Source organism: Arvicanthis niloticus, chromosome 3, assembly GCF_011762505.2.
Source record: "Arvicanthis niloticus isolate mArvNil1 chromosome 3, mArvNil1.pat.X, whole genome shotgun sequence".
NCBI classification, from domain to species: Eukaryota; Metazoa; Chordata; class Mammalia; order Rodentia; family Muridae; genus Arvicanthis; species Arvicanthis niloticus.
Window position 1 is genome coordinate 53379035 of NC_047660.1, and position 143847 is coordinate 53522881.

Below are 143847 nucleotides of genomic sequence, written 5' to 3' on the forward strand. Positions count from 1 at the left end.
CCATTTTTGGAGAGTTCAAGGTTAGCCTGGGCTACATGAGATCTTATCACCCCCATGGGGGGTGGGGAGAGAGGAGAGATTTAAGGTAAAAATGCTTAAATCCCCTAAATACTTGAGCCAGGAAGTAGATTTATAAGTCTATGAATTAAGGAACACTTAGTAGGACTATACATGTATTTTGAATTGTGTCTTTTATATATTATTGAAAAAATGTGTGATAGTTAAGTCTTAAGCTTAGAAAAAGTATCTAAGCTATTTTAAGAGGCTAAAAGGAAGGCTTTAAAGAGTTTATTATTTTGTGTGTGTATAAATGTGCACTATGCACCCACATATGTCTGCATGTTCACATGTGTGTATTCAGGTACACATGCACATGCTGTCCACATATGTATGGAAGCCAGAGACTGACATAGGTAGGTATCTTCTTTGATTGCTTTCTGCTTTATTTGCTGAGGCAAGGTCTCTCTCTCTCATGGGAGCTGAAGTCTTGGGATCACAGGTGAGCTGTCATGCATACCTACCTGGCTTGTTTGTGGAGGCAGAGGATCCAAAATCTGGTCTGTGTGCTCACACAGCAAGTGCTTCATCCACTGAAACTCATTCTTGGTCCCTAGTCTACTATTTTGGGTTTTTTTTGGGGGGGGGAGGTAGGAAACAATGTAGAAATTAACAGAAAAGATTTAGTAAAAACAAAAAACAAAAAAAAAAAAAAAGAGAATTACAATATTGAAAGTAAAGCCAAAATGGCTTATTCAAAAAAAAATGATGAAAGTAATTACCCTGTTTTTTGAAGATAAGAGGAAGATTTTGAAGGCAGATATTAGCGTTGTGTAGAATAAGACTCATGCAGTCATAACAAATAAGTTGTATTTTTTTAGGTGAAATACAAATCTTTTACTTAAAATAACACTTTGCAAAACTGATCAAAGCAGAATGTTAATATCTGGAAGGGGCTACCATATTTTTCAAAGCAATCATAATCGTAATGAAAAGAAGCATGAAATTGCAGCCTGGGCAGCTTCCCCAGAAGCCACACATGTCCTGGTGGCTTTCAGGAGGTCAGCAAACACTGACTGATCGCAAAATTTGGCAAGAATCATTCAAACTGTGGAATACTATTTCCAGCTAAGCCAATAGGCTCTGAGCTACGTGAGGAAGAGCAGGAGAGTCAGGGTATCGACCCAAGCTTATTTGACTCCAGCCCACATGATGCAGCCAAGCCATGCTAAGAGAAAGTGTGGACTTTATTCCAAGTACTGCCAAGGAGAAAAGGGAGGCTGGCAAAACCAGCTCCCAGCCCTCTTTGAAAAGTGACCTTAGAGAAGAGATGCTTACTAATAACAGCCCTGGGAAGGACAAAGGTCCTGTCTTGGAGGTTGTTACCGTCAGTGTGAAAGAATCAGAGCATCTATTGTTCTGGTGCAGCTGATGGGCTTTATCTGCGAGATCTGGGAGATGGCTTTGTTCTTAAGCACAATGCTTCTTGGCAGAGACTGTGTTGGACACTCAATGAGTGCCCCGGCCACAGAAGCAAGACTGGAGTGAGTCCAATCCCTAACTGAGAATGGCCCTAGCAGCTCTGAACTGGACTGGGGGAAGCCCACCCACATTGCTTACTGCTGGCCTGCCCACTATCCTATCACTGAAGAGATCAGTAAGTAGAGACTTGTCTTTCCTTACCTACAAAAGGTTGATGTCCTATCGTAGTCTAGGTAATAAAGATCAACCATCAGCTGAGCTGACATCACGAAATAACCCCTCCTTCCTGCCTCCCTCCACCCAGCCAGGTCCCCATAGCTCTCCCCTCCAGACAAGATGAGTTGTGTTGAGACTCAAAGGTATTCTCCATCTGCAGAACCTGCTGTACTTTGCTGGGACAAGAGTAAGATCAGACTTGGGCACAGCTCAATAATTGTCCTGTAGTCCTTGACCAGAGAATTTACTGTCTTAGACAACAGTCACTTCATCGACAAACACAAAAATAGACTGCTTTTCTTGTTGGGAAGAGAACAACTTTTTACACATACAGTGTCAGAAAGGGAGGCAGCAGTCTCTGTCTGCCAAGCAAGTGGAATGACCCCCCCCCTCTCTGCATAACTGTTTCCATTGTCTAAGTGTTGGGACGTTTAATGTCCTTGCTTGGCCTAGGATAGTTCCAAGTCCTCTAGCAGCCTGCCTTTTCCTACTTCCCAACACTAGCTCTTCCTTACCTGTATAAGGAACTTAGACACTTAACACTTCATATATGTGTATATTTATTTCTGGTGGAAAGAATGGGTGGCATGTTCATGTGCACATGTTCCAGTGTGCTTATGTGCATGTTCACACGTGTCTCTGTGTGTGGATGTATGCAGTGTGTGTATGTGCGTGTCTTTGTGTGTGTGTGTGTGAAGTCACACAGCACTTAAGGCAGCTTCCAAACCCTGTAAGCTCACTTCTGTTTTAAAATTTAGCCAGAAACTAAAGAATAGAGACCGTGGGAAAAGAATGTAGGCAGTGGTCCCCAGAGAAGGCTTTACCTAACTGAAGGAAAACACCTGAAAGAGATTCTTTCTGTCTGGAAATGGCAAACCTTTCCTAACCTCTAGAGCACAACAGCTCCTTGGGGCTGCACAGATAGGTGGGCATTAGAGACATGGCTTATGGGTCATTTTGTAGAGCCTACCCTCCCATTCCCTACCCCCACATTGGAAGGAAGGAAGGAAGGAAGGGAAGAAGGGAGGAACAGGGAGGAAGCTGCACTTTAAAAGGGATGAGGTTAAATCTCTACCCAGCTGCCTATTCACAGCTAGCTACTAGCAATAGCTTGGGTGTTTTCCAGCATTTTCTCAAATCTGCTTTTAATTGAATATGTGTGCCAACATGGACATGTATCTCAACTATGATGCAGATTGGCTCACGCTGCTCTCTCGTTTGGTGGCTCTTGAGCAAACTTCCTGATAAGAGTACCAATTTATCTCATCCTTTTTAAAGGCTAAATGGCATTTCAGGACAGAGATGGACCGTGATGTACTGTGTTGATCTTCTGCTGAGGGTCATTTATTTCTACTGCACTGTACAGCTAAGACATGAAGTGTGCTCTGTGCTTCCCACTCACCAGGCTTTCATCAAATTGCCTACTTGTCTTATTCTCACAGTTTTAACTGGGGTAATTACGTTCCAGAGAAGGGAACCAAATACCTTGAGTTTGAAGTCTGGTGTTTTCACACCCAGGATTGCCATTCATAATGTACCTGACCCTGACAGAAGCACTTGACACATCTCAGTTTGAAAGGCTTTGCTTGGGAAATGGTCTGATCAACTCAGTGCTACTGTAAGGAGCAAGAGAAAATGCAGTCTGGAAGTGTTAAGTGGCATCTGAGCACCTTGAGTCCTCTCCAAGCCTCTCTGAGCCTGACTCTCCATGTCTCTTCCTCTGATTGGCTGAACAGCAGAGAATCATAAGGGCACACAAATACTGAGACCTCCATTGAATGGTATCCCCTCAGCTGTGCCAAAGAAGCTCCAGAAAGATAGTGCCACAGAGATAGAAGGGCATGCTCACTGTGGGCAACACCATTCCCTAAGTTTGGGTGCTGGACTGTATAGAGTAGAGAAATCCAACAAAGCTCTAGAAACCATGCAAGTGTTCATGCTTTCTGTTCTTGGCTGTGAGGTGATTACCGGTTTCAAGTTCCTGCTACAGTAGACTGTAACCTGGAACTGTGGGCCAAATAAACTTCTCTCCATTTATTCAGCTGCTCTTGTTGGTGATTTTATCACAACAATGGGAAACAAAACTTGACAAGGCATTTCCTTCTGAAGTCTGTGATTTCAGGTCGAAGAGAGAGCAAGAATGGGGGGGGTGGGGTGATTAGAAAGGACACTCTACATTCTGATGAGTCCTATTGAAGGTTCCCTTCACATCTCCTCCATCTGAAGTTGTAGAGACGCTCATTCCTCCAACATGTAAGAGAACACATGATGCCCCAACAGGCTTGGAATCCTCCATGCACCCCCAAGAATGTCTTTGGGTACATGGATATAGCCGAGCAGATTTATTTCATGGCCAAATTTCAGTTCTCAGCTCATTTCAGAAGGAAATCTGCTGGGCTGGTATGTGCCCTCATTGTGGGCAGAAAAATAAAAGTCCCCAAACCATGTGGTCATTCAGAGGCATGCTGCAGCCTTTACTACAGATTTCTTCCTCCTCCTACTACTACTCTTTCCTTTCTCCTCACCATCTATCCAGCCTCCACTGGGTACTTTCGTTTGCCCTTATTTGACAGTGGGACTAAGAATGGAAATGAGACACAATGTGAGTCTCTGAGATGCTCACTGGGTAGTTGAGGGCTCCAGACCAGAACTAGACAACTACAGTGCAGTGGGACGACTTTAAGGACAGTGACAATGACGATGACAGTCACCAGATTTTGGCATGCTGAATGCCAATCATAAAAGAGTGAACCATAGCAAGAAACATGCAGAAGCCCTTTGAGTCCTCGAAAATCCTCCTGTGGCAGACTGTGGAGAGCTAAGGTCAAGAGTCAGTACTGGAGCTTGACCCATGCATATTGTGCTGGGTTCTAAAGGGCATCCTTTAACTCTGGCTCTGGAGCACAGAAGGAGCTGTCAGGAGACTTGCCATTGTGAAATGCAGCCTTCCCCTTTGATAACTTGAGTCAGATAACAGCTGGTATGTACCCAGGAGCACAAGCCCTTTTATCTTCTCCCATTCTGGCCCTCACCTTTACACCTTCTCCCTGTGAGCATAATAAACTTTCATGTGAGTAGGCAGAACTATTTACCTGTGTGCATTCTCTGAGTCTCATTGACTGTTTACTCTTCTAAACACTGTGAAATCAGAGCTCTGTGGAGGCCTCTGCAGGGCCCCAGACACTGTCATGTGTCCCTGTGCTGGAGCAAACTCGGCTCTCAATAAATAAGTATACGAATCCCAACCAAGGTCGACTCACAGACTGGGCAGGCTCTCATCCATCACTGTGGATCCACAGCCTCCCGTTAGCTGCTATTTCCTGCCTGGCATTCATCACCTTGCAGAAGGCGTCCATTGATTCTCCATTGTAATTGCATCCTACAAACGAGTGGGCTCGTAATTAACAAGCAAACATGGCTTTCATAAAAAAATATCTAACTGCAGAGCCAGCAGGGACAATGATCAATGCTCCCACTCCTTCCCTGCTTCCACGGCACCAATCCAGAGCTCTCAAGAGGCATGAGGTACAGAACCAAAGTAAAGAGGTTACCAAGGTAACCTCTTTAGGTGCCCAAAGCCTGAATCACTGTCACTGAACAGCTTTGCCCATGTGGCTATAGTTTGCATTTTAAATGTCCCTGCATGTTAAAGGCTTTGTCTCTACATTGGTGTCATTTGGAGGTGGTGGGAAATTGAGATGTGGGCCTTAGTGGAAGGTGGTTTGGTCACAGGGGATTCTTAACAGCATCCTACCTCTAGCACCATGTGTTTTATCACCATCAATGCCAACGCAAAGACCAGTTGGTTATGAAGCAGCCATGCCTTACAACCTCCAATGCTGTGAGCTGGAACGAACCTTTGCTCTTTTTAAGTTGATTATCTGGTGTATTTGTTATAGTAGTGGAATGCCATCACAATGTGGCTTCTATAGGATCCCCCTCTCTATCCCAGGACCAGCTGAGATACTTGCCTTAAAATCCCCTGCCCTTCAAGAACATTAGTATCCTTCTTTCCTCCCACCAGGAGCATGGCTGGAGCATCTATAACAAAGGGCAGTCATATAACAGACAAGTATGGTAGGTTTGTTTTATAAATTGTCAATACAGTGAAAACATGACTATCACCTCAAAGAAAACCAGAGATAAGTCTATTCAGAAGTTAAATATGGGTGATCCCAGCCTAGTGATACAAATTCAAGTTACCTCAAATACCAAATTCCAAATGCTTATAGTTTTGTTTTGGTTTTGGCTTGGGGTTGTTTTCTTTTGGATTTCTTGTCTGTCTGTCTGTCTGTCTTGACAGTGCTGCTATGTAATCTTGGATGGCCTGGAACTCACCAAATAGACCAAGCTACCTAGAACTCATAGAGATTCTTCTACCTCTACCTCCTGGGATTAAAGGCATGCACCATCGTGCTCAGTTTAGTTTTGTAAAGTTTTAATAGTAACAGAACAAAGAAAAATTATAAATTTTAACACGTTCTAAATATATCAATGGTAAGACTGGATGGATGGTTACAGCAAAGCCAGGAAATCTCCAGCCTTCAGCTAATATCTGATGACAGTTTTAGCCTTTCAGTTGGTAGAAACTGGTGATTTGTTTTTGTATCTCAAAATAACTAACCTGATAACCACAAGGATGCTAGGTTACAAACAGAGATAGACACTACATGGATTTTAGAGGACAAAAACCAGCCCAAGATCCAGGGAGATGGCCAAGTAAGTAAAGTGTTTGCCTTGCAGACACAAAGACCTGAATTTGATCCCTAATACCTACTATAAAAAAGCCAGATGAAGTGGTATGTTGTTGTAATCCCAGCCCTGAGGTTGTGTAAATAGGCAGATCCCTAGGGCTCACTGGCCAGGTAGCCTTAGTGAGCACCAGACAGTGAAAGATCCTGTCAGAGAGAATGGATAACATTCCTCAGGATGACATCAAGGTTGTCTTCTAGGTTCAACATCTAAGTCCATAAATGTGTATACACACACACACACACACACACACACACACACACACACACACACACACAAATGTACACAGCACATTGTAACATTCCAACTCTCTGCCCTCAGTTAATAAGCCTTGTAGAATGTTTTAACGAGGGAATTATTTCTGGTAATTCATAGTAACATGGGAGCCTTAAGAGAAACCTGAAGACCCACCACAGGAGACCCAGTTGTTGTGCTTAGACTCAGGACAGAATAGCAGTGCAGTAGAAATAGGATTGAACAGAAGGAGCTGTGTAGAGGGCAGGGGGACCTTGTACTCACAGAGAAGTGCTAAAAGAACCAGGAATGTTAATGAAGGGGTGTCTCCTCAATGGAGGAGATAAAATCAAATACCTGCATTCCATCCAGAAAGTTGGAGGGTGCTAACAACCTGGTGACCTTTTGCTGTTTAAAGGGACTTTTTTCCAAATCCTATTGTATTTAAATATGCCTACAATAAACTGGCTGGCATCAGATTCCCAGAGTCTGATCCAAGTTGATAAAGTCTATCTGCATGGAGTTTTCATTCTTATCTCTTCACGAAGTTTGCGTCCCTGTCTGGATAGCTACAGGGATCCACTTGGGACTGATCTCAGGCAATCAACTGAGAGAGGTGGGAAGCCAGCAGGATGTGTTTCTTCAGTCTTCTGAGCCATCCTTCCAGGAGTTGAGCTGCCATCTCTGGAGTGGAGGTTTTCCAGACAGAATGCAGAAGACTGTGCCTTTCTTATGGCTTGCTTTGGAATAAATGGGCTTCAGTGACAGAAAGGAAATTGTGGTTGTCGTGACTCAGTAAGGGGCAGGTGGAAAGGGTCAGAGCAGGTGAGAGAGCCCTCAGATCTGAGCTGTTTTCCCTCAGTTAAAAGACTCATGCCGAAGATGGAGTTCTGTGTTCTGAACCTCAAAAGCAGCAAATTTATTTCTCTAATTAAATAAAAATTAATGTCTTGTTTTTAGAATTACTGGGTTAGGATTCAAATCCTTTTTCTGAAGGAGCGAGCACTGTTTCCCTGACATTGCCAGTAAAGTAGGAAGGCAAAACACATCAGCTTGCATTGTGGCTATTTTGGAATACTCTTAGAATTTCAAAGGAGCAATTCTTTGTTCCTGCGATTCACAGAGAGTATTTCTGGGAAGCTCCACGTGTGCTCGTTACAATTTGGTGGCTTTAAGGGTTTGTATGTGTGCACGTGGCCTTCATCTGTTGTCCTAGATTCAGATGGAAATCAACTCTGAAAGGCACAGAATACTGTAGGAACTTCCATCCTACCTCAGCCTGAGATCCAGGCAACCGGGTGCCTCAGTACACACTGTAAGGAGGATGAGCTGACTGAACAGGACAAGGAAGCAACAACAGACAATGCCAGAGTTGTTGAAGTCAAAGCTCAGGCTCTGGCAGATATAACAAGTTAAATTCTGCTACTTCCTCAAGAAGCCAATTAAATAGACAGGGTAACCGTAAGAGGCAAGAGAATGAGATTTATTTAATATCGCCACACTGGGACAAAACAACAACAACAACAAAACAAAAAAAAAAAAAAAAAAAAAAAACAAAGACATACACTGACCTCCCAAGTTCATCTTCTGGGTACTGACATAAGGTGTAGATTTAAATAGAAGTCAAGAACTCACATAACTAAGCTGTCCTAGTCAATCAAAATGTGGTCCCCATTCATTACTGACCCACTGCATAGCTTGGTCTCCTGTAAGCTTGTCAGTAGCTCACTATGACAGAAGCATACACAAACGTGTTAGTGTCTTTCCACAATGTCATACGCACTGAGTAACAATCAATTCACAAGGAACATCACTTTGGTTGGCAGGAATCTTCTTTCTCTTAGTTGCAAATACTAACTCTCAGATTACACATTTCATATTACATAGTAGGTAGATAGATAGATAGATAGATAGATAGATAGATAGATAGATGGATGGATGGATGGATGGATGGATAGATAGATAGATAGATAGATAGATAGATAGATAGATAGATAGATAGACAGACAATATTTGTATCTATAAATACACATACATTTAGTCTGTTATGGCTATGGAGGAAGGGCTAAGGAGGCCCTAGTAGAGCCCAAGGAGTTTCAAAGAGGCCTGAGGATGCAGAAACTGATAGAGATGCCCAGAGAATATCCTCAGGTATAAGGTAAAAAATCAGACTTCATGTCTGTGGCTGTTGTTGCTACTGCCAGAGCCTTAAAGCTAAATTTCAAGGTCAGGGTTGACCTGCAGAAGCAATGTGTGCTAGAAGCTATAGAAGTAACAGACAGTATTGAGGCCAGGTTAATGAACAGACACAAAGCAATTTGGCCAAATCTTAGTGGGTACTGATCCAAGCTGAAATTCCTAGGACAGATAAGAGTTGAGTGCCTGTTGGTTCCTTGATGCATGCACTGGACAGTCAGATGACAAGTCACTGGGGCTTGTCACCACATCAGTATTAGATGTCTACCTCCTTATAGGGTCCAGGGAAGCTACACCCTTTTCTCAGTCTGATGTATTGTAAAGGTTCTCAAGCTTGGTTTTACTAATTTGATTTTAATACACCCATGAACTCATCTGGTCCCAACCTACTTGGGAAAAAATGTGTAAGATGACAGCATTTCTCTTTAGGATTAAGTCACCAGTTTCTGATTCTCCACTGGACCTGGACCCTTGGTGTTGTTTATATGTCCACCCTAGCATAGCCATCCTCCCACCTCAAAACACAGCCAACTGCTACTTACACAACAGAGTCACCAAGAGCAAGGCACAACCCGAAAAACTACTGTGTCGGACTGTATGGAGTAACAGCCTAATTTCAAGAAAGGTGAGCTGACAAGCTGACAGAACTGTGTGAAATCTCATTCTGGGAGACAAGTTCCCCTCTGGCTGGAATCTGAACTTTTCAGTCTTTCCTTTCCCCCACCATGGGATTTCTGGAGGGATTCCAGTTCGTTGGAGTCCATTGTTTCAATAGCTTGATTGGCAAAGAGACAATACAAGGATTTTTCTTTAGAATAGTTTCATTCCTGCTGGGAATGCTACACACAGACACCCCAAAGCACCAAACTCCCTTCAGAATGTGCGTGATGCAGGCATGGCTGTTCCAACAAGATGTGTTCAGATACAGGTACATATGGATTGAAAGATGCTGTTCTTTTGGGTAAGCAAGTCTAAGAGAGAGACATCATGACCCCCAGATCTCTGGTGAACTCTGGACCATCAACATTGATTTTCTTGTCAATGAATGTTTGGGAAAAATTAAGACTCAGCAGTTATTTAGCAAGCTGAGTCCTACAGGAAGAAATAAACAATAAATCCTGGTCTTCAGTCACACAATGAGGACAACAACAGGGATTGAATTAAATAATGAACACCATTTTTGCTGATTTTTATTTCTTTCAGTGCACTTTTATTTTATTTTCAATAAAGGAAATTTATAGCATTGATGTGCCTGGCATTAGTTAGGGAGAGAGTGTCCCACTATAGGGCATTAGCAATAATGCCTCTGACTAAAGTCAGCTCCTGAGAACCTAGGCAGAGGAGTCAGGAAGCCTGCAAACAGGTCTAGGCTGTAGGATTTCCCAGGCCTATGTCATGATGGTACTAGACTAAGAAAGCCCACAGAGCATCAGACACACACACAGAGAGAGAGAGAGAGAGAGAGAGAGAGAGAGAGAGAGAGAGAGAGAGAGAGAGAGAGAGAATGGGAAGTTGGAAGTTGGAAGGACTGGGTTTAGAGGGTAAATGATGTGCTTTTAGGAGCAAGGCAACAACCTAGGATTGTCTCTCCTTCCACATATTCCCCTTCCTCAGCAGCAACCTATAAACTACAGGGCTTTGAAAACCGATCAAAAGAATGGTGCATGAGTGTCTCTCTGACTCTAGGTGGACACACACCATTCCAAACCACCTAAAAGGACATGAGACTCCCATCTCTCCAGAGACTCCTAGTAAAGAACAAAGGTGTACCATTGCCTCTGCTCTTAAGATTTGGTTCAGATGGGCCTGTCAATCATCAGCTGGGCAGACAACCTTTTTTCAGGAAAGCTGTCTATCCCAGAAATCTTAAGGAATAATATCAATAACCTAAATACAATGGTCAGCATGATGGTGCCTTTGGCCACTGTCCATCATGCTAAAAGTATTTTCCTCATCTGCAATATATCTTTGAACATTGCCCAATCTCACCCCAGGCATACATGGTGTTATTTCTGCCTGTCTTCTGCATTATGTTCTGTGGGTCTTGTCTGAATTCTCTTAACAGAAATCATGAGGACTGGAGATGCTTAGGCTAGAGTGAGATCCTGGTGTCATAGGGGTTCCAAATCCGTCTTCTGGGGAACCTTGAAAACATATATAGAAGGCTAACAGTTGTCTTTTTAAATGACTCGTGTTTGTACTTAGTATGACTACAAACTTAGTTTTGAGCACAGTAAACAATTTGATCATTTGTAAGGTGACTGACCATTAATTTGCATGTGTTAATTACCTTTAACAGTTTACAAGTTAGCAGCTCTTATAAGGTTAGGATTTTACAGTAGTAGACATACATCTCTAAGTTAATTTTTTTTTTTTTTTTTTTTTTTTGGTTTTTCGAGACAGGGTTTCTCTGTTTGCCTTGGCTGTCCTGGAACTCACTCTGTAGACCAGGCTGGCCTCGAACTCCGAAATCCGAAATTTTTATTTAAAGAAAACCTTTTTTACCTCCTGAGAGGGTCGAGGGCCCCACATTTTGGGCCAGCTGTGGCGATTCCCCTTCTGGCTTTACAGCAGTCAGGGGAAAAGCAATCAAGGTGCAGTAAGAATGAAACTCAACCGGATTTATTGTAACTAGCACTGGACCAGGACTTTGGGAGTCTGACCCAGATCATTCTACGTTAGCCATATTTAAAGCACAGCAGAATTACAGAGAAAAAGTGTTCAGATAACAATTAACTCAGCCCCTTAAGTGCAACAAAGCTTGAAACATGTTTACATTGGAGCTCTTGGCAAAGAGCTACATTTGTAAGATGGTTTCTTGCTGAAACAATGTTCAAGTGATGGTCTGGGGATCTACACTGAGGTGAACAGCATCTGTGGGAGCCAGGATTGGCCTGGCCCTAAGATAACATAGAAGTCACCCTGTTGTGAAGTGCAAGTGACATCACTCATAAGAATACATTTTATAGTCTAAAAGCAGTGCTCAAGATTTGGGAGGAAAAATCTGGAATAAGTAAAAACCGTAAGTCTGGAAGACACGGGCAGAGCCTGTCTCATCAGACAGCCAAGGATCATCAGGTTGGGAAAACACATCATCCCTGGCATTCCAGGGAGAGCAGCCACACGCCTCATTCCTTCGGAGAGATTAGCTGTGTGTTTAACTTTCCTGGTTTCTCCACAAGTCTTATCTGTGTGCACAAAGCCTTTTTGTTCTCTACACCAGAGCGTATAGTTCTCATGAGGCATTGGGCTGCAGGGCACAGCCTCACCTTCATGGATAATTGCCCTAATTTGGAGGGTGGTCTGGACTGGTGAGGTTTTGCTATTAGAATCCAAGGTGGCTAACAGGAGGTTAAACTCAGGAGGCAGAAGCAGGTGAATCTCTGTGTTCAAGGCCAGCCTGGTTTATGGAGTGAGTCCCAGGACAACCAGGGCCACACAGAGAAACCCTGTCTGGGAAAAACAAACAAACAAACAACAGCAGCAGCAACAACAACAAGAAGAAAAGAATTCAAGGTGACTCTCTGGGCAATGACTTATTTCCATGCCTTCAGGGAAGGAGACACAAAACAAAGACAGAGTAGTCTTTTAGATACTCTGTAGACCCAGGTGGGGAGTCTGGTGTTTAACCAAAATAGCTCCCAAGTGTCTGCTTCAGTAGGATACCAGTTACTGATTCTGAGTGGCACTAGACTGTCACTCAGCAGTCCCCTCCCACAAGCACCATATGTAAGTGTAGAAGGGGGTGGGGGTGGGGTGTTTGGGTGGCTCAGTACAAGAACTGCATAGGTACCTGGCTTTGAAGGGCCCATGAAGCAGACTGTCCCAAGCCAGACACATAGGCAGCTAGCCTAGTTCTGAGCCTGAAAGTGGCAGTTTGGCTCTGGACTCCCAAGGCTGGGCTCAGAGCTCTAGCAGTGGGTTTCAGGATCACAGCAGCCCCTGTTCAACATCCATCTTTCAAGCTTCCTTGGAGCTCCCAGACAGAGGGCAGGGGGCGGGCCCCAGCTGCTTTTTGCAGAGATTGCTTTGGTCTTGCAGGGGGAGGAGCCTGTTCAACACCAGTTTCCTGCCTTTGCCCCAATGCCTTGGTGTGTGTAGCTAAACATCCAGTCCCGTTCTGCCTGAGGTAACCCAGAGCTGAGGTTGCCTGATCACTGAACCTGAAGTTTTGCTCGACTTTCCGTGGGAACGCTTCAAGTCAAGTCGTCTGACCCTATTGATCACTGGAATCATGGTAGGAATGATAGGGGTCCGTGAGACAGCCAGTAGATACAGCCCACTGTGTCCAGGCTGCATCTGTGAACCAAGTGTGGGAGGGTAAAGTCAGACCAAGGTTGGGGCCATCGGAGGGGCCATTGGGGATGCCCCAAGTGAACATTGGCAAGCAGTTGGGGTGTGAGAAGAGATATCAAAGTGGAAGGCCTGGGCTGACCTTTTAACACCTTCATTGGGCCTTTGTGCAAGCTTAGGGAAGACCCTTACTGCTCTGAGCCTTAATTTTGGCAGCTGAAAGAAGACTAATGTCCTCTGTTTCATGACATTATTGTAAGATCTAATAAGAGGACACACAGAAACCCACAGCATCTGGCTGACTACACAGTGGTATGCAGAAAACAGGATTCTGATTCCCAGGCTGGAGGCTAAGAAGATGATACAGCCTTGGAGCACCTAAGAGATACACCTTCCCTTCCAGGGAAGTCAGACCCCAGCCCTTGCCTCCAGAGCCATCTCCTCCAGCTCTTTCTGGGCTTATCTGCTGGGCCATCAGTAGCATGGATTGACCTGAGTCCTGGTTTATCGGGATTTGTCCTTGTCTTTGATCTCATCTATCCCTTTGGCCTTGGAATGGGCAGAATTCCCATCAGTCTGACCAGGAGTGATCAAAGACAACATTAGGAAGCCGGGTGTGGGCTGCCAGCTTCAGAGCAGCCGGCGCTGTTTGCTCTTCTTTGTGGCCCTGACCTAAGAACCATAGTGGCCCAAGGGAGCTGGGGCCCTGTGCTGTGGCCATGTCCTCTCCTTTTTGTGACTACAGGGTGTGGGGTTGGTGATGTGACATACAGTGAGAACAGAGTGACTGCTTGCCTGCTGAGACCTGGCTTTCTTCCTGGTACAGGTCCATGGGTACAAAGGGGTCCAGTTCCAAAATTGGGCAAAGACCTATGGCTGCAGTCCGGAGATGTACTACCAGCCTACATCAGTGGAGGAGGTCAGAGAGGTAGGTGTCCATGAACACCACTTGGGCTGCCCAGCCAGCAGCCATAACCCTGGCTCTGAAAGAGGCTGGCTGTGGGGCTTCCTGCTAACCTGGTCAGGTAGTTGCAAAGCTCTTCTTCCTGTTTTCCCCAGCTCCAGGTCTGCTCAGCAGCCTGTTGTAATGTTCTTTGCCTACTCCAAGCCTATACAGCAGTATGCCAGGGGCAGCCATGTCTGCACTCACCTCTCCAACCTCTGCAATAAACTCCATGCACACACACTGTGCACATATCTGTTCATGCTTATGCGCATGCAGATGCATGAACATACATGTCTGCAGACCTATGCATGTGCACACCCATGTATACACCCATGTACATATGCATACACATACACACATGCACACACACCTATGCACAGGTGCACATATAGGCTGGAATGCACAGATACGCGTGCAAATACACATTTATGCACATACACGCACTTAGGCCTGTGCACTTGCTCACATAGGCCTGTGCACACACATATGTATACAGACTTGTGCACATCTACATATATGCATGAATGCTTGTGCACACATATAAACACACACAGAGACACATTCACACTTATAACACATATGAGACGATTTTCTGAGAAGAATCCGAGTTGTGGGGAAGGACACCATGAGCATAGGGACTGAGGACTGTATCCTTCAGAGACAAGAAAGAAGCACAGGAATAGGCGAGGAGCTGGAAAGCAAAGTGGCTTTGATGGAGCTGGGGCTATTAGAGGGGATAAGGGAGGGAGCCAGGAGTGTGCTTCTGGCAGAGCTACCTTAGACAAGTTTCTGGAATGTGCTGGCAGCCCACATGACCCTGTGGTACTAACCTGTTAAGACACAGTGTTTCCATGGAGAACCAGCAGAATCCAATGAAGATTAAAAAAAAAAAAAAAAAGTGTGTGACCAAGCAGCTTCAGGATTGTGGCGTGACACAATGTCTTGCTCAGCCTCTGTGAAAAATGCACTGTGGGGTGAACAGGCGATGCAGCCAGTGTTCCTCAGTCAATTTTCTATTGTCAGTGGAACCCTTTGTAAAACGTGCGACCCGAGGCATCTGGATGAGGGTGTTTGACACCGGGGACGGGGTGGGGGAGGGGGTAGAGGGGGGAATAAGTAGATTCACTGAGGCGCCATCACACATCCACATGTTCTTCTGCCTGTGTCACAATCTACCTGTGTCAGCCCTCGGATGGGTCACAGCCAGCCATGGTTCCTATCCTCTAGGGGCCTTCACTGCAGCATGAGGGTGGATTAAGAGGCGCTTGGGGCTTATCCGTAACCACTAGGATGTCTTTGGAAGGTTTTGCACTGTTGAGGAATGCAGTGAGATTTATCTTTTTAAAATCTTTCAGCTGGGGTTAGAGATATAGCTCAGTCGAGAGAGTACTTGCCTAACATGAACAAACAGCCTGGGTTCCATCCCTAGCTCTCTGGTGTGGTGATATACACTGTAATCCTAGCACTGAGGAGACAGGAAGACCAGGAGTTCAAGGCCAGCCTGGGCTACATGAGTCTCAGAAGGGAAGAACCTAGCCCATATGGTGACTCAGATCTGTAATTTCATCATTAAAGAGGGAGGAAGATCACTAATTAAGGGCAAGCTGGGCTACATTTCAAGACCTTGTCTCAAAACACGGGAACCAAACGGAAAGGATGCTTGGGGTTGCAGAGGGAGGAGGAGCAAGATCCCCAGACTACAGGTAGCTGGCTCTGTTCCAGGTTACCTCACTTACCTCACAGCCCATCTCTCTGGCTCTCTTTCTGGTGCCAGGCAGGGTCCACTAATGCCAAAGGCAGTCCCCCAACCTCTCCCCACACCATGGCCAGCAGCCTCTGCAGGCTATGCCAGGCCCTGAAGGCCCCCTGGCTTCTCTTCTGAGCAGGGCCTTACTGGCACTGTCTTGGCAGGTGCTGGCCCTGGCCCGGCAGCAGAACAAGAAAGTGAAGGTGGTGGGTGGCGGCCACTCACCTTCAGACATCGCCTGCACTGATGGCTTCATGATCCACATGGGCAAGATGAACCGGGTTCTCCAGGTACTGGGGCCCCTGATCCCCCTCCTCAGCTCATTTCCAAGCTGAATAGCTTCAGTTTATGTTCCAGACTCCATGCATGCCTCAGTCCTTAAGTTCTTCCTGTTCTGGGTCCTCGGGGTGATGCCCAGATCCCTGGCCTTCCTCCTGAACAACTGTCACTTGAGCCTTCCCTTGGATTGCTCAGGCCACTTGCCAAGTCTACCTGGCCCTGTGGCCACAGAGAGAATATCCCCCATCTCCTGCTGTAGCTTCTGTTCCTCCTCATTTAAAGAGGTCCACAGAAATAGGCTCCCAAAGAGTAGGCTAATCTAGCAGAACCCAAAGTGGCACTGAGCTAGGCTTACAAATAGGGAAATGAAGATCAGAGACAGGCAGTATCTTGCCTGTGGTCACACAGCAAACAACAGCAAAGCTGGACCCAGACTCAGAATTACCACTAGTAGCTTCCTATTGGAATACTGTCTATGCCATTCAGGCAGCACCCACTTGCCTACTAGGGACCCTGGAGCCCAGAGATGTGTGCTTAGGACTCCAGTCCTCACCTTCTGGGGCTGGCTCCCCTGAGCTGAGTTCCAAGGAACGTTCTCCCCTCCCCCCCAGACAAAATACCTAGGTTTCTCTCTTGTGCTGGTTTACTGAAACTGACAGGCTGCTTCTTAGCAAGCATCAGCCATGGCAGTAATTAACTCTGATAGCTAATTAGTGAGGACCGGCCTCTAGCAATTGATTTTCTAAGCTCTGTGCCCCGGTGGCCAAAAGAGCAAGTGCTTTGTACCTGGGTGGATGTGGCTTCCGGTCCCAGCTCTGCCACCAACTTCTCTGTTTACATGACCTTGGACCTTGGTGTCATCCCTATGCTGAGGTCAGATCTCAGGGCATAGTATCCGGTATTCGATACAGACGCCCAGCAGAAAGTTATGCTTAGACAAGTCTCTTCCCTTTTGTAGTTCTTAGCCTTTGCTCAGGTCTTCAGGGTGAGAGCAGGCAGAGACTGTCCTCCAAAGAGCAAGGCCTGGCCTGGTGGCAACAGAGACTATCTCCCAGTGTGGACAGTGTGCAGAAGCATGGGTGTGGCCCAGTCCCCATCCTAGCCCAAGTGTCCCTGGGCAATTCGTGTCACTTTTCTCTGCCTCTCATTTCCTTCCCCTGTGAAAAGAAACATTGCATGGAATATTCCAAAAAGCTAGAGGTGGGGTTCAGTAAAGCATGTTTGCCCAGCATGTGCAAAGAACTGACTGTGAGACAGTCACCAGGGAGCTGAAACATGCTTCTGTAATCCCTTCACTTGGAGGGTGGATGCAGAGGAATTGTACATTTGAGGCTAGTCTGGGCTATATTCTCAAACTCTGTTTCAAAAACAAATCCCTGCCATCATCCCTGCATCCTTGGGCTCACTGTTCCCCTTTAGATTGAAAAGTACCTCAAGCTGACCACAGGCTGCTATAATTGTACTCACATCCCAGAGAGGTGCGGCTGGGAAGCAGGGGCCCGGGAGTGGCCTAGCTCTTCCCAGCCTGTGCTGGCTCTTATAGGTGGACAAGGAGAAGAAACAGGTAACAGTGGAAGCCGGCATCCTCCTGGCTGACCTGCACCCACAGTTGGACAAGCATGGCCTGGCCCTGTCCAAGTAAGAGTCCCTCTGCCAGCCCCACCTGGGGAAGGAGCTGCCTCTTCCCTTGCTCTGTGCCACACTCTGGATCTAGCATTGAGACCGTCACACTTCTTGGGGTGCATCCCTTCCTCAGAGCTCTGCCTTTCCTACTCAGGCTGCCTTACCTGTCATGCCCCATGGGTTAAGGGGGAAACAGATCCAAGTTTAGCAGGGTTTGAAGCGATGGTCTTGAACCAGGATGAGATAATTAAGGACCGAGGCTTTCCAAAAGGACTCAACTTAGACCTGGTAATATTACAACTACAGACCCCAACACACCTCTGGAGGGGTGGAAGAGCAAGGTGTCCCTTTCTGCAACGGTTTTCTTATCCCTCCATCCAAATGCATTGGTCACTGCCCACTTTAGTGGTCATCAACACAGCAGTCAAGGGCAGCTAACCAGGTAACCCTGCGACTGTGGATTTTACCCAGGAGAAAGTGCTGCCAGATGTTTGAATGTGGCTATAGAAATCTCACTACAGCTGGAATCAACCTTGTGGAATTCTGTGGCTCAAGTGTTGGTGCTTGGCTTGCCTCAGCCTTCCTAGCATAGGCCCCACAATTCTGCACTATGGAAACCATTGTCCCCACCTCTCCAAAGATCAGGAGGACTGACATGTAGACCTTGCTCAGGCTCTGGAGAAGGCTCCTGCAGGGGTCAGGTGGATGCAGACACTGACCTGCACTGGTCAGAACATAGGTTCAATGTCAGCGACATGTTCAGCATTACTCATTCTGGGCTTGGACCCCAATCTAAGGGGCTTAGCTTTATCCTAGAGCCCTGAGGAAGCTGTGTAGGTTTCCAAGTCGGACAGGTGACTGCTCTCTCTCCCCTCCCCCTCCTTTCCTTCTAGCTCAGGGAGGCTCACCTACGCAGACTTGGGGATATTTGCGTGTTTAGAAACAGGGCAGTACCATGAGTCTTAGTGGGTTGGGATCAGAGGAGTCTCAGCCAGACCATATGGCTGTACTTGGAGAAGATGCCCTTGGTAGAAAGGGGGAAGAGGGGCCTGTTAAGTTGTAGAGACCTCAAAGACTAAATATATAAGCCTCCCTGCAAACTGCCCCATGTCCCAACAGTCCCAACAAGCTAATCTGATGGTCCATGGAGATCAGGAAACAGGGGCTAAGGGACATTGGCTGATCACAAGCTGAGCCATCAAAGGGAAAGGGGACTCCTCAGACAGAAAGAGAGCCTTTTGCCGCAAGGATCACCTATGCCATCTTTAGCTCCCATTGTCCTGAGAAGCCTAACTGATCTGTGATGTCTCTCTTGCTCCACCTGCTGAGCCCAGTCTGGGAGCAGTGTCCGATGTGACAGTTGCTGGCGTCATCGGGTCTGGAACACATAACACAGGGATCAAGCATGGCATCCTGGCCACCCAGGTGAGTCAGTCTCCCGTGTTCATGCAGGGTAGGTAGAGCTCCATATAGACCTCAGACAGATGCCCCCAGAAGTACCACTTCCTTCCCTAAACCTTATCAGGCCCGAAGGAGCCTCAGGTTTATCAGTGCTTTAACCATCCCAAAGGATACCATCACCTCCACCTCTGCATATCCTCAAAGGCAGCACAAGGCAAGGGGCAGGCAGGGCAGGGGCAACAACTGTATTGGAAGTTATAACCAGGAACCCGTTGGAGGATGAGACTACCCCAGATTAGCAGGGGAAGCAGGAGTAATCCGTGGCAGAGTCTACCTGTCCTTCAACAAAAATCACATCTTAAACTTTATTCGATGAGACTCCAGTTTGAAGAACTGTTTAAGAGAACTAATTTGAAGACTCACGCCTGAATCTTAGCCTGTATCCCACCCTGTGCACACTGGTAGACTCTCTTAGCTTCTGGGTGCATTGCTGTCAAAATACTCAACTAAAATGAAGAATTTCAGTCCAATCCATAGGGAGAGAACATATAAAGTTAAGGTCACAAATTAGCACTCACTAAATGGTGTCTAGTCACGTGGCAATTCAGAGGCACCTCCATCAGGGGCAGCCTGGAACTGGCACTTGGCACTGGTAACTTGGAGGCTTTCATGGCTTTTGCCATCTCAAAGCTGGGCTTATTGCCCAAGGAGCCCAGTGGTAACAAGCGTAGAGACAGCCTAACATTACCCCCAAGATAGGAACCCAGCTCTTTCCACTGTCTAGGACTGATGTCAAGCTGATCATGTCAGTTGCTATACACTGATCATCAGGGAATAAAATTAAAGTGGTTGCCCATAAAAATGCACCTAGGACTTATTGGTTACTTTTCTTTGGAAGCCCCATTGAGCAGACCTGGAAATGTAGGGGAGGGCTTACTCAGCCATGCGGACGCAATTATATTGGCCTTTTAATTTTTTTGGCACTGTAACACAATGTCTGAGGAAATCAGCTTCAAGAAGGAAAAGTATATTTTTGCTCATGGTTTTGGAGGTTTTGCAGGAAGAGTATGACCCAGAAAAGCCGCTTACCACGTGGCAGCCAGGAACCGGAAACAGCAGAAGGGACCAAAGACATGAAAGATCCTTCTGGAGCATGCCCCCCAAAGTATATTTCAGCTAGATCCCAAATTTTGATTTTTTTCACAACCTCCACCAAATTATAGTTCACCCATAGATCAGTGATGAGGTTAGGTCTGTCATGAGCTAATGGCTTCCTCTAGACCCATCAGCTGGCAACCAACACAAGTACCTTGGGGAGACATTTCAGATTCAGGAAAAACTGCAGAAGCAAAGATGAAAGCGGGGACAGCTTTCGAAGCAGCTGACAGCAGGAGGCGAATCACAGGCTTCACACTTGATCCTCCCATGTGCTGAGGCAGAGGATCATCCAGCAAGGTCACATGAGCAATTAATGCGGAGCCCACCCTTCACAGGCCTTTAGGTGCCTATGAAGCACGTCACAGGCAAGCTATCTTCCAAGGCTCTGAATTTTCAGCAGGGTCCAGGCTTCCGTAACAGCCACTGAGTCGGCCCCCTCACACAGCTGGCCACAGTGTCCCATTTCTGTCAATTCCTCCTCTCTGCTCTCTGGTCACTGTTAATCAGGATTAGTTCAGCCGTAGCTGCCCTCTCTCCCTGAGCAACCAACCACCAACTGCCCATGTCAGAAGCAATTTCCATCCAAATTAGCAGGTAGCAGAGCACAGAGAAGGTCCTCAACAGCAGAGAGAGAGAGAGAGAGAGAGAGAGAGAGAGAGAGAGAGAGAGAGAGAGAGAGAGAGAGAGAGAGAGAGAGAGACAGAGAGAGACAGAGACAGAGACAGAGAAAGACAGAGAGACAGGCAGACAGAGACAGACAGACAGAAAGAAAGACAGAGAGGGAGACAGAGAGAGACCCTCTGGAAGTGGAGACCATGGAGACCTCCATCAGTTTGCAACCAAGCACCTTAATACTCTCAGAAACCCTACATTTCTGGTTAGACGAGGCTGGCCAACAGGATGTATTCCCTGGAGGTAGGGGGTCCCTATTGAAGATGAAGACTGCACATTCCTGGGGAAGGCTGTTGGAACCCCACTCCATCCACTATCCCATCGCGGGGTACATGTATACTCGCCTTATCAAGCATCTTCCCTGGGGATCTGTGCTCTCAAAGCATCTCCAGACAGAGGAGGCTGGCTGCTTCTTGACTGTGAGGTCTGAGAATGAGGGAGGACAAGCTAAGCCAGCAGGGTCCCCAAGTGACATCACATGATCATGGGCCCTGCTCTGTGGAGAGCTGATACCAGATGTGGCTCTCCTCTCATCCATTTTCCCCATTCCCCACCACCTACCATCCCCCAATTCCCAGAATGCCCTCTAGGTAGTAACAGAGGACCTAACTAGGAAGCTGTGTGTCTAGCCCCTGGGCCTAGATGCTATCTGGCCTCTGTCATAAGGACAAGCCAGAAAGTGCAGTGATGACTGAGAGGGCTCTAAAGTGTGACCCCTCTCTCACTGCCAGGTGGTGGCCCTGACCCTGATGACGGCCGATGGAGCAGTTCTGGAATGTTCTGAGTCAAGCAATGCAGATGTGTTCCAGGCTGCACGGGTGCACCTGGGCTGCCTGGGTGTCATCCTCACCATCACCCTGCAGTGTGTGCCACAGTTCCACCTTCAGGAGACATCCTTTCCTTCAACTCTCAAGGAGGTACTCATCTTTGGCTCTCCATTTCCCAGCCTCAGAAAAAAATAGAAGTCCTGACAAAAGGTCCGAGCCCTCAGACAGTTCTCACAGACTTCTGAGAGGGCAGGGGTCAGGGGCATGGATCTTATCTCACCAGACCTTCCTTGGCCCAAGAGAAACTATGGTCAGAACCCTAGTGGGCTACAAAACCCAAAAGCACCTCAGAGCTTACTGACATGTGGGTGTGGAAGGGGTTTGGGTACAGAGCTGCGTCAGGAAAATGTGTGGACTGGTTGTTCTTAGGGGCACTGACTCCCACCTGTCCTGTAAAGGACATGCCAGGACTCCCTTACCATGGAAGGCACCACAGGCTTAGATCTGGGCCTACTCTCTAAATACAAACACATTTTAAGGAAAACTGGCAGAGATCTTCAACTCCCTAGGCAATTGACCAAGAGGGTCAACCACCCCAAAACAGTGGGCTTTTGTGAAAGAAATGGGCCTTTGAAGACAGGGCATTTGGATGGTGAGAGAACAAGGGAGACAGAGGGTGAGCTAGGCAGGAATAAAGATGGGGAGAAGGTGGTGTTGCAAAACAATAGGAAATGGGTACCAGAGGTCAATATCTAGGTCCTATAGATCCCAGGGGCCATTGCTGGCCTCCACGAGGACATCTGCAAAGGGGGTCTTATAGGTTAAGGAGAGAAGGGCCATCATAGGCTGGGAAGGATGGGCAGCTAAGCCCATGATCCATCAGAAAGAGGTGATCTTGCACACTGTATTTTTGTCTTTTGTCTTGCTGCTCCATTCAGCTAACGATGTCCTGATGCTGAAGCTGGGGCTTTTAATCAAAGATAAAGGGTTTGAGTCTTCCTGCCAGAGGATGGGCTTTAGCTCCCACATCTCCACTAGAGTAGCAGATCTGGGTGGACGGACTGTCTCCTGACTCCTGCTTGTCCTTTGACTCAGTTCAGTAGCAATGAAATCAATTACAGACAAGTCTTGGGTCTATCAGAGCTTCATTTCCGGCTGTCTCCCCGACTACAACATGCACACAAGCCCACGAATGTTGCAATGTAGGCATACTAATGCACATGTATGCATACACATGCACCCTTGCATGCAAAATGTACAGTTATCCATACATGATCATACAGAAGCACAGATATACATATGCATGCTCATATCAACAGATGCATACAAATCAGTGTCAAAGACCAGCTCTGACAGATAACGTGTTCAGCCATCCAAGGAGGGGAGCAAAGCAGGCACGCACACATTCACACACTTGGTAGGTGAAGCAAGCTTCAGCAAGCTCCAACCATTTTACCAAACATACATGCACACATACACATATTTGGTGGATGGAACAAAGCTCCAATACCTTTATATTTTTTCTCCCACAGCTTATGCATACCAGCAAAAATTTTCACGTCACATAAAAGTTACAATGTGATTATATTTTTCTTCTAGTGAACGATTATAAGGACTAAACATAAGAAAAAGACACATTTCCCAATTCCCTTACATGAATAAACCTTTTTACATGTTACAAGTGAAAAAAAAAAAAAACAAAAAACAAATTATTCCCAAGAACCCATGTACATTCGTAACTAAGCAACTTGTTATAGATTAACAAAGTGTAAGCAAGCATGGGAGTTTTCTCAGCCAGTTTCTCTTACTGGCAGGCTGCAATTTGTGGTTACAAAGAAAGGATCGATTATTTTATTATTTATCTGAAAAAGTAAACTTTTAAAAATCTTAAAAGAATCACAAATCTAAACCTTTATGTAAACAACAATCAGTCATTTCTACTTTAAATCCTCAGGGTGCACAGGTGTACTCACTAACAATTTTTTTTTTTATTAAATCATATCAAGAAACTGAGGACAAAAATGGATACAAGAAGTTATTCACACCTTGATCACCAGCCCTGTGTTAGCAAGAGGAGCGTGTCATTTGGGCCGCCTTTGTTCTTGCTCCCTGACTTCAAAAAATCCCTGGCTCAGCTATTAAGTGTGCGACTTTCTGAACTTCAAATTGTTCCGTAAGATTTCCTACATCAAAGCCACTAGCAAAAACATCTTAACCTAATTTTACTGACAATATAGATCTCCAAATTCTTTCTAAGGGTGGGGAAGTTAGCAGCAATCTCCATCTCTCAGTTCCTTTTGAGGGTGGTGATTGAATCACTAATCTGCTCCGGCAACAATGGATATCTATCGCTATTATTGTAAGTGCCAACAACACTGCCCAGAAGGGGCTGGAAACCCCTTAGAGTTTTCATACAGCTCATTGATTAGGAGGGGTGTGATGACTCGGGGTGGGGACAACAGGCAGAAGGAAACTCCAGCACCGCATGAAGTCCTCAGGATGCATAGTCCTCAGAGCTCTGCCTATCCGAGGCACACCCATCATGGTTGTACTGACTGGTGGGAGTCTAACGCTGTTTGCTGTTCCTCTTGCATGACCCCCAATGGGTCAGACTGTCACATATAAGACATATACGACAGTCTGTGAGCCTGGCTGGGAGAGGGCTGTCTTCATAATGCTTCCATTGTGCTGTTCCACTCAGTGACACGAAGGACACTGTTGCCTGGGAATCATGGAGCCACCCCAGGAGGGAAGATAAATAAACAAGTGCTCTAGACCCCGGAGCCTAGTAAATGGCACCATTACATTTGTCGCTGGGACTCTAGAGTTCAATCCTGACATCACCCATTCCAAGATTCTCCCTCAACCCCACAGCTGCTTGTCAACTCCAAAACATAGCTGTACTCTGGTTATAGATTGTTCCTGTGCCAGCCAGGTGGATTTCATGGAGACATGCGTGCTGTGATACCATCTCCAAGTGGGCAATAATGAGTGGTGTTAGGGCCCACTGTGTGTCAGAGATAAGAGATCATAGTAACGAACATGAGGATGATATTGATGGAAATGATTAAGACAAAGATGATGATGATGATGATGATGACGACAATGGACATGAAGCTGGTGATGGGGATGACTGTGATGATGACAGTGATGATGATAATGAAGTTAAAGAAGAAGATGATGAAGAAGAAGATGGTGATGATGACAAATGACAGCAATCAACATAAAAGCAGTAGTACTAGACTCAGCACTTGGAACCTATGTAGTGACTCCCTTGTGCCTGGTACCATTTTAAGTACTTTCTGGTCATGTTATCTCATTTGATCTTTGTAACAATCCCACTTTCGGCTGACATTGGCCCCAGCTCATCCACGCCACTCCTAATTCTTTAAGCCAGGATAAGACATTGGTCATCTCCTCTAAGCTACTTGGGGAAGTCAATACATATGTGAGTGGTTTTACCAGCCAGCATGTTTTAAGACCTAGACCATGCTATTGGATAATATTAAGGCAGCTTAAATATTTTCTCCTATTGGAAATAAGCCAAGGCACAGCTAAGCCTTGACTTCCAGGCTTTCCTGACGTCTTCCTGTGACTAACAGCCTCTCCCTGGACTAATAGTTTCTTTTGCATGACTGTCACCAATGTGTGAGAGGAACATGTGAAGGAGAAAGGGTTTCTCTGAGCTCACAGTTTCAGGATATTCTGCCCATCATGGGAGAACAGGACAGAGAGCAGGAAGCAGAAGGAAGGGAGTACAGGGAGGGACCAGGGCAAGTTATCTGCTTCCTCCAACTATGTTCTACCTTTGACCTACTACCTCTTCCCACAATGCCTTCACATTTCAAGTCCATCAAGAGACCGGCTCACTGATTTAGTCAGAGCCGTCATGATGTAATCAGCTCTGGAGACATACCCGCAGACCCAGGTGGGCTTCACTAACCTTATGTTTCTCAGTCAAATTAAGTTGACAGTCAAAATCATCTCTTCTACTCCCCTTTCCTCTTGTGCCAGGTCCTCGACAACCTGGACAGCCACCTGAAGAAGTCTGAGTACTTCCGCTTCCTCTGGTTTCCTCACAGTGAAAACGTCAGCATCATCTATCAAGACCACACCAACAAGGTAGCTGCAGTGCAGGCTCAACCTTGCCCAGCATGCTGGAGCAGGGGGCTGCCGGTCACTAGGACACATGCTCCATCCTCCCTGCATCCATAGCTTCCTGCCCACACTCCCCATCCCAGGATGGCTGATATTTGTTTTCCCTGATGGTCAGGGAAATGGAATTGTTCACACTATTACTGTTATGAAGTAGCAACAGAAATAATTTTATGGTTGGGGTCACTACGCTATGAGGAACTGTATTAAAAGGTCACAGCATTGGGAAGGGTGAGAACGACTCCTGTAGAATGACTGTGTAGAATTTGTGAAGGGAGTCTGATGGGCATCCAGACCATAGGATCTCAGAAGGAAGGACAGATGGCATTTGTCTTGTGAAAAATAAATACAGACCAGAAAGGTGGCTCACCTGAGAAAGGGATTTACTGCCAAGCTTGGTGACCTGAGTTCAGCCCTGGGACCCACACAGTGGAAATTGGCTCCACTGTGAAGAAATAAAACTTTGAAATTGTCCTGGTAGGTGGGTCATCTCATGTTTCTCCCTCCTCCTCTAACGTGAAGTCACTCCTGGGACATGTCTTCTAATCAGACATTATCATAAACAAGTCAGAAGGCAGTTGAGCCCCTGGTATCTAACAATACATTATTCCTCCCAGGCCCCTTCTTCTGCATCTAACTGGTTTTGGGACTATGCCATCGGGTTCTACCTACTGGAATTCTTGCTCTGGACCAGGTAGGAATGCCATGGGACCTCTGTTCCTTCTTCTGTGTGCTATGGAGGATGCAGGCCATCAGAAGAGTCTTGCCTTTACACTTACAAATTGGCTCTGTCTCCTGGGTCTATCCCTGACTGCATATCAGAATCACCTGAAGAACTTGGGGTTCATCCTAAGAGCAAGGAAAATCATTAGAAGGATTTGAAGGAGTATTTTTAATAAGGCAGCTCAGGGGCTAGGAGAGGCGAGAGGGATGTGTGTGGGGGTATGGGTGAGTCCACATGAGTCAGGAATAGAGGTAGGAAAAGTGGATGGGTGTTTGGTGGATGAGTGGTTTGGTGGATGGGTGTTTGGTGGATGGGTGTTTGGTGGATGAGTGGTTTGGTGAATGGGTGTTTGGTGGATGAGTAATTTGGTGGATGGGTGGTTTGGTGGATGGGTGGTTTGGTGGATGGGTGGTTGGTAGATGGGTGTTTGGTGGATTCGTGGTTTGGTGGATTCGTGGTTTGGTGGATGGGTGGTTGGTGGATGAGTGGTTTGGTGGACGGGTGGATAGACTCTAATGTTAGTCAATTTTTGTGTTGCTGTGACAAAACACATGAGAAAGTCATTTTAAAGGGAGAAAGGGGTATTTTGGCTCATGAGTTCAGGGGTTCCAGTCCATGGCCATTGATGCCTCTGCTGCTCACAGTGGTGAAGAACTGGTCACCTCACAGCAGGAAGGAGACATTCAGAGGTGCACCTAATTCCTCCAACCAAGCCCTACTCCCTGATAGTCCACACAACTATGACATCACTGGCAGTGTGTCAACCTGCTGATAAAGGCAGTCAAGTACCACCTGCTAAAGACTAAGCCTGTGTGTGTGTGTGTGTGTGTGTGTGTGTGTGTGTGTGTGTGTGTGCGTGTGCACGAGTGCACTCATATGTGTGTGTATGTGTTTGCTCTCTGGCAAGCTTTGTAACCTCTCCATGCCTCAGTTTCCTTGTCTGAAGAGAAAGGGTAGTGATGGCTTCTGTCTCGGGACATGCTGAAATGGTTTGAGCCCTTTACCTAACCATCAGAAGGAGGATGGTGTGTAAGGCAGACTACTGCCCCTTGCTTTTAACACACTTCTCACTCCGGCTCTTAACACTCCAAGTCTCCTATGGGGGGGGGGAGCTCTGCCTCAGGGCTACAGGCCCAGATGGGACATGGTGGAGTGCCGGTTGGTGCTGGTTAAGTCAGGTCCAGCCTGACTACTGGACCATCCTCATCTGTATCCATTTCTCATCTTTCCTGTTACATGCTGGCACTATCCTCTCATCCCGATCACAGCCAGTTCTGTCCACAGCCTTCTACCCTCCCCCTTCCCCCCATCCATTCCCCCATGCCCCACTCCCCACCCAACTCCCACCCTCCACGCTCCACCCTCCATCCAGCAGTCAAGCTTACTGCTCTAAAAGACTGAAAACTACTCTGTTACTTTTGACCAATGGCAAATGAGACTTTCTTTAAGACGTAATTTACGTGCCATGCAGTTCACCTTTAAGTGAACCATCCACTGGTTCTTGTGTGTTCGGTCTCCCACCACCATCCCCTCCTCTATACTTTAACCAGGCCAAGACAGCCACCATGAAGATGGAGCCTTATTTCTGTGAGCCTTCAATGGGAGATGTTAAGAGCTGGGTCAGTTGAGGAGGACCTGGGGTTTTCTTTGTCCTGGTGACTGACTTGGTCCAGGGTCTAAAACCCCAGACTTTCGGGGAGCTGAATTCTTGATAGATGGGTGGGCTTCTCTGTCATGGTCTCCACACAAAATTTTGGGACTTAAATTTAGTCCCTCTGAGGCTGCCCTTGCTGATGCTGTTAGCTCCCTGCAACCAAGGTTCCCAAAAGGCACAATTTTTTATCCTTCACTTATTGAGATTGTTCCCCAGCCTCTCCAGGTCCTTGAGCCTTCAGTGAAGTGTCACAGTGGGAGCGCCTCAGTTCTGGGGACTCAGACAGATCCAACTGTGATGCATGGAGGGCCAGCCACAGAGGAAACATAGGAATGTTAGTTGGATACATAGCACATGACTTTGTCCCTTCCAGGCAAGTGTGACAGATGTTGGGGACATCCTGCACCACCCTGGGGCAATGCTAACTGTGTTCTTGGCTTTGCAGCATGTCCACAATGAACAATTAGGGTTTTCATAAAGAAAAAGGATCCTGTGACTACTTGTGTGTGTACATGTATGTATATGAATGTCTTTGCATGCTTATGTATGTGTCTATGCATTTGCATGTGTGTCTATGTGTATGCACAGATGTGCATACATGTCTGTCTGTGCATGTTTCTATGTATATGTGTGTGCATTCGAGTGTGTGTGTGTGTGTGTGTGTGTGCGTGTGTAGATTTTAAAAACAATGGCATGGTGAATTTTTTAGAGCCAAAAGCTAAGAGGCAGCTGTGTCTTGGCCCAAGAAGCACTGAGCTCTCTTTATAGTTCCCCAGGGAGCTCTCAGCATTGTTTCTAGGGAAAAGAGTCTAACCAAAGACCCTCTCCCAGGACACTAGCCCCTTTTAGCTGCTTACTCTTGGCAGCATTCAATCAAGGCTCCCAGGGTATAAATATATTATGGCTGTGAACAGACACCATGACCAAGACAAGTCTTATAAAGGACAACATTTAATTGGGGCTGGCTTACAAGTTCAGAGGTTCAATCCATTATCATCAAGGTGGGAACATGGCAGCATCCAGGCAGGCATGGTGAAGGAGGAGCTTAGAGTTCTACATCTTCATCTGAAGGCTGCTAGCAGAATTATGACTTCCAAACAGCTAGAATGAGGGTCTTAAAGCCCACACCCACAATGACACACCTACTCCAACAAGGCCACACCTTCTCCAACAGGGCCACACCTTCTAATAGTGCCACTCCCTGGGCCAAGCATATACAAACCACCACATTCTACTCCCAGGCTCCATAGGCTTGTTCAAACATATGAGTCTATGGGGGCCATACCTAAACATAGCATAAGCAAGATACATTTAGTCCAACTTCCAAATTCTCCATAGTCTATAGCAGTCTCAACAAAGTTAAAGTCCAAAGTTCAAAGTCTCTTCTGAGATTCATCCAATCACTTAACTGTAATCCCCCAAAGACAGACAGGAAACCAGCTTGGCAAACTCCAAACTCTGCATCTCCATGACTGATGTCAAAGCAGTCTTCAGATCTCCAACTTCTTTTTCATTTTTGTTGACTGCAACAAAGGTTCCACTCCCTGTTAGCAGCTTTCTTCAGCAGATAGCCCAGGGCTCTGGCATCTTGAACATCTTGGGGTCTCCAAGACAACTTCAATGTTACAACTTCTTGTTCCAATGTCTGGGATCCACACATGATCTTCTGGGTTCCTCCAATGAGCTGGCGTCACTTGTCCCGCTCTGCCCTCTGTAGCACTCTAGGCTCAGATTGATCCACTCCACTGCTGCTGCTGTTCTTGGTGGTCATCCCATGGTGATGGCATCTCCAATACACTGGGGTCTTCTGCTGCAACTAGGCTTCACCAATAGCCTCTCATAGTCTTTCTTCATGGTGCAAAGCTTCAACTCCTTTCCATGACCCCTACAGTCCTGGGCCATCAATTGTAACTGAGGCTGCACCTTCACCAGTGACCTTCCATGACCTCTCACAGTGCCAAGCCTCGGATATTCTTCATGACCCCGTCATGCCTTCAAAACCAGTACCACCTGGGTGACCTCTTATACATTACCAAGTACAGCTGCAGCACGAAGTACAACCTTGGCTATCTCAGATGGAGCTGAGAGTTCTACATCTTCATCTGAAGGTTGGAACACAACTTTTTTTGTGCTCTCAGAAAACACTTCTCAGATTTCACCTCAGCAATGCTGGTCTCTTCTTAATTACTGCTCATTTCTTAGCTCCAGCTAACCAGCATCAATTGTCCAGTAGTCCCTTCTATTCTGGACTTTAAAGCCAGAGTCACATGGCCAAAGCAGCCAAGTTCAGATGCTTGCTGGGGCTGGAACATGGCTCCTTGTTCTATTACATCATCACCAGTTTTCTGTTTTCCAACTCCCTCAGTGCCTAAGCTTGGCTGTCCTGGAACTTGCTGTGTAGACTGACTGTGAACTCAGAGATCTGCATGCCTGTCTCCTAAGCACTGGGGTTAAAGGTGTGGTCCACCAAGCCTGGATTTAAGTTTTTCTTCACCTAGAACTTGCTCTGTTCTAGGCTGGCCTAGAGCTCAGAGCTCTACTTGGCTTTATCTCCAGGGATTAAAGGTGTATACCACCATGCCTGGATCTAAACGTGTAGGCTCCAAAGCCCTACTCCCTTAATCTGCTCTCTCTTAGAACATAGGATTCAGCTCCATTCTACTTCCTGGTTCCCCTTTAATATTTAAACCATATATTTTATATTTTTCCTTTCTAAGCTTACTACACTTGTTCAAAACACTCTTCATGAGACTTAACCAGAGAACAAAGTCTCTGCTGGGCGTTTTTGACACTTCCTTTGTCAATGCAATTAATCTGAGTCTCTTCACCTTAGCCTCAGGCTGACTCTTAAGACAAGGGCAAAAAGCAGCCATGTTCTTCAGCAAAATACTACCAAAAATGGTCTCTAGGCCACATACTGAAGTTCTTCTCCACTGAAACCTCTTGGGCCAGGTCTGCACAGTTGAAATCACCCACAGCAACAAAGTCTTCCATATCACTACTTGGATGGCTCATGAAGTCCCACTTAAAACATTCCATGGTTTTCCAAATCCAAAGTCTCCAAATCCACATTCTTCTAAACAAAAACACGGTCGGGCCCATTACAGCAATACCCCAGTCCCAGTACCAGCTTCTGTCTTAGTTAGGGTTTTACTGCTGTGAACAGACACCATGACTAAGGCAAGTCTTATAAGGACAACATTTAATTGGGGCTGATTTACAGGTTCAGAGGTTCAGTCTGTTATTATCAAGGGGAGAGCATGGCAGCATCCGGGCAGGCATGGTGCAGGAGGAGCTGAGATCAGTTCTACATCTTCATCTGAAGGCTGCTAGCAGAATACTGGCTTCCAGGCAGCTAGGAAGAGGGTGTAAAAGCCCACACCCACAGTGACACACCTACTCCAACAAGGCCACACATACTTGAACAGGGCTACACCTTCTAATAGTGCCACTCTCTGGACCGAGCATTTACAAACCATCACAGAAGGAGAGTAAATGGCACATTCTTTATGTAGCTAAACCTGGCAGGCATCTGCTAAAATTAAAATTCAACTCACCTTTACCCTAGCTAGCCATCAAGGCCTTGAGTCATGGACATTTGTTACTGTGTGGTGGAAAGTGACAAGACACTGCACAGAGTCTTAAGGGCTGTTGGTAGGTGAAAGGTGAGATAAAGTGGGGGCCACTGCCCCTACCCAGACCAACACCACACTGACCCAGCCTGGATACAACAAAGCCGCTAGGAGACAAGGAGTGAGGAGTGAGGGCCTGGTTTAAAAAGAACTCACTCCATGTCTGCACACAGCTGACATGGTAAATGCTGGGCCCCCTAACACCTCTGATCTGTCACCTGCAGCACCTACCTGCCGTGCCTCGTGGGCTGGATCAACCGCTTCTTCTTCTGGCTGCTGTTCAACTGCAAGAAGGAAAGCAGCAACCTGAGCCACAAGATCTTCACCTACGAGTGTCGCTTCAAGCAGCACGTCCAAGACTGGGCCATCCCCAGGTAGGGGCATCCCCAAGTAGGGGCATCCCCAAGTAGGAGCATCCCCAGCTAGAACCATCCTCCGGTAGGGACATCTCCAGATAGGGCTATACCCAGGTAAGATCTTCCCCAGATAGAGCCATCCTCAGGTAAGACCTGCCCCAGGTTGGGCACTCCCCTAGAGCTACCATGAAAACCCAGGTTCCTCTAGAGCTGGGAGTCCCTGATGCCATGAGCATCCCAGGCTCAGGCTCAGGCCCCATGAGGCTGGGAGCCCTATATAAAGCCATGGGGGAGGGTTGGGGTAATCCCTTCTTACTCTGAAGTCTCTCCTGGGCTGGGGGCAGGGAGAAGACCAAGGAGGCCCTGCTGGAGCTAAAGGCCATGCTGGAGGCCCACCCCAAGGTGGTAGCCCACTACCCCGTGGAGGTGCGCTTCACCCGAGGTGATGAAATCCTGATGAGTCCCTGCTTCCAGAGGGACAGTTGCTACATGAACATCATTATGTACAGGTGAGAGCGCTCTGCAGGCAGGGCGGGGTGTAAAGGGATTCCTCTCCTTCCCCAGTCTTCCAATGCCATTTTCTGAGGCCACCTTTTCTATTACACTGACCTTAGCTGGGGACGGCATCTCACTCTTTGAGTTCTCAGAATGCTCCCTCCTGGAGTCTTGTGACACAAACCACTCATAGGCTATGCTACATCACTATATCCTAGCATCTATAGTGAATTGATACCAATGAGGAATATTTATGAGGATTATATAACAGAATGAGCAATACGTTCTCGCTCAGGTGCCCGACCCAGCAAGGTCTCTGCTGTCCTGGAAGCTGTGCTGGGATGGGTTCTGAGGCTAGTTTAAATTCAACAGAAGAGAGGTGGATACCTGATATTGGTTCCCTGCCTGCAGAGATGTACTTGTCAGCCCGTGGCTGGCCTTCTTTTCTCTCTTTTCAGCCTGCAGGAGGCACCTGAAGGAGTTAGTCTTTTCTGGGTTCTTGCTAAGATGTATCCCTCATCTACCACCCACCCCACCTCCAGTCTCACTTCACGCCTCCACAAGACACAGGCCTTCTCTGACTTTGAAAAAATAAGTGGCCACCTTGATCCTTCTAGGGTATTCCTCCCCCGTGTGTAAGGCCCCAAATCCTTGCAAAGCCAGAGACAGCTGAATTCAGTTTTTAGGGGGCCTCAAAGAGCCACGAACATTTTTCTGAATGACTCACTGAAAGGCCAGGCGTCTCCTTCATAGAGGATGTGGCTGTGGTGAGGCTTGTGTGTCAGCTGTTTGCATGTCTCAGCTTCTTGCTCCTTCAATGGAGGTGCAGAATTGAGAGATGCCGTGGGATGCATCGGAACATGTTTGAAATGTTAGCACTGACATCAGCTTTGGAGATCAGTCACTATGGGGCTGAGTGGCTGGGCAAAAGACCAACTGGAGACCTTCATTAGGTTACACAGCCTTGCTTTCTAGACATGAAGGAAGTCATCTGGGGATTCCAAGGCACTGGTCAAAGTATTATACGTGTGTGATATATGTGAGGATTGTATGTGTGGGTGCTGTGCAAATTTCATGCACATTATGCATGGATAATATGCATAGATGTGTAACTATTGTGTATGTTGTATATAAGTATTGTGTATAAATATTATATTGAGAATGTGTGCATTATGCTTATATTATATGAATACTGTATGCATGAACAGTATGTGGGTATATATTATGTGACAGTCACGAGTTGCTTGCAATGAAGAATTACTCTTCCAAACACACCATTAGCAATTTTATCGCAATGATCATCACCCTGTACAGATCTTAATGGTACACCCTTCTGCACACCCCTGCTCTTCCTAGGCTGCATCCCGGTACAATACATTGTATCTGTCGTGTACTATTGTGGCTAACCTGTGTAAAGCAATGACCTGGGCAGGTGGAATCTTTCAGTTCCAATACCCTAGGGGTCAGTCTTTGGCCAAGATTGAACTCACAGTAATGTCCAGGTACCAACTGATGAATACAAGAGGGGACAAAGTCTTGGGGATCCCTTGGGGATGTGCAGTGAGCAGGCATCTGTCCTGGCTGTGCTGTTCTGCAGGGAGAGTCTGCCTGATCTCCAGTCACCTGCCAGATTAGGGGCAGGTCAGGGAGAAGGCACTTGAGACAGTAATAGCACATCATGGGACAGAGGCCGATGACCACCTTCTTCCTCTCTACTCTAGGCCCTATGGAAAGGATGTGCCTCGGCTGGACTACTGGCTGGCCTATGAGACCATCATGAAGAAGTTTGGAGGCAGGCCCCACTGGGCAAAGGTAAACATTCGGACATTTCCCCTGCACCCATAGCCATGGGGCAACTGCTATATGCTTTTTGTCCACAAGAGGGCGCCCTCTTTCCTGTTACTCTGAGGAATCTTAACCACCTAGGGAAAGGGCACTGGAATATGCCTCTCCTGAGCTCTGGCTCCTGAAGCCCAGACCCCTTGGGAATTTTCTAGAAACTTCTTTCACATTATTAGATTTTGCTATGGAGCTTGCGAGCGGTATAAGATAGAAAGCAGCGTGCCCACCTAACAAATAGTAGTGGTGGGACCGGAGTTGGGCCCTCCGGATGCACTCTAAGGCCTTTTGGCTTTACTCTCCAGACCCCTTTCTTTTGTTTGGGGGTCTTATTGTGTGAAGGGGCTGGACAGTGTCAGTGCAGGCTCAGGGACTCTGGGTGCAGGCCTGCAGCCTCACTTGACTTAGCTCTGTGAGGACAAAGCCCGCTGCTTCTGATTGCTTCCGCAGGCTCACAATTGCACCAGGAAGGACTTTGAGAAAATGTATCCTGCCTTTCGCAAGTTCTGTGACATCCGTGAGAAGCTGGACCCCACTGGAATGTTCTTGAATTCGTACCTGGAAAAGGTCTTCTACTAAAGCAGGAGTGGAAGCAAGCCGCCCTGGCCCCTCACACTTCTGCTGCTTTTGGGGGGCGGAGCAGTGTCTCACAAGCAAAGTGGGAGCCAACCTCTCCTCCTGACCTCAGAGAAGGGCTGGGCTCTGGGCGGGGCCTTTCTGCCTTCTCCATCATATTCATAACACCCAACAAGAAGTGACCTCTCACTCAAATTCCTGTTTGCATTTCCATGAGCCACACATAAACTACAATTATCTCAGGAGAAAGGGGCTCCCTGATATTGGTCCAGACTAAGGATTTGGTCTTTCCAAGGTTCTACTGGTTCACCAAGTATTGAGAGATCCCTGGGGCCTGCAATTCTCCATCCCTCTTCAGAAGAGATCCTTTGGCAAGAGTTTTGGCACAGAGGTGGCATGGAACCTGCTCTGCTTTCTTTTATCCTTAAAGATCTTTCAGATGCCCAGAGACTCTGTTGGTCCTAGGCAAGCTGTCTTCCAGATGGGTTCACCCCGCCTTCTGACTGCCATGCCCTAACCCTCACAGTGTCTCTTCCAGGAGGTGTTTAGAATGAAAACTGCCTCATCTTAACCAGTTGCTGATTCCTTTGCTTCTCTCCCTGCACTTTGGAGACAGTTGTCTGGAGTGGGGTCTCACTGTGCCCCTGACTTTCCCTGGGTATTGTTCTAATCTTCCTCTTCACAAATATGATTTCAGTTTGATTTGTGGCCTTTCTGGAGTGTTTCTTGGTGAACCAAGATGTTCCAGGTACTTTGTAAGAATTAAAAGACCCTGAAGATACTTTTCTGCCCTTGAGAAATTCATATTTTAATTCTTTATCTCATAGAGAGTTAAAATACAAAATGTACTTACCAACAGAATTGCCAGATCAGCAAAGGGGCAAAGGACTTAGATAGATATTTCTCTGCAGTAGATACACAAGGCCAATGAACACATAAAAACATGTTCAATATCATTGCAATATCAAGCATAGAAGCTTACTTAAAATTTGATGACTTTTTAAATCAGTTTTTTAACTCAGTAGCCTGTTTCTCATGTGTGAACTTTTGTAGATAACAGATAACAATGCCACGTTGACAAGCCAAAAGTTTAGACATGCCCACTGAGAGAAGCTTTAGGGCCTCAAGAGTCCACACTAAGTCCAACCATAGTTTGCAGCCTTCGGGCTGCCTTGCAGCCTGGGGCTTGTGAAATCACAGGTACCTATGGCCAACATTGAATCCCTTGCTACAGATGTATCTGTTAGTTGCCTTTCTCTGGGCACTGTGAAATGGGTTGGTGTCACTAACAAGAGTAAATGTGAGGCTGGACAGAGGGCTCAGAGTGTAAGAGCATGTGCGGCTCTTGTAGAGGACCCTTGTTTGATTCCCAGCACAGGATCAGAAGGCTCACAGCCACTGGGGCTCTAGCTCCCTCTTCCAGAGTCTGAGTGTCTGCACTTATGTGCACAAATCCATAGGCATGTATACACGCACACAAGTAAAAATAACTCTTTGGTGGGGGGGGGGGGGATCATAGCAAACTAAACCCCAAGGCATTGGAAATCTCCAGGTTTAAATCACTCCACCCCTGACCTTCCACAGAAGAAACTGAGGCTCAGGGAAGTAAAGAAACTTGTCAATCTCTCAAAGCGAGCTACTAAAGGTCTTTAAACTCTTCAACCAAAGTGAGGGGGTGTGAGACAGGCTGCCTAGGCACGGGGAGAAAGGCCAACTACTTGTTGCTTAAAGAAAAAGGAAAGCACAGAACTGTCTGATATCAAGACGTTATGTATCACTCCACCAATGAAGAACACGGCCACCCACACCCAGCTGGGGCCAGCATGGCTGAGCAGCATGTCTCCTGATGTCCCTGGCTTTGCTATGATAGCTGTTCACCACCACTGAGCTTGTAAGATTGCCTTTCCCTTTATCCATCTGATGCCATAACACATCTGGAAGACCCCGTAAAAGGACAAAAAGAGGTGAACCCTATTCTGGGAAAATCCACACGTGGAACTTCCACCTGTTTTAACTCACAACCCCCATTCCATTAAGTCTGCGCATAAAAGGGATTGTCCAAAATCCCAGTGACTCCACTCTTGAAAAGCCCTCATGTCCTCAAATGTCCTTCTGTCCTTTCCTTGGCTGTGTGTCTCTCTATGCCTGTGCTTAAACAAGCATGGATTGTCTTCTTTTTAATTAATTATTGTATTTATTTACATCCCAAATGTCTCAGTCTCCCCTCGCTTCTTAACAAGTCCCAAACTTTCCTTCTGTACTGACTGAACTCAGACTTTGCTTCACACTGCCTCATCCTAAAACTGGTATTTTTGCAGCAGAAGGCTGCACGGGAAGCAGCTACCTGGGGAGAGCATCTCCTGCTGCTGGAGACAGGCGCTCCTTTTACAGTGTGTACTTTAGATAGCTTACATTTCAGTTCTCAACCTCCACGAACTGAGTGAGCACGCTGTTGGGAGACATAGAGGCAGGAAGGGACTTAGTCCAACAACAGATCTGAAACCTCCAAGTCCCTTAATTCTTCAATTCCTGGATTGCTTGACCAACCCAGTGTTCTGGGAATACACATTCTGATTGCCAGAACGCTTGTGTGCCCTTAAGAGTTTTGGCTTCTGACGAATGTGATTTATTCTTTCTTTGAGCTGGTGTCGTGACGACTGAACTACACGCGTCCTGACGACTCTCATGGCGCTTACCCTTTTGACCCTGAGTGATGTGTGCTGAGCCCCTACACTGGGCTCCTGAGGACATTGCTAATCTACCTCCTCCTTCTCTCCCTCCCATTTTTCTCCTGTTACTTCTGTCCCACGTTCCCATTGGCTGGGCTCCATCTTGGCAGTAGCCTTCCTATCAGCTGAACCTGAAGTAACGATGAACTAGCTCTTCTGTTCCCGATGGCAAACACTAGCCTCCTCCTCTCTGTCTGTGGGGACTCGTGGGGACTGAGGTATGCGCCTGTCTGCCAAGCCTGGACTCTAATAAAGTGGGCAGAAATCATTAGAGCGTGCAAGAATTTAAAATCGAGTTGGCTGATGGGGTGCAGTGTGTGCTGTCTTGGATGGGGGGGGGGGGAGGGGGTAACTAGAATCATAGAACCGCATCAGCTCTCCAAGCTGAATTTGGGTGAGAGGTGACTGACTACACTTCTCTCCAGATGCTTGGTGCTCCCTATACTCCTCAGGTATGCAGACAAGAAAGGGGGGGGCAGGTGAGCTCTGAGGCTCCCGTGGGGTGCTGCTCCTCACTCTGAGGTTCTTGCCAAGCCTGAAGCTAAAGACAAATGGTCCTTGTCCCCTGGAGTCTCTGGCTCAGGATAAGACAAACTTAGACAAATTGACCAGACCACCTGTTTGGTGGCCCAATTGTGCATGTCCCCACAGGTCACATGCCTGATAATTTGGTCTCTAGGTGGTAGAGATATTTGGGGGATGTTGTGGAACTATTGGGAGATGAAGCTCTCAGGGCTGTGTCTGGAACCACCAGCCAGAATAAGCTTTCTCCCTTCCATTGCTTTTATTGGTCTTTTTGTCACAGCAACAGAAAGCAACAAAAACTAGAAAATGGATAAACTGCCACCTGGGAGCCTTGACTAAGATGTTGTATGTGACCCGCCAGAAAGACAGACTGGTACAGGTGACTGGCAAAAGCCACTGAAACTCACCAACAGAAGGAAGGAACAGAGCTCAGGGGATGGGACCTATCCAGTCATTCCATGGTAGCCTCTTGCAGCTCTCTGGACTGGGCCTCAAGCTGTCCCCAGGAGGGGGACAAGCTGTACACGGGAGAAAACTCTAAACCTAATGTGTGTGACTGCCATGGCTCAAACCAAACACTGACCTTGAATGTCTCAGAGAAGGGAGCAGACCATGGCTGGCTTAAGATTTACAAGTGAGGTTCTCTAGCCCCTGTAAGGTCCCTGCCTGTGGTTTTGCCTGAGACAGATTCTATCACAAGAATGGGAGATTGGAAGCCAGAAATACAATTCTAAAGAGCCTAACCACACGGGCCAAGGGTGCCTTGGAATGGGAATCCACAAAGAGACATAACATCACCAGGCAATGGGAAACAGAGGTCACCAAAAGCTGATGGCGTCAGCTTTGCCTTGATGTCTTCTCTATGAAACATGGCCTTACAGAAATTAAGAAGAGCCCAGGCAGGCATTTCCAGAAAGTTTCAAAGAGGAGCCACCCATTGTGTGTTGTTGTTTTCAGGTTCTTGACATACATTTATAAACATCTTTACATAGCCAGAGAAAGGCAGTAGCATGTTATGTTGGAGGCCTTCAGGTTCAAAGAACTAACTCCTTCTGTCTTTAGTTCCTATCAGTCACTGGTCTAACACATACAACATCATTGGCAAAGATGTCCTAGCACCTTGTGAACATGAGCTGGGAAAAGTGGTCCTTCAGTCACCCCAACCTGTGACGTGCCCTAGGACAACCAGAGAGACTAGAGACAAAGATAGGGTCACAGAGAACGCCTGGTGCTAACTTATGACATAGTCTTTGTTCCCTTGAGTATCTCTACCTGTACAAGTGAGGGCGGTCAGATCATGGTACCCCAACCTATAGTAACTCCATTCCAAGCCTAGATGAATCCTCATCTACTTCCACTTGGGACAGAGAGAGTCACTACTGAGCCTTGGCAAGGTCATCGTGGGGTAATGTCATTGCCAGTGAGGAACACAACAGGAATACTGGTATCAGAGGTGTAACTGGAAACAGCGCAGAGGCAAACAGTTCATTCTGAACCTTGTGAGCTTGCTTGTCACAGTGTGTCATTTATCTCACTGACAGCCTCCGTACTCACTGGTCCTAACACTGAGTCTCTTCATTTTCCTTGTGCCTACTCAATTGACCAAGCTCTTCTAGAAAACATCTGGCAAGACTGCATCTGGAGCGGACACTGAGCCTTGGCAGCTATAAGGCCACAGTGAATTCCTTGAGTTCCCGAATCTGCTATTTACTAGCTTCAGGACTAGCAAATAAATGGCCCCTGTCATTTCTACAGTGTCGTTCACAATGGTTTCTCTCAACTCCTACAGGCAACACACTAGATGTGCTCAATAGAGATGTAGACTATGGCTGGTCAGCGTCATCTGCTGGCAGCACCTGGTACTGCAGCTAGCCTAACTTCAGACTGAGCTGTGGATGAACTAAAAACCACATGAGCAGAGAGATAAACAAGCAATAACAAGGTAAAGACCGTACAGAGGGACAGTGATGGGAGATGCCATGGTCCAGAAGGTGTTCCAGATTTCCAAGTTCTTACAAATAAAAAGAAAACTGCCTCTTCATTTGGCTTCCTGCTGACCAGTTTCCACAGGGAATTTTCAGTTACACATTAAAACGCCCATGCTTTCTTTCTTTGCCTCGGTTTCAGTGCATTCATTCTCCGGAAGACTGCCCCACCTTGTCAAAACTCATGGACAGTGTTGTAATGGGAAGGAAACGTCTCTGGCTTCAGGAATTTGCCTTGGTGGCTTATTGGAACATACCTCTCTCCCGAAGCCAGAGGTCCCCCCAACTGTCACGATTATGAGTACTCTGCCGTGTATGAAGACTCCTATACAGTCTCGGCTGTTAATTTCAAGATTTCTTTTACATGTGTGACCTTGTGTCATTCTTTGGTCTCTTTCTAGCCATGTGTTCTGAGACAAGGTCTCTCATTGGGACCTGAAGCTCACCGAATACCAGCAAGCTCCAGAGACCCTCTTTCCTGTGCTCTGACAGTGCAGACGTTACAAGAAGGTGCCACCATGCCTGACTTTACCAAACTCGTGTTTGTGCGGCAAGTGTTTTAGCAGCTGACCTGGCTATTTCCTTGTTTCCTCTGCATACCAACCGAAGGTGTGCAGCCTACAGGAGAATCAAATATGAAAACAGACCCAAGGGACACATATCGCAAGGCGGTTTTATTGGATTAGTTGCGTGGGGGAAGCAGTTCTTCCCGAGAGCAGCAAGTGTAGGCATTAAAGTACAGAATCCAGAGGAAGGAGAGGCTGCTGGGGTGGAGGCCTACTCGCCTGGAGACATGTGGAGTTCTCTAGGGGTCTGCAGCAACCTCGGGGAGCTGGGAGATTCCCTCCTTGAGACTCCTACATATAGGAAAGCAATGCTTCTGCCTCATTCCGCGCTTGAAAAAAAAAAAAAGGAGGAGAGTGGAGAGGAGAATCAATATCCCCCAAGAAGCAGCCACCAATACCCACATCCTTACCACTAAGGAAAAAACATTTCCCAGAACAAAGAAAATAAAATCCCCGGGGTTTTCCTAGCTTACCCGTGGGCTCTGGCCTCAGGGATAAGCCCTGCACCCAGAATGCATATTTTGCTCCTTCTGGACTCCTGAGGACTTTCCAGCCCCCCAGGGTCTCAGAAAGACTTGTTTATCAGCCCCTGGGGTCACAGAAAGGCTGCCTGCTCACCGGCTTTTCCTGCGGTATTCCTGTAGTGCTTTCTCTGCCACCGTGTCCATAAACTTAGGGTTGTCCTTAGAGACCTCTTCTGGTAACACCACGGTGATGGGGTCAGAGTCAAACAGCTTCACCACCACCTCAGTGACACGGGAAGGGACTTCTGAGTCAGAAGAATGGGTTGTCACCTGGAAGAAGACAGAAGAGGTGTCTCTACACGATGTCTACGGGGTGTGCCCGTCTTTGTCAAAAGATATGGTACTTCTTTTTGCCCCTTCAACCAAATATGGATCTTTGGGTTGTGTTGTTACTCAAGATGTCTAGGGAATTCTGAGCTAAACTACCTCGATCTGAAGGGATAAATGTTATTTGAAAATGACTAGCCAAGTAGGCACTCCAGAAACTTGAAATGATTTTTAAATGTTTTCTTGTCTTATTTTCTTGTTTCACTTTGTTTGAGAGAAACCTTCACTATATAGTCCAGCCTGGGATCGAGTTCTCTACTTTCCTGCCTCAATTCTTTCAGTGCTGGCTTACAGGAATTTACCATGACACCTGGACCCAGTGTTTGCTTTGTACAAATGTTAGGCAGTCTATGGTCAAAAGGGAACTGGGGAGGAGGGGCGCCCGGGGCTTCACACACTAAAGGAAGCCGTCCTACTGGCTAACAGTGAACCAATTCATGTGGCACTCAGCGTGGCCCTGGGCAGAAAACAGCTTTACAGCCAGGCTGACAGGCTAACCCAGGGAAATTGCCCAAAGTTCCCTGTTCTTAGCAAGCCACAGAACCTCTCTCTTTCCTCATCTTGGAAATGAGACCTGGATATCTGACCTGAAGGGGTGAAGGCATTCCAATGCTACTACCTGCATACGGTTTTCCTAGTCCCTGCTGGTGTAAATGGTAGGTGCTCTTGTGTGGTACCTTTGTCCCACCACATGTCTAAGAGGTGCGCATCACCTCTGGATCACACCTGGCCCTTAGCCTCATCAAATGGCTGGGAAACAACTCACTGTGGAGACCCGAAGGTAGTACTGGTCTTCGCCCTGTGTGAGGTTAGCCAGCTGGGACACCCAGTTGAACTGGTCATTCAGCTGCTCCAGCAGAGATGAGGTGTTGAGCATCTTGGACTGGAGGGAATGAAGCAGCTCGTTGTACCGCTGGGTCAGCCTCTCAGCCACCTGGAGCGAGTCGTTCAGCTCCTGGCGCAGGTTAGCCTGGGCAGGATTGTTGGTTGAACAGTCTGCCCAGAGAAGAAGGAAGCAGAAGGCAGAAGCATGAAAGGGATGTTGAGGGGGTGAAAATGCCCTTGGGAACCAGCTCCAGCAGCTAAAATCTGAAGCAGAGGAAGTCTTAAATGGAGGTCTACAAACCAGTTCTTACAGTTCTCACAAAACAGTTCCCCCACCAAATTTCCAAATCAGGGCGCTTTCGCCCTTTATGCTTTGAGATACAATGACACCCGTGTCAGAGCAGCATGACTGAATCCTCTTTGGGTGGTAGACATGACCTATCTCAGTGACCTGTCACAATGCTGCTGACCATGCTCTGGGGAGCACCAATACCAACTACTCTATGTTTTCCGACCTGGAGTTACTCTTGCTCCCTTAGCTCCTCCCAGGACTCATTTCCAAATAGAAGGAAGCTACTGTTGCACTGGACACTCCACAGAGAAGAGGAGCATTAGTTACTTAGATGCACCTACTGTGTGCCATAGGTGGACCTACTATGTGCCAGAAACACATCAGGTACTCCGGGTGTCCTTTTCTCTCCAGGTATGGTATGCTTAGTTTGACTTAAGCATCAACACTCCTGATTAACCAGTAATGAAACAGGTTTTCAGAAGTAAGAAACTTGCTCAGATCCACAGGAGAAGAAATCTGTGGAATCAGGATTGAACCCACATCTTCAACTCCTCAACCTGAGCTATTCCTCCCCTGAGACCATAGTTCTAGAATATTCTCTAAGCTTATCTTTTTTAACATATTTGAGAGATTTGGCAAGACTGTTTTCCCAGAACACAAGCTGCAGAAGAGACAGCCAGGTCCCTAGGCTACAAAACACAGGTGTTTGGTGCCTGAGGGTCAGCCCTTGCCTACCCTTGTCCACCCACAGCTGGACAGGAAGGCTCCTGCAGAAAATAGGAAAACTGGTATCCTCCCTTCTGGACCATGAGTACACTGTAGATATCAGGCTTCTGGGTCCTACAAAGTGTTCATGTTTTCTGAAAACCAGTTTTTAACCCTTCTCCTCCTCTATTATTTTTAAAACATCTAGGAGAGGCTATATCAAAACTAAGCAAGACAAGAGAGATGCCTTCTGGGCCCTATGTGGCAGCTGCAATCATTCCTGCTAACATAAGATAAAATGTTGCATGGGGCAAGACACAGGATTCGAGACACGACGCACAGGTGAGAGGAGATCTTCAAGGAATAACCTGAGCAGTGTTACCCTTAGCCCAAACAAGGAAAAGTCCTGGAGGGTAGGACAGTGTAGAGCAGTGGTTCTCAACCTGAAACCACACTACCCACCAGGGGACAGTCCAGATGTTCTGAAGATATTTCTGATTATCACAATGGAGGGAGGGTTGCTCTTGGCACGTGGAAGGTAGAAGCCAAAAATGCTGATAAATGCTCAACCATGTCTGTATCTGCCCACAGGGTTGAATCGAGATGTCCCAGTCGAGAAGTCCCTGTGGAGCCTCCTCCCCACAAGGCTGGGTCAAGATGTCCCAGGGGAGAAGTCCCTGTGGAGCCTATTCATATCATTGTAAGCATCGTGAATAAGAGCTAATGGGTGACAGAAACAGTGACTGTTGAGAGGATCGCTAAGTCTATGTCTGATGTAAGAGATCCAGTCTATAAGGTGACTGGCTTCTCTGTGCTCAGGCATTCGTCATTCAACTACACTGACAGTTTCCTGGGGGAAAACCTACAGGTGTGGGCACATATTTGTTTCTAATTTCACATCATAACTTTTGAAAACACTAGTGTTTTTTTTTTTCCCCTGGGCTCCTAACATTGCAGGAGTGAGGCTGGGAATATTTAACCAGACTCTGAAGGTCTGTCCCGGCCAACTACACGTATGACTAAAGAACAGCAAAGAGTACAATTAACTCCTTGTGATCCGAGCAGGGAGTGCTGTGTACTGTGAGCCACTGTATAAAGACCAGGCTGAAAGCAGGGCCATTTCACATTGCTAGCCAGACCTGACAAATCTGTGGGGAACAGTTTTGGTTTTGCTGTATTTTGCTTTGATTCCATTGAGACAGAACCTCACGATGTAGCCAAGACTGGCCTCGGATTCACCACCCTCCTACCTCAGCCTCCCAAATGTTGGGATTATAAGGATGTACCACCATACCCAGACGGCCTGGGGAACTGATGAAGGAAAATAGTTCCTTTTCTGAGGGACTAATTAATCAAAAAAGAATGTGGCCAGAATACCAAGGACCACCATCACAAGGACATAGCTCACAGTCCCCAGGGAGAAATCCCAGCATGCTGGTCATGAGCACAGCCTAAGTGAGATGCCTCCTGTCATGTAATCTTAGATAAGTCACTTAGCCATTCTGCAAGATGGAAAGAGGGCTGTACTCAGTTCACAAGATCGTTCAGCAAGCAAGCACCTGTGACGTGTTTGCAACAGTGCCCAGCATGTGGCGAGCACTTGTTAAACAAAATGTGTGTTGTCAAAGATTTCATAATCTGAAGTTAAAAATCAGGGTCTACAGTACTTGGCACTGTGGAACAAAGTAGCCAGGGGAATGAGCTGTGGATTGCTGATGGCTACAGTCAAATTCCACAGAGATACCCACCATGGGCTGCAGGTTTGCCATGAGCCACCAGGGTAGTGGTGGGCGCTTTAGATACACCTCATCTACTTGAGAACAATCTGCATCTGAGCTTGACTCTAAGTAAAACTGGTGTGGCTCAATGGTAGAGCACCCACCTAGCATGCATGAGGCACTGGGTTCTACCCCAGCTCCCAAATAATGAAGCTCTAGATATGAGACTAGTAGGCTGTGCACCAGGGGGAGGAGTCTCTCAGGAACTACAGCTCACAGACAGAGAGCTAGTCTCTGAAGAAGGATGGTCCCAGTGAGTCACTGCTGACCCACAGTCAGATGACCACAGTGCCAGATTATAGACTGATTCCGGGACTCACCCACAGACAAGATCTCTTGGCACTTCTCACACTGGCCCTTCATCTTCAGGCAGCCTGTGGAGTTGTGGCGGATCTCCTTGCATACTGTGCGGTCATCTTCACCTTCTGCACACATGAGGGGGAAAGGGGGGGGCAGGATGAGGCACGTGGCATATTGGAAGGATGCCCACCCGACAGTCTTCTACACCTCTGCTCAGCGCCATGGTCAGGGCAAGATGCAGCTTAGCTGTTTGAGTGCAGACATGGGATTTCCCTATGGCTCCCTAAGGATATTCCCACGGCTCTCAGCAGGTACTGCCTGCCTTCCTGCAATCTCATCTGAGGAGATCTCTCCTGCCACATCCCCTCAGCCGTGTACCTTCTGGCATCATGGCTGTTCTTCATTCTCCTTGGCTGGTGGTACTCCCTAACTGGCCATCAAGCCCCAGAAAACATGAGTATTTCCTGACAACATAAACCATCCTTAGATAACAGAGCTACGAGAGTACAGAGCTGTACTGGGTGCCAGGCCTTCTTATGTTTCTAATGCAAACCATACCATGTAGGACATGGCATTAAGACACAAAGCACTAATGAAGAATATCACTCCTCAGACACTGGTTTCTTGTGTCCACATTACATTTGATCCTTACAGACATTACATGCTAAGGTCACAGCTATGAACGTCTTCTTTAAGATGATACAGACTCGTTGCCTGGAAGGGCAGGCCTCCCACACCACACCCTCAAAAGTTCCCAAGAAAGAAAAGCTGGGGTCCTATAGGAGGCCCAGCTGGATCACACCCTGAGTTAGTTGTAAAGAACACAGGCTCCAAACTCTACAAGTGTTAATTGAACCAGCCTGGTTTGCCATCTGCATTCCTTTTCCCCTGTCTTAGCTCCTTTACCCTGCAAATGGAGAAAATATCAGCCTTAAGGGCGCTAGGAACTTCAAACCAGCACATGTCAAGTCCTAGAAGAGCCTAAACATCTCAGAGAGTCCCATTCCTTCTTGGAAAGACAACAATTGCTTTCTGACCTCTTAAGAAATCCACGTTCGGGAACTGGAAGGCTGGGCTATGAAGCTGGACATCCATGGCCTGTTGAGCCTGGTGTATCATCTCAAAGAAAGGCTGGAACATGTTGTGGAAGCTCAGAGGCCCGTAGTGGGAGAAAGGAATGAGGCTGCGGACCAGGCGGGACTTGGGATATAAGAAATGAGGCCTCTTGTGTGGGAAGCCGATGGGGGAGAAATAGTGGGTGTCCTGGGGCTCGTGGCTGAAGAAGCGGTCCTGGAAAAGCGTATCTATGATGCCAGATGCCCGAGCGAAGCTGTCCTGCATGGCATCTAGGGCTTGGCTCTGCTGCCGGTCACTCTCCAGCAGGGAGTCGATGCGGTCGCCATTCATCCAGAAGTAGAAGGGTGAGCTCTGGTTCAGAAACTCCTCGAGCTGCGACCCAGAGAAGTACAGTAAGGCATTGTGCACTCCAGCCTGTATACCCCTGTAACCACACAGCAGCTGACCCAAGTTCCCATTCTTCTGCCTCCTGGATACCCTGTCAGCCCCTCCAGCCACCTCTCACTTCAAAACTCGGAGGCTCAAGAGTCTCATCTTTGGCCATGGAAGACAGTCACTCCCACTTAGCTGCTCAGCCTTCAGGAAACAGTGAATTTTACTGAGTCCCAACCGAGTAAAGCTCACAGGTAGGGATAGAATTAACACACATATACTAAATATTCTGAATTCCCTTTTCCTATATGAGCACGGGATTCTACCATACCATACGGCCATTTTACCCAGCCGGTTAAAGGTCTTGTGAGAGATGGTACCTGCCACGCATACCTGTGGTGATCAGTTACATCTGTACTCATGTCAGACATCACCAATCAACCATGTCACTAGAAAGGCATACAGTCAAGCAACGCTAATCAACTGTACCCAGAATATGGAATGGTGCCTATTTCGTGGATTCTCCACATCCCCACCCAGAACCCAGGCCATGGATATGTCTCCTCACCTGGCGGCCAACCAGCCCCGAGCCACTCCTGCAGACACGTGCATAGAACTTCATGCAGGTCTGCTTCAGGCAGGGTTTGCACTCTTCCCAGAGGGCCATCATGGTCTCATTGCACACTTCCGGGAATGCCTTCAGCTTCATTTCAGAATCCCTGGTGTCTTCTAGAGCATCCTTTAGGGAGATGACAAGGCCAGGTGAACCACACAGAGACTCAGCTGGTCTCCCCGATCTGCATACATGGTGCCCCTGCTGCCCACAGCTTCACTTTAGCCCTTCTGTTGTGCGGTCCCCACCACGCCCTCAGGAGCCTCTCATCCCTCAAGGTCCTGCTATTCCCTAAGTTTTCCCTGTCCACTTTGATCAGCTGTTCTGACCGTCTCTTCCTCGAGCCCCACCTCTCCCTTACACCACCTCACTGTCTCTTCTCATCTCCCCCAAGGGGCCAGTCTTATCTTTCTGTTAGAACTGTGGCCCCTGACATGCAAATCAAAGCTATCCAATCAGAAGTCAAATCAACCACCAAACTCATTACCATGCCCCTGACCCAGTCATTGGCTCCGGGGATTGCCAAAATAAAAAATTTAAATCCTCCACCTGAAGAGATATTAGTTTACAGCAAATGTTTGCATCTACATATCAATATGGGAGATAAATAAGTGGATGGATCTGTGTATAAGTTCGTGTGTGTGTGTGTGTGTGTGTGTGTGTGTGTGTGTGCATGCGCATGTGGTGAGGGTACCAGAGTCAACACAGATAATCAAATGTAGAAGACAAGTTAAACAAATGGTAACAGGGCAGTCCCCCGTTATCAGTTCTTAGCTACCCATGATCAACCACAGTCTAAAAATAGTATTGTGGAGGCTGAGGAATTGAGATATTTGGGGTGGGAGAAATCACATCTGCGTAACCCTCTCTATGGTGTAACATTATAATTGTTCTATTTTATTGTGGCTGCTCATACCTTACTGTCTATAACTTATAAACTAAGCATTATCGTAGGTAGAGACACACATGTAGGATGAAGCACAGTCTCTAGAGGGCCTGGCACTATCCACAACCTCAGCTTCTACTAAGGGCTTTGAAAACTGCTCCCTGTCCCGTAGCTGAGCGGGGATGAATGGATGTCTAAGGATAGATTACGAGAATTTTACATTGATTTAAAAATATCACAGTAAACACGTTCATGTGAAAAGCCATTTTGAATATAGAAGAGAAGAGTGGGAAGTGGCTGGGTGCCACCATGACCCCCATCCTCAGTCCTGCACCATGCCCTACCCACAGCAAGGGTTAGAAAAACCTATTGAAATGAATCTGGGCTTCAAGCCCTGGGCCAGAGTTGCAAGGAAACCAGATCCAAGACCTCAGCCTGAGGCTCCCACAAGCGAATATGCTTGCCCTGGCTCCTCATTACCAGCCCAGCATTAGTGAAGCCCTGCAGGGACTGCACTAGGACGCCATGGCAACCCAGCAAGGCACCTGCTCACCGTGTCCCCTCCTCCCCTCCAGCAGGGAGAGCCAGGTCTCAGTCAAGGCTTGGCCCTACCTCTTTCTTCTTCTTGGCTTCCTCTAAACTGTTGAGTAGCGACTTGCGCTCCGCGTTGGTTTTTTCTATGAGGGTCTTTATGTGCTTCACTCCCTGGACGGCATTCTGAATCTCCTTATTGATATACCTACTCCCTTGAGTGGACAGTTCTGTGAGAGAGAGAGGAAGGCAGAGTGAGTTGAGAGGGGGAAAACGGCTGAAGAAATAGCCTGGGAGCCAGGGGACGGTGAGAAATCCATGCTCTGATGGTGATGTTGGGGGCTGCCAAGCTGAGATGCCATCACTACCACGCCAAGCCTGTGGCAGTCCTTATGGCCTCAGTCCTGCCTCTATGTCTCATCAAAGGGCTCGTGGTAGACTCCACATCACAGCTCAGAAACACAGGAGTGGCACACACAGAAGCAGCCATACTATGACTGACCCCACCATGCCACCCTGGAGAGTCAATAGCCACAGATGGTATTTCAAGGAAAACAGAAAAAAAATTGATAGTTAACTTCCTGAGCATCGAAATATAATAAAAGTACCCTTTGGATACAATCTTTGTGAAGCTCAGATTAACTCAGGCTTGGCACTTCTTTGCTACAATGCACTGTGTCAGGTGCCGGTGACCGGAAGATGAATGAAATGGCACCAGACACAATGGAGACAGGAAGATAAATGAAAAACTGCGTTCACCATGGAGACCATAACTAAGACACAGCCCGGGGGTGATAAAGGCAATGACACATCATGTCACGGTGGTACCATTTACTTATCCTGTGTTAAGTGTCATTTCTCACACCTCTGCTGTGTTCTACCTGATGTCACTGCCAAACACATCCAAAGAGAAGTTGGGGGGGAGGGGCGGGGGGGTTGAGCTAAGGGCAAGCGTTTCAATGACGTACCAGCATGAGTAAGCCTGAAGATCAATGGTCCAAGCAGAGCTTGTGGTTGATAATGTGTTTTACCCTTGAAGTGTGCTGAGAGAATATATTTTAAGTGAACCCAACAATAAGTTGAGGTGATGGGCAGCTAATAGCTTAACAAAGGGAATCATTTCACCGTGGTATCTATATCAGAGAATCAGATCACATGTTTTTAATGAAGACCCTCACGGAACTGGTCAGCTATGAGCAAGAGGTTAGGAGAGGAGGGAGGAAAGGCAGGTTTCGAGAAAAGCCTTGGAAGATGGGGAGAAAGGGAGAGGGCGCCCTCAGATGACTACTTCATGTTGAATTGCACTGCCCTTTTCCAGAGAAGGAAACTGGTGGAGCCAGGGTTTCCAGGGGGATCGGTTTGGAGATTCAGTGGTAAGAACTCTGGATGTCACACAAAGGGGAGACTGACAAAGTTTCTAAGGGTCCAGGCATAGCTTTGAGAAAAGGGTAAGAGAGCCAGGTGAGGGGACCAGGAGGAACAATGAATGACAGGCAGTCAACAGAGGGGCTTGAGACAGAGGCCAGTGCCTAGAAGGCACCTGACCACAAAAACACCAAGGTGGAAACCAGAGCTTAGAGACCCTGAGAAAACAGAGGCCTTGGACAGACCCAGGGTGCAGAATGAAGACAGCCCTCAGCACTTGGGGTGCCCCTGCCCAGGCCCTACAACATCCACCAGAGGGACAGCAGCTTAGCCTACTTACCTTGGAGCTCATTGTCAGAGACCTCCTGCTCTCCCAGGACCATGCCATTGTCCCAGGTCAGCAGCAGTCCCACGCACAGCAGGAGAATCTTCATGGCGTGGCCTCCTCAGAGTCTGGAGTCCTGGAAAGAACAGCAGAACGTCATGGTAACCGCTGGGCAGCTTACAGGTTTTCTGCATCCTGCTACAGATCCCTGAGAGGGGAAGTAGGGTGGGAGTGGCCCTCATCTGGCATCACTGAAGTTTACTTATGAAGAACAAGAACGTAGGAACAAAAACAAGATTAAATCAATGCCTTCAAAAGACATTGGACGCAGTGAGGCCCTGGGAAGAACCGTGGTTCAGCTGCATAGGGAAGCAGGCTATCTGGAGTTGTAGGGACCAAGCTCTTAGCTGAGTCCCTTTCTCCCCGTAAGTGCCCAAGGCAGGGCAGATGAGTTTCCTGTGTCCAGACTTCTTTGTCTCCAAACCCTATTTAACATGTCAAATACTAAAGATGTCTCTCCGGAACCATGCAAGCATCCCTAGCCTATCCCCTTCCATGGGACTGCACCCCCACTCACAGCACAGCCCTGGCCTCAGCCTCCCAAGGCTATCTTAGTGTGCTTTTCAGGAGTCTGTGGTAATATGCAACCCTTCCATCAGCACAGGAAATCCAATCCATCTCACCATCTCTGGGCGAGGCTTGTGCCAGGCTCAGTATGGATTGGGAAGGGGATGAGGTAAAAGCAAAATGGCAAGGGAAGGAATTTAGGATCGCAGAGAAGGCAGAACTAGAAAAGGGAAGGACAAAGCCTGAGATTAGCAGTGAGCCCCCAGGAAAGCCCCTTCAGAAGGACAAGCCCATTGGCTCCAGCAAATCCCTTTCACATGCCTGTTCCCTCTAAGCCTGAACTAGCACACTCTGCCAAGGTGCCCCTGCCACCACTGGGCTGCCTGCCCTGAGCCAGGGGACACAGGCCGAAGCCCCAGTATTACACAATGGATCCTTTCCCCGAAGCTGGATTGGTTGCATAAAACACACACACACACACACACACACACACACACACACACACACACACACACACACACACCTTGCATCTCCAATCCTGCCCAGAATGGCTTATCTGGGCTCACCAACTTCCTATAGCCACGGGAGTGATCTCTCTTCCTGGAATGGCTCACTCTTAAAACCTGCTCTCAGCCAAGCAGGCCCATCAGCACACTAGGCAGATCATTAATAGGCAAGGCCTCTGCTGAGGCGTAATTATGCACACGGAGCAGAGGAGTGGTGTGGGAGAAGAGACGGGCACTTTCCCAGGGATGGGTGGGTGGCTGGCTGGGCCAGCCTGGTTCATGATCCACGAGGAAAGCCCTGATCTCATAGACCTCCCAGGTGCTCACTGAGGCCTGAAGTGCCCCAGGCAGGGACAGACTCTTTGCCACATCAGAGACAAAGCCACAGCAATATCTATAAGTAGGAGTAGCCTCAAGTGTGACCATTTTTGGAAAAGCCATTTAACAGCCTTGGAAATGGCTTCTGATCTGAGGACAGTATTGTGCCCAGAAGAGGTGGCAGAGCAGCCAAGGAAGACCATGAATAGGAGGTGAAGCAGCATCCAGATGAGCTGCAGGGAGCCTGGTGCCTGGAGAGCGGCCAAGTTCCCAAATAAGAAAGGAAGGGTCGCTCTTCACCCAGCCTCCACACTTCTATGAGAATGTCAATGCCTAGACACCTGTTGGGCTTCCCAAGACACACTGCAAGCCAGTGGCCATCCCAGGGGAAGAACACAGCTCTCCAAAACCTCATTTTAATATTCTTTCCTTGACAACAGACGTCATAAATCTCCCGGCCTCGGTTACTTTATCTATAAAATGGACCTGATACAGACCTTAAAGAAGCGATCGTCTATTCCATAAATCTAAGAACAGACTCTCCGGAGGTCTGCTGGTAATACCGACTCCGGGTCAGAATCTGCTTGTCTCCCAAGCTTCCAGGTGCTGTGGTGCTGTTGGACCCAGGACAGTGCCGCTCAGCCTGCTGCCTTCCCTCTACACTGACTCACTTCCTGTCGTCATGTGGAGGCTGGCCTACTGCCTGGCTGCCAGCTACCCTGGGGTGCATCAGCCCCACCAGGGCCAACGACGTCCTTATCTACTAGGAAAACACAGTCTCTTCCATTGTGGCGGATTTTCTCCATTTTTTTTTCAATGCATTTTTATAAACCATCCTTTCATAGGTCACACATTTGCTGCTGCCCGATATTCTGTTGACTACCATTTGCAGGTTGTTTTATTATTCTTACAAGGTCGGGCACTAAATTGTACTCTCATGAGCTTCCTGTTAGAGAACTCTTGAATTCCTAACGTCTTCCTTTAAAAACAGCACCAGCACTTGTTTTTAAAAACTGAATCCAGAAATTCTGGAAAGCCAAAGGGCTTCAGTTTCTCATTCATATAACGTTCGGAGGCTGAACCTCTAATGGTCTCCAGGCCTCAGATTACCATCTATAAAATGATCCGGTGAGATCAGACGTCTCGGGCCTGGTGGAGCATTTCTCTAAAGAACTAAATGCATGCATTCAGCTCAGTAAAGCAGGGCTGGATGTCTGCAGCACGTCCTTAAAATCACATCTTATTTATTATGCGCTGTCCCAGGAGCTGGAAGGGAGGTCCAAAAGCAGTGACTCACGCCCGTAAGACAACAGCCACTACAGAGATCCGCATCTACTCGCCACACTCAGCCACTAGCGCCCCCGCGCCTGCCGCATCTCACTGCAGGCTTCAAGCCTCAGTTTCCCCATTTTTGCAAAAGGAAGATCTTTGCCTGTGGCCTATTAAACAGCTTTAAAATTGTGATCCGGGCTAAAGAACACGGGGACTACCGAGTCTGAGCCAGAGTGTACCCCCGACCCCGTGCTCGGCTACCTAGTGATGGGGCTCTAGCCACCTCCCACTTCCCTACGGCTATGCCAGCTCTCCACCTGGCAGCTTCTCTTGCCCTCCCATCCCTGCCGGTGTGGCTTCGGCGCTGGGGTAGGAAAGGTGCTGCTGTCTCACCGGCCTGCGGCTTGGCTCCAGTGCGCTCCTCCTGGTGACGCGGGTGGTGAACACCGGGGAAGCGCCCTATTTATAGAGCTCTGCTCAAGTACACCCCCTTTGGGGCTGGCTGTAAACCTGCGTGACTCACGCCCAGAGAATGCTGGGGAATGCACCAGGAGCTTTCTGGAAGCCTAGAGGTGGGGGGTAAAAGGTGCAGCACCCAGAAGGGGGCACCAGGGGGCGCATGGGCATCACAAATGACCGCGCTGGTTGCCGGAAGGCCCCTAGTAGATTGATGGCTGCTCTATTCCCTGCGAGCTACTGAGCTACGGAAGGTCTCACAGCCCGGCCCTACTAGAAAAGCCTTAGGAGAAGAGGAATGCATACACTACTCTGGCCGGCTCCCAACCCAAAACAGGCTCAGGATTCCACCACCCGATGCCCACCCTACTGCACGTTCATCTTCCACATTAACTGACTGACTACTGCACTCTTTTTCTTTGCTCCCATTTTAATAGGAGAGTAACAGAAACACTGAAGATGGCACAGGCATTGTGCTAGGGAAGAGTATACATGAAGTACTTGGTTCCCTAAATGCTACACTGGACAACTAGTCCCTTGGCAGACAGATGGGAGAAACAGAAATGGCTTAAGAATGAGATAATCATACATCAGTAACCCAGACGGTCTTCCCTGTCTCTGAGATGCCTGACGCCTAAGCAAGCATAGTTCCCACGAACTTGGGACCCAGTCAAGCAGGGTGGGCTTCACTGGCTCTGGACCTAGCAACCTCACATCTATTTCCAAGTGCACTACCCCACCTTCTTCAGTGGTATAGCCACTGGTAAGGTGTCCATGTTCCTGTAAATATCCTGTAAATAACCCTTCACTCCATGCTCCTGTGAGCAACCCTGATGAAATTCATGAGAGGAGAAGAGAAGAGATTATGGGAGGGAAAAGAGGACAAGAAAGAGAAATGACGGGTGGTGAATTAATCAAAATTATATATATGGCTATGCTATTATTAAACTCATGTATAATTAATTTATACTAATACAAAGTTTTAAACAAAAACTATTTTGTCGCAGGCTTGGCACTCACATTGGTTTCTGGACAAGAAGCCTATGGTGGAAGTTCTCCATGGAGCCCTGCTGATTAAATAGCTGGGTCTGTGTCCAGAGGTGCTGAGAGGTTCCCTAGCTGGTTTTTGTTGTTGTTGTTGTTATTGTTGTTGTTTCTGAGAGCAGGAACATTTGTTACAGGCATCTCTGGAAAGGAGGAACAACCTAGAAGCCTCCACCATGCTACTTCTTGGGGGAGAGGCCAACCTTCCCACTCTGGACCCTGGAACATTTGTGCATCAAGAGATAGGGCAAGAGCCTGGCATTCCTCTCAAGCTGGGGAGGAGCCAATGTGGGCAATGCAGTTTGGGTGGCAGGCCTTGAAAACTGTGTAAAAGAAAACTGGCTTGAAGGAGAAACTGCTGTGGTCGAGGACTGAGTTTCCCCTTCATGTCTATAAAGGAGCAGCCAGGAGACCAGATTTCCACTTGCCCAAGGCCCAGAGGCTCTGGTGATTTGGTTCTTTCCCAATAGCAGCTTACAGGAAATGTTCAGGCTTACTCAGAAGTGGGCTAAGGCTGGCTACAGTTCCAGCTGTGCCCTGAGGCACCCAGCGCCTTTAGACAAACCACTTTGCCCTCCGGCCTTACTTTCTTCCGTCTGGGGAAGATGAATCTGAAATGAGTCCTCTAAGGCGTTCTTTAGCCTAATCTGGTTCAATGCCAAGTTTGGGAAGATAACTAACCAGAAAAACAGAGTCAACAGAAACTTGGAGGAATGTTTCTCCCCCCACCCCCAGAAACTTCTCTTTGTTTTCTTTATAAAAAGAAAGAATTATCAGTAACAGCTACATTTTCCATGGACACTGATGTCCTTGTAACATTTTTGATCAGCAGCTCCCTCCCCGTTGCGTTGCGTGCGCACTGGGTACAATAGCAATGTCTATAAAAGGTGTCCTTTGGAAATCAGGGAGGAAGATGTGCCTTAGTCAGCAGAAGTAGGGGAGCTGGGAAGAGGGAGATAAGGAAACCCCTGCCACGATTACAAGTGTCTACTTTTCTCCTGTTCCCAAGCACACGAGGTTTGGGGATTCGGCTTTGAGAAAATTAACACAAATCTTGAATGCACCTCTTGATTCATCTGTGTATCCTGGTGTGTGTGTGTGCAAATGCATTTGTGTGCATGTGTGAGATCACAGGACAACCTCAGGTGTCACTCCAAAGGTGCCACCAACTATTTCTACCTTAGGCAGACTCTCTCATTGGCGTGGCTAGCTGCCCAACAATCTGTAGTATCCTGGCTCTACCTTCCCAGCACTGGGGTTATAAGTATGGGCCATGGGGCTGAAGGGATGGCTCAGTGATTAAGAGCACTGACTGCTCTTCCAGAGATCCTGAGTTCAATTCCCAGCAACTATGTGGTGGCTCACAACCATCTGTAATGAGATCTGATGCCCTCTTCTGGTGTGTCTGAAGACAGCTACAGTGTACTCATAGAAATAAATCTTTAAAAAATAAAGTATGGGCCACATTTTACACGAGTACCAGGGATCCAACTCAGATCCTCATGCTTCTGCCTCACCAACCACCTCATCTCCCCAGCCCTGGGTTCCCAGTATTCTAGGAAAACTGCCGAAGACAACTTCTTCAACCTTCACCCAAGACCCTCTTCCTATTGTATCTCAGCACCCCCCCCCCCCAGGATGCTTCTATTTGGATACTCCCAACCTGAGAACTGGCTACCTCCCTTGCAAGCAATTAGTTCTTTAGGAAAATCATCTTTGCTGGAGTTCCCTGGCTCCCATAAGGGCTGGCCACGAGCCCAATTCTGTCCTCAGAACCACCCAAAGAAATCCCAAAGTCCATCTTATGGTTGAAGCCAACTCAGTATGCTTCCCTTGGAGGCCTGGAACCAGAAGTTTCTTGCTTGTCTCCATCTGCAGACTCTTCCAGGCTTTGAGCTTCCGGCCTTGCCACTCTCGAAACTCCCAAACCCAGCTCTGAGTTTGCCAATACCAGGAGTGACCTGACAATGCAGAGCAGAATAGAACCACCCACTTCCTTATCCTAAACACTCCACATTAGCCTTGAGCTAGGTGCTGAGTCACAGGACATGTGCAGTTGTAACTGAGGGCTTCTGCTGGGCTTCTTTGTTCTGTGATTGTGGGGAAGAGTGCTGGGGTAAGTAAAAGCTTTGTGGGGATCTATTTTTTCCCTTTAAGCTTTGCTCAGCATCTCTGACTGCCCAAATGTCATTGCTTCTGAGTGTCTATCTGGTACCTTTCCTTTACACACCACAACCATGCCATTAGCCGGCTCAGTGAGATCAGCTTGCAGCCAGGCAGCTTCAGTTACCAACATAACAACGTAGAAATGGACACAAACAGACTCTTGTGACCCACACTAAGAACCAGTTTTAGGCAGTAATTATTTAAGGGCACATTAAGTCAATCACATGATGAAATCATGGATAATAAAACTATAAATAATTGAATCTGCCAAGGGTTGAGAAAGGTTCCTTAGCATCTTTTCTTGGGCATCTGTGAGGTCCAGAAACACTTCATCGGTTGGTCCTTCTCATTGTCTCATCTGGGATTTCCCAGGAGAAAGGGCCGTGGCTAATCAAGCCTTAATTGCTTATCACATGCCTGGAGAAAGATGATGTTCCTTAAACCAGCTTTCTTTGTGCTATGGACAAGCTACACTTTCTGGATTTCACTTTGAAACTTCCCAATCGCAGCCTTTATCTCCAAATGTTAAGCTAATGAGCTTTGAAAAAAAATGACCCACAGATCTGCCTCAAATCAAGACTTCTACAGTCACTCAGACTCCAATTATTACTTCATATCTGTGCTTTTCTGTGGAACCAGTCAATGGCTAACCCAAAGAATTACTTGGTAACTCTAAACGTTACAAATGAGGACCAGGGATACAGCTTAGTTGGCAGGCTTGCCTAGCATGCATGAGGATCTTGGTACAATACCCAGAACCACTTACTCCAGTTGTGATGGCACATGCCTAGAACTCAGCTCTCAGGAGGCAAAGCCAAGAGAAGCCAAATTTCAAGATCATCTTTAGCTATATAACTAGTTTGAGTCCAGCCTAAGATATATAAGACCCTGTCTAAAAATTTTAATTAAACTATATTAAAACTGCCAATAGCTGAGTCCTCCCCATCAGAGAGAATTGGTTTAACCTGTCACAGCATCTGAATACATATATAGTTAATATATACTGTCTTGCTTAAGGTTTTGTTGCTGTGAAAAGATACCATGACCAAAGCAACTCTTATGTAAGGACAGCATTTAATTGGGACTGGCTTACAGGTTCAGAGGTTCAGTCCATTATCATGAAGATGGGAAGCATGGCAGTATCTAGACAGACCTGGTGCTGGAGAAGGAGCTGAGAGTTCTACATCTTGATCCAAGGTAGCCAGGAGAAAAGACTGTCTTCCAGGCAGCTAGGAAGAGGGTCTCAAAGCCCACCCACACAGTGATACATTTCTTCCAACAAGGTCACACCTACTCCAACAAGGCCACACCTCCTAATAGTGCCACTCCCTGGTCCAAGCATATTCAAACCACCACATATTCATAATATATCTTATATTAATACATATGTAATTTATATATATACACACACACACACACACACACACACACACTTCCAGGTAAAAGCAGCCACAGTTTGGAAACACAACTTGTAGATTGCTGGCTTATGCTTTACTGTGTTTGATCTTCTCTATATCTTAGTTTGTGGAGTTACTCTCTTTATAGAGAGCACGGGGGAAGGGCACTCAGAAGACCTCTAGCAGGTATTTGCTCGCTCTGGCTGAAGCCCCTGCAGGTTTTCTCCATACAACGAACTCCTGTGTCTTATTCCTAAGACAATATGCAATATAGTTGTGATATAGTGTCCTTTCTTCTACAAGCCAACTCTTCAAACAGCTGAAAACCCGAATGGTATCTGATCTTACCCATGTTTCCTTCAACCTCCTTCTCATGTAAGATGCCAAAAACTATCTTCATCCCTACCCCAAACATGTTCCATTTTGTCTTTCTGTGTGGCTTTTAGACTAAACACAGAACACCTAGATGGGTGACCAGGTGAAACAGTAACAAACACTTTCTATTTGTGATTTCATGGGCCCTGTCTCTGCTCACTTTTGTATGATGTTATACAATACTGTGTCCCTCACGCTGATGTAAGCTGACCTGTGGGGCAGGCTTAGGGACACAAACATGCAGACATTGCTGGCTCCACATTCCCTCAAAGATTTAAGGGAAAAGATAAATACCTCTCTGTCTTACTGTCAGCTTCTTTCTGGGTTTCATACTTCATGTGTGCTTACAAACAAACATATAAGTTTAAAAAAAATAGATTGCTGTCTATTTTCTCTTCTTTAAAAAAAAAAATGCCAAGGAGCCAAGGTGGCAGCTGCCAATGGCGATGATTCGCTCTACCCCGTTGTGGCGCTCATGGATGAACTCCGCAATGAGGATGCTCAGCTTTGTCTCAATACTAGCAAGAATCTCTCTACCATTGCCTTGCCCCTTGTCGTTGAATGGGCCAGAAGGAAATAAGCTCCTGCCTTTCCTTAAAGATACCATCTATGATGAAGACGAGGTCCTCTTTGCCTTGGCTGAACAGCTGGGAGCCTCCACCACTTTGGTGGGAGGGCCCGGGTATGTGCACTGTCTGCTGCCACCCCTTGAGTCACTGGCCACAGTGGAAGAGACAAAGTGGTAGACTCCTTGTGGGCCACCTCCCATGAGCACTCACCTTCCGATTTAAAGGCTCACTTTGTGCCTCTGGTGAAGCGGCTGGCGGGTGGGACTTGTTCACCTCCCGCACCTCGGCCTGTGGTCTCTTCTCGCTTAGCTAACCCTGAGTATCCAGTGCTGAGAAGGCAGAACTTCCACAGTCCTTCCGGAACCTATGCTAAGACGACAACCCCACGCTGCCTCAGCTGAGGGAGTTTGCTAGGGTGCTGGAGCCGGACAATGTCGAGAGTGAGAGCTACCCCTGGTTCTCTAACCTGGCCTCTGATAAACAGGCATCTGTGCAGCTTCCGGCAGTGCGCATGCGTGAACATCGCTCAGCTTCTGCCCCAGGAGACCTGAAGGCTTAGTGATGCCCACCTTGCCACAGGCTGCTGAGAACAAGTCACAGTATGTTCACTACGTGGAAGCTGATAAGTTCACAGAGCTCCAGGAAGCAGTGGGGCCCGAGATCACCAAGAAAGATCTGGTGCCTGCCTTCCAGAACCTGATGAAGGACTGTGAGGTTGAGGTGAGGGCCGAAGCCTCCCATAAGGTCAAAGAGTTCTGTGAAAATCTCTCAGCCGACTGCCAGGAGAATGTGATCATTACCCAGATCTTGCCCCTGCAAGAAGGAGCTCGTGTCCGATGCCACCCAACATGTCAAGTCAGCCCTGGCTTCAGTCATCATGGTCCTCTCTCCCATTCTGAACAAAGACAACACCATCAAAAGCCTCTTGCCCCTTTTCTTGGCTCAGCTGAAGGACGAGTGTCCTGAGGTGCGCACGAACATCATCTCCAATTTGAACTGTGTGAACGAGATGATTGGCATCCAGCAGCTCTCTCAGTCCTTGCTTCCTGCCGTTGTGGAACTAGCTGAGGATGCCAAGAGGCGAGTGTGGCTGGCCGTCATTGAGTACATTCCTCTGCTGGCTGGACAGCTCGGTGTGAGATTTATTAATGAGAAACTCAACTCTTTGTGTATGGCGTGGCTAGTGGATCATGCCTATGCTATTCATGAGTCTGCCGCCACCAACCTCAAGAAGCTAGTAGAGAAGTTCAGGAAGGAGTGGGCCCATGCCACTATTGTCCCCAAGGTCTTAGCCATATTTCGAGACCCTAACTATCTGCATCACGTGACTCCACTCTTCTGCATCGATGTGCTGTCTGAGGTCTGTTTGGCAGGGTATCACCACCAAACACATGTTGCCCACAGTGCTCTGCATGGCTGGGGGCGCAGTCACCAATGTCTGCTTTGTTGCTATAGAAGATAGGACCCATTCTGGACAACAGCACCCTGCAGAGTGAAGTCAGACTCATCCTGAAGAGCTGACCCAGGACCAGGATGTGGATGTCACGTACTTCTCCCAGGAGGCTCTGACTCTTCTGTCTCTTGCCTGATGCTGGAAAGAGAAGCATTGGGGGCCTCTGGTACCCACCTCCCAACCCCCACAAAGCTACCTCCCTTAGGGAGGTGGAGCAGCCAATCACTGTCACTCCCTGTGCATGGGATGACCCTCCCCCTGAATGGTTCAGTTTCTTCTCTTTGTAGCCTGGGAAGACTTCTCTGTCTACCTCCCAAGGGACTAGGGCAGTACAAGTGGGCAGGACAGCAGCCTGAAAGGAAGGGCTGCTTATTCCTGCTCATACTGGTGGGGGATGAGAGCATCCTAGGTCGTTGGCTCCTGCTGCTGTAATGGGGACCCCTCCCCCATCTACTTACCAGCCCCTTTTCTAACCCCAACTGTGTGTGTGTGTGTGTGTGTGTGTACATGCGCGTGCATGTACACAATACTCTTTACACAGAGAAATAAAGGTGTAGAAATAAAAAAAGTAAAAATTAATATTAAAGGTACTGACAAGATTGCTTGGCAGTTAAGAGCAAGCACTTACTGCTCTTGCAAAGAAACTGAGTTTAGTTTCTAGTACTCAGCAAGGCTCACAGCCTGTAACTCCAGTTCTCCTCGGGCACTGCACACATGTGGCCCATGTACATAAGTGCAGACAAACACTCATACACATAAGATAAAAATAATTATATATCTATTAAATCATATGCAACTTGTTTTCTTCCACCTAATGTCCTGTCATAGACATCTCTCTGAGTCAATACATAGGAAGACCTAGCCCATACTTCTGGGAGGCTGCGTAGCATCCCATGGTAAACCTGTATATTTTTTTCAATTATTCTCTTAATCCAACTTTGTCTATCTAAGCCAATGGTTCTCAACCTTTCTAATACTCCGACCATTTAATACAGTTCTTCATGTTGTGGTGACCCCACCCCCCCCCAACCATAAAACTATTTTCATTGCTAATTTGTAACTGTAATTTTGCTATCATTATGAATCATGATGTAAATATCTAATATGCAGAATATCTGATATGTGATGCCCAAAGGGGTCATGACCAGCAAATTGAGAACTACTGGTCTAAGTAATGTAAAAACTCCTGACCTTCTAGGTATCTCTGAATTTTTTTGATGCCCTTATCGCTTCCAGTAAGGTGAAAGATACTAACAGACAAAGCAGACAGCTCATTCTTTCTTTTTGTTTTGCTTTTTAATCTCCATGTGTGAAGTGTGTGCATGCACTCACGTGTGTGTAGGAGTTGTTGTTTGTGTGCCATAACACATGAGTGGGTGTCAATCCTCACCTTGTTTGAGGCTAGATCTCTTGGTTCCTGATATATACACTAGGCTATCCACTCCTGTCTTCAGATGGGCATGACCACATCCAGATGTGGGTTCTGGGCATTCAAACTCTGGCCCTTTTGCTTAGATATCAAGTACTTTACCACTGGAGAGGGCTCGTTCTTAAGGCTCAGAAGCATTGTCTGTTTACTTTCCCCCAAGAATTTCTGTGACTTTAGCTTCTCTAAGAATGCCCCTTTCCACGTGACCATCATGAGAAATAATGTCCTTTGGATGTGCCAGTTTGGCCAGCTGAAAACTAGTATCTTCTACCAAGAGTAGTGGTGCCTACTAGTATTATGAATTTCAGGCCAGCCTGGGCTTTTGAATGAAGCCTTGCCTCAAGGAAAAAACAGAGAGAGAGAGAGAGAGAGAGAGAGAGAGAGAGAGACAGAGACAGAGACAGAGACAGAGACAGAGACAGACAGAGACAGAGACAGAGACAGACAGAGACAGAGACAGAGACAGAGAAACAGACAGAGACAGAGATAGAGACAGAGAAACAGACAAACAGAGAGATAGAAACAGACAAAGAGGCAGGCATTTTCTGTTTCTTGGCTGTCCATTTATTTGAATAAGTTATTTGTGTTTTTCTACCAATTTTAAGGGTTTTGAATAAACAAAGAAAATAATCTTCTGTGTGTTCTAAATTTTCTTTCTTTTAAAAATTATTTTTAATTTTTATTTACTTGTCTTATGCGTTTGAGTGTGTTTTGTGTACCTACAGAGGTGGAAGAGGGTGTCAGGGGCCCTGGAGCTGGATGTCTGGGTGGTTGTCAGCTGCTTGTCATGAGTTCTGTGATCCAAACTTGAATTAAGAAGAGCAGCAAGTGCTTATAACCCCGAGCCATAGCTTCAGCCCCCTTTCCAGCAAGCTGTCATTTATTTGTTTTTTCCTTTGGTTGTGGACTCTTTTTCAAATTTTTATGCAAGTCAATGTGTTTATCTTTTCCTTTAGTCTCTGGGCTTCCTGTTTTGTTTGAGAATTTCTTCCTTCTGCTCAAAGCTATTCCGCACATTCTCATTCCACTTCTACTGTGTTATTACTGTATTTCCATATATCTAACCAAAATGAAATATTTTAATCTGGCTCTTTGTGTATGAGTGTGTATGGTGGGAGTTGGGGTGGGGATGAGGGAGTGGACTAGTTTTATTTATTCTAGACTAGTCACCTAATATGTAACATTATTATCAGAGAAACTGTTGTTGTCACTTTTCCATTTGCTATGGTAAAATACTCTGCCAAAAGCAACTTAAGGGAGAAAGGGCTTGCTTTGCTCACAGCTTGAGGGTATGGTCTATTGTGTGGTGAAGTCACAGCAACGGCAACTTAAAGCAATTTTATATCCCCAGTCATGAAGCAGAGAGCTAAAGGCCAGGGCTCAAGCTCGCTCGATTTTTTATTTAACATAATATTTTTATTGCTTTTTGGGAATCTTATGTTGGTCGTGTACCTCAATCATACTTCCCTGTCCTCCCGGTATCTGCCCTCCCTTCCCATGGCATGAACACACACACAGAAGGAGAAGGAGGATAGGGAGGAGGAGAAGGAAGAAGAGGAAGAGGAGGAAGAGAAATGAAGTCAATTTTGTGTTGTCCATAAACTCACTAAAGCATTGTGTAAACTCCTAGTGTCCAGCCTTTCCAGAGGAACTGAGTGATTCTCTGCCCGTGCCCCCCCATCCCAGGGTTTTGTTTATTTGTTGTTAGTTTTGTTTTGTTTTTAAAATTCTCCTTGATGGTTTCCTCTCTAGGATATTACTTTGGGGAGGTAGGGGTTGTCACAAAAGCCTTTTGGCTTCGTTTCCTCAATTGTGTGTCCACAGTCATTGATAGCTTTCTTGAGCTTCACAGTCAGTGGAAGCACGGATGTTAGATTTCCATGTGGCTTCTGGCAGCAGCACAGACCATGAACATCCACTTGTCTCCAGCTTCAGAACGAATCTGACCTAACCTGACCTCTGCCTTGTCTCTGTTTTTGTGTGCGTGTGTGTGTGTGTGTGTGTGTGTGTGTGTATGTGTGTGTGTGTGTGTGTGCACGCGCGAGCACGCGTGCATGCGTGTGTGCATGTGTGTGTGTGTGTAATACATTGTTTTAATTTCCTTTAAAATGTTTTTTTAGTTCTTCCATATGGAATTGTTGTATGAATTTAAAAATGTCATTGCCCAGTTGAAAAAGAGATAATTGTAATTACACTTAGTCTACACTTTATTTTGGAGATAGTTACATTTTTATAACCTCCTCTCTTATTTAGGGGTGATGTTTTCCATGCACAGCTCAGGACAGACCACACCAGACCAAACAGTTCCAAGTGAGGTTTATTCAGGAGATAGGGCAAAGGTGGGGGCAAGAAGAAGAGGAAGGAGAGAGAGAGGTCAGGGGCCCTGCCTATTTATATGGGTGGTGACGTAGCCTCTCTCAGGTAAAGGTAGGAGGTAGCCAGGTGGATTCTGGGAATGTATGGCAGTTGCCTTGGCAACTATGTGGGGCGTCACCTAGATGTTATGTCACTGGGTTTAAAGTCTGATACCAACAAGGTGTATAATATATCTGCAAGAATCTTAAATTATTATTGTTATTATTTGCTTTTAGTTAACAGACTAGAGATCTTTATGGCATTTTTACACTCTCAGGCCTTTGTCCAGCACATCCGTGGCGTCTTACATACCCATTAGTGCACACACAGTGTGATCAGATACCTTGAGCCGAACTGGCCACACTCACATAACTTTAAACACAACATTTTTAATATTTGTTCCACCTTACTGTACTTATTGTTAGTCTTTTACTATGTGAGCTAAGCTTTATCATAAGTCTATGTTTAGGAACGAACATAGTATACCTGTGGTTTGTGTTGTCAACGGTTTCAGGCATCCACAGAGGATCTGGGGACTCATTCCCTGAGCATGGGGGTGGGGTGGGGGGCGCAGCTAGATGTGCATCCTGTTGGTTCTCTGCAGAACTCTGAGTAGCATCCATTGACAGTGTTCATTGCACAAGTCAGAGGCTGTGGGTATGCAAACACTGCTGTTTGGTAATCAGGAGGAAAGGAGAGACTTCTGACCGGTGAAGCTTCCTTGTCAGGTAGCAGGAAAAGTGGAAATGCTGCCAGAGCACCCCTCCCCAGTGTAGGGTGGGGTGTGTGTGTGCAAGAGAGGGGTGAGCACTGGGGACATGGTGAACCAGAGGTGGCCGAGGAGCACAGAAGCTTGCCGGAAAACTGAGGATAGATTTTTGCCTCAAGCAGAAGAAATCTGGAGCCTGTTGAACTCCCTGAAAGACTTGAAAGCAGGGACTTCGAAATACTTCTCAGGGCGCTGCCCCCCCCCCCCCAGGCGCTGGTCCCATTTTCCCCCACCCCATCTTCATAAATCCCTTGCACATCTGCCATCATGCTCATATTTCTCCCTGGAGAGTTCTTTTACCTTTAGCCATCTCCTTTGATTTTCAATGCAGGCATGGCCTCTGTGTGTGTGTGTGTGTGTGTGTGTGTGTGTGTGTGTGTGTGTGTGTGTGTACATACACTTCATCCTCTGCCTCCCACAGCTAGAGTGAAAATGGTACCAAACACTTCCCCCACCCTCTCTAGCTACTGTAAGCCTCTGCTCTCGCCTCTGGTCTTTCACCATTTCCCGATGACTTTGATGCTTCATCTCTGGTGGGAGGCGTTCCAGCTAACCAGGAAGCACCTCTCTAGTTGTGGGTAGAAAGTGGTCACTCAAAGGCTGGTGTAGACTCTATTAGACCCCACGTTTCCCTCTTGCTTTGTGACAAGGCTCTATTCATGCCAAGTTTCCTTTTTCTCACTCTGGACCACACAGATCTTCAGCTCCTACTCTCTGCTCACTCCTCATCACCCACAAAGCTGAGTTCTCCTCCCCAGAGTTCTTTTGGAGCATAGAATATCTTCTGCATCCGAAGGGCTGACCCTTGTCTTTCTGTGCTCACCCAGGGTCCATCTGCAACTAGATGCATCAGCTCTCGGGGTAATGAGGGTCCTTGTATGATAAGAACAATATCCAGGATGTAAATATCCTCAGACCCAGAAAGGCCCTGGGAGAGGTTCTCTGCTCCCTCATGCAAGGGTGAGGCCATCCCCCTACCAGATACAGAAAACATGGATAAAATGAAGGGCTCCTTTGAAAACTCATTCCATCCACAAATATCTAAGCACATTCCACAATACTTTAACAAGTATTGGATTTAACCTGTCCAGGTTCAAATCCCACCATTCCCACTTTACTAGCAAGCTAAATATACCATAGTTAAGCCTTTCCATGCTTATTTAATCTCTGTCTGAAAAACTGGAGACAATGGTGGTGTTTACTTCACAGGATTGCTGAGTGTGAGGTCCGTCTTGTCAATTCGACAGGACCTAGAATCATCTAGGAATCAAACTTCTGTGAGTGTCTGTAAGGGTGCTTCCAGAGAGGTTTAACTGAGGTCAGAAGAATCACCTTTAATGTGAATGGCACCATTCCAGGGCCTGGGACCCTGGATGGAACAAAAAGGGAAAGAAAGAGAAGCTGGGCTAAACACCAGCATCCGGTGCTTCTCCCTGCTTCTGGATGGTTGACACAATGCTTACATGTGATGTGATGTGATGCCTCCAATGACCAGATACCTCGCCTTCCAGTGGCCACAACTGGAGAAGCCACTGCTCTTTACCTCTCTGTGGTAAACCCAACCCAGGAGCCCGAACAAACCCCCCTTTCTCCTTAAACTGTTTTACCTCTATTTTGTCACAGCAACAAGGAATTAACTAATATGGACGGTTAAACAAGTCAGTAAATGGGCAACCACCAAGATGAGCTGATGGATATGAATGTCTACTTGGTGCTTCCAAAGAAGTGCCCAGGATACAGGCTCTGATTCTCAGAAACCCAGACTCATGCGGCAGACTTAGTGCCCGGGCCTCCCTTCCTCCAGGTAGTGTGAGTTTCTGCTGATATAGTTGGGGGTACACATTTAGCAAACTGTGAACTTCCCAGGGCAAGGGCAAGCAGACTTCAGGCAACAGAGCTTTGCTCTCCCTGGTCTGCAGGATGAATAGCAGTCTCTTCCTTCCCATACCTCCCCCAGCCCCCCTCAGAGCTTTACTCCAGCCTTAACTGAGGGAGACATGCAGGGGCAGAGGCGACAGCAGGGCTGTTAGTAATCAGAGTGTTACAGGGGTGGGTGTGAGTCCGGAGGCAGTAAAGAACAGCAACTGGACACATGTTAAAAATAGAGCAAAAAAAAAAAAAAAAAAAAAAAAAAAAAAAAAAAAAAAAAAAAAAAAAAAAAAAGGAAAAGCCCCCAACCCCACCCACCAAGGATGAGAGTGAAGTAGTAAGCTGAGGGAAATACCCCAAAAGTGTTGGACCAGGAGATCATTTACACAACACAATTTCTCCCTGTGTCGGGGATGCCCAGATGGTGGTCAGGGGATGGGGGGATGGGGGGGTGGAGGGATAGGGGGGATAGGGGTGTGAGGAATGGGGGGGGGGGGCAGCTCTCCTCCACCAATTGGCTTCCTTAGTGTTAATCTTGATGTTACCACCAGTCTCCATGGTCTCCAGTCTCCATTCTTCAGCCAGGAGGCCAGGCTGGGTCGTCCCTGCTCTGGAGTTCCTGCTCTTCGCTGTCAATAATGTACGGCACATGTCTGTGCTGTTGCTTAACCGCTGGCTTTCTGGTCCTTACTCATGAGTGTTCCTCGACTTCTCCCAGAACTTAGGGCAGAATCTGGAAGTTGGGAGGTGACCTGACAGACCCGTTGGATGTGTGATTAACATAGGCTCCCTTAATGCAAAATGGCACACCAAGGGGGTTTTATGACAAGAGTCGACTTCATGTCTGAGGTGGTTTTCCCTCTAGCGTCCTTTACACCAGTGGCCCAGTCACATGTAGCAGGGCCCAGTTCTCCCTTGCAGACAAGAAATTCAACATTGCTGAGCTGGGCAGTGGCAGGACAATAGTAAGCAAGAAGTGTCAACTAGAGTCGACCCGACCCAGGGAAGAGGAGGTTTGCAGTGCAGAGGTGTAAGGATGTGGAGAGCACAGACCAGAGCACAACCAACAGTTGGCAGAAGGCTGATGCCCAAGAATTCTTGCTCCTCCCGGTGTCTCTGCTTTATAGATGGGGAAGGGAACTATGCAGGGCTCAAATCCAGGGTCCCAGTCTCCGCCCATCACAATGGTAACCACTCTATCCCCCGGGGTGGCGAACCCTCCCGCGCACCCATCGCCACGCACCAGGGGCACAAAGGGCCCCGGGAGCGGCAGTTTTGAAAATATCAAGGAAGTTGATCTGGGCCGGGGCCCAAGCGGTGACGACGAGGGAGGGCGGGAGGCGGAGGGAGGGATGCGCGCGAGGCCAGGACTGCGGGCGCGGGGCAACACAGCTCGCCGGGCTCCGGCGGGCAGCGTGGCGTCCCCAGCCTGCGACCCCCGGGATCTTCCTTCTGCTACGCCGCCTGAGCAGTGGCACAGCGCCGCATGTGTCCCCACGCAAGCCCCAGACCCGCGGGCCGCACCTAGGGGCGGCGGTCCGTGCCTGGGGACGACCCCGGCTTCCCGCTCCATCCAAGGCTACTCGAGCACCGCGGGGCCCTGCAGAGGCCCGCGCAGAAGGGACCATGAAAGGTAAGCAGACTCCCTGAGAGCATAGAGAACACCCATCCTTCCTCCCAAGACCCGGGCCGGGCCGGGGCACCCCGGCGCCTGGGCTGCAGGAGAGCTGAAAGTCCCCAGAGCTAGGGTAGATATTGCAGGTCAGAGCTCCTGCCCTTTTTTTTTTTTTCTTTTCTTTAAACCATCTCTGAAGAGGTAGTGAGGAGGAAGGGGTTGGGGTGGGAGGGGGGCAGGAAGAGCCCTAAGTCCTGGGAAAGAGTAAAGAGGGAAAGAGAAGAGAGGAATGGTGAACCATCACACAGGGCCCTTGCAACGCCAGCCTCACCGCCATTGCTCACCCCTCAAAACAAACTTAAAGTCCAGAGAAGATTCTGATCCGGTTCCCCAGTGAGCACTTAAGGATGCTTGGTGTGGATAGCAGCTGAGGTTCCATGCCAGAGGCTCCCGCAGACCATACCCCGGTGTAAGCTGCATCTCTTCCACCAACTCTGTCCCCTTCCCCTCAAGACAATCATAACAATCAGAGCACCACTGAGTCCTTCCTTCCCTTCCTCACGTCTGAACCCTGTCTGACACTCCCTGATCTCTGACTTGGGAACAGAGCAACTGAACAATCCCTGAGGACCAGACAGACTTGGAATGGAAGTAAAAACCCTTCTTGATTCCAAGCTGCTCCTCCTGGGTCCTGGAGAGCTCCCTTCCAGGTCATGAGGTTTGGGGTACTCTCTCTGGTGCCTTTTGGTAACACTCCCCTAGCCGCCCAGGGGATGCTTGGGTTCCTACAGGGAGAATGAACGTCACCACCTAAGAACTTCCTAAGAAGACCTTTGGGATGGTGTTCAGGGCTCCACATATTCTTTTGTGTTGCTGAGAAGGGATTTTTGTGACAGGAGATCAGGACCCACTTGCCAAGCCTACTTCAACTGGAACAGTGATAATTTGTCTCTTTGGTATCCAAGGATTGGGTATTCAAGAAGAAAGGGCCTCACAGACAAATCTCTGACACGGTCCACGTGCTGCATGTTCAGTACTCCCATAGGACCCACACTTGGTCCCATGATGGTGCCACTGATGGTATCTTGAAATGCATAATGTTTTAAACAAGGATTCTTCCCTCCGCCTCTTTCATTTCGCATTGAGTCCCAGGAATTCCGTAGCTAGTAAAAATGGAATAACAACCTGTTACAACTCATTGCCAGCCAAAGGGTCTAGAGCCCTGGCTCTGTCCTCCCTCTGGTTCAGAAGAGACCAACGCCTTTCTGTTTCCTTCCCTCTGGCTTCTGGCACCTTCTGCCCATGCTTTCCGATGACCTTGCAGGGTCCAAGGTTGACCAGGGTGAACCAAGCAGTTAAAACCAGCCCTGGGGTGTTCCCTTGGCAGATGAGAAGGAGCCTCGCCCATGGGTCCCTGCTTCTAGCTGCTGGATCCCTGAAGTTCTGTCCTCCTGTCTGTAGTCCTGGGACAGGCCATTTCTTGAACCTACAGAGGACACATATGATTGTAGTTCACAGGGCCACAGGCTGCCCTGAACCTTGCAGATGATGCTAAGATGCTACACTTTTCAGAGTGCTTTGACTGATCCCACTGCAGATAAAATACAAAGAGGCAAAGGTGGGCCTGGAAGCCTGAGCTGGGGACAAGAGCTCGTGCGGATGGACAGGTCTTAGGATGTCCCCAAGACAGAACGGAGGCAATTATGGCTCCTGCCTGCTCACTCCTGCTCTTTCCCATCTTGCTGCTTCCCCCAGATTCCAGGAAAACTTCCCTCCACAAACCTCAGGGTAGCTCTTCAGAAAACCCCAGTGATTTCCTGTGCTACCCCAGGACCTCAAGGAGTGGCAGAGCTGCTGGGGAGAAAATGATGGACTCCCAGCATGCCCCTCTCCCCAGCAGTCAGAAAGGGCCTCCACCATCTCCTAAGATGGAAAGAGCAGGGTAGATCAGAACAGCAAATATTCAGCCTTTGGGATCTTCAGAGGGAAGCTTTTTCTCACGGGAGTGTGAAAAGCATGGTGCCCCTCAGCCCTGAGGGGGAGGAGGGTACACTTTCCAAAGAGGCCCTTCCCCAAGGGAGGCTGGCTTTTCTGGCTCCTCCAAGGCCTCACCAATCTTCCAATTACATCTGCTGGCAAACAAAACACAGTTCCCTGCTCAAGGCAAACAGTGATGTGATGTTTTGTGGAGAGAGGGAGCAATGTTGAGGATAGAATTTAAACCAGAAGACAGGCCTGTTGGGCACCCCAGTGTCAGGTCCCTGCTCTGGCCGTCAAGATGTTTCTGCTGAGGGTGGATGGAGAGGGGGCCCCTGCCTGACAGTGGCTGGCTGGGCCTCCCAGCTGGCACCTGGCCTCTCTCACACATAAGCCTAGGAGCAAAACAGCTGCCACCAGTCTCTTGGTGACAAGCCCACCTCAGAGTTTCCCACTGACTTGTGAGCCATTAACAGCCACCTGTGACAGGGCTTAAAAGGAAAGCTCTCCCAGAGTCTCCAGAAGTAGCCTGGCTGGCAGTAAAGGTGGAAACAAGCCACCAAATCTGCAACCCACATGAGTTCACCAGTTCTGGTTCTGTCATTTCCATCTCTGGAATCTCCATGCTCCTCACTAGTGCTCCCTGAGGACGGGGAGCTGTGGGCCCCAGTACCACTTGGTGAGCAGACGTGCTGTGCTGAATGGTGGTGGGAAGTATGTGTTTGGTGTGGATCTCTGTCCCTCAGAGCCAGGCTCCACCACTCCCCAGTACTAGAGGAGCAAGCCATTCCCCCAAACTGAGAGAGGATCGGGGAAACACAGAGCAAGGGCAGGCAGGGAGGGAATAAGGCTGCAAAAACTCAGTCTGTGTGGCTGGAGAGACAGTTCAGCCATTAAGAATGATGGCTGCTCTTCCAGAGTACCAGGGTTTGATTCCTACCACCACATGGTGACTCACAGCTGTCTGTAACTCCATGTCCAGGACATTTGATGCCCTCTTCTGTCCACTGCATGTACCAAGCACATACATGGTGCACAGGCCTACACGTGGGCTGCTTTGTCTACATGTGTAACATGAAAGAAAAATAAATTAGTAAAACAAAAACACAGTCCTGTGATTGGCATTGGATTTTGGCCAAAAGGCTGAGAACTGATCTGCACTGTGGAGGCCACTCCTCAGCTAGCCTTGGAAAAGGTTGTTTATTCATGAAGCTGCAGGCTGTACCCTCTATCCCCAGACCTCTAGACTCAGAAAGGAGCTAGGGTCAAAAACAAGGAGCAAACTGCCCAAAGGTGAAAAGAGTCACCAACTGATTCAGGAGCCACAGAGATCAGCTCAAAACCATCACAGAGTGTTATTACCCTGCTATCCATCTGGGCTAACTTTAAGGCCAAAAGACTCACATCTCTGAGCTAGTTAGTGAAAGAGGAAAAAGCATGCTGCTTTACAATGGGTGCTGAGGGATAGCTTGGCAGTTTCCATGACCCATAGCTGGTCTGGGTGTTAGAATTGTCATCCAGGGTGTTCTGAAAAGCACTGAACTCTTGCATATATTCCATCTGTATTCAGTTATGTTGTGCCCTCTGTGTGTATGTGTGTGTGTGCATGTGTGTATGTGTATGTGTGTGTGCATGTGTGCATGTGCATTCTGTATGCATGTGTGTATGTGTGTGTGGTATGTATGTGTGCATATGTATGTGTTATGTGTGTGTATGTGTCATGTGTGTATGTGTGTATGTGTTGTGTGTGTCATGTATGTGTGTGTATGTGTGAGTGGTGTGTATGTGTGTGGTGTGTATGTGTGTGTGCATGTGTGTATGTGTGTGTATGTATGTGTGCATGTTTATATGTGTGTGTTGTGCATGTGTGTGTATACGTATGTGTGCATGTGTGTATGTGTGTGTTGTGTGTGTAAATGTGTGTATGTCTTTATGTGTGTATGTGTGTGCATGCATGCACATGTGTTGAGGTCATCACAGTCTAGCACAGATCGGCTTCACCACTGCACTCCACAGCCTCAGTCTCCTCATCAAATAGCCTAGATGATGCCTCAGAGAGGTATCAGAATATGGGGTTTCAGAAACACTTCTCTCTGTCCATTTCCTAGCACTCAAGAGAGCTTTCAATACATTTATTGTATATGTGTTAACCTTCAACACACGCCAAGCTGAGAACTCTTAAATCAAGAATCATGTCATAGTATTCTCAGAACTGAGTCCAAGAAACTGGTAAAAATGCATGCTTTTATTTAGTGAACAATGTATTGACCCAATGTTAGATGCCAGGGTTCCTGGAGAACCTGAGGGGCTTGTCAGAAAAAGATGCATTTGACAGGCCTCACTAGGCTCGTCCTCTTACAACTGGATCCTATATTGGGAAATCTCTACTGTTAGAGGTCAAGAAGAAGCAAACTTATGATAGAGCCTCAAGGCACGGTTTAGAACACAGGCAAAGAAGTAGGCATGGAGGTAAGTGGAGGAAGCGATGGGAGTTGAGGGGATCAGTAAGGCTCTAAGGAGGCTGGGCTGTGATGTAATCATTTACTGGGACCAGTCACAGGCTCTAGCCTTTTATTACCCGATCAGAGATTATTTGGGAACATTCCTTACAGCACATTGGTTAATTCAATGTCTGTGTCCAGACTGCAACCTGATCTTGGGGCACAGAACTCAGTATCTGAATACACATTGCACAAGACCTACCCCATCAGGGCTGCATTGAGGAGAATGAAGGTGCAGAGGCCTCGGTGTGAGAGTGTCAGGAGGCGCAGCTAAGCTGGGCCTGAAGAGATGGCCAGCAGGAATTGGAAGACAGAGGGACAGACGGAAAGGGGAAAGAGTGGGAACAAGGTGATAGAGGAAGCGTGGGAGATCCTGTCAAAGGTGTGAAGAAGCATCCAGAAGACTTGGATAGTTCATAAATTCAAAAATTTCAGAAGGGAGAAGGGAAATGCAGCACTTAGGAAATCCAACACCCCAGAGCTGACAGGTAGCCAGACATGCTGGACATACCCCATAAAATTTTGTATGTGCATATCAGCCTTTCTCCCCATACAGATCAGAAGATGCTATATTACTGTATTACTCTGCTTTGCACAGTTTTGATATTTTTACATTGTAAACTTTATTTGGAGGGGTGGTGAGCAGTGTGGTTTATAGTTCTGCATTGCACAGCTCACATGTAGAGGGCAGAGGAGGAATCCCAGGAATTCATTCTCTTTTGCCATCAGATGGGTTCCAGAGATTTAACTCGGGATTATCAGAATTGGCAGCCAGTGCCTTTACCCACTGAGCCATCTCACCAGCTCTATATGTAGTTAAATTAACAAAAGGTAATGGGAGGTGGGTGGGCTCATGATAGAACTTGTGCTTGACATTTGTAAAACTTTGGATTCAATCTCCAAAGTTAAATTATTTTTAAAGATTTTTTTTTAAGGATACAAAATGGGGGTGGGGGCTGGGGAGTTAGCTCAGTAGAAGAGTGCTTACTTAGAAAGGGCAGGACCCTGGGTTCCATTCTCAGCTCCTGAGGTGGGATGTGTGTGTGTGTGGGGGGGGATAGAAGATGAATACATTTTCCCCCAGGTAATAAACATAAATCTACATTTTTCATTGTTTGTAATGTTCTACAGTATAATTCTACAATAATTTAATCAAACTCTTATTCAAAGGTATTTGAGGTCATCTACATTTCTACTTAGGTTTATATATTTATTTATATATTTATAGCATACCGCAGTCAACTCTATGGTCACTTTTGCTGGCTGAGTAGTTACCCTCTTAGGAAAGTTCCTAGAAAGGACACACAGTCAAAGGGGATGCTCATTTGTATACGGCTAACTGAACACTGTCTGCTCTAAATACACATGGTTCCCTCCCTCCTGTTCACTTGTGCTTGCTTGAGTGACATACAGATGTTTTAAGGGAGCCAGTGAAAGATAAAGGGGTTGCAATTCAAGGGTCTTTTCAGAACTTCTGCTGTCTGGGGTGGGGAAGTCTTCCACAGCACAGAGAAAAACCGGCTGAGCACTGACAGCGTCCCCAGGAGAGAGCTGTGGTCTCTCTGACCCTGTGCAAAGCTGCTGGATGGGAAGAGAGCAGGTGAACAGGATTAGTGTGGTGGAGATGGGGAAAGCAGGGGGACAGGGTGCAAAGAGAGAAGCTGGAGGTCACTCAAGCAGGAAGGGCAATCATGCTCCAGAGAGCCTGCAGCAGACTGAGCTGTAGCTAGCCTGGAGCTTGAGCCCTGCAGATTTCAACTAAGAAGCTTCAAGCTCAGTGTAGCTCCTTTCACAGGCATGGCAGAGTGTGAAGGAGTAACCCAGCCCAGTGCCGGTATTATTCAGAACATCGTTCTCCAACAAGGGGCACCTCTGAGTCCCCACTCCATAGGAATAATCAATGCATGTTTTTCCAGATTTACCGGAAGTTCTGAGGTCAAGTCAGTCTGAGAAACACAAAATTAAACACTCATTTAAATGCCGTTCTTTTTCCCTCAAGACTTTTTGAAATATTTACTAAGAGGTTTTTTTTTTTCCTCCCACAAAGGATGTTTTGGAACCATGTTCTGTGGACACACTTTGTAAAAAGGATTTCTTGAAAGTTGGAAATTAGCCCTGAGGGTGATGGGGGTTGGGACGTGGTAATAGATGACAGCTGCGATTGCATTTGGGAAAATAACACTCCCCAGAGTGGCTGCTACCCTTAATCTATGTCAGAGTGTGCCTAGTGCTAGTGCTAGTCACCTTCTCCACGCTGCACCATCCCTGGCACACAGAGGGTACCGACACTGTGTTACACACAAGACAAGGGGACTCTGATAAGGACAGTGTCACAGGAAAGGCAGCAGGGACTTTGAGAAGTGGGAAATGGTAGCGTTTCACAGACCAGAGAGGCAACGAGAAACATACAGACTGCTGGCTCCCATTTCTCCGATCCCACTACATTCTTGGGGCTTCAGAGAGTGGAGGAGGAGCTGTTTGTGCTTATGAGACAAGAGCTGCGGGGGGGAGGGGGGGAATGGGAACGGCTGTAGTGTGTTCCTCAAACAGAACTGACGGCACCATGAGGAGCTGCTTAGCAATGGGGTAGACATTTAAGGTTCTCAGAGGGTTGGAGCTAGGCTAGGCTAGGTTAGGGTTAAGATTACAGTGAAAATCGTCGTTACCCAAAAATGCCCATAGTGGGTAACAAGGGAGGGTGAGTACACTGTTGAGAGAAAGGAAGACTTAAGATAAAGATCCTACACAACTTCTACAGTCACCGAGAACACAACGAGCACTCACAGAGGGAGGGTCCGGAGGGAGGAGGCAGGGACAGACAAGGCAAGGAGTACATAGTAGCAACAACAGAGGCAACTGCAGGAGTGGAATGGCTGTCAGTGCTAACATGCTGAGCTGAGTACGAAGATCTGAACAAGAGGCCTGGCTTCCTCTGAGCTGAGAAGGACAGAAGATTCCCACCAGGCTTCAGAGGAACCCACAAAGCCATGGAGAGGGGCAGTAGCAGGAGGCTTTTAAAGAAAACAACCCTGAGATCTTAATTATAGCATTCCCTAACCTTAAACTATAGCCATCCTTAAACTTTAAACATAGCATTGGCTCCTGAGAAGGCTCTCTAGATCTTTATATTTTTTTTTCCTGTCCCAATTGGCTGTTTGGAAAACCCACTATGAACTCTGCTGAAGATAATTATCGCAATATGTCCCTTGGAGTGCTCAAAGAAAGACCTTTTATTCCATTCCTCGAATCTTCCCCTTCTGACTCCTGTCGAAGAATGCAGTCTCAGGAGGAGGAGGAGGAGGGGGAGGGGGAAGAAGAAAAGGAGGAAGAAGAGGAGGGAGAGGAGGAAGAGGAGGAGAAGGAAGAGAAGGAAGAAGAGGAAGAGGAGGAAGAGGGGGAAGGGAAGATAACTCAAAAACACATTTCCTGGTCAGTGATGGTAGCTGAGTTAGCATATGGTTAGCAAAGTTGTTTTCTACCCAAAGAAGGAAGAAGAAAAGGTTGAACCAGGCTCAACCCCAAGAAAGTCAGCAGCTACTGCAACCAGGTGCCAAGACATGCACCTAGCAACCCAATGTTCTACCTGGCTCTTCCAAGCAAAAGCTTAAAACCAAGGAATCCTGTCCTCTCTGGCTTTCCCTCTGACACTTAGTTGGAGATTACACCCTCAGGTCCCAGCTGAACAGAAGCCTTTTCAACCTGCAGTGTTTGCTGTTATGTTTTAAAGCTGGCTTGCAACGTTGGCCTTTAAAGGTTGTTTGACGTTTTTTCCTTTTTTTTCCAAGCATGTGGCCTGCAATGTGGGCCACATGAAGAGTGGCACCTGGCTCGTCTTCTCAAGCTAAAAGCTCTCCATGGTCACAGCTCAGATCCCTGTGGCCTCAGGACAAGGGAAGCAGTGACTGGCTCCCAGAACCTTGGATGCTGGCCCCTTCACGATTCCCAGAGCACCTTGCTGTCCTAGGTGTCCCTTAGAGGGGCTTCATGAAAAATTTAGATGTATCTTGTATGATCCAGTGTCCTCTTCCAAGCCCAGCCCCAATTTTAGATGCTGAAAGCGGCAAGAGAGGAAAAGAGAAAGCACATACAGACCTGCAATACAGACTCCTTCCAGAGATTAGCCTGCTCCAGACACCTCTGTCCAATCAGAACAAGGCTCTCCTTGCTGTTCCAGATGCCCAACAACTTTTACATTTTACAGTGAGGTCACCCTAACTTTGGGCAAATCCAAAGTCCCAAATGTCACATATATTCATGTCCCCACCCTGCCCACTCCATCCAAACAGGAATCCTTCGGGTATAAAGAAAAGAATGCCATATCTGACTAGCTTTGTGGAAGGGAAGGAAGCCTCACCTGAACTCTGCTGCCTCCTTCGGCCTTCCTCCTCTCCTTCCATTTCCTGGCAGTTCAAGCCTCAAAGCCCCCACCCCTAATATATCTCTGCTGCTTTAAGCTCCTGCAAACCCCGTGTGTCAACACTCTCTTGGCCATAGACAATACCAAGGATAAAACAGATTGAAACCATATTTTAAATGATTGCTCTTCATTTGTTTTTAAATTAAAATGAGCTCATGGTTAAAACAGTAGAAAACAATCAGGCCTTCACCAAAAGTCCACAAGCTACTTACCTTTTCTGGCACCCAATACAGCATCAGATCTGGACTGACAGCAGCCCAGGGGAAGGTGGACTGACCTGAAGGTGATACCTTGCTGGGAGTTCTGATGGGTAAACAGTTGGCAGGCCTGGGTGGAAGGATCCTATCCCAGCTCTCCTGGCAACTCTGTAGATGGTACATGTGCGCTGGGGTCTGGCTCCAGACTCTTGGACTCTAAGAAGCCATTACTACTACCCTTGGTCTTTGTAATGATAGAACAGTGACTCTGACTTGTAAGCCCCCTTCTGAGAGCTATATCCCCCACAACACTGAGTCAGCATGCCCCAGAAGGCTAGGAAAATGGGGAGATGAAGGAGAACTCTTCCCCTGCCCCAGGAGAGCCTGTCTGGCTCAGCACCAGGGCTGTGTCCTGGTCCCCATCTAATTCCCATTCATCTTCTCACCAGACTTAACTCTCCCTCCCAGCTTTGCTCACTCTCCATCTGTATGTTCATCTGGTCTCCAACCAGAACCAAGTTCAATGAGACATAAACACATCGACTTCTACTTAACAAAAGGCTTGGCTTGAGGGAGCCCCACAAATGCTTTGGATTATGTTCTCATTAAAGTGCGAGAAGCTAACTTGGCAAGCTGCCGAGGCGGTCCAGATATAGGCCAATCAGAGTCCCCCAGGGCAGGACTCTACGCTGGACAGCAGGAAGTCAGGGGATTAGGAAAATGAGAAACCCTCTTTGGGGCCTGGGGAGGACTATGAGTTACAGAGCTGACATGTCATCACGGGGAAGAGGGCCAACACTCAGGAATCACTGGTCTAAAGAGGACTGGGCTCTGGGCAGGCAGTTGTCCTTCTCCATGGGCCAATTCCGTGCAGTTCTGGAAAGCGGTGGTCCTTATTGACTCCCTTTGTCAATGGCAAGCAATTTAAGGGGCTCTCACCAGGGGAGCAAGGGTGTGGCAAAGCAGCTATGGGAGGGGTGTTTGCTGAAGGCTGGTGTCAGCCAGGCTTCATTTAAATCATCCCAGATTCCTTGCAAAGGCTATAAACAGTGGAGTGATGAAATTGCCTTTGGAGCCAAAACAGGGAGGAGGCCCTGTCCCAAGGGAGGGCCAAGAAGCACCACTAAAGAGTGGGGAGAAATGAGGAGCATGGACAGGAAGGAAGGGATGTCTCTCTGAGGGGCTCAACTGAAGTCTGAAGATCCCAGCAGCCCCAGCATGCAGTTCTGCAGAGCTCCTGGGGATGAGCGTTCTTCACTAACTGCTGAGGTTTCCATTTCGACAAGCACAGAACGGTCCAAAGAATTCTAATCCACCTAGCTTGAAGCTTTTGGGAAAGAGATCATCACCCTGTAAAGTGCCCAGGCAAAGCAATCCTTGTAAACAGCTGGCAGATTGATGGAGGGATGGCAGACTGAGTTGCAAAGCAGGGCTGGAAAGGCTGATATGCATGTAAAAAGATGTGCTGCACCTCACACACCAGCAGCTGCTCCCTGTCTCCCTCTCCCACTCGGCTCTTCTTTACCGTGCTTACCAGCAGACAGACAGACAGACAGACACACACACACACACACACACAATTTCCCCATCCATCTGTCAAATCCAGAGACTAACTTCTCTAATTTCTTGCACCATATTCTTCTCAGGCTACTTTTATGGATCCATCAGGACAGTGGAGATAGGAGTGATTTTAAGCCCTAATATTTTCTCATCTTCAGCATCTCTCAACTCATAATTCCTCTGGAGGTAGGACTCTGAATCCTGGGAGTCATAAGATCCTCAGAAGTGTTCAGGTGTGGCTGTAGAACCACTTACCAGAAAGCATAATGAAAACTCATGGAAAGGTTTCAAAGCACTCCTCTCTGAGCCAGCCACTGTGCTAGACGCGGTGCCCGCTCCTAGAACTTTAGCTCTGGGCATGAGAGCTGGCTGCTGAGTTCCACAGAGGTGAATCCATGACTCTGGAGTACATACAGCAAGAGCCTTACTCCAGTGTCAGTGGAACTGTGACAGACCTGGGGGCTAAGCAGAGGGTCTTAATGGCAGCCCTGGGGACCCTCATCAGTTCCTTCCCTGATGAAGCCACTCAAGGTTGCCACTGCTTCTCAAGTGTTCTTGCCTACTGTCTTTGTTTTCTTTTCCTGTTGCTATGACAAATACTGACAAAAGTAACTTCAGAGAGAAAGTCTTTCTTTTGGCTTGCCCTTAGAGGTCCCGCCCATTGTGGCGAGGAAGTTCAGCCAGTGTGAGCTGGAATCAGCTAGCCATACTCATCCGCAGTCAGGAAGCAGACGGTAATGAATGCTTGCTCCTGCTCAACTCCCTTGTTCCATATATGCATTCCAGAATTGCAGCCAGGGAATGGTGCTGCCCACCACAGACAGGTTTTCCCACCTCAGGTAATTCTAATCAAGATGCTGTTCCCTAGACACGCCCAGAGGCCCACCCCCAGGTGATTGTAGATTCTGCTAAGTTGACATTGAACATTCAATGCTTGTCTCTTCTTTCTGCTCCCCTTGATCTTGTAGTTGCAGGAGAAATACCTCTTAGAACTGTGGAGAACTTTTGCTCCTCCCTCCCAATGGCAGTATGTGGGCCAGGGAGGGAAGATTTTTGAGTCCAGATCTTGGCTTTTCCACTTGTATTGTGTGTGCCGTTAGTAACATTCTTAAACGTCTTTGGCCCTCCGTCTATTTGACCATAAAAGTGATACTTGAGACTGTAAAATTTATACGATTGTCAAGATGATTGTGTTGAGGCCAGACCCAACACTTTGGCCACATTTCAAAAATGAAAAGGAAAGGAGTGGCCGCTTCCAGCACGTTTTGGGGGGCTTTAAACTTTAGGTGAAAGGTAAATGACAAACATCCTACCAAATGCATAGGTGGAGTTGAAAGAAAACAGAAATTTCCAGCAAAACAAGCTCAAAGAAGAGGAGTTCTTGGAGGAGGAACAAGAGGAGGAAGACGGGGGAAGGAAATGGGGGTGGCATTTAAACTGAGAGCTCAAAACAGGGGAAGGAAGACACAAATACAGGACTGAGTGACTGTATCCTGGGCATGGTCTGCAGTGTGTATGACAATGGGAACATGTGACTGTGAGTCCTACAAGGGGACAGCTAGGTCACTGCTCCCACAGCAAAGCCTCGACCACAGAAGCTGTCCCTCCCCAGCACTGCTGTCACTATGTCTCACCTTTGGACAGTCCAAAACCTTTCTGATTGGTACCTGGCCATACCTGTCAGGAAAGATTCTAACTTGTATCCCAGCTGGTTCCTCTACAAATAGGGAAGGAGAGGAAAAAGGGCCATGTGGCTGAGAGCTGGCCAGAGAACTCGGCATCTCCAGACCCCAGGTAGAGTCTCCAAGTGTGTGTGTGTGTGTGTGTGTGTGTGTGTGTGTGTGTGTGTGTGTGTTAGGCACAGAACCAGGGTCTCATACATGGTAAGTACTTTCTTTAGTCTTTAGGTCCAATGTCTCTTCACAGTAAGCCTTTCACCAACAATCTTTCAGAATACAAGATAAAATATAGGTGGTGGGGGGAATGGGGTAAGGGGATAAAATCTGAAATGTAAATATAATATCCAATAAAAAACAAAACAAAAAAAGCCCACTTTCCTCATTATTTTTCCAGGAAGAAAAAATGAAAGGGGTGGGGAGGGAGAACAGTTTTCCCGATAACAAGACACATCATTTTAGGTCTTATTTAAAAATAACCTGGTCCTGGACCCCTTCTCCTACGTGCTTCCTTTGACACCTTAGTGGGACTCCAGTGATGTACAGGAGGCAGAATGTACTCGTCCTTTATCTGCACACCTCTGGATTCCTGTTTCCTCCTCCCCAGCTAGGCTGGACACAGTCCTGGAGCCCATACAGTGCCAGTTTCAGAGTTGTACCTGAAGCAGCGAAGTTCTGCTTCTGCTTCATGTGTTGGACCAACCAACACATCCTTATTATGTCTCTTTGCTCCACACCCACTCCCAGGGGTCTGAGCAAAGCGCAGACTAGCCTGTGTGTCTTCCTAGCTTATGGGAGATTGGCACATCTCTTTACCAGATGGGTGGGATATCTCAGTAAATTGGCCTTCTAAATCTTACCTCTATCCCTCGTTTTTCAGCTTATATCAGATCACCTGGGGTTAAGGTGGACTGAATTGGACCTAGGGACTAGGTGGCCATGGAATGTGAACCTTGATGTCAGATGGAAAGCTGGAAAGGGAAGGATGTGGCTTGAGGACAGGTAGGGTCTGAGCCAACTGCTTCCATTGCAGTGAGATCAGCTGGCAGTGACAGGGATGTACTGTGTGTCACTGAAGAGGACCTGGTTGGTGAAGAAGAGGACATGCCATCCTTCTCATGCTCCCAAGAAGGTAAGTGATGGGGACCCCCTATCTCCTCTGTGAGCCAAGAGTTCTTGCCTTCATCTCTAGAGTGGTGAGCAGTGTGTCCACATATGTAGCTTCAGAATTCCTGGTCTCATTTTCCTACTGTCCCTTGGAGAGTGAATGGCGAAGCTGTGTATCTTGGGGCTATACAGTATGAATAAAACCAGCATTTGTCATAAGTGTCTCCTGGGCTCCACCCGAGCCCTGGCAGGAACCCATGCCATTTTCCCTAGCCACACACTGTGCCTAAGGTCTGTCCTCTGCTTTGTCGATTTACGCTGTTTCAGTTTCTGGTTGAACCAGGGCCTCTGTGGCGTTTGGTTACAGCTTGTGTTCTGTACCTTGACTAGATGCTGTACTCATCTGGGGGTGCCCCAGGCATGCCCTCAAAATTGTGGATTTATTCTAGTGTGCTGTGTGGACCAGGCACTAGGTTTTTAATTGCTGTTGGTACTCACCATTTGCAGCTAAGCTTCTTGGAGGACATCCTACATTCTCAGAGGGCACTGATCACCTCGCAGAGTTCCCAAAACACCTGCTTCCTCTTCCCTCCACGCAGCAACCTGACTGGTAGACTTTATCCTTGTTTGGTTTCCAAGAGAACCATAACTTATTTGCCCAGTTTGAAAACTTCTTACCAACTCCTAGCATTGTCTGGGGCTGCGGGGGTCCCCAGGAGTAAGACATTAAACCTTAAAACTGAACCTCTATGTAAAACATTATGACTTGCCCTACTGAGGAACTCTCATGGCAGGAGACTTTCAGTGCTGTAACTGAAAAGGTCATGGGCAAACGGGGTTGTAGTGAGCACACAATAAAGCATTGCATTGGGCAGGGCGTGCGCAGGCTGCTGGGATTGTGGGTAGGGCCACTGTAGAAAGAAAAGGTATCTTCTCTGTAGGCTGAATAAAGATACTGCCGAGAATGAATGACTGGTAAGGAGGAGTGGGGTAGTTTCTGTCTCCTCTATTCCAGAAAGTTCTAGGAACTCAGCCTAGGTGGCAGAACAAGTAAGGAAGACAAGAGGAAAACTCCCTTTGTGAGCCAGGCTTGAGAAGTGATGAGGCAGGACAGAACAGGAACATAGAACTGAGCATTCCCCCCACCCCCCCACCCCCCCACCCCCACGCCTCTTCACTGAACCAAGCCACTGCCATCTTCTTGTCCTCCACAGGCCGGGCAGGACCCCGCTGTAACCGCTGCCAGAAGAACCTATCTTTGCACACATCAGTGCGGATTTTGTACCTCTTCCTGGCTCTGCTCCTGGTGGCCGTGGCTGTGCTGGCCTCTCTGGGTGAGTTCAGAGTTCTCTGGTCCTGGCTACAGGGGGACAGCTGATTAGGTTTCTATACCGAAAACACTCTCATGGAGAAAAGCACTCCACCTCTGTCACCTGTCACGCAGACTAGCATCTTCCTGGCTCAGACATCATTATGGCTAATCCACTAAAAGATTAAACCTGCTTCTAACATCCAGTTAATATTTAGCTCTAGGAGCCAGGCGGTGATGGTACATGTCTTTAATCGCAGCACTCAGGGGTTGGGGAGCAGAAACTGGTGGATCTCTGAGTTCAAGACCAACCTGGTCTACAGAGCAAGCTCTAGGATAGCCAGGATTACACAGAGAAACCTTGTCAAACAAACAAACAAACAAAGTTAGCTGTAGGGCTTTGAATAGAAGAAAATAACCAACCGAGTTTGGCAGGTCTGTGATGAAATCAGGTGGAAGTTTTCAGAACTACTGGTGCCCACCTTTATTCCCAGGGTAAGGGAGTAAACCCTGTAGCTTTCAGCTCTCCAAGTGAATCTGTTATATAGCCTTGGGTTGTAACCACAGGATCCGGTGGCTTCTAAGACCTTCTGTGGTCTCTGTATGTATTGTTCAAGCTGAGGTTGGGTACCACCTGCATCAAGATTACCTACAGTATTCATTAAAATGTAAATTTCCAGGTTTACTAAGACCTGTAAAATCAAAGTCCTGCAGGCAAGGCCAGGAGACCTGAGTTTTGGTGCTTCTCATCCAAAATGCCGTTGGTATGACCACAGAGCTGGTGTATGGCCAGGTTCAGGTAGCTCCTACCTTCTAGCTTCTAAGAGTTCAAGATGAATAGTCTAAAATCATGCTGAAATCTGTCTGTTCCAACCTGCTTGATACCAAAGACAAGGCTTGGATTAGGGAGAAACAGTGGAGGCCTGAGCAGCGCTCACCAGGGTACAGACTCTTAAGAGTGAACACCTTCCTGGAGAGGCACTTGGTCCTGCTTCTGGTTGAGGATATTCAGGAACCAACACCCTTGCCTGTACTTGTCATGTTTCTTTTTGCTATGGCAAGAAGCAACTTAAGGAACGGAGGATTCATTGTGGCTTATCATTTGAGAACAGTCCATCATGGTGGGTAAGGCATAGTAGCAGGGGGAGATAGCAAGATACATAGCCTCTTCAGTCAGGGCCCAGCTAGAAAATCTCATTCCAGTGACCCACTACTGCCAGCCCACTCCCAGTGACCCACTACCACCAGCCCACCCCCAGTGACCCACTACCACCAGCCCACCCCCAGTGACCCACTACCACCAGCCCACCCCCAGTGACCCACTACCACCAGCCCACCCCCAGTGACCCACTACCACCAGCCCACTCCCAGTGACCCACTACCACAAGCGAGGCTCTGCCTCTGAAAGGCATGCCTTCCACAACAGCACCACAGCTATAGACCAAGTGCTCAAAACCATGAGCCAATAGGACATACTTCACACGGAAACCATAGCAAGATGAGAAGGCAGGATAAATTAGAGCAATTCCCAAAAAATAAATTAATATATAATTACAAGATGTGAAATGTGCACTGAATAGGGAGGATTGCATGGAATGAGCCCTTGGCCGAATAGACATTATGAGACATTAGAATCAAAATAGCAATTATTAAGTCTCCCTATTCCTTTTCCTTTGTGTATGGGCTCTTAACTGAGAGAAGGCTCAAACCAAATAACTATCGCCAACTGTAAAGTGCTCCCCCAACCCAACAGTATATGAGATTGTCTTTGGGCTCTCTCAAACATGTTACTGTTACTAATTAATTTGATCTTTTCACAGATCTGAGATATAAAATGTTCACTAGAAGCCTGAGGAGTCTAAATCACTTTAAGGCATAATGGTTTGGAGGTGCTAAGAACGCTATCTCTATGTTTTCCTTTGGTAGATGGCTATTCTTTCTGGAAAGGTTCATTGACCTGCCAAAGTCACCCAACAGACTTTATATCAATCAGCTTCTTTGGGCAATTATAATTCTGTTCTGCCAGATGTGTCCTTCAGAAGATCTGTGTCACTCATCGGTCCAACCTGTACCTTCTCACCACTGCCAGGGCCATCTATGGCTCTGCTGGATAAACCCAGATATCCTGTTCCTGCTGCAGCATGCTCTAAACCCTGCTGACACACAGCTTTTTCAGGGTCCCCATCTGAAGCCAATTGTGAGGTAGCATAGGCCTCTCTAGAGGAAACTTGGTACCAAAGATTTGTACAAATCAAAGGGTTGTGATCCAAGTGTTTATCCCAAGAGAAAAAAAAATCATGTTCTCAAACCATCACAGATGGGGTTATTTCTAAGTTGGAGTACTGGTCATATCTACATGTCACATATCTACTTTCTTTATAAGCTTAGGAGAGGAGGCGCCTTGAGTATTTTCAGTGAGAGAAGATATTTTTATAACCTTGATGTACTTCTATATAGAGCATGATGCAGACACCGAAGCTTATGATTTTAAAGTGACTTTTAAGTCTCAGTAGAAAAAATATTCCTGAAAACCAACCTAGTTGCCCAACCACAGAAGAATGGGCAAAGAAAATGTGGTGTGTGTCTACACTATGGAATCTCTTTAACCACGCAGAAGAGAATATGATATTTGCTGGAAAATTAATAAACACAAATATTATATTTTTCTCTAATTTATAGTTTCTAGATTGTATAGAGAGATATAAAATCTGACATGTATATATGACATGAAAGGAGAAATAAAACTGTGTGGAACCAAGTGCATGAGAAGGAAGCAGGCAGGGGCTTGGGATGGGAGACAAGTGTTGGATATACACTATATTCTTGTATGGCAATGTCTGTGCATAACCAGTGCCATACATAGTGAATATACACACTGAAATGGTTTTTTTTTTTTTTTTAATTTAAAGTTAAAAAAAAAACTCCTTTCATTCAAAGAAAGAATGAGAAGATGGTAGGGAGAAGAAAATACCCATGATGCCATATCTATAAGAGAGATAGCTGGGATGGTCAGGGTAACACGGTTTTGCATTTTATTTTCTAAAGTATATGTCTATGTGACTGTCAAGTGACTATCCATGGACTCATGACTACAAGAAGTAGGTATTTGAAGGTATTGACTGCAGTGAGCGCTCTCTGGGTAATGGAATTAAGAATAATTTTATCTGTATGTTTGTGAATTTTTACTATCCTAACTAATGAGGAGGCCTTGTTTCTAAAACTCGGGTTGGGAGGTGAATTATGATTCCTGTGAAGGGAGATGCTGAGCTCGGGCAGTAAGAAGCATCTTGGCTTGACCATTAGGGAGCCTTTTCTTGGGAGAGGTATGAATGGTTTCTGTGGCAGATGGATGAAAATTATCTCACCAATGGCGGCTACTTCTGAACCATGACCCCAGCCCGGTGTCTCTTCTGTTTCCTCAGTTTTTAGAAAGGTGGACTCTCTCTCAGAAGACATCTCCTTGGCCCAGTCCATCTATAATAAGAAGCTTGTGTCAATGCAAGAAAATCTTCAAGGACTGGGTAAGATTTTAGTGTTCAGAAGCACACAGGACCTTCCATCCTTTATTATCCAGAGATGGGCAGGTACTACCTATTTCCTAAGACCAGGCAATGATCCACACTTCCCTCTCTGGCTGAGCACTGTCCTTGGAGGAGGGCTGGGATACTGGAAGGCAATAAGGCCTGGGGCAGAGTTTTCCATATGGGCTGTTGATCTAGCCAGAGGCCATATGCAGAGAAGGAAAGTAAGCATGATCCATTCTCAAAAGATGTCATATGTCTCAAATGATTTTTAAGACCTTGCAAAGCCTCCTGATGTATGAGCCCACATGAAGTCACTGCCTTCAGCCACAGCACAGTTCACAAGGGTCTCTAGCCTCTGCTCCAATCAGGAACATTCTAAGAGACAGTGAGTCAGAAAGGGCCCTCGCAGATGTGAGTTTAAAGGTCATTTTCTCTGTTGCAAATAGAAAGTGCTGGCTTGATACCTACTAACAGAGTTCTATTTGGCAAGCTAATTCTCAATGCCTTATTCCTCAGGAGTCACAAGGATAAAAAAAAGTCCCCAGGGCCACCTTCCCCACAAGTATATTATGAGATATCAATCAAGACAATAGATATTAAAATGTGTGTAGACTTTTTAAGTGAGTGTACAACGAGGTTCTTGGCCCCCTTCATAACAATTAGTTACTAAGATCTATTCTTGAGAATGTAGTGATAGTACAGGACAAATATCCAAAATCTTGCATTTCTATTGCAAAGTAAAGATGGAATTCCACAGGGATGGTGAGGATTTTCTCAAGGGTAGAGAGGGATATTCATAGCAGGAAAGTGAGCATGGTCCAGAAGCCACTTGTCAGTTCCTTGTGCTTGTATTTCAAGAAGTACCTCTGGGGGTAAGAAGATAAGTCAGGCATATAAGCATTGTGACCTGAGTTTAGTCCCAAGAACCCATATGAAAAAGGTGGGTGTGGTAGCAGAAGCTTGTGATCCCAGTGCCCAGGGTGGTGGAAACAGGTGGATTCTGGGAGTTCACTTGCCAGCCAGCCTAGCTTGATTGACAAGCTCCAGGCCAGCAAGAGGATCTATCTCAAAACTCAAGATAAACATCACCTAAGGTTGTCCTCAGACCTCCACACATGAGAACATATGCATTCACACTTAGAAACATGTACACACACACACACACACACACACACACACACACCACCTTTGTCCCATTTAACTGAAAATGTTGTCCCCTTTTCTCCTGAAGACCCAAAAGCCCTGATCAATTGTTCCTTTTGCCGTGAGGCTGAGCAGCTGGGGCAAGAGATCAGGAAGCTCCAGGAGGAGCTGGAGGGGCTTCAGAAGATGCTGCTGGCCCAGGAGGTCCAGCTGGACCAGACTTCCCAGGCCCATGAGCTGCTCTCCACCACAAGCAGTCAAATCTCCCAGGAGATGGGCAGTTGTTCCTTCTCCATTCACCAGGTCAATCAGTCCCTGGGACTCTTCCTGGCACAGGTGAGGGGTTGGCAGGCCACCACAGCAGGCATGGACATCACTCTGAAGGACCTCACCCAGGAGTGCTATGATGTCAAGGCTGCTGTACACCAGATCAACTTCACAGTGGGCCAGACTGCTGAGTGGATCCATGGGATCCAGAGGAAGACAGACGAGGAGACCCTGACCCTACAGAAAATAGTCACTGACTGGCAGAACTACACCAGGCTCTTTGGGGGTCTGCGAAGCACTTCTGCCAAGACTGGAGAAATAGTCAAGACCATTCAGGCCACCCTGGGGGCCTCCTCGCAACGCATTAGCCAGAATTCTGAGAGCATGCATGACTTGGTGCTGCAGGTCATGGGCCTACAGCTACAACTGGACAACATCTCTTCCTTTTTGGATGACCATGAGGAGAACATGCATGACCTCCAATACCACACCAGATATGCCCAGAATCGCACAGTGGAAAGGTTCGAGTCTCTGGAAGGACGGATGGCTTCTCACGAGATTGAAATAGGCACCATCTTCACCAATATCAATGCCACTGACAACCACGTGCACAGCATGCTCAAGTACCTGGACGATGTGCGGCTGTCTTGCACACTAGGCTTCCACACCCATGCTGAGGAGCTCTACTACCTGAATAAGTCTGTCTCCCTCATGCTGGGCACTACAGATCTGCTCAGGGAGCGCTTCAGTCTGCTCAGTGCTCGGTTAGACTTCAATGTCCGAAACCTCTCCATGATCATGGAGGAAATGAAGGCCGTGGACACACACCACGGAGAAATCCTTCGCAATGTCACCATCATCCGAGGTAAGAGAAGAGGTGGGCAGACCTCTTCAGGGACTCAGGTTATTGTTACACACAGGAGCACCCGATTTGGGGGAAATCTCCAAGGGTGTGTACATAGATAGAGGATAGGAAAATAGATTGCTGAACTCATTCTGTAACCAGTTCCCAGGGCAGTGGGCAACTTTAAGAAATGTCTTTGAGGATCTGGGGAGATGGCTCAATGGTTAAGCACAAATGCTGCTCTTCCAGAGGCTCTAGTTCAGTTTCCTGCACCCACTTAAGGAGGCTGACACTTGTCATGCTAGCTTCGGGGGATCCAAAGCCCTCTTACGGATTCCACAGGTACATGTACACATGTGCTAGACACAATTTTTAATGTTTGAAAAATTCTGCCTTTGAGAGCTAGGTTTAGTGGTGCACACCTGCAATCCCAACATTCAGGAAGCTGAGGCAGGAAAATTATCATGAATTTGAGGCCAGCTTGGGCTATACAATAAGTCAGAGATATAAAATCTCATCTTAACAGAAGGAACTAATTAAAAGATGGACAAGGAAGAGAGGCAGGGAGGTTCTTGTAAACCTTTTGGTGAAGTTGATCTGGTTTCTAGCTTCACCTTTCATAGAAAATTCTATTTTATTCATGGCTTTTTTTTAGTCCTCATAGGCAAGTTTTCAGATCTTGTCTTTTTGAAACCATGTAAGCTCACTTTCTCCCTTTCTGCAACCTCATTAATGCTTTTGTCTGCCTGTCTGACTATCTGTCACTCATAGACTGGTCACTCTAATAGATTCTTCTTCTATATCTTATATCTCCCTAAGTTCTTTTGCTCACCAGAATTCTACAAAACAAACAAACCAGAACTAGTAGAATGGAGGTATATAAATGATAGCCAAGTGACAGAAAGATAGATACATGGATACATAGATAGATACATAGATAAATAGATACATAGATAGATACATAGATACATAGATATCATAAGGAATTGGTTTGTGTGACTATGAAACTGACAAGTTCAAGATCTATAGAAATAATACTCTGATAGGAAGAATATCAGGCAGGAAGAATTCTCTTATTCAGAAGAGCAGGAGCTTTATGTTTTATTCTGGCCTTCAACTGCTTAGACGAGGCTAACCCCACATTAGGGAGGATAATTTGCTTTGTTCAGTCTAGCAATCCATATGTCAACCTCAACAAAAATCACCCTCACAGAAACACTCAGAGTGAAGCTTGATCAATTGTCTAGGCGCCTAGTGGCCCCTTAAAGTTGATACATAAAATTAAGCATTGTGAATCTACACCTTGTCAACTTGTTGCCCACACATAGTTCCTTGATCACTACTCTTAATCTCCAAATGAAGTTAGTTGGTAGTAAGGCCATGTTTCGAGCTACCACACGATACAATGAATTATCCTGTGTAAAATTAAAGCACGCATATTAAATTTCCCACAGAAGGGGATTATGGAACAATTTTACTCTCCTCCTTTCTCAGAACTCAAATACTGTGAGGTCAATGTAGCTCATGTGTCCTATGGTTTAACAGATAGATGACAAAGGGCTGATTGAGAGAGGAGATGAAACAAAGTGCACACAGATCTGGCCATAGTGGAAAGGAGGACACGCTCGTGACAATGCACACCTTATTTTTGTCATCAATCTAGTGGCCACAGCTAGGATTTATCTTCCACTTCCTGTTCCAAATCCCCTTTGCCCTCAGTCAACACTTCTGTGAATCATGGCTACTCTTGGTCGGGTGACTAGAAACCTTCATTTTTGAGGCTTCCAGGCCATTTGTATTCATGCCTAGATTGTGTGCACAAGTTTCCTAATGACCTTAGCCATGTGAGCAAGCACACCATTCCCCTTCTTTCTTCCTTCCCTCTTGACCCAGAGTTCATAGGAGCCCTTACGTGGCCAGATGATGGTCTTTAACTTCTTGTTCAACTGAGTTGCCACTGTGTCTTTGCTGAAGGCATTTGTCCTCTTGGATCTTCCAACCTAGCAGAACACAAAGTGGCAGCAGTATGCAAACATTTTGCTGGTAGATCACATTTTGCTGGCAGGTCACTAGGCAAAATTGTAAACAGTACCTTCCTATGATTTCTCTTTGATTCCCCAATCCTGATGAAAATGATGCCTGCTAGGCCCTATGATGTCACAGCATGGGAAGGAGGTCTGAAGTCCACTCTATCCAGGCTCCTTCAGCCTTTGCATCCTCTATAGTACCCAAAGCAGGACCCTCTCCAGCTCATTTACTTGGACCACCTTTGGTCTTGGAACCTACTTTACTGATACCTAAGCCTATGCTGACTTCTCTTGATGTCACAGTGTGTTTGTGTTTACATCAGAGACCATTTTTCTTCATTCTGGACTGACCATGTGGAGGAGGAGGGTCTTATTTGCTTGTTGCTGTGCTTTATTTTTGCAATGAAACTAGACACTGAGAATTTCTATGGGATCCAAACCTTTGCCACCATATTTCACCCAAACCCACACATCTGTGTGGCTTCTAGGGTGCAGTGCTCCAGTGATGATTCTAATGGTGCATATTCTGCCAACTGTGTGGTGGTGTTAAATTCACTCAGAGAGCAGAAGAGATTCCAAGCTTCTCAGGTGTCAGGTCATTTACACACACTAATCTATGGAGCTTCATAACAAGCCTTGGGCAGTACCCCCCGTACCCCCTGCCCCCTTGCCCCCTCCCATCAGCAGTTTTGAATTCTGTGCTTTCCACTACTCATGGCCGACCATAATCTGGAAACACTAGGTGGGGAGACTGCATTTAAGAGAGACATGCCTTTCTCATAGGCATATATAAGGAAGCAGGTGGTGCATCTAGGGTCAGCTACTGTTCATGATTTCCCACATCTCCTAGAGCCCTTGGACATATTCTCCACAGAAAGTGGGGGGCATTGAAGAAAAGGCAGATATTGGTATGACTCTACTTTCTAAAAAGGTAACCTAAGACAGGAGAGTATGGTTAAGTGATGTATACATGTCACAAGAGATTGAAAATCCTAGGGTCTGGAGAAATGTTTTGTGGGTAAAGTGCTTGCCCGAAAGCCATTTCTAGTATTTACATAAAAGCATTAGTGTAAACCTGTCATCCCAGCACTGGGGAGGTGGAAATGAGAGGACCCCTGGACCACTGGGCAGCCAGTCTACCTAAAAGGGTGATCTCTAGGTCCAGTAAGAGAACCTATTTCCAAAGCATATACTGGAGATCAATTGAGAAAGACACTTGGCATTGACCTCTGGCCCATGACATGTACATATGCCCACACATCACACATTCTCCCTCCTCCTCTCCCTCCCCCCACCACCCTACTTCAGTTCTTCAAAATGTGTCCACTATCCTCTCATAAAAGGAGATGCTCAGGGCATGAGCTTGCAAGCACCTCAGACATTTCTACTTCCGTTCTGCTTCACTATTGGGCAAGGGATGGAGATGGAGGAGACAGTACCTGGAGGAATTCTTAGAGATTGACATTTTGCCACTGCCTTGATCATAATGGAGTTCTTATCACAGAACCTCATCTTTAGCATTGTGGGATATCTGCTTGAGTCCATGGGACCCCCAGTTCAACATCGTCATGTTTCTGCTGCCACTGGGCTCGTTTTCACTTTGACATAGACTGGTGAGTGGAGTAGGAGAGAACACATTCCATTGCTGTTTGATTTTATGTTTATATGACAAAGCCCTGCACTGAGTGTATGTATCTATGGGAACCGCAAGCCTCCTGCATCTTAGTGAGAAGATGCCATGTGTGTGGCCTCTAAGGTACAATTTTAAGCTATGTCTGTTGGCCAGCATTCTTCCTGATCTTTAAGTCACCCCATGCACAGCTTTTCCTATCTGAAAGAAATTTTCCAGGTAAATTGAATACCCCCTCCAAGAGGGAACTTGTCACCCACCTTCAGACATGTGCTGAGGCTCTGAAACTGAAGCTGGCAGTGAAGGATTGCCCAGCTGGTGTAGAGCTGATGGCAAAAGAACACAGGTAGGGAGATGGTAGTAACACAGGCAGTGAGGAGGCTTGCCTCGTACCTACTGAAGGGAAAGAGGCTGGCTTATAATTTGTTCTGGGACTTCAGACAGGATTGTTTCATCTCTGCAACTATGCTCTGTCGTCTGTAAATGAAGGGGTAGGACCAGCCCATTCCAGCTCTGATTCTAAGCCTCCATTTACGAGACAGAAATCCTGTGAGGTATCCATGCTAGTTAAACCTCTCCTGGAATCTTTATCTCTTCCTAGTCTCTGGGATAATTTTTATGTCTGTGGTAGACAATGTCTGGGCTAGACAGTATCTCTGCTAGGACTATCCTTTGAGACTTAGAGGCAAAGAAATCACCACTCATTAGCTGAGTGGTGGGTAGGGCTCTTCATCACTTTCAGCTCTGTCTTGTCACCCACTGTGTTCTACTTTCATTTCTGTTGCTGTGACGAAAAGCAGCTTAGGAAGGAAAAGACTTATTCAGCTTTTAATTCCAGATTGCAGCTCATCGCTGAGGGGGAAGTCGAGGCAGGAACTCAAGCAGCTAATCACATCCCACCAACAGGCAAGAGCAGAGAGAATCAGTCCATTCAGGCCCACTTGCTTAATTGCTTGTCCACTCTCGGCTAGGTTTCTCCTCTCTTATACTGCTCAGGGACCCCTTGCTTAGGGAATGGTGCTGCCCACAAGGGACTCTGCTTTTCTACATTATTTCTAGTTCCTCCTGTCTTCATAAGTGAACTCTTAGAGGCATCATAGACCCCTCTTACCAGTGGCTCACTATACCATGGATGGGTAGTAGCATGTCTTAAGATACTAGATTTTTCTGGCCACTCCTATTTCTTTCATCTTCCCTAATCCAGGGTATGGACCACAGAACCACCACCCACTCTACTTACCTCAGACATGCAGTCAGTTGTGGTTGCTTCCTAATGGGTCCAAGAGCCTAATTATAGTCTGTAGCATCCTGAATAATGACCGGCCTCCCTGGAACTCCTTACCTCAACTACCATGCTGGTGTTTGCTTCTTGGCAGCTCATAGCAGTTTTAAGCCCTCCTCTTCTCTGCCCTGTACTCTGCCCACACCAGTGTCTTATTATTGATAGGTCATTGAAACCCCATCCTGGTGGGAGCCTTGGTTTCAACCTTGAGTCATCCCTCTGTGCTAACTACTGGTTGTTGACTTTGTCCCTGGATAGACTGGGCTCCTCCAGTTCACAATTCTTATGATCACACAAGAATCTAAGAAAAGGGCTTTTCATTCCCACCCCCTTTTAAAATGTGAGTACCAAGGATAGAATCCAGGACCTTGCACATTCTAGGCAAGTGCTGTTTCTTGAGACAGGGTCATGTTATCTAGCTATCCAGACTCTATGTAGTCCAGGATGGCCCAGAACTCCCAATCCTCCTGTCTCTGCTTCTCAAGTGCCCAGCTTGCAGCCATCATGCCTGGCTCTCCCTACTCTTTACGGACCCATGAGTGCTCTTCAGAGAAGGGTTCTAAAGCCCCTTCCATTTCCTCAGACAGCTCCAAACTGGATGGAAGAGACTCAGAAATCCATTTTGGAGGGTGCTGGGGGCAGAGGTGGTGTTTGTGGGAGGAAGCCTGGGACAGAAGCCCATCATTTGTCCTCCTGATGATGGTGCCTGGAATTTACCTGGGTTCTCAGGGCTGGAGCAGCAGTGCTGGCCACGAGAGTGTGCACAGAGAAAGAGATGGCCTTTCTCTTCTGGGTCCTCCTTGCTTTGGTTGCTTGGGACAACCAAATGAGGGTATGATGGAGGCTGAGACTTCTCTTCAAATGTCTACCCTAAACATGATGGGCACATAGTCCCTCCCTAGAAAAAGAAGGCACTGATCTGCCCTGGGAAGACCCAGGGAATGATTGGTGGTACAGCGGGCACAGCAGGCTTTTGGCTCTGCCTTTTCTCCTTTGCTGCTGTCATGGAGAGCCTAGATATCCTCACAGTGGCCACTGTGCTCCTCTGGGTCAAGGAAGAGAGGCTGTTTCCAGAAGACAGTGGCTCTGGAGAAAACAGGCCCCAAGGAGAAAGCAGGGTATAGCAGATGCTCAGGGGGTGGGGCAGAGCACCCTTGTTATGATGAGATTTCTGAGAGTAGACATGGGGTGCATCACTCCCACCTGAAATCAAAGAGTGGAGAACCAGGGGACTTGGAGAAGTCACTGGGGCAGCCTCTATTCCTGTGGCAGGTAGAGGAAGGATCCAAAGAAACTTCCAAGCAGGAACAGGCAAAGAGGCATGAAGCAAGTTCCCACCTAGTCATGGGGATGAGGTGGGGTTCAGGACAAGGGGCTTTAGAGCCACAGGGCACTTTGACATTCAGTTGTGCAATGTTATATTAAGAACAGCTTGAGTGGTACATGATAAAATAAATTCAGCTGTGTTACAGAGGATATTTACTAAGGCTAGGATTACTCAGCATTGCTCCATCAGTCACACAGCCTCTCAGGGCCTCTCCTCTGTAGAATGGCCCTCTGCTTCTCCAAATTTCAGCTGGCCCAGATGCCAGGAGCAGAATAAGGACAGGCACTGTGATTTTGCCAGTTCCCAGAGAGACCTGCCAGGTTGGGGGAGGTAGACCCTGTGTGGGCATCAGCTTGGGCCTATGCTGTGCTAGTAACTGCAATGGAGGAGGACTCTCTGGGAATAAAAGGGCAGGCCACATCTCCTGGTTTCTCTAATGCCAGGCTGCTACTATGACCCACCAGCTGTCCTCAGCCCGAAACCACCTCCGCTGGCATGCCACGTGAGCTGAGGCGGAGCTGTGTCCCATGGCAGGCAGACTGGGAGGTTTTTATTGGCTCTAGTGGGGCTGACTGGTCAGGCTCTGGTTTCCAGTTTGGGTTATAATAGATATTCACTGACCTGGTTCCACTTCCACACAGAAACACTTTGAGAAGGAGATGCAGGAACAGCAGAGGGTAAGCAGTTGGGTCAGCAGGTCACATTAGCCAGCATGAAGGTGACCCAGGGCCACAGAATAAGAGTCTGGCAACTTAGAGAGTTCTCAGGTCTCAATACTCATCATCCCTTCCCTCAAAGATCCCACTCAGTTCTAGTCCCCACTTGAGAAGTCCTTAGAATTGCTTGTGTGAGCACAAGCGAAAAATACTCAAGGGATCCACTTTGATCCCTTGGCATAGGCATATGCCAAGGCTAGGCATCTGCCATCATGCCCAGCTTTTTCACACGAGTTCTGGGCATTGAACTCAGATCCTCCAAACGACAAGCATTTTACCAACCAGACCCCTCCCCAGCCTATCGGTGGGATTTCACTTCACTATCCAGATCTTAGTTAAAGGTATAGGACTAGACTCTACGTAGCTCAAAACCTCTTGACACTGCAGTGCAAAGGGTCCGAGGTGTCAGCAGAGTTCTCATCGAGATCTGAGCCAGGCCCTGGGACTCACATCAACCCTGACACACCCACAGACACCACAGAAGAAAACCAGTCTGCACCAAGCTTTGCGTACACACTGGTGAGAGCTCTTTTCTTCACAACCATTGCCCTCATCTCAGATCCTGCTCAGTCTCAGTCGCCTGTGGTCTTAAGGCATTCTGCATACCCTGGCAGAGAGGCAGCTGCTCTCTGCCATGTGCCCTCGGGGTTGGTACTGATCTGAGAGGTGATGACTCTCGGCCTTAGACAGATAGGCGGAAGGGAGGTCATTCAGCTCCCGGCAAGGCCTCTATGCTGAAAGTCACATCTCTTCCACATCATCATCATCAGGCCTAAAGTAAAGTTCCAGAGCTTGAGAAATGGCCTCTGCTAGCAAACTCTGAGCTTTTCCTGACTGCATGGCAGACTCTATGTCCAGTGCTAAGATAGTGAGAAATGGCCCTTTGCTGTCTTGCTGGGACTCTGTGGTTTACCAGGGCTCATAAGATACACACATCTACTGCTTGCTTTCGATACACTGATTTCTCTGTGTGTCAGTTAAAGGCTCTGAAAGCAGTAGCGTCAAGGGCTCATAGATGAGGCTGGAATAGTCAGAGTGGGCTTTATGGAGAAGTAACCCTTTCTTTGGGATGCTTCTGTGAGTTAGGTCTCACCTTACTTTCTTCCTTTTATCCTCTTTGTCCCTGATTGCCAGATCACTCCTGATCCCAGAGGCCCAACAGATCACAGGATGTAGACCAGGGAGTAGATCTAGAAGGTCAGGCTGCCCTGGGGCAGGATGGGAGCATCCCGGATTACTGTAGCCTTTCCCCAGCAGAGCCATACTCAGTCCTGCTAGGGGTCTGTGAAGCTGCAGGAGAACCTAGAAGTCGGAACTGGGAGTATTAGCAGTACACCAGACCCAGTACAAGACTAGAACACACTTCAGCAACAGTAAAGAAATCACCTAATAGCTCAGAGGTGGCAGCTCTAAGCCAAGTGTCTGTCTAAACCTCAACTATCCCTGTGCCCACTCTGCTTACAGAAAGTCCCGAGAGTGACCTGTCTCTTCTTCTATCTGATCCTAGGTGTCCCCGGCCCTCCAGGACCAAGAGGACTCAAAGGAGATACAGGTGGAAAAGGACCTGTTGGTGGCAGAGGACCTAAAGGGGACCCTGGCAGTCTGGGACCCCCGGGACCCCAGGGTCCTCAGGGGCAGCCTGGGGAACCAGGACCTGTGGGAGAAAGAGGGCCAGCTGGCCCCCGAGGCTTTCCAGGTCTCAAAGGCTCAAAGGGCAGCTTTGGCACTGGAGGACCAAGGGGGCAGCCAGGCCCCAAAGGGGATGTGGGACCCCCAGGACCAGAGGGGCCCCCAGGGTCTCCAGGACCTTCAGGGCCTCAGGGAAAGCCAGGGATTTCAGGAAAGACAGGGTCACCAGGCCAGCGGGGGGCCACAGGGCCTAAGGGTGAACCAGGCATCCAGGGTCCCCCTGGACTACCTGGACCTCCAGGTCCACCAGGGAACCGGAGCCCCTACTGAAAAAAGTCTTTGGCCTGATGCTGCCATGCAGGCTAGAGAGGGTGGGTCAGAGAAAGCAGCCAGAAGGGCTTGCTATCTGCAATCATTGTTCTTTGATCCTAATGTGAGAGTGTCTCTTAAAGCTGACTGCATAGCCTTAAGCTTCCCAATAATGACTGTACCATAGGAAAACAGCTCACACCCTCCCCCTGACTTTTTTCTGCTGGCCAAAGGGGGACCAACTGGGTTTCTATGCCTGGTTAAAAGGAAAGGTTGTGAGAGCCTGCTGGGGAGTGGGAAGGGTAGTTACCTGGGGAAGAATGTCTTAAATCTGTTGGATGGTAACTAGCTCTGGACTCCACAGTGACTTAACATCCATGCGATCCAGGTCTTGAGAAAAACATCCAGGGAAACCTTAGGGGCATTATAGATGAAATTCCAGGGATAGCAGCACACACACACACACACACACACACACACACACACACACGTAACAGTCATGAGACAGAGTCACATGGAGTTGCCTTGACCCACACTGGGCAGGAGAATTCTGCCTGGCTGGCATTCCCAGGCCTTGTGCATGGGTGGTGACCCTGACAAGTTCAGAGGATTTTTATTCACACATCTAGAAAATTCCTCTCTTCAGTCTTACCTCTGTATCTCAAAAGTGGCCTGGAAGGAACCCCAGCAGAGTTTCATCGGCAGGCTGAGAGCCTACAGGTCCCAGAACATTCTGCTTGACCACAGGGCTGGAGGTGGGAGATTACATAAGGGGTAAACTCCTCTCTCCAAAGCCACCCCTTATTCAACCCAGTCTGCCATGCCTTGTTCCCAGTAAGAGCCAAGGAGGAAGAAGCTGGTAACATGGTGGCTCTTGCCTCCTCTTGGTTGACCTAACAGATGCACACTGACCTCACCCCACTATGACCTAAGATGGCTGGAGTTCTTCCCACATGAACAGCAAGCTGGACCAGGCATGCGAAAAGCTGAACATGCACAAGGAACCTTTGATGTTGCTTCTCATCTTTCATTAACTCCTTGCATACACTGGCAGAAAGGGATGATGGGAAAGGCCTGCATTGTCTTCACTCCGTTTCTGTAGAGCTGCCCTGCTCCTTCATACTTCAGCAGACTCAGACACTCCTAGGCAGAGGCTAGAGCTGTCTCCTCCCTTGCCCTGCCTCAGAGACATGTCTTCTTCTTCCTGTTCAAAGGCTCTGTGCCAAACTTGCTCCTCAACATCAGTGTGCAACTGGCTTGCACGGCCCATCCACCCCTACTGTATAATTGTCCTGTCTACATATGATAATATCATGCAACACAGTATCACTGGCCCAGTAAAGAACTGTTTCCAGTAGGGATGTGTCTTCTAGTGTTTGTACCCAACCTGAGGATGTGACCCCGTCAGGGACCCATTTCATATTGACCTTCAGAGAAGTATCCCTGGCAAGGGTTCTGTTGCAGAATCTGAGATATGAGAGGTCTTCTTGGAGTTCCTAGTGGTTGGCAGTGAAGCCCAACCAAACATCTAAGGAACCATATGTGAGTCACTGACTTCACTGCTTAAGGGTCATGAGAGTGAGCAAAGCCTAAAAGCCCAATGTGGTAACCTTTCTTATCAAAGGCAGACATGGCTATAGCTTTGCATGAAACCAGAAAGGGAAAGGAGGAGGAAGTATAGGGAGCCAGGGGGTGGTAAGTCTCAGTAATAGGAACTCTGGAGGAAAGGGGGCAAGTCTCAGTGATAAGTCAGGGCATGCTCAGAAGGGCGACACCCACGTAAATAGCTCAAGGACAACAGGAAAGACATGTCAGTGGAGTCAGCTCACACTCTTGGATTATAAGCAAACCTCCTGAAAACTTGAACTACTGGTTGCCACACTACTGGTAGGGGAAGAATTAGGCCAGGCCCTGGGATAAAGGAAAGCCCATGAGAGCATATCGGCTAGTGTCTTGGAGTTAAAGTCTAGCAAAGTCAGATCTGGGACCAATTCCAAGGGATGCACTTGGGGACAAAATGAGAGACTAGACACAGGAATTTTTTTTAAATCAATCTAAAACCATAAAAGCAAAGATTAAAAAAAAAAAAGTCCTAAGAGGCCGGGGCTGTTAGAAACCAACCCATGATTGTGTTGCTTAAGAAGCCATTTGATTTAAGGTCTCAGACAGAAGTCAGAAACCACTGAGCCCATACATGCATTCACAGGGTTCCCTCATGGAAGGGTGCTGTGGGTAACTAGGGAGGGGCTATGGAACTAGAAGGCTAGCTAATCCTATGATTACTGGGAGAAGACATAAAACTCTCCCTTCCTCCCCTCAGATACCTGGTCGCTCTCTCATCTCTCCATCACTCAGTGACTACTGATTTCTCTAAACTTGTCTCTTTTCCCTGACCAGCATCTTCTATTTACATGAGAGCCAACAGAACAGGACTAAGATTGGCCACCCATGGGCCGTGATCTTCAGCTATAATTCCTAGATTCTAGGTGAAAGCCCCATTGCTAACCCCTTGAAACAAGGGTTTACCTGACCCAAAGAGCTGCACCAGCAGATAGACGGAGGGAGGGAACAGGGATGAGTGACAACAGGATTCACAGAGTGAGGTGAACTATGGGAAAGCTAGCAGCCAAGTCCACTGGGTAGTGTAGCAGCAGGACAGTGCTGCATGGCTTTATCTGAGAAGTCCATTTCTGTTCCCCATGTTGAGACAGACTTGGGCAAGCTGTTTAAACACTCTCTTATTTCATCCCATGAGATTGCTGGGGAGATCTTCTGGCCAGCTACCCAGGGTATTTGGTCTGCTCAACTACCACTAGAAAACACCTCAGATTGCATGGTTCCAACAACAGAAATTTATTTTCTCACAGTTCAAGAGGCTGGGAAGGTTAAAATCAAGGTCCCAGCTCTTCCTGGTTTGCAGATAAGGTCTTACACTTACCTAATAGTTTAAAGCCCAACCCTATGGCTTCACTTAAGCTTAGTGATTTTCTGAAGAGTGTGGCTTCAGATAGTAAGTCAATAAGTCAGGGTACCCAGCAGCTGTCTGTCAATCAATCAGGGTACCCAGCAGCTGTCTGTCAATCAATCAGGGTACCCAGCAGTCAGTCTTCCAAAGACATCAGCTCCCACCATCACACAGAATCTAAGCTTCATAAGCTTCACTGGATGCTCACCACTCTGCCAATGAACATTCAGAGCAGGCAGCCAGCATGCTTCCTACATTGTGAGAGTCCAGCCCTTCTGTCCTTTCTTCCTCTCATCCCTCTGTCCCATGTTGTCACACAGTCCTTTAGAGGATCTGAACTGGTTTTCAATTCTATTGGAATTCCAAAGAGCTGACTGGAGCTTAGGAGTGGGCAGTCAGAACCATAAAGCCTGAGACAAATGGGATGACTCATGAGACCTGGTGAGATGGATACCACTTGTCTGAGGGTAGGGTGGGCTACCCGACAGGGTTCATCAGTGGACCTAGGGTTTGGACAGGTCATACCCCAGCCCTGCTGGACCTTTCCTCCTAGTGGGGCTAGAGGTCCAGAACTGACCTCTTGGACCTTCAGGTTCTTCTTCAGAAAACAGAGAATGGGTGGTCTTGACTGCCCTGGGCCCTGGACTCTCACATTTATCTGGCCTAACCAAGCTGTCTTTCTCCCCTCCCCCACCCGACCTGCCCCTTCTGCTCTGTTGCTTCACTGGATCTCAGTAGAGCCGAGATAATAAAGTTTGAATCTTTGCAGACAGATGATAGCCTGTAAGATTTCAGCTACTAGATTCAAAGCACGGACTTTGGTGTTGGTGTGCCTTTAATTCCAAAGTTTACAAAGTCCTGAAATTATTCCTGGGTTTCCCAAGGAGAGCACGGGGCTTCCTAGAGGCCACATGCCTGAGCCATGGTCTCTCAGTACCTCTGAAAACTCCAGGCTCGCCTTCTCAGATCACACTGGCAACCCCTCCCTCCTTCCTGCAGAACAGGACAGGGCTGGGCAAACCTCCTGCCCTTCCCCCAGCTCTTCTCCCCAGGCCAGGGCTGAGCTGGCAATACTGCACCAACCCCCGGGTACACCTGTCAAAACAGAACCTCTGGAGAGTCAAGCAAGAGCTGAAAAACATGATCTGACCACACCGAACTTTCCACCAGGGCTGGGCTGCCAAGGGCTGGTTTTTCCCGAAAGCCTTACCCCCATGGGTGACTGAGCAGCCTTCTTGGGGGCTGCTTGGCTGCAGAAGTGCAGGCCATTTGGTTTGCCACTTTCACCTGTCTATTCCTTTTGTTTTCATTTAAACTTCCAAGTACAAGAGCTGTGCCTGCATCAGAAGACACTCAGGGGCTTATGCAATGTCTGCCAGTGGGGCCCACCTATCATGGTACAATTACCCAGCGCCCCCATAAAAATGCACAGCCTATGCTTGCACCCTAAACCCACTGGTTCAGAGCTGGGGAGACAGGTGAGAAGCTTGAAGAGGGAGGGAATGTGCTCTACAGACCAAGACCCAGGAAATTACCATGCCTCCTAAATGTGAGATCCACAGGTATAGGAGATAAAGAAAGGAATGCACTGTTTTCCAGTTTCTGTTTATTATCTTGTTTTACTTTCATGAACTTAGTACTCTGGCATGTTATAGGTCAGAAAACAGAGGCTCTGAAGTGATGAGTAATATATAATCTAAAGATATTAAATGAGGCCTGGAGAGATGGCTCAGAAGTTAAGAATGTGTACTGTTCCTGTAGGGGGCATACAGTTACCAGCACCCATGTTGGGGGCTGACAACTGCCAGTAACTCCAGCTTCAGGTGATCTGATGCCCTCTTCTGACCTCCACGGGCACCTCCCCTTATGTGCACAAATTCCCACATAGACACATATGCATACACATAATTTTAAAGTAAGTAAATAAATTTGGTGGTTTTTGAAAAGATGTCCAGTCAGATGGATAGAGGTTTTACTGATATCTTTGTTCTACTGAGATTATCTCTTCTAGAGTGGTGGGGTTGGCAGGTCAGTGAGCTCTAGGTTTTGGAGAAGGGTTAAATCCACAGAAAGGGGTGTTCTCTCGATCTCAGAACAAGCTAGTGACAAAGCTGTGCCAAGGTCCCGAATAAAGGGCTGCCAGCCTCTGCAGTTTCAACCCATGTGTTCTAATTACCAGAAGCTAGAACCGGGAGGATGATTCTGCCATGAGAGCCAGAAAGGAAGTCATGTGCTCTCCTCTAAGAAAGCCAGCACCCAACTTTGTGAGAGTACAGACCCAGCTCCATCACTGAGAAGCTTGTATCAAATATTGAAACTTACTCTTAAAGCATTTCCTCAATTCCATGCCAACCTTTAAGGATCAGGTCATTTGAAGACCACAGACTGAAGCTATCTCTGCTTCTGATGGGAAACAGTGAAAGAATCTCCATGTGATGGTTTTAGTCACACTTGTGACCTATGGCCGCTTCTACACAAGAAACTCCAAGTCCTCTCCATCCCTCAGACAAGCCTGCCCTACCCCCAAGTTGTACTCTGGAACTCACTTGCTCCCCATCATCCATCACTGATGTTACTCAAAGAACTCCCTTCTTCTAGACATAGAAGCATCTCAAAGTTTAGGAGGGAGGATGAGGACCCCACTGAATGTGTTCACACATCCATCAAATGGCCAGCTGCCAGTAGTTGCTATTATACATGCACTAGGAACCTGAGAGGCAAGCACCAACCTCTTGCCCAAGGCTTCTTCCCAAACCTCTGTACAGAGAACAAGTGTCTCTAGCAGTGTTTCTCAACTTCCTAATGCTGTAGATGACCCTTTAATACAGTTCCTCATGCTGTGGTGACCCCCAACCATAAAATTTTTTATTGCTACTTCATAACCATAATTTTGCTACTGTTATGAATCATAATGTAAATATCTGATATGCAAGATATCTGATATGCAACCCCCAGATGGGTTGAGACCCACAGGTTGAGAATCACTGGTCTACAAAAAAGTAATGGTCTCACAGTAGGAAGAAATATAAGTCAAGGATTGGGGAACTGGGTACTGGCCAATGCACTGGGCAGGAAGATTCTGTGTAGAGAAGGAGCCCACAGTTCTGTGCAGACCTCTCATGAAACAGTTAATTCTTCAAAGCATGAGCAGAGAGAACTCCAAGCTGAGAAACACACTGAGCATGCACAGTAGTGAGACATTGTTGGAAATCTGACCAACTCTGCTTTGTGAGCCACACCAAACTTTGAGCTGAGACAGAAAAGCTAAAATAAACCCATAGCAGGCATCTCACAACTACCAACAACTCCAGTTCCAGGGTACCAGACACCTTCTTCTGGCCTCTTTAGGCTCCTGCATGCATATATATGTGCATATATATGTGTATGTGAACCTGTCCAAGTAGATTCATCCTCTGTGCACTCTACTGAATACAAGTTAAAACTCACTGTTTAAGAAGAATCCTAAGGCAGTAATTCATTTCTAAAAAAAAATTAGAATAGGAATTAGTTTAAATAAATATACAATATATTTTCAAACTGTTTTTATAATGCAGAGATTATGTCAGAAGTTTAGAAATGTAACTGGAGCAAGACATAAAAATAAAATTAGTATCCATGAAATATTATTTTAGACACATAAGAAAAGCTAAGATGGCAGCTTCTTATGGAAAAGTAAACCAAAACACAGTAATTCAGAAAGAACAAACTAATAAGATGTAGAGATTAAAAACATAAAGAAAAAAGGTTGGAATTTAATTTTGAGCAGGTTTCCTGAATTCCAAGTTGGCTTTGAGCTCACTTTGTAGTAGAGGGTGATCTCTGGCTGTGATCCTCCTGCCTCCACGTCCTGAGTGCTAGGATTACAAGCCTGTGCCACCATGCTTGGTTCATAAGAAAAAAGTCTGGACTAGAGAGGGTCAACAAAATCAGACTATTAAAACTGAGATCTCCTAGAGCAGTGGTTCTCAGCCTTCGTAATGTTATGATCCTTTAATACAGTTCCTATAGTGTGGTGATCCCCAACTATAAAATTATTTTTGTTGCTACTTCATAACTGTAATTTTGCTACTGTTATGAATCATAATGTAATTATCTGTGTTTTCTAATGGTGTTAGGTAATCCCGGTGAAAGGGTTATTTGACCCCAAACGGGTTGTAACCCATAGGTTAGGAACGGCTTCCCTAGGCAATGTTGACTAGAAAAAGTTCATGAAGGTATAAGTAGCGTTAGCATGTAAAAGGTGAAATTAAGAGGAATTATGAAAATCCAGTGCCAACAACTTTGAAAACTCAGATGAAATAAACAGATTTGTAGGAAAGTATAACTCACCAAGTAAACTCAAGAAGGAAAAAATCCTAAAAGGTCTGAAACCACGTAAGTGGTTTAAATGCTACCACAAGAAAAACAACAGGTTTGTGGAGAAAGACTTACAGGCAAACCCTACAAAAACACTCAAAGACAATGTTTCATCCAACACAAACTCATCCAAAGAACAGGAAAAGTGGGGCGCAGTTTCCTGTCTTGTTCTATGAGGATAAAAAGAAAACATTTTTCAAAATCAGAAAATAAAATAGATACAAACAAGGCTTACTGAATCGAAGTCCTGAAACAAGTTTTACAAAATTTTATCAAATGAAGAACAAATATATTAGGCCTAATACTTAGTAGCTACCAGAAAATATACCACAAGTATCTTTCCTAAAGATGAAAAATTGGAAGTGTTCCCTTTAGAAGAGCCAGACACGGAATGTTTCCTGGTAGGACACCATAGCAAACTTGTCACTAAGAAGGTGTCTTGCCAAAATAAGCAAGAAAAGAAAATAGACCCAAAATATAATCCAACATCTACACCACCCTCCAGTGTACAGCTAACATCCAAAGACAGAAATATGTCAAACCACATTTTCATGATATTGAGGTGATAGCCAACCAAACCCAGAAAGATCCAGTTTCATCAACAAATAATGGAAGATCAGAGAGACTGTTATACACTATACAGACTTGAAATTAATCTTCAAATAGAAATCTATTGAAAAGAAAGACTTTTTAAAAAAAAATCTCAATAAATACAAGATGTGCCCAGGGTTTGGACTTTACCCCAAACAAAACAATTTATGAAAGTAGTTTGAAAAAAATGAAATAAATTTGAACCCAAATTTATTATAAGACCACATTAAAAGTAGTGCTCAATGTGATGGTGGTGCATCGTGACTATAGGTTTAAGTGTCTCTGGGCTTTAGAGAGACATTTGTAATAGCTCACAAAGGAGTTGAATGCATAAATGGAGCTTTAGAAAAGTGATTGGAGGTCACTTCCAGCCCAGAGCACTGGTTCCTTCTAGTCTGGGCCCAGGAACTGAGCAGATCCAAGACGGCAGCTCTGCCCCCAATCACACAGAACCCAGAGGAAGCAGGCTCCCAGGAACTCTAACCTGGGCAGTATCTTAGGTAAGCAGACAGCAACGTTCACCCCAAACAGGGAATAACTGGGACCCACAAGGACCCAGAAAGTCCCAGCCCAGAGCACTGGTTCCATTTGGTCTGGGCCAGAGCACTGAGCAGATCTTGGTCTGCAGCTCTGCCCCCAATCTCTAAGAACCCAGAGGAAACGGGGCTCCCAGAGCTCTAACCTGGGCAGCATCCTGCCTGCGCTTGAGCACTGAGCAGATTTTGGGCCCCAGCACTTACCCCAGTAGTTACACCCACCCCACAAAGTTCTGATACAACCAAGATAATAGGAAAGACAGGCCCCAGTCAGGGACAAGGCAGGTAGCAGTAAGGAGATACAGATGGCAAAAGGCAAGCTCAAGAACATAAGCATCAGTAACCCAGGGTACTTGGCATCATTAGAACCTAGTTCTCCCACACTAGAAAGTCCTGAATTCCCCATATCACCAGAAAAGCAAGATTCAGATTTTAAATCACTTCTAATGATGATGATAGAGGACTTTAAGAAGGACATAAATAACACTCTCAAAGAATTTGAGGAGAACACAGGTAAGCAGGTAGAAGCCCTTAAAGAGGAAACACAAAAATCCCTTAAAGAATTACAAGAGAACACAACCAAACAAGTGAAGGAATTGAACAAAACCATCCAGGACATAAAAATGGAAGTAGAAACAATCAAGAAATCACAAAGGGAGACTACACTGGAGATAGAAAACCTAAGAAAGAAATCAGGTGTCATAGACACAAGCATCACCAACAGAATACAAGAGGTAGAAGAGAGAATCTCAGGTGCAGAAGATACCATAGAAAATATCAACACAACTGTCAAAGAAAATGCAAAATGCAAAAAGTTTTTAACACAAAATATCCAGGAAATCCAGGACACAATGAGGAGACCAAACCTAAGGATAATAGATATAGATGAGAGTGAAGATTCCCAACTTAAAGGGCCAATAAACATCTTCAACAAAATTATAGAAGAAAACTTCCCTAATCTAAAGAAAAAGATGCCCATAAACATTCAAGAAGCCTATAGAACGCTAAATAGACTAGACCAGAAAAGAAATACCTCCCGTCACATAATAATCAAAACACCAAGTGCACAAAACAAAGAAAGAATATTAAATGCAGTAAGGGAGAAAGGCCAAGTAACATATAAAGGCAGACCTATCAGAATTACACCAGACTTCTCACCAGATACTGTAAAAGCTAGAAGATGCTGGACAGATGTCATACAGACCCTAAGAGAACACAAATGCCAGCCCAGGCTACTATACCCAGAAAAACTCTCAGTTACCATAGATGGAGAAATCAAGATATTCCATGACAAAACCAAATTTACACAATATCTTTCCACAAACCCAGCATTACAAAGGATAATACCAGGAAAGATCCAATACAAGGAGGGAAATTATACCCTAGAAAAAAACAAGAAAGTAACCCTCTTCCAACAAATCCAAAAGAAGATAGCCACACAAAGATAACTTCACCTCTAATACAGAATAACAAAAATAACAGGAGACAACAATCACTGTTCCTTAATATCTTATAACATCAATGGACTCAGTTCCCCAATTAAAAGACATAGGCTAATGTACTGGATACATAAACGGGACCCAGCATTTTGCTGCATACAGGAAACCCACCTCAGTGACAAAGACAGACTCTACCTTAGAGTAAAAGGCTGGAAAACAATTTTTCAAGCAAATGGTCCTAAGAAACAAGCTGGAGTAGCCATTCTAAAATCTCCAGCCTGAGAACACAAAGGGGGGGGGGGACTCATGGCTCCACCTGTATAGGTAGTTGAGGGTGGCCTTGCCAGGCATCAGTGGAAGTGGACAGCCTTGGTACCTGAAAGTTTGGATTCCCTGATGTTGGGAAATTTGAGAGCAGGAAGGCAAAAATGGGAGGATGGTGGGAGCACACCCTCATAGAAACTCCCAGAATTATATGGATTAGACATGACAGAGGCAGGCCACCAGAAGACTAGATTCCAGAATTCAAACAAACAATTATCTTGATACTAAATTTTTTTTTTTTGAGAATTGTATATTGCAGAATACATAGCCTTGGTGTATCTACTCATCAGGCAAGCTGAGCAGACCTGCTCAAACCTCTGATGTCCTGGAATTCCAGCTGGATGCAGGGAAGATACAGTGTCAGAGGCTTATCAATATACTCTTCCCCCAACCCCTCTTCTAATATCTCAACACCCATAATCAGCTTGAAGAAGTTAATGAAGAGTCAGCGCCGCTATTCCCTGGCCTTGGGGACTGAGGTGGTTAATATTGGGCTGTCTTTCTAGGGAAAAGTAGTGGTTTTGGTGTAACAGGGAGGATTAGCTAGGATTTATTGCATAGCCATAACCTACTGGTAGAAATATGTATAATTGTTATTAAGATAAAGTTATAATTTCTTAAATGGTACAAAATTTACTTTGATTTCAAATTTAAAGTTTTCATTGGTACAAGCTTCTTATTAATATAAAAGTGAGATGAATATTGTTACTATCATAGGCATTGCGCCTGTATAACACATTTAGGAATACAAGGCTTAGACCCAGTCCTTCTTTAACTTTTTTAACTTATTTGAGATGGTTAGCCTGTGAGTTAAGGGCCTATAGCAAATTCATGGCTTTGAGTTTATTGTTAGGGTGTTTTCTATATTTTCTTTAGAAATAGATGAGAGGAGTTAACAGACAACAGTCCAGATTGCCTTACATAAATAGTTGCTTTTCAAACATCAGAAATCCACAGAATTGACATTACAAACATTTCTGTATTAATGTTCATTTTGATTAGAGATCTGTCTGCTCCTGATGGCTTCCTATCTTGGATTCTAAGAAGAAATTGAGCATCTTTGGAGTTATTCCAATTGTGGTGCGTCAGCCACTAGGCAAGAATTACCTCTTTCCATCTACAGACAAATCACTGCCCAGAAAAGGACACACTTGCAGAATAGTTGACTGATTATATCTGCCAAGACAGAGTAATCAGCCCTTAATAATTCTGCATCACTACGTCTGTCAGATGATCCTGGGCCAGAAGGCTGAAGATCGGATGCTCCAACGTTCTGTAGTATAGGGATTGTCCAAGTGTTCAGTGGTCTCTATAAATTGGCTATGTTTTAGAAGCTATGCTTTGTGCTTCCCATAATTTCAGTTAACTCGGTCATTCTGGATTTCTGATGGGGTTGAAAACTTATAGTCTCATAGCCAATCCTTGCTATTTACTTTGAGAGAAAAGATTTGAGAGGATGGTTTTCAGCTGACATTCATTCTAAAGCCAAGAAAAAAAAAAAAAAAAAAAAAAAAAAGGCTAGGTTCAGAACTAAGTCTTTTATTTAGGAGAGATGACATTTATTTAGTCAACAAAATGATGGACTGGGTATTAGGTCTATCTTGCACCTTACTGACATAAATTGGTATAGCTATGCTCTAACTGTATTTTGAGAAAAAAGTTTTATTTTAACAGGAAGCGGGGAGTAGCTAAGGTGGGAGGAGTAGGGAGACGGGGGGGGGGGGGAGGGGAGAGTAAGGAGCGGGGGAGGAGTAAAAGGAGAAAGAGAGGAGGAGCTAGGTGATGAGAGAGAAAGAGACAGGAGAGCCAGACATGGAGGCAGATGTTCACATGTCTCTGCCAGTCAAAGATAGTTGATATATCTAGGTTGGGTATTAGGTTACACTTCTGATTGATATTGAGCATTACCAAATTTATAAAGCCATTGGTTAACATTAAAAAAAGTGTATAAAAGCAAAAAGGAGAAGGGGTATGGGATAGGGGTTTTCTAGGGAGGGGAAATGGGGGAAGGGGATGCCATCTAAAATGTAAATAAAATATCCAATAAAAAAAATAAATAAATATGGCAAAAAAAAAAAAAGAAAAGTGATTGGATCATGAGGCCTTAGCCATTGTTGATGGATTACAGGTTTAATTTATTTATTTTATACATTTGATCATATTCTTCCTCCTTCCCAACCTCTCTCAGATTGTCCTCACCTCTTTATCCACCCAACTTCAAGTTCTTTCTCTCTTTCTCAGAAATAAAACAAAGCAAAAAAGGAAAATCAAGGCTAGCAAAACTAAAATATAGGAAACTAATAAGACCTAGGAGAAAGAGGAGGAGGAGAAGGAGGAGGAGGAGGAGGAGGAGGAGGAGGAGGAGGAGGAGGAGGAGGAGGAGGAGGAGGAGGAGGAGAAGGAGGAGAAGGAGAAGGAGAAGGAGAAAGAAGAAGAAGAAGAAGAAGAAGAAGAAGAAGAAGAAGAAGAAGAAGAAGAAGAAGAAGAAGAAGAAGAAGAAGAAGAAGAAGCCAACCAAAACAAAGAGAAGAGACCACACCCACATACACAAAAACATGGAGTTTGTTTTTTCCTTTCTCAACAGGTATTAATTGTAAAACAAAACAAAAACAAACAAACAAACAAAAACCCCAAAAACAAAACTTCTTGGTTAAGGGTAGGACGTTGTGTCCACTTCCCTTCTCTGTGCTGGAACTTTGTTTTGAACCTGTGCAGGTTTTGTGTGTGCTGTTACAGTCACTGAGTTCATATGTGTGTCATTCCTGTTGTGTCTAAAAGACTATTCTTTGGAGTCATCTACTATTGTAGCTCTTATGACCTTTCTGCCTACTGTACTGAGAATTCTAGAATTTTGGTTTCATTAAAAAGAACACAGAAATATTTTAAGAATGTGTTTTTGTTTTAATCCCAGGTGTGGGGATATGGAGCTGCTTCACAGGTGACTATGATTTGCCTCATGCTCTAGCAGGGGCATGATTTTACTAGCTGCAGATAGTTCTGTGATTATGTGACATTTGTCATTTTGGGGACCTTTCAGAAGGTATATAAGTACTAGGACCTTGAGAGGCATGGTGAGTTGTTGGTTGGTTGTTGTTGTTGGTTGCAGTTTATTAAGTAGTCATGCACAAAGAAGAAACAACAAGAAGAAATTAGATATTCTGACAGCAAAGATCAAATTTGTCCCAAGGGACTGGATGCCCCTAATCAGCAGGAAATCGTCTAATGATAACATAACCCTCTCTCTGACACCTGACTTTATTCAGGGAGCTCTTTCCATTTCCCTCTATCCTTCTTTTCTCTCTTATCTAGTGTTAGGGGGTTGAAAGGGTGGAAGAAAGGGGGTGAAGACAGGTGGAAGAAAGAAGAACCCACAAAGTAGCCAAAAATCACCTACATCCTACTTTTCCACATAGATCCCTGAGTTGAGAGAGATTTGAAAAAGGCATCCCATTTAGGGTTGAGTTTATCCAAAGTTTCTTACTCTCACCCATTGTCCTGTTGTGGATCTCTGTGTTGATTACCTTTTACTGCTAGAAGCTTCTCTGATGAGAGTGGTATACCTATGTAGTATAATAATATGACATTAGAAGTAATTTTATTGCTATGCTTCTTTATCGGAACAATAGTAGTAGGCTTCTCCTAGCTTTGTGACCTATCTCAGAGTCTTGGCCACTGCTAAGTTTAGGTCTTTAGCAGGGATGAGCACCAGCTCATGGAGTAGACCTTACATCTAATTTTTATAAAAGCAGTTGGTTATACCCATAGCACGTGTGCCATTATTACACTAGCATATTTTTTAAGGCAGCTCTCTGTTACAGGTCACAGAGTTTGTAGCTGGGTGATGGTGACATATATTTTTCTCCTTCAGTAATGTACAATGTACTTTTCAGCACTCTTTTTTTTCTTTTTTTTTTATTGGATATTTTATGTATTTACTTTTCAAATGTTATCCCCTTTCCCAGTTTCCCCTCTGGAACTGCTCTCTCCCATCCCTCCTCCCCCTGTCTCTATGAGGATGCTCCCTGTCCCACCTACCCAGTCCCACTTCACCACCCTGGCATTCCCCTGCACTGGGGAATAGAGCCTTCACAGGACCAAGGGCTTCTCCTATTGATTCCAGACAATGCCATCCTCTGCTACATATGTGGCTGGAGCCATGGGTCCCTCCATGTTTATTCTTTGGTTGGTAGTTTAGTCCTTGGGAGCTCTGTGGGGGGTCTGGTTGGTTGATATTGTTGTTCTTCCTATGGGGTTGCAAACCCCTTCAGATCTTTCAGTCCTTTCTCTAACTCCTCCATTGAAGACCCTGTGCTAACTGTATTTGTTAGGCTCTGGCAGAGCCTGTCAGGAGACAACTATAACAGGCTCCTATCAGCAAACACTTCTTGGCATCTGCAATGGTGTCTGTATATGGGATGGATCCCTAGGTGGGGAAGTCTCTGGGTGACCTTTTCTTCATTCTCAGCTCCACACTTTGTCTCCGTATTTCCTTTAGACAGGAGCCCTTCTGGGTTAAGAATTTGGAGATGAGCAGGTGGCCCCATCCCCCAACCGGGGCCTTGCCTAACCTCTGGATATGGTCTCTACAGGTTCTCCCTCCCCTTCGTTGGGCACTTCAGCTAATCTCATCCCTTTGTGGTCCTGGGAGCCTCTTGCTTTCCTAGCATCTGGGACTTGCTGGTGGCTACCCCCAGTTCCCCATCCCCCATTGCTACACACCTCTGTTCACATTCCTGACCCTCTGTAGATCATCTCCATCTCTTCTCATCCCTAATCCTGCCCACCTTTCCCCTTCCTCTCTTCCTCCCAAGTCCCTCCCACCCTCTACCTCCCGTGAGTATTTTTGGTTCCCCCTTCTAAGAAGGACTGAAGCATCCACATTTTGGTCTTCTTTCTTCTTGAGCTTCATATAGTCTGTGAATTGTATCCTGGGTATTCCTCAGCACTTAATTCTAGTCGGCATGGGTGAGGCTTCTAGTTGTGCACCAGCTCAGTTTCACCATGTTCAAAAACATAAGTTCTATCTTCAGCAACAGGGCTTTACCAGCAGGTTATGAAGAGTAACCGATATCCTTGACAAGAGCCTGTGAGATTTGAGGGAGTCTATGGGACCACGTTGGCCAATGATTCAACAAGATGTAACTTGATGGATTTTTTTTTTTTTTTTGAGACAGTTCTCACTATGTCATTCTGTCAGTGTCCTGGAACTCACTATCTAGATCAGGCTGGTATCAAAATCACAGAGATCCACCTGATTCTGACTCTCAGTGCTGGGATTAAATGTATGAGCTACCATGGCAGGCTTATTTAATATGTTTTCAACTTGAATAGACTATGCTATGTAGGGGTGATAGAATTGTAAGACACGGGATCTCACTGGAAAGATAGGTGATTGGAGTCATTCCCTATGTAAAGGTTAATCTTTAATTTCAACTTGACTAGATTTGGAATTATCTAGAAGAGTCACATCTTGGTGTGTCTTTGAGGGTGTTTCCAGAAAGGGTAGAAAACTCACCTGAATATGGACAGTGCCATTCAACAGACTGAGATCCTTTGCGAACAGCAAAGGGAAGAGGAAGGAAAACAGCTGAATGTGAGTATCCATATCTCTCTGCTTCCCGACTGTAGCTGCATCATGACCAACTGTCTTGACCTCCTGCCCCACCCCACCCCATGCTTCCCTACGTGCCAGGAGGGACTCTACTCTCAAATTGTGAGCCAAAATAAACTTTCCTTCATGTCTACATTGCCAGTTGTTTTGCCATAGCAATGAGAGAAGTAACAAATATATCCTAAAAGACTTATTTGTCCCTGGCCCCTTTATGTCGCTCTCCCTGCTTTCTGGCTGCCACTGCATCATCTACTAGCCCAGAAGCACACTGCCAGGGGACCATGAAGAGAAACCTCTGGATCTATAAGGCAAAGCAAAGTTCTCTTCCTTTAAGCTGTTTGTCTCCGGTATTATGTCACAGCAATGAACAACCGACTGATGTGATGGGGACAGGATTAGAGAAAACGCGACATGGTGTCTGGGGTTTGTCTCTGCGCACCCCACGAGGGAAGATCAGCAACTTAAAATTGACAGAACATTCATAGCTGGGAAATGGGATGGCAAGCCCATGTGGGTTGGTTATCTGGTCTGTTTCGTCTCAGGGTTTATTTAAATTCTTCCATTATGGAACTCAAAAGATGAGAAGAACAGTGGTGACAGTAAGAGCCACAACACGTGCTTCTGAAAAGAACAGAGGCAGTCTCTCCTCCTCCTTTGCCATCCTAAAGCCCCCACCCCCATGCCCGGGCACCGGGCTGCTTGCTAATTAACTGTCTCCAGTCCACACCTTGTGTTTGTCCTCATCTCCTCCCAGAATGCTTTTCTGTTTTATTACTGAAGCCCACTTCAAATGCTATCTGTAGCAGATAGCTGTCATACTGGTTTGCCCAGCATCTTTTCCCTATACTTCAGATATCAACACCACTGTTCTATGGATAAACACTTTAAATAACATTATGTGGTTCACACAGGGCTGACCTCACCAACCACATTCCTTCCAGAGGATAACAAGTGACTCAGGTCAGGCTAGTGATAACGCCTCAGTGACTGCAGCACTGGGCATGTGGCCAAGGTTGTCCGTGAACAGCAGATTATCTCCCAGACTTACTGGAAGTATCAGATAAAAGACACTTTTTTTTGTCCCCCACAGGTTTGCTAAGGAAGAAGGTGAAAGCCAGGACTTCTGGAGGCTGTTTGCTTTAGTGAGTAAGGAGATTCTGCCCAAGACAGAAGCCACCATAGAGAACAGAGACACAGATACTGGTGCTTAGTGTGATCAAGCAAACAGGTCTCCATTTCAATCTTCCAGTATATTAGTTAATAAACAACCCCTTTGTCTGAGAAAGGACAGAGGTAGGACATCAAAGATGGGATAGAGAAGAGAGATTGAAAGATAGTGGTGGTGGTAATGGTCATGGTGGTCATGGTGATCATGGTAATGAGCATGATGATGGTGATAGTGGTGATGGTGAAGATGGTGATGGTGGTGATGATGAAGATGGTAATGATGATGGTGTTGGTGATGGTGGTGATGATGACCACAACAACAACAGTGTTGGTGACTACAAAAAGAGAAAGCAAATGACAGAGATGGTCTGACAGAGGAAGTAATGGAGGAAGAGGGAGAATTTACTCTTTGGGACCAAAAACAGGACATCTGGAGTACCCATCATCAGTGCTGCATGCATCAATGGAAGGGATGCTCATCAAATTTTCAGAGAAGAGAAAGAAAGAAATGGCCAAGGACACCAAGGGGCCACTGCTGTGTGAGTAGCTTCTCACCTCTTATTTTCTGCAGAGCTGTGTTAATTCAGTCAAGAACTTCCCGTTGCAATTTCTATTATCAGGAACTGAATGCATCTGGTCTCTGTGTGGTTGCTACGTGCAGTCAGGGGATCTCATCCTTCTCTGTCTTAGTTACCTTTGATTCACGGTGACAAAATACCTGAGAGGAGCCACTCTCAGGAAGACTCATTTAATTTAGGACAGTTTCGAGGGTCTTCGCCAACCATTGCTTGGCGGTGCAGCTCAGCTCCTGGTGTGGGAAGTGTGTGGGAGACATCCCAGAAGACAGTGACGCCCGAGCTAGAGATCCATTATAACTTCTAGTCCCGCCCCTGGTGATCTAGTTCCACCAGCCCAGTCCCACCTCCTACAAGTTCTGCAGCCTTCAGAAGAGTGCTACCAGCTGCTGAAGAAGCATTCACATCAGGAACCTGTGGGGGGCATTTTAGACTTAAACCGTTGCTTTGATAGTCTCACAGTCTATCTGGCTCTTCATTAGCTCATGTGAGAGCTGGCAAGATGGCTTATCAGGTAGAAGCGCTTGCCGCCAAGCCTGATGACCTGAATTCGATCCTCAGGACTCATCATACAAGGTGGAAAGAGATAACTCCAACAAGTTGTCCTCTGACCTCCACACGTGCACCGTGGCAGTCACAAGAACATCCACAATGGATGGATGGATGGATGGATGGATGGATGGATAGATGGATGGATGGATGATTTTTAGAATTGATTTAAATAGCTCTGGGAAGAGGTGCCCTCTTCCCTTCTAGAACCAGAAGCAGAATTACAGATGTGCAAACACTTCTGAGTCTCACTCTTTTCCTTCTCCCTTTGGTTCTCCATGGAGCAACTGTTTTAAGTTTTATCTGTTTCTTCACTTGTTAGCATAAATCAGATCAATTCTTCTCTGTGCCTAAAACCTTTCCAGTGTTTCTCATTCCACTTGGAATTAAATCTAAATTTGTAGTGTGTGTGTGTGTGTGTGTGTGTGTGTGTGTGTGTGTGCGTGCTATGGCATGCATGTGGAGATCAAAGGACAACGTTCAGGAGTTGGTCCATACTTCTACTGCAGGTTCCATGGATGAAACTGAGACCATCAGGCTTGTGTGTAAAGTGCTTTTCCCACCAAGCCATCTTGTCAGCTCAAATCCATAAATTTTATAAGGCTCCTGGGCTATGCTTGCTTAGGACCTGCTGACCTGCTAACTTCTCTATACTTTCTGTCCTTCACCCTCTCTCTTATTTTCTCAAATGTGTCACCTTCCTGAACTTCTCATGTGGGCCTAGCAGGCACCATTCTCAGAGAATAAACACGTGAATGTCATAGTAAACTATTCTTCCTCATGATCTTTGTATGCCTGACTCCTTCCTAGTCTTCAGAACTATCCAAAACTCAGTTTCCCCTCTGAAAGATGCCCCTGACCACTCTTCATAAAATAATTTAGTATGGCAGTGGGTGACTTTAAATGGAGCATATTTCACACGAACAAGATGCATTTTTCACATGCACCTGGCACAGTAGTGATCTGAGCACATGTGTGCTCAGCTGACAGGCTGTAAGATGTCTCAGGAGCATCTCTCCCTTTCCAATATCAGAGATTATGTTTGGTCTGTGTGAGTCAAAGCAGGGAAGATATGATCTGAGCTAGTGGTCTCCAGGAGTTCCTGTATTACTCTGCTACCCGCTTGTGCAAGTCAATAAACTCTGACCCTCAGCCCCAGATTTGTCCTGTGCTTTGGGCCCACTTTACCATGCTGGGCAAACACTCTTCCCTTGCCCAACCACAACTCTCTTGCCTAGCTGGCTCTGCCCTTGAAACACAGAGCACAGTCCTGGAGTTCAGAAAGAGATTCACCTCTTCTGTCATCTGCTTGCTGCTTGCCACAAGACAGGGTTCCCCATCCTGTGAGCGCTGCCCAGCCTCTCACATCATTCCATAATCACAGCAGCAATGCCTTCTCATGGCAGTCAATAAACTCAGCTTGGTTTCCAAGACAACCCTTCATGCATCCTCCTGTGTTGGAAACCCTAACACTGGCCTGTCTACAGATGTCTAGAGCTCCTTCTCTAAGATCAGAGACATCAGAACTGAGTTCTCTCCTCAGATGGCTCTTCTTCAGCTCTGTGGGCTGCACATCAAAGTTTCTGACTGACAATGACAGACTTTCTCCATGACAATGCAGACTTACCCTCTTGTTCTCCAGCCCAGGGGAATGATGGCTTCCTAGGATTGTAACTTCTGCATCCTTGTAAATTTTTCCCCCTTGCCTTTTCTCTAGGGGATAAGTCTCTGTCACTAAGTCTTTATATCAAATTCTCTCACTACATATTATGGTCTCTGCTCCCAACTGCTCTATGTATTGTACAGCCATCCAGAGAGGCCAAGAGGGACAGGGGATATATGAGTCAGACAACAAGGAGAAATGAGGAATAGTTAGGGAGCTGACAGTCCTCCTTAGGGTCCACGGGAAGAAAATTCTAGGGCAGAGTAATAGAGATGACTCCGAGAAGCTTATTTATCCAAAAGTATGTATTGATTGCCTCCTGTACTTCATGGATTCTGGCATTTGGTAACTGGTCTCTGTGTCTACAATTAATGGCACATTTGGGGTTTGTCCTCTGTAATTGCTCCCATCTATTGGAGGGAATGTGCTGCACTCATGCCTGGTGGTGAGCGGTGACTAACAGTAAGGAAAAAAAGTGTAAAGAGGCCAAACGGAATACAGATGGGAGAGCATGGTTTTAGACATGGACTAACTGCCTGCATGCAGTAAGGGCATCTAGCGATGTGTCAGGAAAAAACACACGTGAGTGAAGAGTTTCCAGCTTTGCTTAGAAAGGGCAGTGCCTGCAACTCCCACATAGAAAGTGACTAGAGAGGAAGTACAGGGAGCAAGTAGGAGCTTTAGGGCTTGCAATCTCCTACTTCTTCACATGGGTAAAAGGGGGAGGGGAATATTGGCTTTACAGTTTCTTTTAAAGATAGGTTTTTCTACTCCTCTGAATAAATATCTCACAATGTTTTTTTTTAAGGAAGGAAGGAAAGAAGAAAGACAGAAAGAGAGAGAGAGAAACACAGAATGGGCATGGGGGTTCTGTGTTTCAAGACACTTTCTGTAACAGCCTCCAGATAAGTCCCTCAGATGCTAGAAGTCCACCAGAAACACTCTGAACACAAGGCCAGAGCAAGTCATTAAGAAAAGGCCATTGAAGCCAGGAACAGAGTCTTGCAGGCACATTCCAAGTAATGTAAGAAGCTCCCAAGAAGAGTAACTTCCTAAATCACTTGCAGAAATGTCCAACAGAAATAGTCACACCCTCAGGAACCAGGAGTCTCTAGACCTGCTCCTAACCAAAGGATGGGCCTAGGGTGACAGTAGAGGTTGCTATTGTCCTCACCCAGCACCTAAGCAGAGCAGGACTTATGCCTGCCTGGGGCTGGAAGCCTCTGGGGAACAAGGAAATGAAACAGGAGCTATTGCTAAAATCCCCGATTATTCTATGACCCTTCCAAGCTAAGCCAATGACCCAGCGCAGCACTGAGCTGTGACATATCTGTCCCTCATAATCTTCCCACAACACAGACAAGGGGCTCAGGTGGGAGAACAGGATTCCCAAAGCCCTGTGTGTGGGAACAAAAGGCCTATTGTACTTGGATGTAAAACTGCAAAAGAATCTGATCAATATAGAATTGGGGGGCCCCTGTGTCTGCAAGGGTGGCCCATTCAGGTCATCTTAGTCCCTGGTTCTCACAGAAGTTGGTGGCATAGAAGCAAGCACATATGAGCTATCTGGGCTCTAATCAAGCTGAGCTGGACCCAGCAGAGAATTCTTAGCCTACAAGAAGGTTGGTCCAGGATGTATACTTTCAGAAACTAAGTAGATGGACCTTCCCACTCTCCTCGCATGCATGAGCCCAGGGAACTCAGCAGATGTTGCCCACTTACTTTGGAATTTCTGGCGCCTTCTAAGCTTGACCATCTGAAATGAAATAAAACTATTACATATAAGTATAAATATAGGGCATGTTTTGTGTTAGAAGAGCCAAGGCCAACAGCAAAATAACATTCCCTGTGACCAGGTTCCTTTCAACAGTCAGATAGATAGTTTGCATGCTGGTTTCACCTATTCATACACAAGCATTTAAAAAGAGGGAAACAGACTTATGTTCTTTGACCCCACAGCCCTATTTTCTCATTTTTCTCTCTCTCTCTCTCTCTCTCTCTCTCTCTCTCTCTCTCTCTCTCTCTCTCTTTCTCTGACACACACACACACACACACACACACACTGGAAACAATGCATTCATAAAGCTTACATAACATCATATGTAATAGTAAACACTGCAGATTACATAGTAGGCTAGATTAACTGTGATACAGCTGTGAGACAGATGGGAAATTATGTGGTATTCATAATAACAAAGCCAGGTGCGGCTGTGCATGCCTGTGATCCCAGCACTAGGATGGTAAAGGCAGGAGAATTTCAGGCCTGACTGAGCTATAAAGTGAAACCTTCATGATCTATTCCTGCGACCATGAGAGGTGGAGGCAGGGATGGTTAGACGTACAGGGCATCCTTGGCTACATAGGGAGCTTGAGGACAATTAGGGATTCGTGAGACCCTTTGTCTCCCCCCCTTCCAAAAAAGACAAAACAACAAACAAACAAACAAAACAGTTGAATAGGTGGACTGCCTTAACAAAACAGGAAGTATTTGCTTTTAACCAGCTTAGAGACCGTTTGGGAATTGAGCAGCTCAGCTTTGTCTTCCTTCGGACACTTGTCATGACATCATGACCCATTTCAACACACTTTCACAGCCTCTGACACTTAGTCATTTCATGATGGCAATGACTCAAGCTGGCAGCCCCTGCCATGAAGGGGGAGGCGGGCTTCCCACTGTTGCTCTCTCCCCTGTAAGCTGCCTGTAGGAGGGCTCTTGTCTGCTACATTAAACCTGCCCATCCCCTCGGAATTTCAGTAAGTTACGTTTCAGTACACAGGTGACCCCGTGTCCTTCCTCTGACCTCATTCACAACCACAACACCCAGGTCCTTGTGGGTCCTAGAATTCTCTTTATGCCTTTTGCAGGTACTTAAATCTTTGCGCCCCTCAGCCAAGCTCTCCTACCCTATTGCTTTCCCACATTTAATCACAGAGTCCCCTCCCTCTCCCCAGGTGACTCAGCTTTCCGATGGGGACTTATAATGAAGGACTCCTAAAATAACCCCAATCCCAAGAAAGCAATGCTGGCCCGTGAGTCTGATTCCCACTCTAGTTTTTGACCTTCATGCCAAAATCACTTTCCTCTTTCTGTCTCTGTCTCTCCGTCTCTCTGTCTCTTCCCCCTCTTTCCATCCCTTCCCGCTTCTCCTCCTCAGTCTCCAGCAGCATGCTGCCAGATTCACTCCATAGACACAATCCCCAGACTCCATGTGAAAACACTGGGTATAGCGGTGCATACTTGTGATTCCGGCACCGAGAGAGTGGGAACAGCAAGACTCCAGCCAGTCTAATCCAATCGAGGAACTCCAAGCCAATGAGAGTTCCTGTCTCAAAGGAGATAGACAATGTTTCTGAAGATCACATTCTGGGTTGTTCTCTGACTTCTACATGTACATGCAGGAATGTGTTTATGCACTCAAGCACATACACACACACACACACACACACACAGAGAGCACAGAGATATACATACACACTGATACACATACACACACACATGCACACACACAAAGAGAGAAAGAGCACACAGAGATATACATATACACACCACATATAAACACACGATCATTTTTTAAAGGTTGGGGGTTTGATGTTGTTGTTGTTATTATTGTTGTTGTTTTAAATCTGATCAAGATACAATAGTAGTCTGGCAGGGTATAGTGGCACACACTTTTAATCTAGCACTGGGGAGGCAGAGGCAGATAGATCTCTTAGTTTGAGGCCAGTCTGGACTACATAGTGAGTTCAAGAACATTCAGGACAATGTAGAGAGACCCTGTCTCAAAAATAAGACTTAATAGTCTTGCTCAGCTTAGGAGTAAGAGTTGATAGTATAAGGCAGGTGGAGCAATTGTGATCTGAAGGCAGGGCAAGTGGAGATGTGCAGAGAAGGTGCCAGGCATTGTGTTTGGACCATCAATGAGGCCTTAGGAAGTGCAGAACTTCACACATGTAGGGAAGCACTGCTGGGGGCAGCAAAGAGACTGCCCATCAGTTAAGAATAGCATTGGAGAGAAGTCCTGGTGATACTGGAGATCTGGACCAGAGAGGTGGGAGAGAACATCATCCATGAATTGTTAGCATCTCAAACATCAGGCTGAGGTACGCAGAGGCTAAAGACTGCACACTAGAGTAAGGTCTGATGTCTACACAAAGAAAGAACCCTAAAGACGAACCCAGAAAAAAAAAATCTAGAACTGAAGCAAGAATTTAGAGGTCAGGAAAACGTGTGGGGTTTCTCACATATTTCTCACAGGTTTGCCTAAAATGAGTCCAGGTGAATGGGCGGGGCTAAGCTGGAGATTGAAGTGTGTGATGGAACACAAAGTAATGCTCCAAGGGGAAAATAAGAGATCCATGGTTTCTAAAGGCATCTTTAGCAGTGTCCGGGAAAATTAAAGGCTTTCTAAACTTGAAAAAAAGTGAGCCTGTTGTTAAGATAAAAATAGGAGAAATAATAAAATGATAAAAATAGAAGTCAAGGTTAAAAGGTTACATACCACATGTTAGCAGGCAAAAACAAAAGACTTTGGTAATAAATATGTTCAGAGAACTAAAGAAAAATATGGCTGTAATGATGGACTAAATAAGAAATCTTAGCAAAGAACTACAAGATTTTAAAAAGAAAAAAATGGGAATTCTAAAACTAAAAATTAGAATAACTGATATGCATACTAGATGTCTCCAGTGGCTCAGTAGAAGTAGACAAGGAGAATGTATATTTAAGACAAATCAGTTGAAATTACCTGAACTAGAGAACGAAAGCAGAAAAAAAATGAACAGAACTTCAGGGCAGATGGGGAATTTTTAGATGGTCTAATACACATGAAGTTGGGCACACAGTGAAAAACTAAGAAAAAATACAAAGAAATACACTCCTGTGTGGTGATACATTTTCTGAAAGTATCTCATCTTCAAAGATACTAAGTTTTTCTGGATCTCTTAGCCAAGTTATTAACATGTTTTGATATCATTTAAGACTGTGTGCTTAACCTGATGTCCTACTGTGTGAGCAGCCTGCTTAGGTTTAACCTGCCTTTAAGAGAGGAATGGAACCAACCTTACTATGCCTTGGATACCTTCTATCTCATCTGACACAGATTCTCTTATTGTTTGCCCTAATAAGAGAGTGTGGTATGAGAAGTGGGAAGCAGATAATAAAATGTGAAGGAAACAATGTAGACTCTAAATCAACATTTCTAAGCTAAATGTAATGGTTAGCCTGTCTTGATCAGACATGGAATAACCTGGGAGCGAGGCCGCTGAGGATGCCTGTGACACACTTTGATTATGGTAAGTGAGGTAGGAAGAGCCACCTCATGTGGGTGGCGCCATTCCCTAGGCAGGGGATCCTGAACTGTACAAGAGTGGAAAAAGTGAGCTGAGCACTAGCGTATATTTAGACTGAAAGTAGACAGAAGTAAAAAAAAAAAAAAAAAAAAAAAAAAAAAAAAAAAAAAAAAAAAAAAAAAAAAAAACTATGATAACAAAAATCATCATCATCAACAGCAAATCCCCTATAAGCAATAGAGTTATAAAATCCCAGAGTTGTATGAAAAAAATTAATAAAATTGATGAGTCCCTCTCCAAAAAAAAAAAACAAATTGAATTTAAGAGAAAAACATAAACCTTAGTACCATAAAGAGATAATGCTATTATTACATTAAAGGGAAAATGAGAAAATTGTATGTGCAAATAAGTGTCAATCGATTTAATAATACATGAGATGGAAATCACTGAATAACTGAACTTATAAAAACCACCTCAAGAGGCAGCCACAGTTATATCTTTTAAAGAAATTGAATTTTTAAACCAAAACAAAAAGTTCTCACAAAGAAAATACGGCTTTGATGCCTCCCCAGCTGCATTCTATAAAAGACTTAAGCATTGTGTAATGCAATTATTATGCATGCTCAGAAAATAAAAAGTAATCTTGGCTCATTTTATAAGGCTGGTATAAATCTAATAATAAAATCAGACAAAGGCAATAAAGACAATTGCAGGGTGGACCTCTATTATTGCCCCACCTTTCTGCCCACCTTCATCAGACCTCCAGATCAGGAAGCATACAGGTTGGTTCCCTTCCTGCACCCATCTTCCTTGCTCACTGAGTCTCTGGGACACCCCCAGCTTCCCTGAGCTGCTTGCTATCCCCGGTCAACCACCATTATTCCACTACCTCTCCTGACAACCTTCATCAGACCTGCTGATCCAGAACCATACAGCTCAAAGATACCCATCAGAAGCCTGTCACACCAGGATCATCAACGTTAGGTGACCTCCTAATACCTACTACAACAGGAACATCCAGGGACTAAAGCCATCCAAATGGCTAAAGGCCCTCAAAAGAAAACTATCAACAAACAAACAAAACCAAAACAAAACAAAACAAACAAACAAAAAAAAACCAGGGTATTGTGACACCTTTAGAGCATAGCTGCCCACTACAGCAAGCCCTGGATATCCTAACACAAGTGAAATACAAGAAAATGACCTTAAATCTAATCTTATAAAGATGATAAGGGGAAATAAATGAATCCCTTAAAGAAATACAGGAAAATATGATCAAACAGGTAGAGGAGAGAAATTCTTTAAAGAAATACAGGAAAATACAATTAAACAGGAGAAGAAAATGAATAAAAGTGTTCAAGACCTGAAAATGGAAATAAAAGCACTAAGGAACATAGAAAAGAGGACAGGAACAACAGATGCAAGCATCACCAACAGAACACAGGAGATGGAAAAGAAAATCTCAGGCATAGAAGACACAACAGAAGAAATTTATACTTCAGTTAAAGATAATGTTAAATCTAAAAAAATTCCTGACACCAAACAGCCAGGAAATCTGGGGTACAGTGAAAAGATGCAATCTAAGAATAATAGGAATAGAAGGTGAAGGGATCCAGCTCCAAGGACCAGAGAATATTTTCAACAAAATCATAGAAAAAAAAAAAAACTTTATCAACCTAAAGAGATACCTATAAACATACAAGAAGCATATAAAACACCAATTAGACTGACCAGAAAAGAAATCATCCCACCACATAAAAATCAAAACACAAAATCTATAGAACAAAGGAAGACTATTAAAATCAGCAAGGGATAAAGACCAGGTAACCTACAAACGCAGACCTATCAGAATTACATCCGACTTTTCACAGAGACTCTAAAAGCTAGACAGGCCTGGACAGATGTCCTGAAATCTCTAAAAACTGATAGATGTCAGCCTAGACTAAACTACCCAGCAAAACTCTCAATTGCCATATATGGAGAAAATAAAATATTCAAGACAAATTCAAATTTAAACAATATCTATCTATAAATTCAGCCCTACAGAAAATACTAGAAGGAAAACCTCAACCCAAGGAGGATAACTACATTTAAGAAAACACATGAAATAAATAATTCCATACCAGCCAAAACAAGGGAAGCACACACAGACACACACACACACACACACACACACACTAACACCACCAACATCAATCCAGTAACAATCGCTAGTCACTAATCTCTCTTGACATCAATGGACTCAGTTCCCCAATAAAAAGGTTAAGAGAATGAATGTGAAAACAGGATTCATCATTTTGCTGCATACAAGAAACACACCTCAGCATTAAAGGTAACTATTATCTCAGAGTGAGGGGCTGGAAAAGTCTTCTAAGAAAATGGACCCAAGAAGCAAGCTAAACTAGCCATTCTAATATGTAATAAAATAGACTTTCAACCAAGACTAATCAAAAGAGACAGGAAAGGACACTTCATCAAAGGATACTCATCAAAGGAAAAATCTACCAAGATGGTATCTCAACTTTGAACATCTATGCCTCAAATGCAAGAATACCCACATTTGTAAAAGAAACATTGCTAAAGCTTAAATTATACATTGAACTCCACACATTATTGTGGGAGACTTCAACACCCCATTCTCACCAATTAATGGGTCAATAATGAAACTAACTAACATTATGTGTCAAATGGACCTATCAGACATCTACAGAATATTTCACCCAAACATGAAAGAATATACTTTCTTCTCAGCTCCCCATGGATCCTTCTCCAAAATTGACTATATAGGCAGTCACAAAGCAAGCATAAACAGATACAAGAAATTAAAATAATGCTTTGTGTTTTATCAGACCACCTTGGATTAAAGCTGGACTTCAATAACAGAAATATCAGAAAATCTACACACTCATGGAAATTGAACAACTCTCTACTCAATGATCTCTAGATCAGGGAGAAATAAAGAAATTAAAGACCTTCTAAAATTCAGTGAAAATGAAGGTTGAACATACCCTGATTAATGGACACAGTAAAAGCAGAGCTGAGAGGAAAGTTCATAGCTAAGTGCCTCCATAAAGAAATCACAAAGTTCTCATACCAGCAATTTGAAAGTACACCTGAAAGAGAGAGAGAGAGAGAGAGAGAGAGAGAGAGAGAGAGAGAGAGAGAGGAAGAGAAGAGAAGAGAAGAGAAGAGAAGAGAAGAGAAGAGAAGAGAAGAGAAGAGAAGAGAGAAGCAAACACACTGAAGAGGAGTAGAAGGCAGGAAATAATTAAAATCAGGGCTGAAATTAATCAATTTGAAACAAAGAAAACAATACAAAGACTCACCAAAACCAAGAGGTGGTTCTTTGAGAAAATCAACAAGATAGACAAACATTTAGCCAAACTAACCAAATACACACACACACAGAGAGAGAGAGAGAGAGAGAGAGAGAGAGAGAGAGAGAGAGAGAGAGAGAGAACGCAAATAAACAAAATCAGGAATGAAAAGGGAGACATAGCAACAACACTGAGGAAATTCAAGGCATCATGGGGAGAGGGACTATGGGACGGGGATTGGGAGGTTGGACCTCAATGGGGCTATAAAGTGAATAAATTTTTAAAAATTAAAGAAAACAAATTTTAGACAAATGCCATAAAGACCTTTGTAACAGAATTTATTAAATAGTAAATTAATGATTATTAAGAAGGGTGGAGGGATGGCATGGTTAGTGCCTCACAAGCTCAAGGACCTGAGTTTGATTCTCCAGAACCTGTGTGTAAAGCCAGGCGTGGCAATGTGCACCTGTAGTCTCAGCACCAAGGATGCAAAGGCAGGTGGTTCCCTGCAGCTCACAGGTCAGTCCACCTAATCTGCCATTGAGACCGTGTCTCAAAGAACGAGGGGCAGTATTCCTAAGGAGCCATACTGTCGCTGATCTCCAGACTCCACACTCGTGTGTACATGCTCAAGCACACCCACATGTATGCACACACACACACACACACACACACACGAGCCAAGTTGAATATAATAAGTAGAAAGAAAAATATAATGTATTATGACCAAATAAGCTTTATTCTAGGAATGTAATACTGCTTTGACATTTGAAAACCAATTGGTATCTTTCACCACTTTGGCAAAACAGAAGAGAAAAACTACTTAGGCATTCCGATAGAAAATCATTTTGACAAGGCTTAAAACCCCCTTTGAATGTAAAAAGCAAATTATAGAGGGAAACCTTTCAACTTAACAAAGAACATTAATTTGTATTTATAAGTCTATTGCTAATCATATTCTCAATGGTGAGAGAGGAAACTTTTTTCTTCTAAAATCAGGAGTGAGATAATACTTTCATCTCCACTTCTGCTCAGTACTTCACTTGGAAATCATTTCTGAAGACACAAGATCAGCAACTAAATCTTGGAAAAGCAGAAACAAAATATCTTTATTCATAGACCTCATAAACAAATATAGAAAATCCTAAGGGATTTACCAGGAAAAAAAAGTAGTAAATTAATTTACCAGTGTTACAATGTACAGCACATTCTTTGCACTGCTATATATACTAAAAGCAGAAATTGGGACTATTAAGTAGCCATGGAGCAATTTCATAAAACACAGAGAATGAAATAATAGGGAGAGGTATGACCTTTATTACAAACATCTGAGAGAAATTTTAAACATCTATTGTTATCGTTTGTGCTGTATGTTGTTGTTTTGGGTTGGTACTTTTTGTTTGGTTGGTTTTGCTTTTTTAAGACAGGGTCTCCTGTAGCCCAGGCTGGTCTCTAACTCACTTTGCAACTGAAGATGACCTTGAATTTCTGATCCTCGCTGGGGGTGTGGTGGAATTACAGGCAAGTTCTGGTGTATGGAATGCCTCAGGGATCACAGACTTCACAAGCGCTAAGCAAGCTACACCCCTGCTCCTGATACACACACTCAAGGTCTAGCAGAGGAAGCCAGTAGACATCTCCCTTCCAGGACGGTTTCTGCTTCCTCCCCATCAATTTCCATGTCTGCACACACTCCTTGGCATGTGGCTTCGCTTATCAGTACCTTCCAGACCAGGAGCTATTGCTTCTAGAATTCCATGAGCAACTCTCCAAGTCTGCCCAGAGCTAAGTGGTTTCCTGAGCCTCCAGAGATAGAACATGTTCTGGATCAAAACTGGGAAAATCTCAAGCAAGCTGGAGGGCTGGCTATCATCTGCAGAACCCCGTACTGCTTCAGTCTCCACCGCTAGGCTGGGCAACAGGCATGCAATGTATGCTCAGTAATGTTTACCCAAAGCCTAGAATAGACCTCAAAGGTCAACTTCAGGTGGCCAGCGCTGGGGGGGCGGGGGGTGGGGGTGGAGAGGGACAGGAATCCTAAGGCAGTGACTGGTTGGTCTCTGCAAACCAAGGCTCACCCAGGTCTTGCCCGGGGCTTGAGCTCTTACCCCTCTGTGGGGTGTTCTGGAAAGCAGATAAACTGCTGACCTCAGCCCTATTTAAATATTATAGGGTAGCCAGAGTATTCCAGAAACAGCCTCCCTCCACTTGCCCGCTCATTTCCTGCTCCAATGAAGTCATGGGGAGTATGGGGGGGGGGGGGGGGACTGTAGTTTCCTTTCTCTCCACACCTCCCAAATAGGCTGCCCAGTCCCAGGCTGCCTGGGACCAGGACTGACCTTTCGGAGCAGTTTGCTCAAGTGCCCATAAGCAAACAAAAACAGCCTTCCGTTTGCCAGGGCTGGCAGCCTGGGATCGAAAACAACCAGCTGCAGAGAAAGGCTGATGAGTGCCGTTTGCTTCCCTGGGACCCTGGACCTCTGTCCTCCCAGCCTTGTCCCTCAGGCCCTCCTTTGTCACAACCTTGGTCTCTGTGGGGATTGGGGACAGGAGGGGGAAGGTAGTAACTTTGAACAATGCCAGTGTGGTTGGCCAGGGAGCCTGCTTGACCTGATTAAGCTTCTGAGCTTGGGGTGGGGACTAAGGCAGCCTTCAGAAGCTATTTTCCACCTGGGCAGGCAGAATGCCCTCATGCCTCTGCAGTGGCTCTTTTTTTTGATGAAATAGGCTGGTTGACTCCTTTGCACAGTGGCATGATGGCCTTTCTGATCTCTGCCTACGCTGCCCCTGCGACCTATAGGTCTACTTACTCTTGTTGCCCTTCCCACCAGGCAGCTCTCCAACAGTGTTTTTCTCGCTGCAGCTCTCACTCTGGCCCTGCCAGGCCCAAGGCACCCGCACCAGAATCCAGCTGGCATCCACTTGAAAGCCTTCCTGCTGGGAGCCTCAAGGTTGCCCCCGCCCATAGCCCTGGCCCTGAGGCCTGAGCACAGGGCCACGGAAACTAGGCCAAGAAAGTCTAGGAGAAAAATCACCCCCCAGCCGGAGGAGGGCGCCTCCCATCCCCTTCCCTAGGTGCCACCACAAGTCCCAGCATGCACCATTCCCATTCAGTAGTTCCTGGTACCTGAGGACGCCCTGGGGATTCAGAGAGCGCTGGAGCAGCACTTTTGAGTTTGTTGGGACAGATGGAGGGGAAGCCAAAGTACAGAGATTTCCAAAGACTCTGCAGAAATGGTGAAAACGGAGAAGGTTAGGGTGAGGCCTGAGGAAGGGAGGAGTAGCTGGGTGGGCCCAGCAACCAGGTCTATCCTTTGTGTGTTGGCAAAAGGAGACCATCTGGAAGCTTCTTTGAGAGAAAAATATAGTCTCTCAGTTTGTGATGGGCATGGTTACCAGCTGGCATTGCCAAGACTGTTTCCAGGTGAGGCCTAGAGAAACTGAGTCAACCAAGATCACATTACTCTTTCAAACCGAGGCCTCTACTTTACGAATACTCTCCTTGTTTGCCTTGGAGTTTGTTTGGTTGGGGGCTTTGCTGTTGTTTGGTTCTGTGGTTTTTTTGTTTTTTGTTTTTTAATGTATGTGCAACACATGCATGCAGTACCTGAAAAGGCCAGAAGGGGGCCTAGGATATTGTGAAACCGGGCATTACAAACTATTGTTATCTTCTGTGTGGGGGCTGGGAACCAAACCTAGGTCTTCTGTAAGAGCAGCCAGTGCTCTTAACTGCTGGGTCATCTCTCCGAGTCCTGATAGTTTTGAAACAGGGTTTCTGTTGGGTAGCCCAGAGTAACCTTGAACCCCTGATCCTACTGCCTCCACCGTCCGAGTGCTAGGATCCCAGGCTTGGCCTCCTAAAAGATCTTGGAGTACCCACTTGTAGACAGAAATGTGAGAGGCTATATAACAGAACGTCAGTATCAACAATGAGATGAGTTGTCGCTCTGTTTTTCAGTTGTGTTTTGTTTTGTCTTTTGCTTAGCTATGCTTCCCATTGAAGCAAGAATGACCTAGGCAAAAATAGAGGGGGAAGGGGTTTTTTTGATGAAATGATACACTAGACATCAGGCACTCAGCAGAATGAGGGGCTGGTCAAATACAAGATAAACAAATGTAGACAGTGTTATCTAAGGTGAGAAAGAGGGAGGAAGAGGAAGCAGAAAGGAAGAAGAAGGGAAGAAAGGGAGCTTAGCTGGGGATGTGGGTCAGCTGTAGAATGTTTGCCTGGCTTGCACAAAGCCCAGCATCCGGGCACTCCAGATGCTGGATATGGATGCCGGCCTGGGCTAGAGGCCTTGTAGAAAGCTCCAGAGGAGGAGGAAAGATTAGAAGAGAGGAAGTAAGGAAGAAATCAAAGCTGGGGGAGAAAGGAGGAGAGAAGAGAGAAAGGACTCGGGGCACCAGCCACAAAGAACTTCACGGGTTCTCAGGACTCAGCGTTGACCTTTTAAACAGAACTGATGTCCGTGCCCCCACTCCCACATAGCCACTTGCCTTTGGGTCAGTATTAAACACCCTGGGGTGGACTGAAGGGAGCGGGGCTTCTAGAGCTAATACTTCCAACTGTGAATCACCATACAGTTGGTAAAATCACTTAGAGTCCCTATACGTGGTGTGCTTTCTATGTCTGCTTCTGGTTCTCACTTTTTTCCCTTCTATTTCTTTCCTATGCTTGGGCATACTCTCTCTCTCTCTTTCTCTCTCTCTCTCTCTCTCTCTCTCTCTCTCTCTCTCTTTCTTTCTCTCTCTCTCATCTGTCTCTCTCTTGTTTGTCTCTCTCAGTCTCTCCTCTTTCCTCCCTCCCCCATCCAATCCAGAAGCAAAGCATCTTCCCTCCTATTTCAAAGTGTTTTTCTTGTCCCTGTCCTAAGATAATACAAACGGAGGCAGGATGGGCCTCTGCTGCCAGCACCCTGCAGGGAAATCAAACCATCCTCAGTGACATCATGTTTTCTAAGGAGATATTTGCTTTAAAAGCTGCAGAATAATCTAAACTTCCAGCCCAGCATCTCCCCAGAGATGCAACCTTATGTGGATTCCGCCAAATAGGAGCTCACACCCTGCTCATTAAGGGAGCCATTAGGCCGCCAGTTAGTGAGAGCCTTCCTCACACTCTCCATCCCCACCCCGTGTCCCTATAAAACTCAGCACAGTCTGTATGTCCCTGGGTGCCAGGGACAGAGAAAATGATTGCTCTAAGGGAGAGGGGCCTGGCACGGGAAGCAGGGTGACCTCCACCTGCCTCCCTCCAGGACTGGCGTCTTTGATTACGGGGCACTACTTGACAGGAACTTTCTGCTAGATTTTGGCAGACTCGAGTGGGACCAGTTGGAGATCAAGGCTGATGGTAAAGCTACCCCAAGAGCCCAGGGAATTTTATCCTCACTGGGTGGAGAGAGCCAAAGTTAACAACACCTCTGTGCTGGAGCAGAATGGGGTGGGGGGTAGGGGGTGGGGGGGTGAGAAAACATGAGCAGCTCTGAAGATGGTGTACCCTATCACCATACATGCTTCCCAGGCTTGAGAACCCTGGGGCCTTAGGGTCAGACCCCAATAGGGTGACTTTCAATTATTTGCTTGACTTCTTAAAAACTGGGAGGGGTTGTTTGTTTTGTTTTTCAAGACAGGGTTTCTCTGTGTAGCCCTGTCTGTCCTAGAACTAGCTCTGTAGACCAGGCTGGCCTAAAACTCAGAGATTGGCCTGTCCCTCTGTCCCCTGCCTCTCTGCCTCTCTCTTCCTCTCTCTGCCTCTCTCTGCCTCTCTCTGCCTCTCTGTCTCTCTCTGTCTCTCTGTCTCTCTCTGTCTCTCTGTCTCTCTGCCTCTCTGCCTCTCTGCCTCTACCTCTGCCTCACAAGTGCTGGGATTAAAGCTGTGTGCCCCCACACCTGGCTCAAATGTTGTCTTATGACAAGAGTTTATTTGGATCTTATGATTTCAGAGGATTTAGAAACCTGTGACATCAAGCAGAGGGCACGCCATGGTGCTAGAGCAGTATTTGAGAGCTCACACCTTGAGACATAACCATTAGGCACAGAGACACTGGGAATGGGGAGAGGCGTTTGAAACCTCAAGACCCCCAGTGACATCCCTCCAATGAGGCTGCATTTCCTACCTCTCCCCTAGTGGTTCCCCCAACAGGGAACCAAGTATTCAAATATATGATTCTCTGGGGCCTTTTTCATTAAAATTACCATAGGTGCTTTTTAACCTGACCAGGGAAATCTAATTATTTATTCATAGATTAACTTGCTGGACAGTATTTTATGTGTGTCCTCTACATGGCAGATGCTACTCTAGGCACTTGGAGACATAACAGTCATCATATTTCTGTTCCCAAAGTAAAAGAAAAAATAGTTTACTGGCTTTTTTTTTTCTGTGATAAAACTCATGACGAAAGCAACTTATAGAAGAAAGGGTTTAATTGGGCTTGTTCCAGGGGATTAAAGTCCATGATGTTGGAACAAAGGCATGGCAACAAAAGCTAAAAACAAGGACGGGGGAGGGAGGGAAGGAGGGAGAGAGAGAATGGGACTGATGCCAGGCTTTTGAACTCTCAACCTCCTCCAACAAGGCCATATCTCCTAATACTTACCAAACAGTTCCACTAACTGGGAAGCAAATATTCAGACATTATGAGTCTACAAGGGACCGTTCTCACTCAAATGATTTGGGGGACAGAAGAGAGTTTGCAGAAGTGATATCTATCGAAGCTGAGCTTTTTTTCCAAGCAAGGAGGAGTCCTGAGAAAGGAAATGGCAAAGAAAGGGGAGGGAGTGCAAAGAGCTGGTGCAGAGGGAGCAGCACAGCTGCACAGAGGAGCAGGACAGGTCCAGCAGAGGGAGAAGAGCATGTGCTATGGGGAGAAGTCCAGGAGGAGAGGAGAAGGGTGAGCATGAAGGCCTGGTGAGCCAATCAGAAGCCTAGATTCATGAAGGCAGAGAGGAGGAAGGTGGGGAAAAATGAAGCAATGGATTCTCCTGAGGGGAGGAGGGCAGGAGGCCTGGGAGCGGGAGGGTAGCAACACTTCCAGCAGAAGAAACCAGTGCTAGTTTGGAAGGATACTCCTAGGGAAAGCCTACCCCACAGAGCCCAATGGAGAGGCTCAGAAGAAAGTGAGGGTACCAGGGAGGGAGGGAGAGAGGGAGGGAGGACACAAGGTGGTAATCTCTCTACCTTTTAAGTGTTGGAGGTCAGATACTTTCTCCTTGGGCTGGGGATTGGGGCTCCTTCTCAGGAGGAAAAGAAAGCAGGAAGCAGTGGACTTAGGGCTCCAGGCACCCCATCTTGAAGGTAAGATTGAAAACCAAAACAAAGTGATTGGCAGGCGTCTAACCAGTCAGGTTCCCTGGACCTTCCTCTTGTCATCATTGCCCATGGTCACCTTTCCCAGACTCTTTGTGGAGGTGACAAGAACTGGAACCTCCAAATGGAGGTCCCATGTTGTTTACCGACAGGGTCCCTTCTGCAAGATGGGTCATCAGATGAAGTCATCATTATGTGAACGACATGGAAACTCTGCCTGGGCTGTGGCTCAGTGGTATAGTGTGTGCTTGTTGTTCAAGACCTAATGTCCAATCCCCAGTGGGGACATCGGCTAAGGGGAGTAAACACATAGCAGAAACAAGAGGGATCCTTGTCTCAGGAAGCTGGAAGGAGAGTCTCAACCCTGAAAGTGATCCTCCAGCCTCCACATGTGCTCTGTGGCGTGGGCATGATCTCATGCACATGCATGTCTGCCCACAGAAAAATAAATTTAATTTTTAAAAGTAAAAGGTTATTGGTCCATATGAAAGACCTAGGTAATGGGTCCTGGGAGAAGGAGTAAGGACCAAGTCAGAAGGCCCTGGCCTCTGCCCACACTGCTGCAGACACTCACCTGCATGTCCCTGCTATACTGCTTTTCTCTTCAGTGAACCCCACTGAACCCCAGAGACTGTAGGCACAAACACCTATGGATAATTGGAATTTAACACTATGTAGAGGGAGAACTGGGGAGGTCAGTGTCCAGTGGAAGCCAGTTCTGATTCACTTGCTCACTCTCAGATTCCCCTTACCTTGAAAAGCAGCGGGTCTCCTTGGCCAGTCGTCAGCTCCTGGGCTCTCCTGTGTCTAGAGGAACAGGGTGCTGGCTTAGGCTGGAGCCAAAAAATTCAGCTGTGCCATCTGACTCACCCAGATGCCTGAGATGCCTAGCCACAGCCAACTCGGATTCACACATTTCAACCCTTCACCAGACCCCAATGCTCTCCCTGTTCCTCTCCCTATCCCCCAACCACCCTCCCTCCAGGTGACTAAAGGACTAACCTGGGCTTCTCTACCCTTGGAAGCAGGTGTTACCACTCCTAGGTCAGTGAATTAGACAGTGGTTGATTGCAAAAAGTCAAAGAGAAACTTCTCTTACGCTTGAACAATTCCTCCTTACTCCCATTTCTTATATTCTTATGGCTTGGGGGCCAAAACCAATCTTCTCTTGAGGAGAAGGAATTGGAAATGAAGTCTCTCCTTAGGTTTACATGCCATTTTCTCTCTGCAAACTCTTTTGCATACATTACCTCACACCTCTGACCTGCACAGTCAGTTTTGTTACTGAGGCCTCTAAGAGATCCTGCTCTGCCTTCCTCACCAACTTCTCTTTCTTTCTGGTAGGAGCACAGGAAATGCTGTCTACAAAGAAGATACTATGGACACTTGAAAGGGGCTCTGCTGTTTCTCAGGAGTGGTGGGAGCTAGGCTAAGGGAGACACCAGGCCTGGAACAGTGGAGGCAGAAATCCACAGCACACACTGGCTTTAGTGTCTCATGGATATATATATGTACTACAGGATACAGCCCACCATACCTAGACCAGACCAAAGAAGGCTGCTCTCAGCTTTAATCAGGCTTTGATTTGCAGTGAATAGTGCGGTAAACGTAGAGACATTCATGGCTGCTCAAGGTGCTTAGACCAAGCGATTAAGGTGCTCAGAGCAGTTACGTCCCTGCACTGGGCCTATACGAGATCACCACATCAGTAATGGATGAAGGAGGGGCTCATATCGACAGCCATGCTGAGCTCATCGTCTTCAGTTCTGTACCCAATCATGAGCCCACCACACTCTGGTGGGTCGTTCTAAACTCAGTCTGTGCTCACAGGGACTCCTGGTTAAAAATCAGTGGGTGACAAAAGAAACCTAAGAGTTATGAATGTGGGAAAGAGACTCGTAAGGAAGAGGAGGGGAAAAAATAGGGGTGACAGGAAGATAAAAAAGGGGGTGAGAGGAAACAGAATACACTATATACATGAATAAAATGCCAAAGGATAAATTTAACCAATAAAAACAATTCAAAAAGAAGAAGAGAACCCAGCACTTAGGAAAAGTGAGGAGATCCATGACCCACAAATCCCAGTCACAGAATGTATAAAAGTAAACAAAAAGCAGCAGCCATCTTTAGCTGTGTGTGCTGTCACCACCAATTCCCATGACCACAAAGGGGTCCATTACAGGCAAAGTCAGAATACCACCCAGTACACAGTCAGAAGTCCCATGTCCACACACCATTTGCTGTCTCTGGGTTTATAGCCTGCTGCTTCCTTTCTCCCTTATAGACTCTATTTGTTGAAGAAACCAGGTCATTTTCCCTACAGAGTTTCCACAGTCTGGATTGTACTGTGTGAACCAAAAGAGAAACTGCACCTGTTACACATTCTATGAGGCTGGCTGGGTGGTGATGACGAATGACCTCTGGTTCTAGAGAGCCAGAACAATACAGGTTCAGAGTCCATTTCTTGGGCTGTTCTTAGTTTCCTGATGGCCATTTACTGTGATCTACTTAGCTGTAACTCACCACTAACCCGGTGTTCCCACCAATGTATTTTAAAGTTCTTTTCAATTCATGTGCATGGCTGTTTTGCCTGTATGTATGCTTGTGTGAGGGTGTTGGAGCCTCTAGAACTGGAGTTACAGATAGTTGTGAGCTGCTATGCAGGTGCTGAGAATTGAAACTGGCTCCTCTTGAAGAGCAGCCAGTGCTCTTAATTGCTGAGCCATCTCTCCAGTCCCCCCTGCACCCCTCCCCCCCATGTATTTGTAAAATACCTTGATTTGAGGCTCTTGATGCTCTTGCAGAGGAAACTGGGTTTCATTTCCAGCACCAACATGGCAGCTGTCTGTAACTCCAGTTCCAGGGGATCCAACGCCCCCTTATGGCTTCTGCAGGCACTGCACATGTGATGCAGACACACACATGCAAAAACACCCATACTCATAAAATAAAAATAAACATTTTAAATGCTTTGAATTGAGACCAGCAAGATGGCTTAGTAAGCGGCACCTGCTGCCAAGCCTGAAATGTAGATTCCATCCCTGAGAACCTGCAAGTTCCGTTCTGAAATGTACACACATGCATGTAAGGAAGAAAACAAACAAATAAGAGATAGATAGATAGATAGATAGATAGATAGATAGATAGATAGATAGATAGATGGATGGATGGATGGATGGATGGATGGATGGATGGATGGATAGATAGATAGATAGATAGATAGATAGATAGATAGATAGATAGATAGATAGATAGATAGAATCTATGACCTTCCTTATTCTGTTACTATAAAAACTTCAAAAAACGGTTAAAGGTTGGAACATAGTATTTGAGGTAACTCGATTCTGTGTTCCTGGGCTATGGTTGGTCACTCACATTTGGCTCTAGAGTAAATTCTATTCCCTTTAAGGTGAGAGCTATGTTTTTGTGTCAACAGCTGTCTGCATGTCTTAAATATTATACTATTTGAGAGGTTTCCTGTAATGTGCTAGAGCCATAATCCCAGAAGAGGAGACGCAATCCTGAGCAAAAGTCCTTCATGGAGTATGCACCATTAGGAGGCACATAATGTTTCCTTTGATTCTGTGATGTCCATGGACACTGACAGCCAGTTAGGTTCATTGGCTCATCAAGTGTCTATGAAAATGGTTGTGCTGGTATTAATATCTGCATTTAACATCTGGGATTCCTCCAGCCTTACCTCATCACTCCAGGTAACAATTCTCTTCCAGTATCATTCCTATAAGAAATGATAGAACTGTCTACCCACTTCTTTCACTGTTTGCTGCTGTTGTTGTTTTACAGTTTTCAGAATACGTGTTTCAATTTGGTCTTTTGCTATGTATTGTAATGCTTAATACTGGCCTCCCAAGGCCTGGTTGCCCCCAGGACAAGAGAATCTGCACATCTGTATGTACATAAAGTACTGCTATGTGACCTTGCTCCTCGATTTAAAACTATTGGTTGAATAAAGATGCCTACAACCTATAGCGTGGCAGAAGAAAGATAGGTGGGGTTTGGATTCCTGGGCTTGGAGTAGGGGTGGGGAGACCACAAGGGAAAGAAAGAAGTGGAGAGAGGACAAGAGCCATCAGGTAGATGAATCATGAAAACATGGTCATGAGAGTTGGTCAACCGGGTGAAGAGCAGCCCAGATGGGACATGGGACGTTGCAACTCTCGGTCGTTGATAGGAAAGTAGACATAATAGCATAGAGGGTAGATATCTGCCCAGCTCTAGTGCTGATTAAGGCTTATTATACATATAAAAGTTGTGTGTCTTTCATCTGGGAACTGAATGACCTAAGGTGGGATAGAATCCCCAATCTGAGATTAAATAATTACTACAACCAATAAGTCTGATCTTTACCATGCCATCCAAAGAGACCTATAAGCTAATTCTTGTTTTACAGAATAACTTGTGGTTTTTATCAATGTTGGTGCATTTCGGCTGGCCGTCTCACTGATGGCTCTTCTGTCAGTCATCTCATCTTGGCTTCCTCAAATTTGTTTTGTCCCCTAAACCAGCCTACATTGTCTTCAATAGCTCATTTCCCTTCAGGAATGCTATTTTTAAGTTACATGTTTGATTGTGTGTTTATGTGTGTGATGCATGGGTGACGCACACAACAGAAGTCAGAGGAGCGGAGAGCCCTAGAGCCCCAGTTTGCGTGGTTGTCAGCTACAAGATGCAGGCACTGGGAATCGAACTCTGGCCCTCAGGAGGTACATGCTTTTAACTGCTGAGCCATCTCTCTGGCCCAGGAATGATGTTTTTAAGTTCTTGCATTATCTTGACAATCTCCTGTCCTAGACTGTTTTTGAGGAATCCTGACTCCCTTCAGTGGGACCACTCTCAGGGCACTAGCTGGTCATACTGCTTAGGAAGTGTCTACTCTACCTCTTAGACCCCAGGACCAGCCCAAACCCTCAGGAAGGCCAACAGAAACCTCAGTTTCCCTCATTCTGTCTCTCACTCTACCTGCATGCTGATTTGTTACTTTGTAGGAAACAAATACCCTTCTCTCCTGCAAGCATGCCGCCCCTGCCCCAGTTTGGCTTTGCCCTGGTCCGTTCTCAATAAATGGGATGCCTTCCAACAGCCATTCAAAACCTAGATGCCATAAGAGGAAAGGAAAGACAATTACATAAAAATTATTGCATGTGAAATACACTGTAAGCTCCAAAGACGACAACTTAGGGGAAATTCATTTAACTTAGAACAAATTCTCATCTGCCTACAAATCAAGAGATCAAAAAGGAAATGGATGCAGAGACAGAAAACTAAATATAAATGGCCAATAAAAGGATAGTGAGCTTAACACTCTCTCTCTCTCTCTCTCTCTCTCTCTCTCTCTCTCTCTCTCTCTCTTGTTTTGTTTTTCAAGACAGGGTTTCTCTGTGTAGCCCTGGCTGTCCTGGAACTCACTCTGTAGAGCAGGCTGGCCTCGAACTCAGAAATCCTTGCCTCTGCCTCCCAAGTGCTGGGATTAAAGGCGTGCGCCACCACTGCCCGGCAAGCTTAACTCTTAATAAGAGAAATGCTTTCAAAAGAGGACAACTTAGCCAAAGGTTTAGCTTAGAGCAAGTGCCTTGTGTGTGTGAGGACCTGGGTTTAATCCCAGGCTCTCCCCCAGGGGAGATTTAGTAAATTTATCAATGTACTTTCCCCTTTGGCTGAATAATTCTGAACATGTACAAAACCACTTTATAGAGAGTTCCGTTCCCCCTTGCCTCCCAACAATTAACCCGAGTGCCCATCTAGTAGAAACTATTTTTAAACAGCTCATGTGGAATAGAATACTGGGGCCAGTGAGATGTGTCAGTGGATAAGGATGCTTGAAGCCAGATCTGATAACCTGAGTCTGATCCCCAGAACCCACAGGGTAGAAGGAGAAAACTGATTCATGCAAGAAAACTGGATCTTCTGACTCTCCACACAAAATGTGGCATGCTACACACAGAGAGAACAAATAAGCATACAGAAAAGGGCATACTCCAGACTTTTTTTTTTTTTAAAGGAATGAGGATGTTCTTTGTATATTGATAAGAAAGATCTCCAGGGCATGCAATGAATAACCACATTGAGGGAAAAAAAATCTCCAGAGCATACAATGATTAATCACAGTCTGGAAATGATGTCTATGTGTGTGGCACTGGCAAGCTATTGTCCAGAATGTTTCCTGTTTTCTCCTGGGCACAATGCAGATATGATTCTTAGCCTCCTTTGTAATCAGATGGGTTATTGACTTAGTTCTGACCAAGAGTATGTAAATAAAAGTGACTGAATGCCACTTATCAGAGGTGGTCAATACTGGGAAGCCTTACAAAAATGTAGGGGAAGTCCGGTGGCTGGCTGCATCCCTAGGTTGAATAAAACCACATATGGACCACAGGGACAGCTCCCCTGCTGTTAGAGAAAATTGGTATAAACATGAGAGGAGACAGAACAAGGGCCAGTCATGGAATGGGCTGGAATTGAAAGTAGTGATATAGTTCTTTCACTTAGTAGAAAAGGGGGGCCAAGAGGGAGACAGAAAGGGACAGAGTGCAAGGAGGTAGAGAAGCCAGAGGGTAGCAAGGCCTCACATGGTACACTATTAGAAGACCCAGGAGCCCATGTGTGATGGTTTGTCTATACTCGGCCCACAGAGTGGTGCTATTAGAAGGTGTGGCTCTGTTAGAGTAGATGTGGTCTTGTTGGAGTAAGTGTGTCACTGGGTGTGGGCTTTAAGACCCTCATTTTAGCTGCCTGGAATCAAGTATTCTGCTAGCAGCCTCCAGATGTAGATCTGAACTCTCAGCTCCTCCTGCACCATGCATGCCTGGATGCTGCCATGTTCCTACCTTGATGATAATGGACTGAACCTCTAAACCTGTAAGTCAGCCCCAATTAAATGTTGTTCTTATAAGAATTGCCTTGGTCATGGTGTCTGTTCACAGCAGTAAAACCCTAACCAAGAAACCATGGAAAATGAGTCTAATAATAATAATAGTAATAATAGCAATAATAACAATAATATGAGGCTAGATTATTTATTTATTTATTTATTTATTTATTTATTTATTTATTTAGCTTTTATAGACATGGTTTCTTTGTATAGCTCTGGCTGTCCTGGAACTTACATTGTAGACCAGGCTGTCCTCGAAATCAGAAATCTGCCTGCCTCTGCCTCCCAAGTGCTAGGATTAAAGGCGTGCACCACCACTGCCCAACACCTGGATTTTTTTTTAATACTAGAAAATAGAAAATATTTACAGAATAATGAGGACACATGAAAAGACTTAAACAGTAGCTAGAACTTGTCAAATAGGGCACAATTTGAATAGCAAGCATACTTCTAGATGAACAGGTACAGGCAAACAGTGACTGCTGAGAGAGAGAGGCTCAGTCTTCTCCAGGGATGAGCCCCATGACACGTTATCCAACCCCAGTGATCAGCCCTAGACACATGTGCATGTTAGAAACACTAAATGGACCCAGTAGGTTTTACACATAAATGAACCCTCCACATGGGAATCTGGGAACCGAACCCAGGTCCTCTGCAAGAGCAGCAAGTTCTCTGAACCACTGAGCCAGCTCTCCAGCCTCTGATGCATATACATGTTTAAACCCAGCCTGATAAAACAGGTATGTGAAGAAGAATGGGTAGAGCCATAGTAGGGCCAGACTTCTCAATATAAAATATGAGTTTTATTTTAAACTATATAATCATAGTAACTCTCCAGGAAATAAACCAGTTATAAGACTGATAGAATACACTTAGTAGCTGCTTGGTGACCAAGGTCCATGAGAGCACAGAGGGGTTATTCCCAGGCCAAGGGCAACAAAGATTCTTCAGAGACGGTATCTTCTCATCCTTATGCCTACCCTCTGTCTATGCCCCTCAAACTATCCTTGCTGTCATTTAATTGTATTCCCCCAAGCCCACCCCCAGGCCCTCAGATGCTGTCCCTGCCACCAGCAAACAGAGGTACTCACTTATGCACTCTGGGTAACCCTGAGCACACTTGTGGCATTGTCTGATTCACCTGTAGCCACCCTGTGACATTCCAAGGAGCCCTCAGAGAACCGTATGGAAGAACACTACCTTCTCTGTAAAAACCTTGCTGGCCCTGGCCTGGGAATCGCTTCTCCTCTGGGCTCTCAGGGCCTTTGTCATGTGGCCACCGTTCAGCTGTTAAGACATCAGACTGCAGTGACCTCACCAGTGCCTCAGGAAGACTTGTCCCTTTCACCAAGCACTCAGACCAGGCTGGAAGGGGACAGGCGATCCATGAACTTTTACATATCTGAACCAGATAAAGAAAAGTTCTTGTGAAAATACTAGACCAGGACAATCAAGAAAAGGATGGTTTGAAAGAGGGTGGGTGCTCTTCGGGTGTTTCAGAACCCCGATGCTCAGACTGTAGGACCTCTCCCTCCAGCTCCGCTGTTTTCAAACACAGGTAGGTAGAGCACATGGTTCTGAGTTCCTTGGGAATGAGAAGTGTTTCTTGGGAAAAGGTTGCAAAGAATGGAGTAGTTGACTCAAGCCATAGTAGCTACTGCTATGTAAATGTAGCTTCTCAGCCCCAAAGATATGGCAGGGATGGCTGTTCTCTCTCTCCTAGGACAATCAAAATTCCAGAGAACTGTATGGAAGCAAAAGTGCAAGCCTTTGTCTTCAACTTCTTTGAGGTCAGATGTCTGTGTTCATGTAACCACAGAACACAGAGAACAATTCTCATGTGCTTCTTTTGAACGGGAAAGAGCCATCATCACCTCCCTCACTCTAAATCATCTAAGTTCAGAGTCATGCCACAGCCTCGGGAGAAAGAGGCAGCGGTTATGTTTGGAATGTAACACTAGAAGGCACAGCAGGCCTTCCCCACCAACAGCAATTTTTTTCATGCTGTTACCTTCCGTGAACTCCCGTCTGAAAAATTAAATGGAAAATTCAGAAATAAGCAATCTATAAAGTTATGAATAGCTTTCATCAAAGAATATTGTTATCATTGTTTTATTGCATTCCGTATACTCTTTCATTGTGTCTAGTTCATGAATGAAAGGTTACTGTGAGTGTGGACCTATAGGAAGAAGCATACTGTACCATGCTTCTTACCCAGCTTCTCTAGAAGTCTCCCTTAGCTGACCTAGAGTGAATTTTGATGTTTGGCATTGAGTAACTCAACTTCAATGAAATGTTTGTAAGTGATAAGCCAACATATATTTATTTATGGATCATATGTTTATGTATTTATCAATCATTATTTATTTATCATGTGTATATAGGTGTTTTGTCTGTACATATACACATCAGAAAGAGGTATGGAACTACAATTACAGTCCCATAATACAGTTGTGAGCCACCATGTGGGTGCTGGGAATTGAACTCAGGACCCCTGGAAGAGCACCGAGTGCTCTTAACTGCTGAGCCATCTCTACAGCCCCATAGCTGGCTTTTGCATACTTATCCTGTGGCTGCTGTCTCAGTCTGGATGGCAGTACATGTCACACATCTGTCCCATGCCACTGAAAAAGGTGCACATTGTGGAGATGAGTCCAGCTCACTAAACTCCTCCTGAGCCCCAGTAGACGGGAGGTAGTATTGCTGGGAGCTGAATAAAGACCCTGGAAGTGCCTGCCCACGGCACAC

General features: G+C 46.3%; 3 protein-coding genes and 1 pseudogene across 4 annotated transcripts; 3 read left to right on the forward strand and 1 right to left on the reverse strand.

Annotated features, from left to right (window-relative positions):
- Window positions 1-12945: 12945 nt before the first annotated feature.
- Window positions 12946-35975, forward strand: LOC117705380 (L-gulonolactone oxidase). Its single transcript, XM_034497992.2, has 12 exons — window positions 12946-13114; window positions 13997-14098; window positions 16028-16153; window positions 17686-17780; window positions 19100-19190; window positions 21728-21913; window positions 25778-25885; window positions 26536-26612; window positions 32153-32302; window positions 32629-32793; window positions 34501-34591; window positions 35069-35975. Exons 1-12 carry the CDS (start codon window positions 13112-13114, stop codon window positions 35195-35197), a joined length of 1323 nt encoding a protein of 440 aa, XP_034353883.1. The 5' UTR covers window positions 12946-13111; the 3' UTR covers window positions 35198-35975.
- Window positions 35976-41088: 5113 nt separating this feature from the next.
- On the reverse strand, window positions 41089-54131 carry Clu (clusterin). 2 transcript variants are annotated; one of them, XM_034498703.2, is made up of 9 exons: window positions 53976-54131; window positions 50935-51055; window positions 49311-49459; window positions 47768-47938; window positions 46788-47199; window positions 45771-45875; window positions 42617-42846; window positions 41618-41793; window positions 41089-41328 (listed from the first exon to the last, which is right to left on the reverse strand). In XM_034498703.2, the coding sequence occupies exons 2-9, from the start codon at window positions 51026-51028 to the stop codon at window positions 41319-41321; spliced, it is 1347 nt and encodes a 448-aa protein (XP_034354594.1). In that variant the 5' UTR covers window positions 51029-51055; window positions 53976-54131; the 3' UTR covers window positions 41089-41318. The 2 variants fall into 2 exon arrangements, with proteins under 2 accessions (XP_034354594.1, XP_034354595.1); XM_034498704.2 differs by lacking the exon at window positions 53976-54131 and adding an exon at window positions 52808-52974.
- Window positions 53885-61178, forward strand: LOC117705586 (serine/threonine-protein phosphatase 2A 65 kDa regulatory subunit A beta isoform pseudogene; annotated as a pseudogene).
- A 7648-nt stretch (window positions 61179-68826) lies between these two features.
- Scara3 (scavenger receptor class A member 3) lies at window positions 68827-99878 on the forward strand. Its single transcript, XM_034497993.2, has 6 exons — window positions 68827-69097; window positions 82441-82539; window positions 83729-83848; window positions 87246-87344; window positions 88579-89622; window positions 98091-99878. Exons 1-6 carry the CDS (start codon window positions 69091-69093, stop codon window positions 98540-98542), a joined length of 1821 nt encoding a protein of 606 aa, XP_034353884.1. The 5' UTR covers window positions 68827-69090; the 3' UTR covers window positions 98543-99878.
- Window positions 99879-143847: the final 43969 nt, after the last annotated feature.

What these genes read in the sequence shown, in the direction of transcription:
- Scara3 (XM_034497993.2), top strand. An exon ending in AGAAAATCTTCAAGGACTGG is followed by an intron (nt 87,345 to 88,578) that starts GTAAGATTTTAG and finishes TTTCTCCTGAAG; the next exon opens with ACCCAAAAGCCCTGATCAAT. An exon ending in CAATGTCACCATCATCCGAG is followed by an intron (nt 89,623 to 98,090) that starts GTAAGAGAAGAG and finishes ATCTGATCCTAG; the next exon opens with GTGTCCCCGGCCCTCCAGGA.
- Clu (XM_034498703.2), bottom strand. Translation starts at nt 51,028, where the DNA reads ATGAAGATTCTCCTGCTGTGCGTGGGACTGCTGCTGACCTGGGACAAT. An exon ending in AAGCCAAGAAGAAGAAAGAG is followed by an intron (nt 47,939 to 49,310) that starts GTAGGGCCAAGC and finishes ATCTCCCTAAAG; the next exon opens with GATGCTCTAGAAGACACCAG. An exon ending in CGGGGCTGGTTGGCCGCCAG is followed by an intron (nt 47,200 to 47,767) that starts GTGAGGAGACAT and finishes TCTGGGTCGCAG; the next exon opens with CTCGAGGAGTTTCTGAACCA.
- LOC117705380 (XM_034497992.2), top strand. An exon ending in CAGTGGAGGAGGTCAGAGAG is followed by an intron (nt 14,099 to 16,027) that starts GTAGGTGTCCAT and finishes CTGTCTTGGCAG; the next exon opens with GTGCTGGCCCTGGCCCGGCA. An exon ending in GAATTCTTGCTCTGGACCAG is followed by an intron (nt 26,613 to 32,152) that starts GTAGGAATGCCA and finishes TGTCACCTGCAG; the next exon opens with CACCTACCTGCCGTGCCTCG.